We start from the raw sequence: 140092 nt of genomic DNA, 5'->3' as shown, positions 1-140092 counted from the left end.
CTCCTCAAGGTGTTGGCGGCGCGGCCGAAGATGGCGACAGACTGAGGGCAATGGGGCCCGGCGGCGGGCGCGGCGGGGCCCGCGAGCTGGCGCAGCCGACGGGCAAGCGGAAAGCCGAGTGAGCGGGACCGGGGCATGCCCCCGAGAGGCGGGCGGCGAACCGGGGCCGGGGCGGGGAGCAGGGCCGAGGTAACGCGGCGGCGGCGGCGGTGGCCGGCGGCCTGTAGGCGGGGGCGCGGGCATGGCGGCGGCGGCGGCGCGGCGCGGCGGGCGCAGGTGACAGCGGCGGCAGCGCGGCGCGTCCCGCCACCGCCGCCGCCGCCGCCGCTCCCCCCCCTCCGCGCCGCCCCCGCAGCATGATCCGCGGCGCCTGGATGTACCCCCGCGGGGGAGCCGCCGGCGGGGCGGTGTGCTGCGCGCCGCGCCGCAGCGACAAGCCGGTAGCCGACCCCGAACGGGCGCAGAAATGGCGCCTCTCGTTGGCCTCGCTCCTCTTCTTCACCGTCCTCCTCTCCGACCATCTGTGGCTCTGCGCCGGGGCCAAGCTGCGGGCGCGGGAGCGGAGCGGAGGAGGTGCCGGGCGGCCGCGGAGCCGCGGGCCGCGGGCCTTGCTGGCGGCCGAGCCGGCGGGCGGTAGCTGCGAGGCCTTGCTCGGTAACCTCAGCCGGGCCCCAGGTCCCACCGGCCCCTGCCCCGCCGCCCGCGGCGACTTGGACTCGGCCTGCGCCCGGCTTCACGCCCTGCAGAGGCCGCGGGGCTCGCTGGCCGGCGCGCCCCTCCGCTCGCCCCCCGCCGCCGCCCCCTTCTTCGCCTCTCCCTCCTCCAAGAGGACTTTCCTGCAGGCTTATTTTAGGAACTTCAACCTCTCCTTTTGTGATACTTACACGATCTGGGACCTGCTGCGGGAAATGGCCGGCCCGGACGGTCTGGACTGCAGCGTGGACAACCTGATGGTGGACTTGATGGTGGCGGCGGCCGGAGCGCTGGGTGGGGAGGCCTGTAGCAGCTGCGTCCAGGCGTACCAGCGGCTGGACCAACACGCTCAGGAAAAATACGAGGAGTTCGACCTCTTGCTGGAGAAGTACTTGCAATCGGAAGAGTACTCGGTCAGATCCTGCCTGACGGACTGCAAGGTAGGACGGGGCGTCGTGGGGTCTCTCCTGGTGCTGCTGGGCAGCCTGGGGTGAGCTGCGTGTTGACCCACAGCCCCACCAAGCCCTGGGCATCTTGGCTTTGGGAGGGCATCGTGACCCTACTGCCCACAGGCTTGCCAAAGGGCTCAGGTTGTCCCTCTGCCCCCCAAGCCCCAGCCTGGCAGTGCTGGTGGGATGGGTTCAGAGCCCCCCGGGGCAGCCAGGACAGGATGCTGAGAACAAGAGGGCAGAGCAGGGCTTGGCCTCGGCACCTGTCCCTTCACACGTATCCACCTGTAGGCAGGCTCCTGACACTCCACTCCCTACCAGCATCACCCCTTTACATATCCACATGCACACCTGTGCACACGCAGGCTGAGCAGGGGCAGGCATGGAGCCCCTCACCACTCCCTCTGGCCTGGTGTGGAGTGGGGGGAGCTGAGCAGGGCTAGGCTGGGCTGCCCAGCCATTATTAAGCTGAGGTGTGTAGAGAAGCAGTGACCTGAGATGAACCACAGTGAGGGAGTCCATTCCCAGTTGTTTTCCAGCTCTTCCATCCATTCTCCCCAGGGAGGTGGTGTAAGGGTGCTGACATGTGCCTCTCCCAGCATCCCTGAGTGTCCCCAGACCTATGGCATGGTCCATGTTCCAAAAGCAAATGGGTTGCCCCTCCCAGCATCAATCAGATTGAGCATCAGCTCATTGCAATCTCCTCTTGAAAACAAGATCCATAGTGGCACCTCCATCCAGAGCTTGGCATGGTTCTGCTGGGAGCTCCTCTGTGTTCTCATGAGCTCCTCCAGCCTCCTCCTGCTCCAAGCTGCCTTTCTTACCTGCACGTGTTCCCTCTGGACATCACCTCTGGGAAGCATAATGGTGTCAATAATTAAGCCTGCCTTTCTCAAAGCCATGTCCTGGGGGAGAGGCAGCTGGGTGTGCTACAGCATTGTCCCCAGAGGGATGGCGGCAGAGCATTCCCCGGTGACAAGACAGGGCTCTCCTGGGAGAGTTTAGAGGGACACTTGGAGCTGTGGAGTTGACCCAGGTGGCTCTCAGTGTGGTGCTTGTCCCCAGGGAAAGGGCAGGAGCAGCAGTGAGGTGCAGCGTTGGGGACAGTGAGGTGGTTGCTGCCCTTCATTGATGGCACAACAGCAAGATTCTGGCTGCTGCTCTCATTTAAGGCTTTTGTAAGAATCTGGTTTGGAAAGGAGCTGGTGGTGATGTGCTGGGTCAGAGCCAGGCCAGGTAATTGCAATCTGCTTGCCCAAATTCCCCCTGCAGTTTCAAAGGTCCATGGTATGCAGCCTGCACCGAGTGCTTTGGTCCTGCTGCTCCACTTCTGCGGTGACAAAAGGGATTCCGCACTGACCAGCACTGTGCTGGTCCTACTCCCATGCTGTCTCCTGTCATCTATACAGACACTTTCTCTTCAGGGTCAGTGTCCATCTTTGCTCTGCTGAGTCCAACCTTCTTGAGCTTGTTGGTGTAGAAACCTTGTGGCAGTAGCAAAGAAAGATAAGGAAATAATCATTACCTTTTGGTCTTGATCAAGGAGATGTTCCTGTGGACTGTAAAGCATCTAGAAGCAGAGATGTGCTTAGGTGAGCCTTCATTAGGTGTCCCTGTCTTACCATCCTTGATGAGAAATAAGGAAATGAGCTTAGGAGAAGCAGAGATGAAGGTAGTGGCAGCAAGGCACAGACCTCCAAGCTCACTCTGTGTCACACTGGCAGCTGCACCCGGAGAGCGTTGGTGAGCGTCAGCTTTGTGGTGTCACCAGGACTGTTTGGGAAGCAACAAGAGGGTGCAAGTGGTGGGGCCAAACTGCAAGCTTGCCTGAGCCCCCCATGAGGTGATTTCCAGAACAGGGGGCCCAAGTCTGCACCCCTCACAGCTCCTGCTTGTTTTGGTCTCTTGTGAAAATCAAGCCCCTGATTCATGGTGCTTCAATACGTATTTAGATGACTTCAGACTTTCACTGATGTGAGTCTCAACCTTGCCCTCTTCTGTGGCTGTTCCCTGTTTGTGAGAGGAGGCTGGAGCCAAACTGCTCCATTGTGGTGGTGCCTGGCAAGTTTTGGCCTGATTTTGAGTGTGCTGGACTTCAGCTCAGGCTCCAGTTACTCCTTGCATGGGGAAAACCTGGCTGGCAGGGGTTTTAAAGCTGCCCAGATTTGTCATTTCTATCCAGATGTGACAGCAGAGAGCTACCACTCGTTGATTGGAGCTGGGTGATCTTTAAGGTTCCTTCCAACCCAAATCATTCTGTGATTTTTATGATATGACAGCAAAATAGGAGAGGAGTGGAGGAAAACACAACAGCTCAGCCACTGTGAGAGGCTCCTGCAAAATCCCTGTAGCAGGACTCTGGTTGCAGAGAGCCTGCAGCTGGGGAAACAGGATTGAAATAATACTTTTGGGGCCAGGGACTGTGCTGACCATGAGAGGTTAGTGCTGAAGGGTCAGTGCTGCTTCCCATCCACATCCTTCCTATTCCATAATAGCAGCTGGAAAAACAAAGCGAGGGAACAAAGCATCTCCAGCTCACCTGCACTCAGCCTCCCTCTGCAGAGCCATAGATTCCCCCTGTAATTCCATCCCCAAGGAGCTGTGCTGCTCCATAAGGAGCACTCACAGAGCTCTTGGGCAGCTGAATCACCTCAGGTAATTTTGGCTCTTTATTGCATCTGCTTTAAAACAACAGCAGTCGGAAAAGCCCCTCTGGAGCAGCCTTTCCTTCAGACAGCAGCAGGTTTGACCATGAATTAAAACCCTGGAAGTGGCTGAGTGTGGTGGGTTGGTTTCAGGAGATACACAAGTCCTGTCATTCCCTGTTAGTAAACCGTTTTGGGGAAGTTGGGATCCTGTGCTAAGTAAGGGAAAGGCAAGTGCTGCTGGAGGGGGTGAGCAGCATCCTGAGTATCCAGACCCTGGATCTCCCTGTGCCCAGAGCTTGCAAGAGTGCTCAGGGAAGGTTGGGCCAAAATCTCTCTAGGGGCTAAAAATGCTGTGAAATGGTAGGGTCTCTGTAACAGCTCACTGCTGAATGCTCTTTTATTTTCTGCTTGGAAGTAATGGGAATAATTCCTGGGCAGATCCCACTTTCTGTGTGCATTGTTGTTATTCCATGCAGCACCATCAGCTTCCAGATCACACTCTGAAAATGTTTTACTTCTTACTCCTACCACTGACACCAAAAATCTCTTTGGCTGAGAGAGTGAAATGTGACAATACGTTTCTTGGGTGTATATTTTGTGTTTTGTATCTGATGGGATGGTGACAGCTGGTCATGAAGGGTGGCTCTCGGAGCCCCTCATGGGCAAGGTCCCCAGCACCGTGCCCACAAGGCAGGGAGAGGATGAAGCAGGCCTGCAGAGTCCATCCATATTCTGAAACACATTTCACTTCTGGCAGTAAAGACCTGATTGTAGGCTGCTGGGGTTGTGGGGCTAGGGTTAGGGTTAGGTTAGGGTTATGTGTGGTGATGTGCATAAAAGAGGAGGAAAATACTTGTGTTATTCTGCCTGTCAGAGAGAAAATTTGTTAAATTAGTCAGAAGCAGCTCCCTGCCACGTCCACCTCCTCTCTTCCTGCGTGGCTTGTCCCCTTTGTCACTGCGAGACACAGTGAGCTTCATGCACTGCTGAGGTGATGCTTTGGTAGCACCCTTCAAACAGGCTTGAGGATGTTGGCTGTGGATGTTGTGGCCAAATGTCCCTTGGGAAACCTGAGGTGGTGGCAGCCCTCTGAGCATGTGAGCCGTCAGGCTTTGCAGGACTTAGTTCAGGGAAAGATCCCCATTTCCCCAGAGTGATGCCCCATGGGATGCCTTTGTTTTTCTTAGCCTTTCTGAAGAGCAAAAAGCAGCTTTGCTCCAGCTCAGGCACCAGCAGGCCAGAGCTTTGCTGCTGTGGAGGCAGAGCTCTCCTAAAAGTGAGTCCTACCGGTGCTAGGGCAAATCAAGATCTATGGGCCCAAGCCTGCTGAATTAAGGACTCATTAGGCTGCAAGAAACAAAGCTGCAGAGAGAGGAGGTCTGACAGCCAGGAGCTGCAGGGCTGGGGCTGGACCAGAGTGCTGGTGGGAAGGGCAGGCTGGACAGGACCTGTAGCATCTCAGCTGATATTAGATTACCAGGGTTTCTCTGCATGCATGGGCCACTAGCTGCTCAATCCCACTGTGCCCCTGGCCAGATCTATTTCTGCACCTCTGGTTTCCCCATTACCTCCCAGTGAGGCTGTCTGGGGGAGCCTGGCAGGGCAGGATTTCACTCCAGAGGTGTTCATGATGGTGTTTCCCTACTGTGGGCGTGTGGGTGACACTGTGAGAGACAGAAGCTGGTTCCTGCTGTGCAGCGGCTGTGGCACTGCACCTGGCACAGCTCTCACTGAGCAGCTGGGGAGCAAATCTGTGGTGCCCAGCTTCAACACCCTCTGAGGGTCCTGTTGTCTTCTTCTTGTTTAGCCAGAAATAGCATCAGCAATCAGAGACTCTGCTGAGCGTCCCTCACTATGGAGCAGATACAGCAAATGCCAGGCATGCTGGGGCTGGGAGCTTTGAGTGAGCCACATCTTGGGGGTTTTCTGGTGCCAGGGACACCTCTTGGGGGAACCAAAGCAGCATTTTACCTTCACAAAAGCAGCTAGAGCCAAGTTCATCTAGGCTGGGCTTATCCAAAATACTGTTCACTCTGGCTCCAAGCCTGGATGGCTCTTTGCACAGAGACCTCCACCCATCAGGAAGGTCCCATGAGACCCACAGCAAAGTGGTTTCACCAAAGTCTTGTGCTTTTTATAATAAAAGATGAAGGCTCCGTTAAGATTACATTAAGAATCCACTGGTGGGTGACTGCAAAGCTGCGCCCGAGGCTTGGTCCCCTCTTGCAGCATTAATGGGGACCAGAAGCAGCAGCACTGTCAGGGGAGAGGCTGCTCCTGAGCAGCTCTCATGTCTGAAGCTTTTCCTCAGGAACAAGCCTGGCCAGTGAGGTGGAGCTTTCCTGGCATTTCATGAGGTGATAAAGAGTTCCAGAGTAAATTCCAGAGCAATTCCAGCGGCTGGGTGCAGTTTGTTGTCTGGCAGCTTTAGCAAGCCCACATGCCCCAGCTTAGCCAAGCATGCAGCTCCCCCTTACACACCAGGGCTGTGTAAGCAAAGGGGATTTGTTTTCAGCCCTGCACCAAGATGTGAGTGAATGGTTTGAAGGATCTGAGCAAGAGGAATGTGCGGGCTCAGGCATGTGGTTGCTGCAGCCACAGCCTCTGGCGTGGCCCCAGTCCTGCGCCTTGTGTCGGCTGCCACCAAGATGCTTGAACAGAGAGATCAGAAAAACAGAAAGACCAAAAACTGAGTTGATGAAGGGAGCTTGCTCTGTCATAAAGGCAGTATCAAGCTGTCAGAAATGCTCCAGTGGTGTCCAGGAAGGAGGATGCGGAGCTGATATGTCCTGTGTGGTGTATCCAGGATATACCTTGGACAATCCAGAGCTTTGCTTGAGGTTGAGGGGTCTTGAGATCACAGAATCACAGAATGTTAGGGGTTGGAAGGGACCTCCAAAGATCATTCAGTCCAACCAACCCCCTGCCATAGCAGGATCACCTAGAGGACACCCAGGTGGGTTTTGAATGTCTCCAGAGAAGGAGACTCCACAACCTCTCTGGGCAGCCTGCTCTGGGTCTCTGTCACCCTCACCGTGAAAAAGTTTCTCCTTATGTCCCCAAGGACCTCCTCTGCTCCAGCTTGCACCCAGTGCCCCTTGTCCTGTCATTGGGCATCCCTGAGCAGAGCCTGGCTCCATCCTCCTGACACTGCCCTGCATATCTTTATCACCATGAACGAGGTCACCCCTCAGGCTCCTCAGCTCCAATCTAAAGAGCCCCAGCTCCCTCAGCCTGTCCTCAGGGGATGTTCCACTGCCTTCAGTGGCTTTGTAGCTCTGTTCTGGACTCTTTCAAGCAGTTCCCTGAGGTCCTTCTTGAACCGGACACAGTATTCCAGCTGTGGCCTCACCACGGCAGAGTAGAGGGGGAGGAGAACCTCTCCCTTGTAATCCACCCCAGGATGCCATTGGCCTTCTTGGCCACACAGGCACAATGCTGGCTCATGGTCATCCCTCTGTCCCCATGACCCCCAGGTCCCTTTCCCTTATGCTGCTCTCCAACAGGTCAGTCCCCAACCTATTGAGTGCACCCTCAGCAGGTTTGCTGATGACACCAAGCTGTGTGGTGCAGCAGACAGGCTGGAGGGAAGGGATCCATCCAGAGGGACCTGGACAGGCTGGAGAGCTGGGCACAAGCCAGCCTCATGAGGTTCAACAAGACCAAGTGCAAGGTCCTGCATCTGAGTCGAGGCAAGCCCAAGCACAAATCCAGGCTGGGCAGGGACTGGCTGGAGAGCAGTCCTGAGGAGAGGGACTTGGGGGTGCTGGTGGATGAGAAGCTCAACATGTGCTGTCAATGTGCACTTGCAGCCCAGAAAGCCAACCAGAGCCTGGGCTGCATCAGGAGAAGTGTGGCCAGCAGGTCAAGGGAGGTGATTCTCCCCCTCTGCTCAGCTCTGGTGAGACTCCACCTGGAGTACTGCATCCAGTGCTGGAGCCTCTCTTACAAGAGGGATATGGACATGCTGGAAGGTGTCCAGAGAAGGGCCACAAGGATGAGCAGAGGGCTGGAGCACCTCTCCTATGAGGACAGCCTGAAAGAGTTGGGGCTGTTCAGTCTGGAGAAGAGAAGGCTCTGAGGTGACCTTCTTGTGGCCTTTCAGTATCTGAAGGGGGCTACAAGAAAGCTGGGGAGGGACTTTTTAGACTATCAGGGAGTGATAGGACTAGGGGGAATGGAATAAAGCTGGAAGTGGGGAGATTCAGACTGGACATGAGGAAGAAGTTCTTCCCCATGAGAGTGGTGAGCGCCTGGAATGGGTTGTCCAGGGAGGTGGTTGAGGCCCCATCCCTGGAGGTGTTTCAGGCCAGGCTGGATGAGGCTCTGGCCAGCCTGATCTAGGGTGAGGTGTCCCTGCCCATGGCAGGGGGGTTGGAACTGGATGATCCTTGTGGTCCCTTCCACCCCTGACTGATTCTGTGATTCTATGATTCTATCCTGGTCCATGGGGTCGTTCTTTCCCAGATGGAACATGCCTGGGGGTGTGCAGTGTGCTGGGGCCCAGCCCTATGCATTTGCCTGGGGTGTGAGTAGCAGCCACGAAGTGCTTCCACCCCAGCATGTGGCTGGGCTGTTGGGTGCTGGTGTGAATGGGGGGGAGGCTTCAGCTCCCATTTGAGTGGCTGCCTGCTGGGGGCTGGGGCTTTGTCTGTTTGTCCTCACCCGTCGACACCTGTCAGCCGTGCTGAAGGGGTACAAATAAGTTTGCAAAGGCAGCAAATCCCCATGCAGCAGCAAGCAGGTCAGCACATGGTGCAGGGAAGGGTGCGAGGGAGGGCGAGAGATCTGTCTCCATCAAACTGTCACCGAGCAGCTACAAGTGACGCAGGTGCCAGCGCCTGCTCCTGTGCCCGGGCACTGCCGCCGGTGCCTGCTGCCGCCAGTGCTGGCTGCGGGCGAGTCCCAGCTCCTCCCAGCCTGTGCCTGCCCCTGGGAGCACCACGTGCACAGGGGCTTCACTGGCCAGGTGGGATGAGCTCCTTGGAGAAGCATGCTCAGCTCTGGTGGCAGAGACACGCTGCGATGCTTCAGCAGCTGGTGATGTCTTTTGGAACGTGTCCATTGTGCCAAGGCACTGCTGGGGGCAGCACCCCTGGGATCAGAGAGCTCAGCAGCAACAGTATTGGCAGAATGAGTGACCTGGGGTAATGACACAAGCCCCACTGGGCTGTTCAAGGAGTTACTTCACTCTGTTTGCCACGGCAGAGTCTCAGCCATTGGATCTTATAAAAATAGCTTCTTGAGATGGTACAGCAGAAAAGCAGCTCCAGATGCTGCCTCCAGAGAGGGACCCTGAGTGCAGAACTCCCTGGGTGATTCTATCCTGACAATTTCAGTTCTTTCCCATGATGGTTTGGTGCAACAGTGGTAACAGAGTCTGGAGTCTTCTTGTTCCTTGCTGGGTTCTTTGTCTCCAGGCTAGTAGTTCCTTTTCTTATTTCAAGGACCCAGCTTCAGCTGTTGAATGTGGCTACCTTATTTTTCACATGATGCAGTGGTCTCAAGGCCTCCCTTCATGTAATTATGTCTAAGTTCAGCATAAGATCACTGCTCGTGGCCTGAGGCTTCAGTAAATCCACCACCTCATGCTAAGCAAAGCAAACCAAGTCTCAACTTATCTTAATGTAAAGCCCTTGCCTAATTAGTTCTGATATTCTACAACTATTTTAATCCTCAACATCAGTCCCCTCCTTGCTCTATGCATCCCTTGCCACAGGTTGCCTGGGGCAGCCCAGACTGGGGACATCTTGGGCAGTGATGCTGCTGTCCTGATAGACAAAGGGATCTGCTACTGTCACACCGACTGCCAGTCATGCCATCATCCTGGCACTGCCAGGGCAAAGGTGGCAGCATGCCCCTGATAGCTGGGCACCAAAAGGTGGGAGAGGGTGTGCAGGATGTCTGCCCGAACCCAGGACATCACTGAAGCTGCCTGTGGAAGGACTTCAGGTGGTCCCTATCCAGGAACAGACATCTTTTCTATCAGGCAAGGAAGCAGGGATCACACCCAGCCTGTGGCAGAGACACCATCTCTGAGCTTGGAATTTGTGAGCCCGAGGACCACATGCAGCAGTCCCAGCCCCTCCACACCCCACAGGGCAGCAGGTTCTCGTGGAAACACCCCACAACCCCAGAGCTGGCCCCAGAGCTTCTCCAGAGTTGGAGGCAGCACAGGACATACCTGGCTTCCAGGGGCTATTCCTGCTGTCACCAGGATGCCATTAGGATGCGACTCATGCCTGACTCCTCGCAGAGGAAGCTCGGCTCCGCTGTCATTTGAAGGGCAATGACTCAGGGACAGCAAATCTGTGAATGAGACAAGGAGGCAGCTTGGGTGAGAAGTGGCTGTCTGTCCACACTGCCTGCAGCCCCTGTGCCTGCACCCAGAGCCGGCAGCTGCCTGCCTCCTCCAGTCTGGCCATGCTCGTCTTCCCCAAAAGCTTGGCTGTTGCTTTTGGCTGGTCCCTGGGGCCTCTCTCCTGGTCATGCTCCTGAGGAGCTGGGTGCACAGAGCCAGGAGGGGCTCCCCCAAACTCTGCTGATGTGTCTGATGTGGTCAGAAAGGCAGCAAGAAGGCATCGCCCAGCGTGGGTTTGGCTTTCCAGAGCTCTGCCGGTATGAGCATCCCAGTGCTCCTTGGCCCTGCTGGGGAGGGAAGTGCTGCCTGCCCTGCTCATCCCCTTGGCATGTCATCTGGCATCTTAGCTCTGCTCAGCAGCCTCTGGTGCATGGAGGCAGAGGAGGGGTGGTGAGGGGAGCTGGAGAGAGGGAGGATGAGCTGGCAGCAGTGGCAGGAACAGGGGCTTTGCAGTGAGGACAGCATCAGTGCCTGTGTACCACCCCTCTGAGCCCCGTGCTGCACCGGTCCCCAGCGTTCTTTGCTCCTGGCTATGGAGGGAGAGGAGACAAGCAGAGATGTTCTCAGAAGTTTCTTGGAATTTCCTGAGGTTCACCTTCCCCTCTACATTGTCCTGGTAAGGCCGGCCACATCTGGAGTACTGGGTCCAGTTTGCAGTTTCCCAGTTCAAGACAGACAGGGAACTACTGGAGGCAGTCCAGTGGAAGCTACAAAGGTGCTGAGCAGCCTGAAGCATCTCTGTGAGGAGGAAAGGCTGAGAGCCCTGGGGCTGTTCAGCCTGGAGAAGAAGAGCAGAATGAGAGGGGATCTGATCAATACTGATCAGTAGCTACAGGGCAGGGGGTGCAGAGAATGGGGCCAGACTCTTTCCAGTGGTTTCCAGTGGTAGGACAAGGAGCAGTGGGCACAAATTGGAACCCAAGAGGTTCCATCTGAACATGAGAAGAAAGTTCTCTCCTCTAAGGGTGCTTGGAGCAGGCTGCCCAAAGAGGCTGTGGAGTCTCCTTCTCAGGAGACCTGCCAAACCTGTGTGGACGTTGTGATCCTGGGCAAGCTGCTGTGGGTGGCTCTGCTTTAGCAGGGGGGGTGGACTGGATGATCTCTGGAAGGCCCTTCCAACCCCTACCATGCTGGAATTCTGGGATTATTAGGTTACTCCTGTGAATGCAGGGATGCTAAGTGTGTGGCCTTGAGGCTCTGTGGGTGATGGGTGCACAAGTTAAGTGCAGCAGGCCCTTGCAGCTGCCCAGACAACCCCAACGTTGGTGTGGGAGGCTGAGCACCTCCCTCTGACCCCAAACTGTGCCTTGGAGCCAAGGGTGCTGAGCTGGGCTGCTCCTGTCTGCCTTCCTTTTGCTGCATGAGGGATCTGGAACAGGCCAAATCCTGCTGCTCACCCCTTGGAAAGGTCCATGGGGGTGAATCAGGCTGGGTTCCTTCCACTGTGGGCTGAGCCTTAGACCCCACACCACGTTCACACAAAACAGTGTGCACGATGCACATGAGTGAGGACAAGGGTCTCCTGGCACTGTGTAGGATTGGACCCTTCCATCTTGTGAGGACAGCCCTGATGTGACCTCCTTCTCCCCAAAACAATGCTGCAGGCCAACCACTTCCTCGGGAGGTCGATGCACTTGCTCGGATGGAGAAAATTCTTCTTCCTGGCCCCCACCAGTGGGTGGGTAATGGATGGCTCGTGGCACTGAAGTGTCTGGCCTTTATTTTTTTATATCCCATCTCATGTTCCAGGCTGTTCTCATTATCTGCATAAATGTTTAATCTGCTCCTGGGTCCTGCTCAGCTGCTGGCTGCAGCAGTATCTAATGGGAGCGAATTCCTCAAGCGATGCTAATAGATTGCGGGGACCTGACTTTCCCTTTGTCCCAACTCGTGTTCAGCCTCAGCTTCATAGCTGAAGTCTTTAATTACTTTCTAAGTAATTGGACTGATGGCAGACCAGGCTGCTAACTAACCCACTGGTTACCTGCAGCCTCACTGAGGGGCATGTGTCTTTGCAGAGCTGTGCTGCCTAGTGAGACTATAGCAAAGCCATCTCCGTGCTCATGGTACCACTCCTGTCTGCCTGGCTGAGCCTTCCCACCTTCCAAAGTGATCTAAAACCCCTAAGAGATGCTTTTAGGATGCTAATTAATGGTCCTCTGGATTCCTTCTCCCTGCAGATGGGCTCCCATGGCTCAGCAGGCACCTTTGGGAGAGCAGCACTTGGGATGGGTTGTGTCCTTCGTTTTGTAGCTGAGCTGTTGCTCTCCCAGGATCTTTCTTGCCTTTTTTCTGCACTCACCATCTCTTGGTGTGAGTATTTGGCTCAGCCCCTGGTGAGCTGGTGTTCCTCCCATCTGAACTTGAGGAGAAACTTCTTTCCTGTGAGGCTGCTGGAGCCCTGGAGCAGGCTGCCCAGAGAGGTTGTGGAGTCTCCGTCTCTGGAGAGATTCCAAACCTGCCTGGACATTGTGATCCTGGGCAAGCTGCTGTGGGTGACCCTGCTTTAGCAGGGGAGTTGGACTGGGTGATCTCCAGAGGTCCCTTCCAACCCCCACCATGCTGAGATTCTGGGATTCGTTGGTTACTCCTGCAGCCAGTATCTGTCTCTGGAGCTGCTTGAGCCTCCTGTGGCCTCAGACTGGCTGCTTGGGGGAAGTTTTATTTCTCATCCTTGGCTTGCCATGACACTTGACCAGTCTGTCTGTGGGCAGCTGGAGTCACTCATCCTTTACTACTGGGCTATGAGGTCTTGTTGCTGCCTTGACCCCTCTTAGCACCCCGGGCTCCTGACCCTGCTCTGCTAGGGGCCAGTGCAGAAACATGGCCACAGGCAGGGGATGGGGCTCTGCCTCTCTGCTGCCCACTGTCCTTTCCATGAAAAAAACTGTGGTGTGAGGAGCTTCTCTGGGAGGCCACAGGCTTAGTCTCACTGCAGGGGTGCCCTGCTTGCTCCCCCATCCAGCTGTGAGTTAATCAGGGTGATGACTTTCCCTTCCCTGCTGGGTAATGGATGGGGTGCCAAGGGCTGTGTCCTGGCTGCAGTGCTGCTGAGGGCTGGCTGGTGGCTGAAGCGAGGCTTCCAGCTCCACTGTTCCAGAGGATTCATCCCATTTTGGGACAACCCCCAATTCTAGGCTATTCCTCCTGGGTTTGTTCCAAGCTGACAGTTGCATCTGCTGGGATGAGACTAGGCTTTTCCCTGGCCTAGCATGCAGCAGCCCTTGGCTGCAATGAGCAGATGAGCAAAGACATGTGCTGTAAATGTGGTGCCCATCCCTGATGGCATCCTGGGCTGGGAGCTGGCTGCACTAACTGGTGCCTGGGGCTGCCCAGGGTGCTGAAGGGGTGTGCAATGTTTGCAGAGGCAGGTTGAGGTGCTTCTTCTCCTGTCCTTTGCCCACTCCAGGAGTTCCCAAGGTGTGTGTTGAGTTCCCTGGTACCTGTGTAGTGTGATGGGGTTGTTAGCTGGGTTTGGGTGTCTGAGGTGCTCAAAGGTCAGGCTTTAAAGCTGTTTTCTGCTTGTTTTGAAAGATGAGCACTTAGGGAGTTGTGTTTGTCTCAGATTTGTTTTGAGGGGGATTTGTTTTGGGGGCTTTATTCTTTTTCCTATAAAAGAGGGGGCATTCAGATGGGAAAGGACCTTCAAAGGTCACCTGGTGCAGTCCCCTTGCAGTCAGCAGGGACATCCTCCACTAAATCAGGTTGCTTAGAGCCGTGTCCAACCTGATCTGGAATGTTACCAGGGATGGGGCATCTACCACCTCTCTGGGCAACCTGGGCCAGTGTCTTACCACCCTTAGCATCAAAAATGCCTTCCTCATGTTCAGATAGTCTCTTTTATCCAAAAGCTGGGAATTAAAACTAAAATAATAAAAACAATGATCTTCTTCACAAGGTCCCTAAGGTGGTGTGAATGGAAGCCACTGCATCTGGGTACTTTGGGTGCAGCTTCACCAGTGAGGTCAAGGGGCCTGGGTCTGGTCCTGGGACGTGGGTCTGGTCCCAGGAAGTGGGTCTGGGCTCAGGATGTGAGTCTGGTCCTGAGATGTCCTGGAGAAGAGAAGGCTCCAGGAGACCTAATAGCAGCCTACCAGTACTTAAAGGCTGCAGAGGGACTGTTTGCAAAGGGCTGCAAAGATAGAACAAGAGGCATGGTTTGAAATTAGAGGAGACTTAGACTAGGTGTTAGGAATGAGTTCTGCACCAGGAGGGTGGTGGAACACTGCAACAGCTTGCCCAGGGATGTAGTTGGGGCCCTGTTCCTGGAGATACTCAAGGTCAGGCTCAAGAGGGCTCTGAGCAACCTGCTCTAGTGGAGGATGTCCCTGCTGAGTGCAGGGGGGGTGGACTGGATGTCCCTATGGAGGTGCCTTCCAACCCAGACCATTCTGTGATTCTGTGTGGCTGAGGCCCTAGGGTATGAGTGAGATCCATGGCTGGGAGCCCAGGGGAGGTTCCTCTGCCTCCAATTCACACCACTGCCATTCCCAGCACCCTCAGCCAGTCCCATTCCCATGGAGCACCCATCCCCATACCACACCACTCCCTCCAGCAGGCTCCATGGCAGATGCTGAGTGGCCCTTGCCTCCCTGCTTGTGAAATGGAGGATGTGTGGCTCTGGCTCTGTCATCACCAAGCACCAGACAACTTCATAGTGACAACAATAACTACAACCAATACCAAAAGAGAGCCAACCTCAGGCAGTTGTTGGGCTTTGGGGTTGGGTTGAGGTTCTCCCTCCACTAAACCAGAGCACGTGAAGGTGGCGAGGTGGGGATACCACAGCTCCAGGGCTATCAAAGCTACCCAAAGCCAGCTGTTACAGATGTGATGTTAGAGCAGCAAGGCTAATTTAAAGCACAAAAAGCTGTCTGAAAAGCTCAGCATCATTAACGTCAGGATTGCAGGCGGCAGTAATTGAATCCGACGGTAATTGGACATTGCAGCTTGTGTGTGGTGACTCCTGGCCGGCTGTGCATGTCAGCATTCCCTTAATCCTCTCCTATCCAAAGGGGATTCTTTCTCTTCCCCCCTCCCCCCCACTCTGGCACATCCTGCTTCCCGTGTTGCATCCTGATGTGCCAGAGCTTGGAGAGCTGCCCAAGAGGCTCATTAGCAGGACTCATTTCCCTGTGTCCAAGATTAATGAGGCACAGCCACTCCAGATGCTCATCTCAGGCTGTGATGGAAATGTGAGTCCTAGGAACTGCTCCAGGAGGAAAAGGGACAGCTCTGAGCCCAAGGTGGGTCTGGAAGGGGAGGAAGGATTCATCATCTTGGAAGTGATGGAGATGATCTCTCTGGAAACTGATGGCTGGGTGCACACTGTGTCCCAGTGAGCAAGACGTGGTGAACAGGGTAGTTAGGGAAGGAGGTTGTCTGGCACTGATGAGGTCTGGTCCTCATGGAGGGAGTGGCAAGGAGGCTGCTGGGGCTTTGTGGGGTGACCATGCACCACCTCAGCCTCACACAGCTGTGACCAGGTCCAGCACCCATGGCCTCAGTGGCAGCAAAGAGGAGGAGAGTCATAGAATCATAGAATTGTTTTGGTTAGAAGAGACCTTTAAGATCACTGAGTCCAGCTGTTAACCCTGCACTGCCAGGTCACCACTAAACCATGTCCTTCAGCACCACATCTCCACCTTTTAAACCCCACCAGGGATGGGGACTCCACCATTACCCTGGGCAGCCTGTTCCAGGCCTTGACAACCCTTTTGGGGAAGAAATTGTTCCTCATGCCCAACCTGAACCTTTACTGCTGCATTTTGGGTCCGTTTCCTTTTGTCCTGTGTCATAATCATGACAGCAGAACCCAGCAGCTTCCACCATGAACCCTCAGCCACCAGCTGTGCATTCTCTTGGGTCTCCTTCCAGAGCTGAGCTCAGATTAGTCAGCAGAGCCCAATATTACTCCAATTAAATACAGCCTCGGGCAGCTCTGCCAAGCTATCAGCTCGCACTTGGTTTCTTGAAGCACCCAATTTGCCTGCTCCTGGTGTAACCATTTGTCACTCTTGGTCAGGGGCTCCACTCCCCTCACTGGGAAGATTGGCCAGTGGCACCATGCTGGGGGGTGCTGAGTGCTCTCATGATTAGGGGTCCCCTGGGCTTCCTGCTTAAATGTCCCCCCCATCATTTACACAAGGGGAAATCCCTGCCTTGCTCAGGGTGAGGTTAGCACAGGGCAAGCACCAAGTCTTGCCTTGAAGTTATTTTGAAGTGGGAGATTTCCTCCTTCTTTCTGCCCTCCTTTTCCTCCCCCTTCAGTCTGCACATCACCCTTCCAGAAAAGCAGTTGCTGAGCTCAGGATTCTGCTCCAGCCCCTGCCTATAATTAAGGAGAAAAATCCTGCCGTCAGTAGAACTTCCCTAAGGAAAACTTCCCAAGCATTGATTGCTGCTTTTATGGGAAACCAGCAGCTTGTTGGGTTACTTACAGGTGGTGATCCCAGTGGGCATCCAGACTGCCCTGAACACTGTGTCCTCCTCAAAGGTGTCACATCCCAAGGATACTTGCTCCATCCTTGCCCCAGAATTTAACTGGGGTGGTTCAACAAGCAATGCCAGCATTTGCAAAATACTGACAGTGACCAGATTGGGATTGGGATGGCCAAATTACTTCCAAAAATGCAGTGCAGAAATACTGGGATCAGGGAAGGAGTCTGGAAAAGCTGTTTGATGGGAGATGCTGTCCTGGTGCAGACAGGAGGCAGTGAGAGAAGTGCAGGTAGCAGGAGGAGTGCAGGCAGAGGGAGAAACACAGGGAGCAGGAGAAGTGCAGGCAGAGGGAAAAATGCAGGGAGCAGGAGAAGTGCAGGCATGGGAAAAATGCAGGGAGCAGAAGTTCAAGCAGTAGGAGAAGTGCAGGAAGAAACAGAGAAGTGCAGGGAGCAGAAGTGCAGGCATGGGGAGAAATGCAGGGAGCAGAAGTGCAGGCATGGGGAGAAGTGCAGGGAGCAGAAGTACAGGCATGGGGAGAAGTGCAGGGAGCAGAAGTGCAGGCATGGGGAGAAATGCAGGGAGCAGAAGTGCAGGCATGGGGAGAAGAGAAGTGCAGGGAGCAGAAGTGCAGGCATGGGGAGAAATGCAGGGAGCAGAAGTACAGGCATGGGGAGAAGTGCAGGGAGCAGAAGTGCAGGCATGGGGAGAAGTGCAGGGAGCAGAAGTGCAGGCATGGGGAGAAGTGCAGGGAGCAGAAGTACAGGCATGGGGAGAAGTGCAGGGAGCAGAAGTGCAGGCATGGGGAGAAGTGCAGGGAGCAGAAGTACAGGCATGGGGAGAAGTGCAGGGAGCAGAAGTGCAGGCATGGGGAGAAGTGCAGGGAGCAGAAGTGCAGGCATGGGGAGAAATGCAGGGAGCAGAAGTGCAGGCATGGGGAGAAATGCAGGGAGCAGAAGTGCAGGCATGGGGAGAAGAGAAGTGCAGGGAGCAGAAGTACAGGCATGGGGAGAAGTGCAGGGAGCAGAAGTACAGGCATGGGGAGAAGTGCAGGGAGCAGAAGTGCAGGCATGGGGAGAAATGCAGGGAGCAGAAGTGCAGGCATGGGGAGAAGAGAAGTGCAGGGAGCAGAAGTGCAGGCATGGGGAGAAGAGAAGTGCAGGGAGCAGAAGTACAGGCATGGGGAGAAGAGAAGTGCAGGGAGCAGAAGTGCAGGCATAGGGAGAAGAGAAGTGCAGGGAGCAGAAGTGCAGACATGGGGAGAAGAGAAGTGCAGGGAGCAGAAGTGCAGGCATGGGGAGAAGTGCAGGCAGAGGGAGAAGTGCAGGCAGTGAGGAACTCAGTTTGGCACTGAAGTGCCTGCAGAAAGACCATCCCTGTGTCTGCTGCTCTCAGGTGCTGGGGGGAAGTGTTAGCAGACAGGTAGCTTATTTAGCTGCCTCTTGGAAATCCAATTCATTTTGTTTCTTTTCAGTGTCTTTCATGAGGGGCTTTTGGGGGTACCTGCAGAGTTCAGCTGTCTCCTCACATGTAGATTGGGTGTCTGAATGAAGATGGCTCCTTTCCTAGGCAGCACAGCTCCTTGTGCTTTCTCGGAGTCATCTCGCCAGTCCTCTGAGCTAAAAATGCAGGAAGAGAGCACCGAAAGAGAGCTTTTTTTGGAGCTGAGGTCACTTACGTTTATTTGGCCAGGCTGGAGATCAGCCAAAAAGCAAGAAGAGAATGGGAGAGATGCTGATTCCAACCAAACTGACTTCCTGGAGAAGCGGATGGCAAGCAGTGAGCCTCCCCTGTTGATTTAAGCAAAGAAACATTTTCTTCCTGTCCTAAATTCTCACCAACCTGCAAGACAAAGCAGGTTGTGTGGGGGTAAGCTCAGAGATATTGAAAGCTGGTGGAAAACCAAAGCTGTAAGCATCCCAGGGAGTTTGCCTCTTGCAGATATGTGACAGGAGGATGCAGGTGTCACCCAGAGATCTGCCCTTGTGCCAGCCTGATTCTGGATGAGAACACTGGGTTCAGTTTGGGCCCTGCACTATAAGAAGGATGTTGAGATGCTGGAGCATGTCTGGAGAAGAGAAAGGGAGTTGGTGAAGGGTCTACAGCACAAGCCTGGTGAGAAGTGGCTGAGGGAAACGGGGTTGTTCACCTACAGAAAAGGAGAAAAGGGGAGAGAGACCTTCTGGCTCCCTGCAACTACCTGAGAGGAGGTTGGAGCCAGCTGGGGGTTGGTCTCTTCTCCCAGGTAACGAATGACAGGATGAGAGGAAATGACCTAAGGGGAGGTTTGGGTTGGACATAAGGAACAGTTTCTTCCCGTAAAGGGTTGTCAAGCTCTGAAACAGGCTGCTCAGGCTAGTGGTGGAGTTCCCATCCCTGGAGGGATTAAAAAGCCATGCAGATGTGGTGCTGAGGGACATGGTTTGGTGGTGAGTTGGCAGTTCTGGGTTAGTGGTTGGAGTCAATGATCTGAAAGGTCTCTTCCAATCAAAATGATTCTGTGATTCCACAATTTTCATTGACTTCACAGCAGTGTCAGTGTCTGAGATCCCAACTTGATGCCAAACTTCCCTGATAGGAGTCCCCAGAAACATTTTAGGGGACAAGCATGCAGATCCATGTGGATTCTGTGCAAGCTGTGCTTCCACAGGAGAGTGAGATGAGCCCAGACTCACTCCTTCCAAGTTCTCAGGAGTCTCCTGCACTGGTGGGGCTGGAGTATAGGCTGCTGCAGCCCAGAAGCAGAGCTGGGATGGGGCAAGTCACAGCTATGTGACCCAGCCGGGGAACCCAGTGTGGCATCTCTCCTCGTGGGGCTGCACGTGTCCCCAGGTCGGGGCTGAGCATGCAGCAGGGACCTGGGAAAGCAGCGTGGGGAAGAGTCGGAGATGATTGAAGGGCTGGGAAGGAGCCTTGCAGGAAGTGCTGGAGAGTAAATCAGTCAAGCACAGCTAAGTTATGACTAAACAGGGAGCGTGATACATCTGCAAATATTAGAAGTGTGTAAACAGAGAAGAGGGAGAGGGATGGTTCAGGGAATGATTGAAGGGAATGAACTTTTGGATGGGAAAATGTAGGTCAAGTATGAAGGAAAACTTGTAGGCAGTGAGAGAAGTGCTTTCAGCTCTACCACCACCTCCTCAGGAAACATGAGGAAGTCCCACTGATGGAGATGTTCCTCACTAAGCCAAGTGAGGGCCTGGAAAACAGGCTGAGCAGGAGAGATGGACTCAGTGTGCCCCATGTGCTCCTTTCACCCACACCTGCTCTGGCAGAAGGGAGACCTCTGGGTTGTGTCCTCAGAGTCAGTCCCTTCTCTGGAGCTGTTCCACTTTGTCCAATTCATCTTCAACAGAAGAAGCAGGACCACAGCTGGAAGGTCCTTGCTGACTGCTCTCTGTGTGTCCTGGTCCCTGCTAAACTTCTTGTACTGCAAGTTTCACCAAAACTTAACATACTTCCAGGAAAATTCTGGGTTTCATGATTTGGCATTTTCCAGGAGGGGAAAAAAAATAAAAAAGGAAACTAAAAGAACTTGCAAAGAATTTCCCAAGCAGCTTTAATCCTGAGACACAGCCCTGCTCCAAACAAACGGTGATAAGGATCTATGGAAACATGGGGAAACAAAGAAGGGATTTTTGTTGGTGGTTGTTTGTTTGTTTGTTTTAAAGCCTCCAGAAAATGAAATTTCAGCTGGAAGAAGGAGCACGGGGTTTTCTCCAGGCATGCCAAGGAGGGAAGTTCATTCTCTTTGAATCATGGGGAGTCCTTTCTAGCTGGTTTCAAAGGATGTGGTCATCAGCACGACCTTAACTCCATCACTGGTGCCTAGATAGATTCATAGATGAGCTGGAAGTGCCACAGAGGGTGCAGCTCTTCCCAGCGGGGTCGTGGCTTTCTTGCAGCCCGAGGAATAATTCCTCACCAGGAGAGATGAGACATCTCCCTCCCTTCTCCAGCCAGTGAAGACAAACAATTTCCACCCATGCCTGATGCCTGGAAGATGCAGAGGGATGCGGGAGGGACACTCTTAACCAAAGCCATCTGGGCTGTGCCCAGCTGGCTGCGATGGGCACAAACGCACGCAGGGTGGGAGGGAAGAGTTTTGCTGAGGAAGATCATCTTGGTCAGCTGCAGATGAGAGCCCTGCTCATAAGTGGCTTTGGTGGTGGCCCTGACAGAGTGGGACAAAGGACCAGGCGGGCTGGAGGGATTGTGGCTTCTGCAGCTGCAGGTGAATCCTGGGTCACTTTTCCAGTGGCCTCACCACCCTCATGGATTTGTGGTAGATTTAGTTCATTAGATGAGTTCCACAGTCGCAACTCTTCAGTGGTTTAGTGGAATTAATCAGAGAGTAATGACCTTGATGTTCTGACAGCTGCAAGAGGAGCTCTCCCTTCCCCTGTCACCCCCATGCCTCTGCCATGCTTTGGCATTTGAGGAAGTGACGTGTCACTCTTGGTGGCTTCCCTTAGGCTGTCTACAAGGCTTGGCTGTGCTCCGAGTATTTCAACGTGACCCAACAGCAGTGCCGACACCGGATCCCATGCAAGCAATACTGCCTGGAGGTGCAGACCAGGTGCCCGTTTGTGTTACCAGACAATGATGAGCTGATCTATGGAGGTTTGCCTGGCTTCATCTGTACGGGTAAGGAGGTCTCGGGGAGCAGGGCCAGGCTCCCACATGCCCCAGGGGAACAAGGGGACAGGGTGGCTGCTGGTGAGCGTCGTCGCTTCGCAAGCCATGAGCCAGGTTCTGAAGGCTGGTTAGGGTGGAGAGGGAGGAGGTGCAGTATGGAAACACATAAAGATGGCCTGAGTGCCAAGATGGGGCTGCCTGGGGTGGGTGCAAGTGGTTAATGGAGACCCAGCAACAGCCCAGCAGCAAAGGACAGGAAATGAAAACCCTTCCTCTCGCTGGAAGCTAAAGCATGTCATGGCTGAAGGTGATGGTTTCCACTCCTGTGAGACCTCACTTGGAGTACTGCATCCAGCTCTGGAGCCCCCAACACAGGAAGGACATGGACCTGATGGAGCAGGCTCAGAGGAGGGCCATGAAGATGATTGGACGGCTGGAGCACCTCTGCTCTGGGGACAGGCTGAGAGAGTTGGGGTTGTTCAGCCTGGAGAAGAGAAGACACTGGGACAGCAGCCTTTCAGTGTTTGAAGGGGGCTACAGAAGAACTGGAGAGGGACCTTTTACAAAGGCATGGAGTGACAGGACATTAGGAGGGTGACATTTAGATGAGCCATGATGGTGGTGAGGCACTGGAACAGGTTGCCCAGAGAAGTTGTGGAGGAGTTGTGTTCAAAGACAGGTTGGATGGGGCCTTGGGCAACCTGGTCAAGTAGGAGGTGTCCCTGGCCATGGAACTAGATAATCCTTAAGGTTGCTTCCAACCCAGACCATTCTATGATTAAACAAGGGCTGGGACGTTTAACTGCTGTAAGCAGTGTTTGAGAGGTCCTGAGCGTTCCCCCAGAGCTGCAGGCTCACAGAAACCCAGGGCTTGCTCCAGGGATTTCTGGGTGTGCCAGCTCTCAGGTTCTGCCCATTCTGCTGGCAGGTACCAGGACTCGCTCTGCCCTCTGTTCCTGCTGCCTCCCTCCTCATCCTCTGCTTCCTTCCCACAGGGCTGCTGGAGAACCAGCTGCCAGACGAGGAGGCCAAGTGCTGCGAGGTGCAATGGGACTCCTGTGACCACCCCCCAGACAGCAACGACAACACATCCCCCAAATCCACAGCCTCAGAGTCACTCCATTTCCACCGCCACGACCCCCACCTCCATCACCAGCGGCAGAACCACTACCACCTCTACCACCACCACCACCACCACCAGTACCACCAGCCCCGCTCCCCGTCCTCGCTGCCGGTCTCCGCGGGGTCTCGCCTCGGCGGCAGCAGGATCAGACTCTGCGTGCTGGTCCTGATGCTTCTCCACACCATGGTGTCCTTCTCGAGCGTGCATGGCGGCGGCGGGGGCGGCGGGGCGGCCGGCGGAGGGCTCGGCCTGGAGGCCCTGCCTGCCTTGGAGGAGAGCATGGCGCGGGACGAGTGAGGCTGGGGGGAAAGCCGACCTCCAAGACGAAGGCCAGATCCTTTTCCACGAAGGGGGGCACTTGCTATGCCTCCAATGGGAGGCACGGGAGCGGGGGTGCCGCGCACACACCCCCGCGCGCCCCCCAAGAGCTGCTCGCCGCGGGGCATCCCCGTGATGAAGAGTCTGTAACGCGCACAGGGCTGCGGTGCTGGGCTCCGAGAAGGGTTCGGTCAGCAGCGGCCCGGCCTGCCTGGCCCCGCCGAGGTGCCAGCACCGGAAGGTAGGGCAAGGGGATGGCGGAGGAGGGGGTGGAGGGTGGGGGGGTCCCTTCAGAAGAGGTGTCCCCATGGGACTGCCGCGCGTCTCCTGGCTGCCGCGAGTGCCTTGGGCGCCCGCAGCTCAGCCGCCAGCAACACGCCAAGGGTTTGACAGTCACCTCAGCAACCCCATTCCCCTCCCTCCTTGGTCCCTAAATCCTGAAGGGCTGTTCTGGCCCGTGGCAAAAATCCGCCAACCCAAGGCAGAGCCTTCCTCGTGGGCAGCCTCAGCGTGGCATTCCCCTCGCCGATGGGACCCGGGGGACAGGAGTGGGATGCTGTTACGCTACACTGTGGTACTGCTCGGGGTCCACCTCATTACACCCCCGACCAGCTCCTCCAGCCTCCTCTCTCCTGCTAGTCTGTGCAACGGAGGGAGGAGACGTGGAGCAGGAGGGACATTCCCAGCATTCCCATGTGCCACTTTGCCAAGTGTCCTGATGATTTGGTTTAACCTTTTCTTGCTTTCCTGAATGGAGTGGCTGGTCTCCAAGGGGAGGGGGGGAGATGTGACTCCAGCAGCACCCAGGTCAAGCAAGGGGGTGGGATCATGAGTGGTAACAGTTGGATGCAGGGTGTCTGAAGGCATCTTTCCACTTCCCAGCTACAAATCATTGGCTGGATGGCAGAAGGACTGGGCAAAAGGGCTGGAGAAATCTGGCTTGTAGGGAGAGTCTCCTACAGAAAGGCAATGCACTAAGAAAGCCCAGCTGGGGAACAGGGGTTTTGTGACTGTTTCCTATCTGTGGATGCCCCTGAGGTACCACGGAGTTTCTAGGAGTCCAGTGGGACAGGAGGACTCAGCTGGGCAAGGTGCTGGCTGGTGCAACCTCAGTTGGTTGGGTGTTTTAACCTGAGCTCAACGGTTCAGCCCCAAACAAGACATGAGACACTGCTTTCCTAGGAAACTCCTACATTCTCCACCCACCCACCAGGAACTGTTCCCTGCATGGATACTGTGAGGTGGTGCACAGGGGAGACAGGAAAGTGGATGCTGAACGTGGGCATGGAGGAGGGTGGTGCATTTTAGCCTGAGCCAGCTGCAGAATGTCCTGGTCACAACGTGGGTGTGGACCTGCTTGTTGCCTGCAGAGGATGTGTGATGGTCCCTATACTTCTTGATGGAGAGCCTACAGCAGAGCCCAGGGTGGATCACTGCAGCCCTGTTGGGAGGCAAGGGATGGAACAGGAGGAATATCCTGCTGCATCTCAAACCCATCCCAGAGCCCTGCCTGGGTCCAAGAAGTCCCAGAGTTGAGGAGTGTAAGAGTTTTGTGGTTTCAGGTCTGTTGAGGTGAAGCAAAACTGAGCAGAGCCCATGAGCAAAGCTACTTCCTACCTGGCTGGAAGAAGGAAGTACCAGGCATCTCATGGGGAGGACAGGTTTCCTGATGTTTCCAGCCCATTTCCAGACCAAAGAGGCTCTGAGAAGCAGCTGAATGTTTGCTTTCTGCTTTGACTTGAATCTCAGAGCTTTGGGATGATGTTTACACGTTACCAGTTGCCTGTTACCAAAGCCCTGCAGATACAAAGCCTGTGAACCCACTGTCCTCTGGTGATGGGGTTAGGAGAGGTGGTTGCTCATGGAAGCAACCATGATGTAGTTGCAGATGTCCCTGCTCACTGCAGGGGGGTTGGACTAGATGACCTTTAAAGGTCCCTTCCCACCCAAACCGGTCAGCCAGGGAGCATTTCCCCAGCAGATTGCCTTGCTGCTGCCACCCACAACAGGTCAGATGATTCTCCTTTGACTGTTCCTCACAGCCTCTGTGTGTTTTGGGTCTAGTTTACACCAGCCTGAGAGCTGGGGACGTGCCAATAGGGACCCAGCTCCTCCGTGTGCTCTGCTGCTCAGCAATGAGTCGTGTGGCTGCTTTGATGACTGGCAAAAGCTCTCAGCCAGGCCCAGGGAGGGAGCCCAGCCTTGTGCCTGCCCTGAGACAGCCGGATCCAGCTCGCTCTTAAGGAAATTAGATTGTTCGTGTACTGCCAAGAGTTAAGCTAATTCCAGGCGCCTCTCTTAGAGATAGGCTGCATCCAATCTTGGAGCAGCTCATCTAGAGAGAGAAGAATAGCCCAGTGTGGTGCGTCAGCAAGTGGCCCTGAGTCACTATTCATTGCCTGCTGGTGTGACACTGAGCAGTGCCCGAGCCTGCGTGCTCGCCGGCAGCACGCTGGGACAGGCACCACGTGTGTGAATCCACTGCAGAGAGTGTTCTCGAGGGGCATGTGTCCTCCTGCACACCCTGAGGCTCTCCTGCACCACCAGCAAGCAGAGCCACGGACCAGTGTCACGTCCAGGCTCAGGCAGTTGCTGGTGGCACTGCAAGTGGGAGGCTTTGTGACGGGTGATTAACACAGTGAGGTCAGAGGGCCCAAGTTAGCTTCAGAGACCAGGGAAGGCTCTGGCAGGGTTTAGAAGGAATAACCAGGGAGCTGTGATAAGTGTGAAGGTGAAGACCTTCCATAACAACATTCTGTGCTGGGTTAATAGTTGGACTTGATGATCTCAAATGTCTCTTGCAACCACAATGATCTCATGATGGGCTCATGGGTTTCATCTCAGGGTGCAGGGAGCCCCAGCTGCATATCAGTGAATCAGGAAGTGGAGCCATCTCAAAAACGAGGTCTCAGTGTGATTGCTGAGGAGGTTTAGTTGTGTCTAACAGGGAGCAAGGAGGCTCTTCAGGGCAGTCATGCTGTAGACAGAGGAGATCCTGATGTTTTCCCAGCTGTGGCTTCCCAGGAGGTGTTCACATGTGGGCACCGGGCCAGGAGGGTGCCAGGTCAGCAGGCAGGGACAGAGCTGGGATTTTACCTAGTGTGACTGGAAGGAAAGTGCTGAGTCTTCACAGAGCAGGGCTTTTGGAAGGAGTTCTTTTATTTAGCGAGTCTGGGCTGCTGTCAATAAGCTCTGTGGTTTTAGGGTACCATATGCTGTATTCAACACTTTGCCAATCTCCTTAAATGAATCCAGACCGGGCTGTTCACAGAGCAGGACGGAGCAGCTGGAAGCGGTGCATGTCACAGTCCATCATTATAAGGCTGTTGGATAAAAATCTTCTCTTTGGTCTGACTTTACAACCTTCATAATCCTCCATCCTCACTGGCTTGCTCTTTGCTAGGCAAGAGAAGAGCCCAGAGAGGAAACGTTAACATTGTCTCAGTTAATACCCCTGACGTCGTTTTTATTAAAGCACAAAGTGATGCGCCTGGGATAAGGAGAGGAAGGGTTTCTTTTCCCATGGGATAAGGAGAGGAAGAGTTTTGTTGCCCCTGGGATAAGAAGAGGAAGGGTTTCATTGCCCATGGCATGAGAGAAAGGGTTTCTTTGTCTCTAGGATAAGCAGAGAAAGGGTTTCTTTGCCCCTGGGATAAGGAGTCTTTGCCCCTAGGATAAGGAGAGGAAGAGGTTTTTTGCCTCTGGGATGAGGAAAGGAAGAGTTTCTTTGCCCCAACAGTGCAGGTACACTTCAACCTGAGCCCCTCCCGTGCCCAGCAGACCAGGAGCACTCTGCAGAGCCTGGCACCATGGAAAACACTAGGTTTAAAGGGATTTATCCCATTAGGAATTGAATACCAAGGTGCATTGTCCTTTTCATTTAATGATCATATTTCTCCTCCCTAAAGAAGGTGCCATGTGTTGGTATTAATCTGTTAAAGACAATCTTCCTTTCTGTGGATAAACTCCCTGCTTGGAAGAAAATGCCCACTGGAAAGCAGGGATTCCTCCCTGGGAAGGGCTTTCTCTGCCCTGTGGCAGAGTCTGAGGAGCCAAGGGGTGATGCTGAGTGCTGAGGGGTCTGGACTAGGAGCGGTCAGAGCAGGCAGGGCTGCAGGAGGAAAGGTAGCAGGGTCCTGGCCAACTGGAGCATTAGTGCTGGGTTCTGCACTTTAATGTAACTGCCAGTTGTACAAATTAATTAAAAATAACTGAAGAAAAATCCCCAAGAAAGGCCCTGCTTCCTCTGGTGAAGATTAATCATTAGTTGAGCCTTTTTCTTATGAAAATACAGATCCATGGTAGCCCCAGGCAAAAGATTCCCAGGGAGAGCCCTCACCATTCGTGCTCTGAGTTAGGGAAATCGCTTTGAAAGCATCTGACAACTAAAGCAGAACATGTTGAGTAACTTGGCAACACTCTGAAAACATCTTGAAATGGTTTTCCTTCAACACATTTTGCTTTGCTTCAATAGGAGATGTCAAGGCAGTTCATTCACTGCCACTCAGGACTGCAGGCAATGCTGGGAGACAGCTCTTCTGCCCCTGCTTAGAACAAGAAAATCCCTGATATCTGCAGCTCCCAGGGTAGGATCCTCCTTGGTGACACGATGGAGCTGCCCATTGCCAAGCTCTGTAGGTCCCTGCTGGTTTCCAGCATGAAGCTGGGACTGTTGGAGCTGCCAGTGGGACAAGGACCCCCTGTCCTGTGGGAGGGACACTGCCTTGTGCTCAGCTTTGGGATCAAAGCTCTGCCCTTCCAAAATCACCCCGCAGCTTATGATACATTATAACATGATACCTCACTGCTGCCCTGGAAAGGAATGCCTATGTTCACTGCTAGAGACAAACATGCTTGGATTCTGGGAGAATCCCTGGTAAAATCCACACCATGTGCCAGACAGTTCTGTTTGTAGAGTTTTTTAGCTGCCCCCTGGATAAAAATCTCTCTTAAATTATCCTTCAGATGTTAGGAAGGGCAATGTCTGATGTTTAGGCAGAACATTACTGACGATCTGCTTGAGCCATCCCTGTGTTGTGGCAGAGGGACTCACATTACAAAACCCATGATCACCCCCCAGAAGGAGCCTGTGTGGAGCTTCTGGGTCATGGCAGCTCTGGCAGGGGTTCACAGGTCCAAGTATCATCGAGCTTTATTTCATCAGGGAAGGTTTTTCAGCAGTTCCTTTTGGGTGCTCTTGCTCATTTTGGGGGTTCTTTTGCATCCTGCCCTGTGCATTGTGCAGGGAGGGAGACAGGAAAAGCTCTTCTGCTTGTCCTCTGAGTGCCAGCCCCTCAGTGCTGAAAATCCTGGTGGTTTACATTACCTCTGCATCCCCAGGCTCCATCTCAAACACCAGCACCAACCATGCTCCCCATGGCCAAGTAGAGAAGAGCATCCTCCCAAAATTTGGGTTCCCCAGAACAGGACTCACCCCATCACCCATTGGGGATCTCAGATGTGGCCTTCTGCCTGTGAAGGAGGTGCAGCTGCCTCCTTCATGGATGTAGGGTGGTGGATGCTTGTCCCATAGGGAAGGGAGCATGAGGTATAGGGCAGAGTGGTTTTACCTCCATCCTGGGTCTGCAAAGCTGCATTGAGACCCCGTGGGGAGCATCAGCTGCTCCAGGGCAGGTCTCAATTCAGTTCTGCCCCTTGGGGATGGAAGGAGGAAAGGAAGCACTTTGGCCATGCATGGAGGATCAGTGATTTCAAACAAGGATCACTGGAAAAAATTAGTCCTTTTGAAAGCTGTTGGGGTTTTATCCAGGCTCTCAGGACCAGGGAGGAGCTAGGCTGAGTTGCTGAACACCTCCAACCTCCTGTCCCAGGCTGCAGACCCAGCACTTTTTGTTGGAAACAAGGGCAGGAGTTTCCTGCTGATCCCTTTTCAGCGCAGGAAGTCGACAGCTTCGCCTTGTTGTAAACTGCAAATAATAAAAATTAGCTTTGGCTTATGAAATTTGGGGTTGGTTTTACCATTTTTAAGCCTATTTGGAAGCTGTACGTGCTGGAGTTGCAAAACAAAAAAGACATTTTGAGCCAGACAGGGATTTTTTTTTAAATTTTTTTTTTTTCAGTTTGAAACTTGTCAAAACAAGCCATATTGATAATTATGGCCACTATTTTTTTTTCCCCACATTGAGAAATGGATCAAGCACGGTCCTTCCCCACAAAACCTTTCATTTTCAGAAAAGAAAATGAGAAAGAAAGGAAGAAAGAAATGAAAAAAAAAATGAAAACCCAAACCCCAAGCCTCAAATCGCACTTTTTCTGCTCGCACAGTTGGAACTGGGGGCAGTGGATTGGGAGAGAATAGCAATTTGTAAGGAATTCCACCCAGCTCGACTTAAAATAGCATCCAGCCAATTTCTTGGGGGCTGAAAGCAAGCTGGAGAGCTGCTTTTCCTGCCAGGATGGTTTCAACCAAGGATAACTCACCTTGGGAGCCCCCATGGGCACATTCCCCTTGGGAATTCACTGGGAGGAAGCATCTCTTCTTCTCTAGGAGCTCAGCTGGTGGGTGTCCTTCTAGCCAAGCTTGATTTTCTTCTCCAAACCAAAATGAATCCAGCTTCTGGCCTCTGATACATTCAGAGATCACAGTTAGGAGATGCCTTCAAGACCAGAGGTACCTCCAGATGTTCCTGGGAGTTCAGATGGGGAAGGAATTCAATGTGCTGCTCCAGGAGGGATCTCACAGAGTGAAAAAGGCAAATGCCGTGGTGCAAGGGGAACAGTTTTAAGGGAGATGAGTGAAGAGAGCCCCAAAGAACATGTCCATCCCCTCCTGCCCATCCCCATCCAGAGCACAGGAGATGCTGATGCTGGCAGCTGAGGTCTCTCTGCCCCACGGCTGCCGGTGAGGCTGGGCTGGGGGATCCCGGCACACCAGGGGGCACTGGGGACCTCGGCAGGGACTGGAGCCCCCCTCACTGGGATGGCTTTGCCTCTGTGTGTGTGACCAGGCTGCTTGTGACCGAACCCTTCTCAAGTGCTTGTGAAATGTCGATGGTTACAGAGCTCAGACCTACAGAAAACAAACAAACAAAAAAACCAACAACAAAAAAAAAGGTCCTTTTACAGTCTGTGGTGGCGAGGTGATAACAAACAAAACCATACTGCTGAAGTCAAAATATTCTTTCTAATCCCCCTGCCCGGTTTCTCTTTCTTTCCAGCTTTCTTCCTCTGCCTCCTGGACCCTCCCTCTCTGTTCCCACCCCCCCTTCTGTTTCTCTTTCTCCCCTCTGTCATAAGAAAAGTGACTGTGTCCTCGAGGGGACAGTTTTCTTATGCCATTTTATACACTGTGCTTCATGTTTAGAACTTTTTTGCACTAGTTCCTATTACATTTATTTTCCAAAATGGTTTGACAAAAAAACAGACAAAAAAAAATTAAAAAAACACCCAACGACAAAAAAAAAAAAACAACCACAACCAACCTCCCCCCCCCCCCCATGCTATAATTCAGTTGTATTAAAAATATTATCCTACTACTCTCTGTGTTCAATAGTCTCTGTACCTGTAATGCTTTCAGTTCTGTTGTATTTTGGGGGCAGAGGGTTTGCTCCGCTCCTTGTTTAACCCAGTAAAGAAATAAAATGTTAAGAATTGATGATAATTTTCCTCCTCCCTTTCTCTGCGCTTTCACTGGGGCTGGGGTTGGAGCTGCCAGCCCTGCTGCACCCCTGCACCCTCCTCAGAACCTGCCCTCTGCTGGGCTCCGGTGTGGGTTTGTTGCGGGGTTTTGGGGTTTGTTTTTTTTTTTTTGCTTTTCCCCACTCTGCAAACTCCCAACCTCAGATGGAGGACAGAAGAGGCAGAGCAGAGGGACAATAACCCTGCCTCGCTGCAGCTGATTTCGTAACCTTTCTTTATATTCTTTTGTTTTCTCGCCTTCACATTCCTTGCCATGGGGCTCACCTCAGAACAATAGGGGCAAAGACTGTCACCAAGAGATTCATCAGAGAATAATGACTCAACCAGGGTATCCAAATTTTGCCCAGCTGAAGTCCACACCCAAGATGTAATCTGGAATTAATTCATCTGGACAACAGATCTCGGCATGCGAGGGAGCGAGGACGCCGGGCTCCAAATTGAAGGCTGCCGTGCCAGGCCGCCGAGCGCCGCGGCCTCAGCCGCTCAGGGGACGCTTCCGCCCTCCCTGCCCCGGCCGGCGAACTCTCCCTCTGGACACCGGAGGAGAGGGGGAACGGAGCGAGAGGAGGAGTGGAGTCGGACAGAGGTGGAAAGAAAGGCGTTTCCTACGCCGAAAGGAGTGTGAGGGGCAGGGGTGGGAGGTGTCGGCGCCGCTGCGGAGCCTGGGCGGAGAGCAGGAGGAGGGGTGGGCGCAGGAGGGCAGGGGTAGGTGCAGGAGGGCAGGGATGGGTGCAGGAGGGCAAGGGTAGGTGCAGGAGGGCAAGGGTAGGTGCAGGAGGGCAAGGATGAGGGCAGGAGGACATGGGTGAGGGCCGGAGGGCAGGGGTGGGTGCAGGAGGGCAGGGGTGGGTGCAGGGGTGGGCGCAGGAGGGCAGGGGTGGGTGGGTGTCTGGTGTGGAACTGCTCGAGGGGCTGGGGATAAGGAATTCATAGAATGGCTCAGGGTGGAAGGGACCTGAGAGATCATCTCCTCCAACCTCCCCACCGTGGGCAGGGACACCTCTCAGCTAGACTCAGCTGCTCAAGGACTCATCCAACCTGCCCCTGAATGCCCCCAAGGGGGAGGCATCCACAGCCTCCCAGAGCAGCCTAATTCAGAGTCTCACCACCCTCCTACTTGAAGAACTTCTTCGTAAGCTCCAGTCTAATCCTGCTCTCCCTCAGCCTCAGACATTCCTCCTTGTCCTGTCTCTAGACACCCTGATGAAAAGTCCCTCTGCAGCCTTCCTGGAGGATCCCTTCAGCTATCAGAAGGCAGCTCTGAGGTCCCCCTGGAGTCTTCTCTTCTCCAGACTGAACAACCTCAGCTCCTTCAGCCTTCCCATGCCTAGAAGCGAAGCGATCTTTTCCAGGCCTCTCATGAGGTTCTTGTGCACCTCTGCCCAAACCAATTCAATTTTTAAATAAAAAATAAATTCACCAGAGTCTTGCCTCACCAGCAGCCTGCAGCCCATTTCACACATGGACTCACACATTTCTTCCCTGGCCTGGTTTTCCTGTGCTCAGGGTATCCCTCACTAGGTAGAAGATGGCATCACACCTCCTTTTGTTCATACCACCCCCTGCTTCTCTTATCATAACCCAGAAGCCAGAGGTTTGGGATACTGGAACAGGCAGGTGGGAAGGTCATGGTGCTGCTCCCAGTTTCAGCAACTAGAGCTCAACATTTCAGCCCATCTGCACAGCTCACATCTTTCTAAGTCATCTCCAACCTCTCCCAAGGTGACCAGCAGCAATGACTGTGTGAATTCCCACCACGTTTCTCAGGGCACCTTCCCAGCAGTGGCAGGGAAGGGAGGAGACAGTGTGGATGCCATACAGGAGCATGGCAAATTAAGGACAGTGGGCTCCTTTGTTCTAAAATCCATTGGTCCTGGTTTGTTCCAGCCCATTTTGATTTTCAGAGAGTAACATCTTCTGGTGCCAGCAAGCATAAAAATAAGGCTGGTTTGCAGGCTGGCTTCAAGATGGTTTCCAGGGTGAAACATGAACTTCAATGTAGAATCATGATGGACCACAAACAGGACTAGGGAGGTCTCTTACTATTGGCACAGAGGGGCTCGTGCTTATCCCCACAGACAAACAGAAGAGCACAGACCAGAGATTACCTCCAGAAGAGCTCTCAGGTGTCTCAGGTTAGCACCTATCCTGCTGAAGCCACTTGAATTTGACTCAGCCATGCCCTAGTATCTGCAGACCCCACCACTTGCTTTGAACTTCAATTTCATGATTGGTTCCTCATAGGTGTGGCCTGAACTGCCCCAATTTGAGCAGCTCTGGGCCTCAGCTGAGCTCCAGAAGTGATATATAAGAGTCCTCCAAAGGGGTTGAGCTGTTCCCCAGCCTCAGGACCTAGACAGCACCAGGCTGCCCAGAAAATGTGTTTGGGAGCACTTTTTCCTTTGGGATCTCTCTGGGCAGGTCAGGTCCCAGTGAGCCACATGCCATGGTTCTTTCTATCAACTTCTCTGCTGCAGTGATGAGAAAGCCCCTGGCTGGTGTCTCTGCCATGCTCTGTGCTGGGTAAGTGCTGTCTGTTTGCTATGAAGCCTTTTAAATGATTCTGCTGGTGGAGATTAAAAGGTCAAGTCCCTAGCCTGAGAGAGTACAGCCAAAGATGTAGCCTGGGAGATGTAGCTTGACCTGCTTGGTGAGCCTGTAGGGAATAACACCATGGTGTGGCTCTGCTGGGCTCAGAGTGTGCTGTGTGGGGTGTGCTGCTGTGGCAGGTGGTTTGGGAAGCCCTACAAGATGTGTAGCTGTGTTCTGGGACCCAGGTAGTCCTCTGGTATCCTCCACCCTCTGGCAGTGACTGATGAAGTACCATGTTGTGTGCTTGAGAGGCATTTGTTCTTGGCAGTTCCTTTTGATGTCCCTCAGCCACGCTCCCCAGGACTCTTGTGGTTTAGCAGACCTCAAGCATCTCTCCCTGTAGTCCCTTTCCAGGAAGAGAGGTACCAGGAGCATGCTCTCTCTCTCCTAGCCTCCAGGAAGCATCTAATGGGATGCTTTAAGATTTATGGTGTTGGAGAAGGAGGCAAAGAGACATACAACTGCCCAGGAAGTAGCAGTGTTTCTTCTCAGCTGGTAATGAGCATGGGGCAAGGCACAGGGAGTGTCTCAGTGACCACATGGTGCCCAAACTGATGCAGCAGCTGAAAAATCCACCCAGGAACGTGCCTCTTCCTAGGGGTTTGGAGTTGATGTGAGTTAAGTGGATATAAATTTTCATGCCTATAGGCCTATGGACATCAAAGCTGGAAGGCAGTGTGGAACAAGAAAGAAGTTTTTTCAGCTGTAAATTTGCCTTTTGGGTCCATAAAAGCTGAAATGGGCAGCGTGAAAATATTCCTGCTGGAAAAAGCATGGGAAAGGCTGCAACACAAAGCTCAGCAGACCCACATCCAACCCCAGGCTTGGAAATCCTTTGAGGTGCAGGATGGGCCCATCCAGACTCTGAAATCGTGGGTGGGATCTGGATTTGTGGCATCATCTCTCCTGGATGGGAGCTAGGAGGTCCTGTTCTGCCTGTATTTATAGGGTTTGATGTGTGGCACACGAGGTTCTGAAGCATAAGGGAAAGGGGGCTAGGGGTCCTGGTGGACAGAAGGATGCCCATGAGCCAGAATTGTGCTTGTGTGGCCAAGAAGGCCAATGGCACTCCGGGGTGGATCAGAAGGGGTGTGGTGAGTAGGTTGAGAGAGGTTCTGGTGAGGCCACAGCTGGAATATTGTGTCCAGTTCTGGGCCCCTCAGCTGAAGAAGGACTTCAGGGAACTGCTTGAGAGAGTCTAGCACAGAGCTGCTGAAAGCAGTGGAGCAGAGGAGGTTCCATGGGAACATAAGGAGAAACTTTGTCACTGTGAGGGTGCTGGAGCCCTGGAACAGGCTGCCTAGAGAGGTTGAGGAGTCTCCTTCTCTGGAGACATTTAAACCCCACCTGTGTGCGTTCCTGTGTGATCCTGCTCTGGCAGGGGGGTTGGACTGGAAGACCTCTGGAGGTGCCTTGCATCCCTTAACATTCTGAGATTCTCATGTGCATCTAGAAATTGTGTTAACTGAGTTAATTCTGTGTCTGATCTACTTGGTTGGTGCATACAACTTAACTACACACAGATTATGGACAAGCTGGAGAGGTGGGTCCAAGGTGAACCTCATGAGGTTCAACAAGAGTAAGTGCAGTGTTCTGCACCTGGGCCAGAGCAATCCTCACTATCAATACAGACTAGAGGATGAGGTGATAGAATGCAGCCTTGTGGAATAGGACTTGGGGGTGATGATGGATGAGAAGCTGGACATAAGCAGGCAGTGTTAGCTTGCAGCCCAGCAGGCAAATCACATCCTGGGCTGCATTTAAAGAAGAGTGGCCAGCAGATCCAGAGAGATGATTCCACCACTTTGCTCTGGTAAGACATCACCTGGAATACTGGTCCAGGTCTGGAGCCCTCAGTATAGGAAGGACATAGACCTGGTGGAGCAGGTCCAGAGGAGGGCCACAAAAATGACCAGGGGATTGGAGCACTTCTGCTACGAGGGTAGGCTGAGGGAGCTGGGGGTGTTCAGACTGGAGAACTGGAGGCTCCAGGGAGACCTAATAGCAGCCTTCCAGTACCTGAAGGATGGAGAGAGGTCTGCAGTGATAGGATGAGGGGCAATGACTTCAAACTAGAGAAGAGCAGATTTAGATTGGATGTTAGGAACAAGCTCTTTATTATGAGGGTGGTGGAACACTGAACAGGTTGCCCGGGGAGGTGATTGGGGCCCCATCCATGGAGATATTCAAAGTGAGGTTCAACAGGGCTCTGGGCAGCCTGATCTAGTTGAGGATTCCACTGCTTACTGCAGAGGGGGTTGGACTAGATGACCTTTGGAGGTCCCTTTCAACCCATACTGTTCTATGATTCTATGATTCAGAGCTCCTGGGGCTTCTCCATCTTCCCTGGGCATGGGAGAACTCAGGATTCAGCATAATCAGTTACCTGCTTACAGTGGACCTAAAAATGTACTTGAGGGTCTCCTCTATGCCAACATTTGAACATGGAAGACCAAGAGTGCTGGAGAGTGCCTCTTTTTTACTGCCCCTCCTATTCTTCACTGTAAAAATTGAGTTCCAGGCTCTGGTTTTTACCTACCAGGAAGCTCAAGGGTGTCTTGAGGCATTTCAAAGCCTGGATGTGGTGGATAGAGTCCAAGCAGAGCACCTTGGTGCTGGTAAGGAGTTCTTAGTTTATATTTGATGCAGTCAGGTATTTGTGGTGGGCTTATGGCTTTTTTGTTGTTGTGTGTGACTGGAAAGTTAGCATGATGCCACCTCAGAAAACTGATGAAAACCTTGTAGTTAGGAGCTGAAGAAATTATTAATGATGGTAATTTCCCACATTTTTTTGCCTGGAGGACTCCTTTGTTCTCCTTTTGTCTCAGATGGGTGTTAAGTAAGAGCTCACAATTTATTTTTCGTTAGCAAGCCCCTTTGCCACAGCAGAGCAGGAGTTGCCTGGACAGGCTGTGGGGTTGTGTTAGATGCTAGGAGACAGATGGGTTTTACTGGGTGACCTCTCTCTTCCTTTGCTTATTCTGGTCTCTTTCACCCACTTTGGGTCGTGGCCTCAATGCTGCATGATGGTCTGTCTCATCTGTAAGAGTAATTGTGGGACTTGATGATCTTGGTTCATAAAATCATTTTGATTCTTTGTTTTAGTGCCTGAGGAAGACTGAGGCCATCCTGGTGCCTCTACTCCCCTGAAAGCATCAGTGTCTTCATTAATTCAGCTGTAATTGCATTGAAGTGAAGCCCCTTGATGGGAAAGGGTTGTGAAGGGATATTTTTTTTTTCTGCCTTCACCTGTAGAAGTTTCCTTGCTTGCTTTCGTCTCTCTTCATAGTGTTGCTTATTTCAAGGAAAAGGTCAGGCACAGAAGGTGTTGCTGGTGCCATGAGGGACTTGAATGATCATCCTCTCTTGTCAGCTTGCTCTAAGCCTGGAGTTTGCTCAAAACCCTGTTAATTAAACCACAGCAGGTGAAAATGCAGCTCCCAGCATTCTGGAAAAGATAAAATTAAATTCCAAAGCCTGAGAGTGAAGTGCTGGGTGTGAGACAGCCTCTGCTGTGTTCCTCCAGTCTACGGAAGGGCAGATCCTTAGCTGCTGAGGTGTGGTGGTCAGCAGGAATGTGCAGGTCCCATACTGGGAACTTCCCTTTAAATAGTGGCAGAGACTAGGTGAGGTCAGGCTGGATCTTGTAGGCTGAGGCTGGGAAGGACTGGATGCAATCTTCCTCATGAGCAAATAGGGCTGGAAGGTGGACATGCTTAGTTAGGAGTTATTTCTGGTTCGGTGGTAGTGCCTACAAAGCATTCCACTGGATTGTGTTTATTTTTCAGTCCCTCTCAACCACCTTCCTGGGCCCTGAGAAGGCTTTCCTCAATCATAGATCTTCAGATTAGTGTCTTATTTCTGGCTTCCTCCATGAACATCTCATCCCCGTCATGGAATCAGCTGTACATGGGAAAATTCCTCCTGGTTAGAGCACTCAAAGTGCCTTCAGCTGCTGAGGGTTTGCTGAAGGAGGTTCTAGAGGTGGATTTGGTGTTTAACAGGGCAATACAGACATGTGCCCCCAGGATGCCATGTGTGCCCATCTGGTGTTACCCATCCCTTTGGGCAGCCTTCTCTAAGAAGTGAGCAGGATCTGGCCTTCCTTTGAGGAGCAAGCAAAGATCCATAGACTTGATAAATCCATATGATGTCAAATGACATCAAATTTCCTTGTCCCAATATGGAAGCATCAAGACAAATGTCCTGGACCAAGTGACAGGAGTTGCTTGGTGCACTGCTGCATTAAGGAGTGTTCTGGGTTACCTGTGGCAGGGCACATCATCTCCTTCCCTTCTACCTACCAGGCCTGTTTGTGGGTTTGGTGTGAAATGAGTCCTATGGATATGATAAGTAGAATTACAGCCTCTGTTTCTCTCTCTCAGGCTGCCCAACCACACTTCACATCTGATCTGCCCCTTTCTCCAAGGCTTGCTTGAGCAAGTTCTCACGCTTCTTCCTCAGCTTCTTCCCACTGCTCTCCTCTATCACTCAACCTTCTTATCTCTGACTTGATCTTTGTCCACAACTGGCAGGGTTTCCCCACACTTTCTCCATGCAAGGATCATTCAGCCACTTCTATCCCATGATCTGATCTTTGCTAACTCTGTTAGTACTCTTCACAAAGCTGCTTCCTCCATCACTTGGTGCTAAAGCCCAGGTGAGCACCCAACCTCCCCTAAAGCCACAGGTAAGCCTGCAGCAGCCTGGAGGAAAGCCCAGCCTTCAGAAGACATGCTCATATGCACAAGCTTCTCAACATTTGGCTTTTCTTTTTCCTCTTGGGGAGAAATTTGTTTCTAACACCACTTCAGACTCTTGAAGCCCAGTTGTGAACAAATCAAGCCTTGGTGCAAGACACCAGATGCTGTGGAGACCTGTTCTGGGTGAGCCTATGCTAGAAATTGTCCTTGTGTTCGTTGGGGATGCTGAAGTTAGGAAGTCAAAGAGAACCTCTTTATATAAACTAAGTTTTTTTTCATGAAAGCCTTTCTAATTTGTACCAAAGAGACTCAAGCACCCCCCTGGGACTGGTAAAAATAATAATAGCTTAAGTGGTAGAAGCCTGTGAATTTGAAACAGAAGGTTATGAGATTTAAAGTATTACAGAAATGTCAATGTTCTATATCAATAAATGTAATTTAGATATACAAAGGAGATAGTGAAGGCTTCAACAAAGAACTGTCAAGCCTTGGCCTCTTCAGATCTCCTTGAAATAAAGCAGATGTCTTCATCCAATCGATCCAGAGCAACATCCAAAAGTATGTTATTGTAAATCACAAATTAATGACTCCTTTCAAAATGTTCATGATTTTACTGTTTCAAACTCTTTTTATTATTATTCTGAGGTCCCAGAATCCCAGCACAGTGGGGGCTGGAAGGGACTTCTAGAGATCACCCAGTCCAACCCTCCCTGCTAAAGGAGGGTCACCCACAGCAGCTTGCCCAGGATTGCAAGTCCAGTTGGGTTTGGAATCTCTCCAGGGAAGGAAACTCCACAGCCTCTCTGGGCAGCCTGCTCCAGGGCTCCAGCACCCTCAGGGGAGAAAAGTTTCTCCTTGTGTTCTGATGGAACCTCCTGAGTTCCAGTTTGTGCTCACTGCCCCTTGTCCTGTCACTGGACACCACTGACAAGAGTGTGGCCCCATCCTCTTGCCCCCTAACCTGTAGCTATTGATCAGCATGGATCAGATCCCCTCTGTCTGCTCTTCTCCAGGCTGAACAGCCCCAGGGCTCTCAGCCTTTCCTCCTCACAGAGGTGCTCCAGGCCCCTCAGCATCTTCATAGCCTCTGCTGGACTCTCCAGTAGTTCCCTGTCTCTCCTGAACTGGGAAGCCCAGAACTGAACATCCTAGTCCAGATGGAACCTGTGTGTTGCTATTGGTGGGTTTAGCCTAGAAACCAGCATTCCTCATGGATCTTGTGGAGTCCTGCTTGCCAGAGCTCTAATCACAGCTGTGATGGCAATTGTCACTTGTCAGAGCTGTATCTGCTTGCTGCTTTTGTAATCAGCAACTGAATTTTTGCTGTTCCATGCTGTAACAAATGACTCCTGCCTCTCTGCAAGACCTCTGACCCATGCCCACGTTTTATTAAGCCTTGATCTGACCTGGGGTCCACAGAGGAAATTGCTGGTTTAAGGCTGTGTTTCTGTAGGATATTATGTCTGAGCCCTGTCTTTCTCCTCACCTAAAGCTGCAACTGCTGGGATGCATCCAAGAACAAGCACTTGGGTTTCCCTCCTCCTGGTTACTGTGGTCATGGAATATTAAGTCTTGAGGCTGCAGATTGCTGGAATCCCAGCTCACCTGGAAATTAAGCCCTTTACAGGGTGGTCCTGTAGCTGGATAAGGACCTTGGGAGTGCAGTTTCCAATAGCTACAGAAGTGAACAGAAAAAGACAGATCCATCCACCCTCCTTATGACCACTCCTGCTTTGATAGGAGTTCCTTGGATTTACCTTTTATGAAGCCAGGGCTTCAGTTTTCACCCTGGACTCACCTTACCTTCCTGAGATGCTCAGAAGTTCAAAACTAGGTGGGGAGACTCTGGTTCCTGGCTTGCAGCAGATATTGAGCTCTCCTCCAGTAGGGAAGCATCTTTGCAGGATCAGCTTCGGAGGGTAGGGGGAAACATTTGACCTTCAGAAATGCTGGAGCTGGGGGATGAAGGGGCTTGACCATCTCCCACCCTGCAGCTTTATTTGCTGGGCAGGCAGTAGTCACAGTGGCAGAGTTCCATGAGGTGTGTAAGGCAGCAGATGATTAGAAACCACTCAACAGCCCAATGTCAGCTAAAGAGCTGCTGCAATTGAACCCTGAATTAGCCTTTTTTTTTTTTCCTCACCCACACCAGACAGTGTTTGCAGACAGCATCACTTGGGGCTCCATTTTACACTATTAAACATGGGGGGGAGGGAAGGAAAAACACCTACCAGCAAGCATCCACATATGGATTTTTTTTTTGAGCTATACTAACAATTATTAGCAGGTAATAATAGTAATAATGAAGAGTAGTGTGTGCTGGTGTCCTTTGTACAGAGTGGGGGGAGAGGGGGAAAGTAGCCTCTTGCTGTGCTTTATTTCCGCATGTTCTTCTCCCTCTGCTACTGACTTCTAAGAATTGGCAGCACACTGACATCTCCTCCTGTAGAGACCAGCCTCTGCTTCCCTTTCTGTTTTAAAAGGAAGATGGAGGCCTAATTGCTCAGCCAGCTTTGCCATGTCACTTCATTACAGAGCAGAGAGGGGAGGAGGCTTGGCCAAGGGAGGCTGAGTCGAGCCTAAACACAGCTTCTTCTCAAGTGGGTAACTAGGATGTTGCTCTTGGTTCTGTTGTATGTTTATTTATATGTTATTTGGTGATAATGAGAAACAAATGTTAGGAATCTATTCAGTTCTTAAACTTTTATAGACTTATTGTCTTTATTTTTCAACTGTGCAACCGTCTCTCAGCCTCCCCCTCCCTCCAGACACATGGAAGTGCAGTCGGTGACCAGCGTCAGCTGGGCTCTTACTCATCCTGGCTGAAACAATGATATTCCAAACCATGTTATACAACCTCCCTGGCACCCACTGCCTCATCACCCACGACCCACCGGCTCCCTGCATCCCTGACCAGTCAGCTCCTCTGTTGGAGCAGAGCCAGAGGAGGCCACGACAACGATCCGAGGGCTGGAACCCCTCTGCTGTGAGGACAGGCTGAGAGAGTTTGGGTTGTGCAGCCTGGAGAAGAGAAGGCTCCAGGGAGACCACCTGGTGGCCTTTGCCTACTTAAAGGAGTCAATAAGAAAGATGGGGATGGACTTTTTAACAAGGTCTGTTGTGACAGACAAGGGGTGATGGGTTTTAAAGAGGGAGATTTTGACTAGATAGAATATTTTTACTTTTTTTCTTTAACAAAGGTGGTGAGATGCTGCCCCAGATTGCCCAGAGAAAGAGATAGATGCCTCATGCCTGGAAACATTCCATGAATGTTATCTGGGACTCTGAGCAGCCTGCTCAAGTCAAAGATGTCCCTGCTGGCTGCAGGGGTGTTGAAGAAGATGAGTTTTAAAGGTCCCTCCAATCCTAAACCATTCTAGGAACTACCTTCACTGCAGAGGCAGAGCTCACAGGCAGCAAAAGGACAATCCAAAGTAAAGCAGATTGTGTGAAACATCTCAGCTCTCACTGAGCAGCAACAATGGGAATTGCAGTGGTGTGTGGAGGCTTTATAAACATCAGGAGCCTTGTCCTAAAGGCTCACAGGGATACCTGAGGCCATGCTGCCTGCATGCTGTGACTTCAGGTTTCAGGAGACTTTACTGTTGCTAACATCACTGAGAGATGCTTTCCTGCAATTTAGTGGAGCTTTCCTCAAAGGGAAGTCATGAATTCCAAAGCTTTTAGGTCACAGATGTAAAAACTGACTGTATTGCTGCTGCAAATATTACAGCTGTTGCCAAAACATAAATGGGCTAAAGTCTTTACAACCTCCTCCTGAGAGGTTCCCTGCTCTCTTAAATATGCAGCTGGCACTTAGAGCTGCCCTGTGTTAAGCTGAGAGAGTTTCACCCATGCTAGAAGAAAGGGAGATGTTCTGAACTGACCAGGCTGCTATGGCAGGTCCCCCTCCCACCTTAGGCTAAATCCCTTTTGGATGGAAAGGTTCAGTTCCAATGTGATGCTGGAAAAAAGCAGAGACTTCAGGAATCAAGAGGAAAAAGTCCCCTGGCATTGGAGACGTGGCCTCTATGTGTTCTCCTCCTCCTCTTCAGCCTCTGCCCACCCTCCAGAGGACTCAGAGGGAACAATGCCTTTATTTTTGGAATGTTTCCTTTTTTCCTAGATTTCTTTCCATTGTTCATGGGGGGGGGGGGGAAGGCAGGGGCAGCTGGACCAAATAAAGTTTAGCAGATAGAAAGAGGCAACATTTTTTGGGGGGGATGGACCTCTTCCTTGTGAAAGAAGTAATATTATTTCTTGATTAAGAAGAATTGTTCTTTATTACCCTATTGTGGACCCTGCCTTTGATCAGCTCATCCAGAACATTACGAATCTCTGTCACTTCTGAGAGGCTTTTGTGTCCTCTGGGTCCCCTTGGAGCACTGAAGCTGGGTTACAGAAGATAATTTAAACCTCTGAGGTTCTTCATCCATACTGAAGAATTCTTCATCCTATCCATATAGTGAAGTTTATCAGGCATGGCCTAGTAAAAGGGGAGGAAACTTGAAAAAGGAAGGGCACTGGTTGCACTCAGCAGAGGAAAAGGATAAATGGTTCAGGAAGGAAACATCTGTGGCAGGGGAGAGCTTCTGACCAAAGCCTGAAGCTAGCTGCAATGCTTAGAGCAAGAGAAAATAAAGCAAAATGCTGGAAAACAGTGCAGGGCCTCAGCTTGTAGATTTTGACCAGTGCCCTATGGTTAATGTGTGAGGAGCTCTCTTGGATCTGGGCTGACACCTGATAATTATGTATTACCTATATAATCAGATGGTATTTCTTTTTCAGTGGTGGGATGCTGCATGATGATCTGCCTTAGGAGGCAGGAGGACCTCGAATGGAGGATGTGGCAAACATCCCTAATGAGATCTGAGCAGAGAGGGTGACCTCCCTCTTATGAACACTCAAGAACTGATTCTATACAGCTTGGAGTTAAGATTCTAAAAACATAGAGTAAAAAGTGTGTTTTCAGGGACTTCTGGACTTACCTGACTTCAAAAAGTCATCTTAAAAGTAACACAGATTGCTCTTAAAAAAGGAACTAAGCTATTGCAAGTCTAAGTAGGTCCTTCTGAGTTTGTTTTAAAGCAATTTGGATCTCCACCTTGAAACGCAGTCACAAGCCTGAGCATTCAATCATAAATCATCACAAAATAGTTGGAGGGGTTTGTGCAGAGGCTTCATTTGGGTTTATTTGCATTTTGCTGGGGAGTTGTTAGGGTTGGCAGTAGTTAATGCTTCCAATTTTTTTTTCTCACAAATATTAGGGAAACATTTCTTCCTTAACTGAAAACAGAGACTCTCGTATAATTTCATGAGCACTACACAGAACTTAAAGAAAAAAAACAAAGCCTGCTGTTGCAGAAAAATAAGGCTAGGAAAGACATCCCTGGAGGGCTTTCAAAGCTGTGTAGATGTGGTGCTGAGGGACATGGTTTAGTGGTGACCTGGCAGCGCTGGGTTAAGGATTGGACTTGATCTTAAAGGTCTCTTCCAGCCAAAATGATTCTATGACTACAAAGAGGTCAACTTCCTTCCTAAAATTAGGATGAATGGCACCTGTAGTATTCTTTAGAGTGTGATCTGTGAAATACTGAGCAAAGACGACCTCCACAGATCTCTCCAGGGCTTGGAAGCCTTCCTTATGGAAAGGACAGCCTTGTGCAAAACTCGCCCTGCCCAAGGGATGACAGGACACCAGATCACAGACCCACAGGAGACCACCCAACTCTCCAAGCCCTGCCCTGAGAGCCAGGCAGCAGCAGGTGTCTCCAGGTGGGCTCCCAGGACATGTCCTTAGGCATAACAGGGCTCACAAGAACTTCCTGCAATGCAGGACCAAGAGCCACAGCTGTGATATTCCAGGAAGCTTCACCAGCATCGGTCACCAGAGTCAGGGGATGTGCTGTGTGATGGTCCTTGGTGCAAGTATCTTTGCTAATGATTTGACAGTGATGAGAATGTTCCTTCTCAGTGCTTGCTTCTACAGCACTGATCAGAGAAGCACAGAATGCTTGAGGTTGGAAGGGACCATTAAAGCTCATCTAGTCCATCCTTCCTGCAGTCAGCAGGGACATCTGCAACTAGAGCAGGTTGTTCAGAGCTCCAAACAGCCTTTCATGGAATGCTTCCAGGGATGCACTTCTCTGGGCAACCTCAGACAGTGTCTCACCACACGCAGAGTGAAAAATACCTTCCTTCTATCTAGTCTGAATCTCCCTTTTTTAATATAAACCCATCATCCTTCTCCTCTCACAACAGGCCCTGCTAAAAAGTCTGCCCCCTTCTTTCCTACAGGTCCCTCTGAGTACTGAAAGGCCACAAGAAGCTCTCCTTGGAGCCTTCTCTTCTTTAGGCTGAACAACTCCAACTCTCTCAGCCTGTCCCCTCAGGAGAAGTGCTCCAGCTGTTGGATCATTTTTGTGGCCCTAGTGATCTGCATCGTCAGATGCTCCAAGCCCAGCTGGAAGCGCTCCTCAGCAGTGCCACCTAGCCACTCTGGCCTCAGCTGCTCCTTCTTCCTGCTCTTGTATAGGACCTTTGCACTCCTCTTGTTTCCTTCTTTCCACCTCCCCCCCCCAACCCCCCCCCTTTCAAATCACTTCCTATGTTCTTCGGGCCACCTCTCCAGTTTAAGATAGTTTCTAAGAGTCTTCCCTGGCTCTAAACTGCTTCTAATACCTGAAGGGATCCTTCAGAAAAGCTGGGGAGGGACTTGTCATAGGGCTATCTAACAACAGGGTGGGAGTGAATGGTTTGAAGCTGAGCGAAAAACTGGATCTTAGGAAGAAGTTCTTCACTATAAGGGTGGTGAGACTCTGGCAAAGGCTGCCCAGAATGGCTGTGGATGCCCCCTCCCTGGAGCTGTTTAAGGTCAGATTGGATGAGACCTTGGGCAACCAAGTCTAGTTGAGATGCATGCTTGCCCATGGTGGGGAGGTTGGATCAGATAATCTGTGAGGTCCCTTCCAACCTAAGCCATTCTGTGATTCTAAGATCTCTGAGATCGCTTCCAACATAAGCTATTCTATGATTTAAGGAGCTCAGCCATGGGTTCCTGCCTTCCTCCTGCATCTGCTCTTGCAGCCATTATTCACACCCCCCCTGATGTCTCCATCTGCAGCCCACCTCCCCTTCCCTAGCCTTACCTGTGGCTGCTGTTAGCAGTTGCCTGACTGAAGCCTGGCTGGGTGCTTTCATGTGCAATTCCTCACTGAAACAGTCCCAACCCTTCTGCTCGCTTCCATTTCAGTCATTGGTGTCCCTCCTTGCCGAGAAGAACCACCTGGCTTTCCTCTCCTTGTTTACTGACACCCTCACTGATGTGTCCTTATCTCCCACGCCTCTCTCTGTGTCTGTCTGTCCTGGCACTCCCCCACAGCCTCTCTGCTCCCAGCTCTGTCCTCACGTGCTCAGACTATTGCCTTACACTCAGTAGTAGGGATTGGGCTGATTTATACTTTCTGTGCGTGTTCCTTATTGTGCTGGAGATGACCAAGCTGATCTCATGCTATTCTTTCAATCTCACTTCGGCACAGGGATGGCCTGCAGATGTTTCAAGGAGGAACCAGCTACTCCCTGGATGTCTTCTCCTACTCCTTGTTTACTGAGGGATATAGACCCAAACTTATTTAAGTCTGCTTTCTGGAAGCTCACAGTCTTCCCCCTACAAACCCACACTTCTTCCTCAATAACTTCTGCCAAGGCTACTTTCCACCTTTGATTTGCTTCCAGCAGGCAGAACCAACCTTTGAAAACATGAAGAAGGTGTTGACAGTTGCCCCCAAACATTCCAAAACCTGCTAGACACCCAGGACTGTGTTCACCTTCCAAGCAGTACCTACAGAATTAAGGTCCTCCTGCTGAGCCCTCAGATTTAGGAGAGTCAGCAAGACCAAGAGCTGTGTGCTGCACTTGGGTCACAATAACCCCATGAATGCTCCAGGCTTGGGACAGAGTGGCTAGAGACTGCCTGGTGTGTTGGCTGACAGCTGAGTATGAGCTGGTGTGTGCTCAGGCCAACATTGTCCTGGCTTGTATCAACAATAGTGTGGCCAGCAGGATCAGGGCAGTGACTGCCTCTCTGTACTTGGCACTGGTGAAGTTACACCTTGAATACTGGATTCAGTTTTGGGTCCCTTACTACAAGAAGGACGTTGAGGTCCTGGAGTGGATCCAAAGAAGGATAACAGAACTGGTGAAGGATCTAGAGCAGAATTCCTGTGAGGAATGGCTGAGGGAACTGGTGTTGTGTAGCTTGGGGGAAAGGAGGCTGAGAGGAGACCTTCTTGTTCTCTTTAACTCCCTGAAATGAGTCTGGGGCCAAGTTAGGGTCAGTCTCTTCTGCCAAGGACAAGAGGAAATGGCCTCAAGTTGCACCAGGGAAGATTTAGTTTTAGCATGAGGAACAATTTCTTCCCCCAAAGGGTTGTCAAGGCCTGGAACAGGCTGCAAGTGTCAGCAGTAGTGCAGTAAAAAAAGTGGTAGAGTCCTCATCCTTGGAGGGGTTTCAAAGCTGTGTAGATGTGGTGCTGAGGGACATGGTTTAGTGGTGACCTGGCAGTGTTGGGTTAAGGGTTGGACTCCATGATCTTAAAGGTCTCTTCCAACCAAAACCATTCTGTGATTCTCTTTTCCAGCTGCTCTTGAAAGCCTTCTCTCATGCATAGAATCCTTCCCACCAACAGTGTCCTGGCAGCACCTCACTTTCGGTCCCTGTCTCCCCGGGGTGACCCCACCTCAGGTTCCCGCAGCTCCACGCGGGGCGGGGCTCTGCCCCCTGCTGCCCGCCTCGGGGTGTGGCCATGGCGCTTTGGCCACGCCCATCTTGGCCCCGCCCTGCTTGGAGCCCCGCCCCCTGGCGGGGCGCTGGGGCGGCCCCGGCCGCGCAGCCCCGCGGCGGCTCGGCTCGGCTCGCCCCGGCCGAGCATGGAGCAGTAGCAGCACGGCGCCTCGCCGCTCCGTCCCGCCGGCCATGGGTGCGGAGCGCAGAGCGGAGGCGGCGGCAGCAGCAGCACCCCGCGGTGCTTGTGCCTGCGGCGGCGGCAGCTGGCGGCTCTTCCTCGGTTTCTTCGCGCTGTCGCTGGCGCTGCACGTCCTGACGCTGGGCTGTTACCTGGAGCTGCGCTCCGAACTCCGCCGCGACCGAGGCCCGCAGCCCGCGGCACCCCCGCGGCGGGACGGGACGGCGGCGGCAGCTCCGGGCTCCCCCGTCACCGGCCGCCCGCAGCGGCCCGCCGAGGGCGGGGACCGCCGCCAGCAGGTGGGTCCCGGGCTTGAGAAGTTGGGGGGTCGCTGCCGGGCGGGACCGCACTTGTCACGGAGCCCCATGTCCCTTTCCCCCTTTTCTGCAGTCCCCCGCCTCCATTTTTTCCGACCAACTTCTTGATTACCCCAATTGTGTGTTTATTTAAGAGTAAAAAGAAGGAAAAAGCCCCCGAGCGGCGCTGGCGGAGGTTAAATTTGGAGAGAACTCAGTATTCTTGGCTGGGAAGCGTAAGGGGGAGCCGGTGCTGCGGGGGGCTCCGAGGGCCGTCTGCGCTCCACCTGCTGCCTGTCGTGACAGCCCCGCCATGTCGGCCCCGCTGCCGACAGCCCCGGGGGGCGGTGAGCGCGGTAACGGCGGAAGGAGGCGGCCGTAGCCGGGGGTCTGCTCCCCTGGGAGGGGGGCAGGCTGTAGCCGAGGAGCTCTGCGCAGCTCGGTTCTGAATCCCACCTCGGTGAGTGCTGCAAATCCTCAGCCCTGCATACCCCGCGCTTGTCTCTCCCATCCTGGGGTGCGCTGGATTTTTTATCCCCCCTTTGCTCTGGATTACAGCAGCCTTTTGAGCTGTGTGCCCCCCAGCACCTCCATAGGCTGACCTGTCCAAGACCAGGTTGGTTTTACGCTCCAGTTGTCCTCACTGGTGCGTCTAGCCCCTGGGAGTGATGGTGCCCTGGGGGGGAGGGGGGGGGCTTACTTGTCCCGGGAGCCTCTAGGAGAGCAGGAGCGTTGCTGGGGCCTCCGCTCCCAAACTTAGCTCATTTTTTCCAGGCACGAAACCTCCCTTGCAAGCAGGACAAGCTGAAGGAAGGAGTTTCCTCCCTTCAGAGCCTCATGAGCCGATAGCCCGCTCCCTAAAAGCGCCGGCGGGCAGCTGAGGCTCAAAACCCTGCCCTCGCAGTCCGTGCTTTGCTTGTTATCAATGCACGGACAAAAATAGCTTTGATAAAGCTGCGAGTTTGGAAACTCTCCCTCCTACTTGGCAGCAGGCAGCCGTTCTGCTCGCTGGCCTCGGCTGCTCCCGGGAAAGCCGGGCTCGCCCCTTCCATGGGGTATTTCCAGCTTCCGATGATAAAATCCAAGAAAGCACTGAACGGGAGAGATCCCGGGACGTCCGGTCATCCCTTTTGTTTTGCCCCTCGGTACTTAAGCGGTGTCAACATAGAGCTGGAGCGGCTTGATGCGACAGTGGAATTCTTAGGTTGTCTTGTAATAGCATGCGGCTGAAGTTCCTTTCGTGTTATCGTGCTGGATCTGTTTAGTCTTTAGAGCTCTTCTTTCCAGCGCCTGTATAATGAAATACCAGGGTAAATAGTTGAGGCGTCCATAAATTACGGCGTTAGATAGTTTGTCTCTGGATGTGGACGAAGATCCAAGCGTCGCTTGCTGCAGCTGACATACTCCAGATAAGGTAATGCTAATTACTTCTTTATTTTACATCTGGCCCGTCGGGCATAAGATGAAAAATTCCTTTGGACATATTGAAGCAGTTGGTTGAGAGAAAGTTTCCCTGTGTTATGGGCACGCAAAGCCCTGGGAATTTCACCCCCTCCCCCCACTCCTCTTGCCCTGCAAGCAAGATGCAGCAGCCTTTAGAGTTCTCCTCCTCCAAGCACCTTCTAAGACTAAACTGTGCAAGAGCAGGTTGGTTTCTGCCTCCTGTTTTCCTCACTGGTGTGTGGACCCCCTGGGTGGTTGTAGCCCAGCTGCTGGCACTGAAAATTCTCCCATTTGAAAACCCGTGACAACGTGTGGTTGATATTTGTGGTAATTGCTGCTCCTGCAGTACTGACTTTTCTCCTTGAGTCTGTGCACAGCTATAACCAGCCACCTTCCATGTCCTAGGGTGCTGCAAGTCTATCCCTGCTGTGATTAAAGCAGTGAAATGAGCTGTTTGCAAAAAGCCTTCCTTAAAAAGTTATTAATACTATAAATTTAGGGCCCTGAGGGTGTTCTGAGCAGTTTTCCAGCCCCTAGCAGCCAAGCTGTGATTCTGGTGAACCCGAAGTCTCTCCCATGCACTTGTGTCAGGAGACAGACACTTGCAGAAATTAATAAACAATTACTTGAAAGGATCTGATGGAGAATATCCCTGTCCCAGGGACCTGGGATGCCTTTGGGGGACCCAGCATCCTGATAAACACACTGCCCTGAGCCCTCAAACAGTCATTTTGCTGTGCAAAGTATTTGCAGTAAAGGCTGAGTAACTGCTGCATGTATTGTGATTGTACAAGCTGATTTAAAACAAAAATATTCCACTTCCTGAGCCCTTTTTCTTTAATTTTTTTCCTTTTTTTTTTTTTCTTTTCCTGACCTGAGGCAGGAGAGAAAGGAGCTGGGGGAAGGATGGGGAGCGATGGTCAGCACCGAGAGCTTGGCAAGCAAATCTTGGCTGGCTGCTGGCCAGAAATGACCTCATGACAGGAGTGAGATTTGGCAGCTCGATAACCCCCACTTCCCTATCTCGCAGGGTAGCCGAATGTGTAACTCATTTGGGATACAAGGGCAATTTTTCATGGCAGAGGTTGAGGCATTGTAGTTCACATCTTTGTCCCAGAAGCCGCCGGGTGTTGCATCACCTCCTTGGCTTCCAGATGAAAACTTGGTTTAATGCCACTTTTAATTCATCGACTCTTCCATTGCTGCCCCTTGGAGATGGGATGGTGGATGTGGGGTGGGGTGGCACGTCCACTGGTGTTCTCAGATCCAAATAATCCCTTCAGGTGGCTGTGCTGTGGAACACCAAAGTGGTTCTCTCAATGTGTTCATTAGGGGTTGCTTTGTTAACAGCTGTGCTTGCGGGGAACAGGCAGCAGGGTGCTGTGTGCTGCTCATTAAAATATTTGATCCTGAAACGAGATGGGGTCCAGTTGTCCAAAAATTCATCCCTGTAGTAGCTGAGCCTTGTTTTAGTGCTTCTTCCCTGAGCAAGTCTATGTCATGCTACATTTCTGCCAAAACTTGTTTCTTCATGAGGGCCAGGTGAAGTGTGTTGCCCTCATGAGCATCCCAGGATGGGCTCAGGAACTGCTAATGTCTGCCTCTTGGAGTCCCATCAAGTATCCATCAGATCTGACTTGTCATGGAGGTGCTTGGGGCTGGCCAGGGGTGGCTGCTGCCAAGTCATCTGAAAGAATGTGCTGAGCAGGAGATGAGTTACCAGCATTTACCTTCACCACCTCCAAAGATGGTTGCTTCATCTCTAGTACTCACCTCTTCAGCAAGGGAGGTACCTGCTCCCATCAGCATTCCCAACAACATCATTGCTTTCCTGCTGGTTTTATTGATCCCACCATGTCTCACCCCCAGTAACTCCATTAACTTCTTTTCATTCCCTTTCCTACCTTATCCCTCTATCTCCTGGCACAGCAGCCAAGGTCCTCCTCTTCCAGCAGTCATCAGGCAACTCATGGCCCCGTTAATTCACATCGAGCTCTAAAAGCTCGTTTGATTAGGAAATTACAGGAATAAAGCTTTTGGGGGAAAGTAGCATTTTGCTTATAGTTGAGGGTAAAGGAAGAGAGTGAGAGGGTGCAGCTGAGGCTCCGCATGCTGCTTTTTGTGATGTTTAATAAAAATCATAGAATCCTAGACTGGTTTACATCTCTTCCAACCCCTCTGCCATGGGCAGGGATGCCAAAAATGCACAGCCAGGGGTGTTCCTTCAAAATGGAATAATTTGCTTTATTTGATGAGGATGTAGAAACAATTTAGGTAGTTATTGCTCCTATTATAAGGGAGGTTGTGGATGTCTCCTCCTTGGGAATGTTCACAGCCAGGTTGGGAAAGGCCTTGTGAGCAGCTGAGACTCGTTGAGAGGTGTCCCTGCCCGTGGCAGGGAGGTTGGAGTAGATGATCTCTGAGGTCCCTTCCAACCTAAGCCATTCTGTGGTTTTTGTTAGGATGCTGTGGCAGGGTGATTCTTGGTGCTTTATTTGGGGTAGTTTCACCCAGAGAAGGGTTCTGGCACATTGACCTCTGACTGTTGGTTGCAGAAGACAGATGGACACTCAACCTGTTGTCCACCCTATGCCACTGAAGGATTGTAACTGAAAATAAGGAGCTTTGAGCAAGTATTTTCTGCTGTCCTCAAAAATAATTGTGTGGTGTTTCTCACAATCATGTTGTCATTATTTGAGTAGCTCTACACTGAAATGATGTTTTGAAGGTTAGCCAGAACACTTAGGCAAGATGTAATGGAAAAAAAGAAGAGATTTGGTGCTGTCAGAAGATAGGACTGGACTGGCCAGGCACAGTCATAAGGTATCTGTTGTGTCACTAACATGAATTTAAAATTATTCTGCCCTTTCTTCTCAATTCCTGCTCCAGAGTAAAAAAAACAGCATTGAGGTGAGATTTACACCATGTGCTGTCAGTGGGTCTAAAAGGCTTTAAAGGTGCTGTAGAGACTCTTCCCTCCCTAGGGAGCATCCCTTCAGCCCATCCATGCATGCTTATCCTGGTGCATGATGGAGCAGGGATGAGCTGAAACTTGACAGCACGCTGAAAGCTTTGAGTGTCTTGCTGGAAACACTTCTCCAGTGTTAGCCTCCTCTGAAGACCCCTCTTCAGGACACAAACCTTTCAGTATGTGTTGAGGGCTCATGTTTTGGGGTTTCATGACTTCTGACCTCAGGTGATGGCAGCCCCAGGTGAGCACAGTGGAAGAGAATCATGGAACCACAGCATGGTTTGGGTCAGAAGAGACCTTTAAATGTCATCTAGTCCAACCCTCCTGCAGTGAGCAGGAACATCTTCAACTAGAGCAGGTTGCTCAGAGCCCTGGCCAACCTCACCTGGAATGCTTCCAGGGGTGGAGTATCTACCACCTCTCTAGGCAGCCAGAGTATAGATGGTGTTGGGATGTGCTTTGTGGTGGGGCTTCCCTCCAGTTGCGCTTTTGGTGGTCTTGATTCTAGCTGGAGGAAGCTCTTAGAGAGCAATAAAGGGAGGTAACAGTTGCTATCTGACAAACAACATGTCAGGACTCTGGTGACCTTCATCTACGTTTTAGTGGTGCCCGTCTTCTGATGGAGAGGATCGTTCCTGAGACTGTGTGATGTTTAAGGTCTGTGCTGAGGAGAGAAGGTTGCCTAATAACGACTGGAAAACATTTCTGCTGCTATTCCTATGAGTATTCTGTGCACAGTCTGATAGGGATCCATTAGCTTTTCCTGTGGAAGAAGAAAATGGTGCAGAGCATCACGAGAGTGGCAGGAGAATCACAGTGACTTCATGTGAGCTTTGCCCCAAGGGTTTGAGGTGCATTCTTGTGTAGGTTTATCTCTGGGTGTGTGGAGGAACCATCTCCTTTGGTAGCATGGGGAGTGCCCTGCGGGTGCTCCTGCTTCTGCCTTGGGCACCTTCCTGATCACTTTATGGAGCTCTGTGATGCTGTTTGGGTGTATTTCTCTCCTCCTCCTTACACCAAGCAGGCGAGATGGACACCTTGTTGTCTGCAGTGGGATGTCACTGCACCTGCAAGGGCTGGAGCTCAGCAATTTCCCTTTGGAAGCAGGGAAACTCAGGGAGAAAACTAACTGCAGCTCTGGGATCCCCAAGTGCAAGTCAGCTGCGAGTATGTCTCATGAGGGATGGTTGTGAGGGTAGCAAAGATGTAAAAAAAGAAAGAAAGGAAAAAAGGAACAATCTGAAATCTAAGATAATTAGTTGGGAAATAAGAAATGCTTTGTCTCTAAGCTTGTGAGCACAGCAGGTGTGTTAGCTACCCAGAGACTGTGTGGGCAGTTGGGACAAGCATGGAATTAATTGAGAGAATGGAGAACAGGTTTTATGAGGAGCAGCTGGGGGAACTGGGGTCGTTTAGCCTGGAGAAAAGGAGGCTGAGAGGAGACCACCTGTCTCTCTGCAAGTTCCTAAAAGGAGGTTGGAACCAGGTGGAAGTTGGTCTCTTCTCCCTAGTAACGAAAGACAGGATGAGAGGAAATGGCCTCAAGTTGCACTAGGGGAGGTTTAGGTTGGACATTAGGAGAAACTTCTTCACTGAAAGGGTTCTCAAGTACTGGAATAGGCTCCCCAAGGAGATGGTTGGCTCACTCTTTCTGGAGGTGTTTAAAAGAGGCAGAGATGTGGTGCTGAGGGACGTGGGTTAGCTCCAGAGCTGGTAGAGTTAGAGAATGGTTGGGCTTGATGGTATTGAAGGCCTTTTCCAACCAAAATGCTTCTATGATTCTAATCCAGCAATGCCCAGGATAGGGAGGAGGACAGGCTTCAACAGACTGATATCTTGTTGGAAGCAGAAACCCAGGAATAACATGAGAAGAACTCACCAGGAGGGGGTCAGTGACAGCGTCCTGCCTGTGCTGGGAGGAGCAGGAGCCGAGGGAAGAGCACAGCAGTGTGCACGGAGCACGTGTGATAGAGGATTAAGTGAGTGTCTGAAGGAATGAGCTGAGGACCTGTGCCTTTAGCCCAAGGAGGGTGGGCTGTGGGACAACGTGACCACGGTGCTTCCTTCCTCTCCAGGCACTTCCGAGCTCTGTCCCGTCTTCCCCTTCCGGCGCGGAGCTTGCTGCTAGATTCTCTTTATTTTCTACTCCTTCCATAAACACTGCCGCTTGATGCAAGGACTCAGGGATTTTTTTTTTTTTATCAGCATTTATGGAATTCCTTGATGGAGAAGGTTGTTGTTGTTGCCAAGGCTCCTCATGTAACCAAAGCTGCAGGGTTTTTCTGCTGTTTTCAGAGGAGCTCCCTTGACAAAAGCTCCAAGGACATTCGGTGGCATTCCAGAGTTATCTTTCATTTCACCTCAGAGTACATAGTGCTGTTTCAAACCAATATTTTTCTAACCTTCTAACATTATTTTCCTTACCACATAATACCATAAATCTTCTCTGCTCTTTCCCTACACGTGTAGTATCTTGTAATGCTAATTAAACTGCGTGCTCCCCTAATTTCACTCCCCTACTAATCCAATGTATTTTCCTTGACTGGAAGCCAAACCCTGAGAGCTTCAGAGCACACAGAGCTGCCATTCCCAGCCTCATTATATGTTAATGACTCGATATTTTAATATCTTTCAACACTTTGAAGAGGATGTTATTTCTGGAGGTGTCTGGCTGCCGAAGGTAACTTGTACACGAGAGGCTGAGGGGGTTTGGTTGAGTGTAAATCACTGAGTGAGCTCCGTGTGGGTGAGTTAAGTGGCGAGCATGTCGCTGAGGAGGTGTCATCTGTCAGAGTTCATTGTGCAAAATCAAAGTGAGATTTGGGGCACAATTGAAAAATGCTTAAGTGCCTTTATAGGGCAGGAAAATACAGCTCTTTGCCTCAGCTTTGACACGGGGCAGTCGTGAGAGCCCCTGGTTAGACTCTTGGGACTGCGCTGGTTTTGTCTGCTGCTGGTGCTGATGCCAGTGGGGCCTGAACGCTGCTATAACCAGAATAATTACTCACAGATGGGTGGATATTAAACCAAGCTCTTGCCATAAGCCTGAATAAAATTCTGTTGTAAGTGCAAAGTACTAAATATGCAAGAGTGCATTGATGGGATGCCAGGGCTGTAATGCGTTCCAAATGTCGGTGCCAGCGACCAGGTCCCACTGCAGCTGCACCTCTGCCTTCTCCAGCTGATCTCTGGAGTCTCCGGATCTCAGGGGAGCCTCAAGAATGTCTCTGGAGCAGGAGGAGCAGCCCAGTGACTTGAAATGATCCCTAAACCCACAGGTGATTTCGTGCCATGTGGTGTGCTTCCTGTTTGAGTGTGGGGAGGGGACACACCAGCTGGACCCCTCTTTAATCCTATTCATTCAGAGACCTAAACGGGTGGAGAAAAGTGTGGGATGCCAGCAGCAGGCATCACATTGCGTGGCTTTGCAGCAGTGGGCAGTGTGTGGCACAGGGAGGAACTGGCTTTGCGGCAGTGGGCAGTGTGTGGCACAGGGAGGAACTGGCTTTGCGGCAGTGGGCAGTGTGTGGCACAGGGAGGAACTGGCTTTGCGCAGTGGGCAGTGTGTGGCACAGGGAGGAACTGGCTTTGCGGCAGTGGGCAGTGTGTGGCACAGGGAGGAACTGGCTTTGCGCAGTGGCAGTGTGGCACAGGAGGACTGCTTGCGCAGTGGCAGTGTGGCACAGGGAGGAACTGGCTTTGCAGCAGTGGGCAGTGTGTGGCACAGGGAGGAACTGGCTTTGCGGCAGTGGGCAGTGTGTGGCACAGGGAGGAACTGGCTTTGCGGCAGTGGGCAGTGTGTGGCACAGGGAGGAACTGGCTTTGCGGCAGTGGGCAGTGTGTGGCACAGGGAGGAACTGGCTTTGCGGCAGTGGGCAGTGTGTGGCACAGGGTTTGGCTTTGCAGTAGTGAGCATTGCAGTGCACAGTGTTGGGTTGCAGGGATTTTCAGCAGCATGGCATTGAGTGATTTGCAGCAGTGGGCACCATGGGGCATGGTGCTGTGGTGGATGTCGTGTTAGATGGCATGGCATGGCATGGCTCTGCCAGAGCAGGTGTTGCATGGCATGGGGTGGCATTGCATGGCTTGGGGTGGCATTGCATGGCTTGACCATGGTGGGCATTGCTCAACGTGGTGTTGCAGCAGGTGCTGCCTGGCATCGTGAGGTGCTGTGATGCACAGGGTCATGGTGGCTCTGTGTTGTGTGGCTTTGCAGCAGGACTTTGGCTCTCTGGCTGGATCTGGGTTGGACCATGATTGGGATAAGTGTGGGCCAGCACTGAGCTGCCAGACAGCCACAGAAGTGGTAAGTGTGGGTTTGTGAGATCAGACCTTCCTTGTCCCTGCTGGTTTCATCTCCTTTACAACAGTGTCCCAGTGGCAGCCTCTCGGTGACAAAGCCGAGTTAAATACCCTGTCCCCAGGGCAGTCTCACAGCCCTGTCCCTCCTGTGCTGCCTTTGTCTGGCCTCTTTAATCCCTCTTTGCAATTCTCTTCGCCTCTGTGTTTCAAATCTCACCTCAGGCACATAACAAGGGGAAGGGGGAAGACGGTGAGAGAGTTTAAGCAGCGCTTTAGTCAAATCCACGTCAAAGCATGTAACAGGGCTGGAATTGTAAGTTCTATGTGGGCACAAGAGCTGGGAAGCTGCTGTGTTGTGGGCTTCACCATAACCATGGTGGCTCTGGCTCCATGCTGGGACCAGCACTGATGTTCCTGGTCCTGCTCTGGATATCTTGCAGCTTTTCTGGTTGTCCCATGATGGTTGAGCTGGGTGCTGCTTCTCCTGCACTGTGCTCCCACAATAAACTTTGCCATGCTTCTTAAGCAGCATTCCTGTTGTCTTGCCCCTTGTCTGTTCCTTATTTTTAATGACTTTAATGTTGGCATTCCTTCTCAAAGAGCATTTCCTTCTCCCTCAGCCCTTTGCTGCTTCGCCAGCACCAGCTGGGGGGAGGCAGGAGATGGCCAGGTGCTCCCTCTCTCCTCCAGCATAAGGCTTCCCTTGGCCTTTGGTTTTTCAGTTGTTTCACTTCAACTGATGGAGACAATCTTTTTATCAGGACGTGATCCTGTTGGAGCAGGGCCAGAAGAGGCCACAGAAATGATGAGAGGGCTGGAACCTCTCTGCTGTGAGGCCAGGCTGAGAGAGTTGGGGCTGTTCAGCCTGGAAAAGCAAAGGCTCCAAGAAGACCTTCTTGTAGCCTTTCAATGCTTAAAGTGGCCTGTAAGAAAGCTGGTAACAGACTTTTCAGCAGGGCCTGTTGTGACAGGACAAGAGCTGATAAATTTAAAGCAAAAGAGGGAGGTTTAGACTAGATAGAAAGAAGAAATTTACTGCACTGAGGGTGGTGAGACCCTTGTCTCAGGTTGCCCAGAGAGGTGGTAGATGCCCCATCCCTGGAAACATTCCAGGTCAGATTGGACAGGGCTCTGACCAACCTCTTCTAGTTGAAGATGGACTGCATGACATTTGAGTGCCCGTTCCAACCAGAGCCAGTCTTGGATTCCATGTTCTCCATCTCCATTGCAGTCAGCATTTCTGCACCTGTAGGAGGTTTTTCTCAGAAAGAAAACCCCACTAAGTGCTTTCAACAGGAGAGGAGATGACACCAAAGCTTTGATGGTGGGTGCCTTGCTGGGCAAGAAGGTATTTAGGATGTTTTGGCTACAGATGCTCATCTAACCCCTACTCCTGCTCCCTTCGAGGTAGACCCAGTTAAGAGGGGGCTGCTTAGGGTAGGTAAAATAATGTTGTGTGTCCAGGTACACAGCAAGAAACCATAGATTTAGTGTTCCTTGTCCAGCAGAAAGCAAAAATCTCTTTGGCTTCTTCCTTTCATTTTCCTGTGTGTGGAGCTGCAGCAGCTTTTCCCAGTTTCCAGGGAAGCCTGGGCTGTGGACACACGTGGGGCAGATGCTGATGCTCTGAACAGACGTCGCGTGAGCCTTTCAGGCTTCTCTGCATGCTGGGCTCAGCAAAATTCCTCCAGGAAATAATTTGGGAACAATTATTTCCTTCAACCTGGCAAATAAGTCATCTTGCTGCTGATAACCTTAGCTAGCACTTGGTTTGTGTTTTCCCATGGGATAGGGAAATGGGAAAAATGGTTTAAAGCTGATTGGAACTGGAGCTGTTGCTGACACTGAGGGACATTGACAATTCAGCCTCAAAAATTAGACTTTTATGGTTCTTTGTCACTGTAGCTGCAGAGTGCTGCTGTTTTGCCCAGAGTCATAGAATCACAGAATTGTTTTGGTTGGAGGAGACCTTTCAGATCATCAGCTCCAACCATTAACCCAACACTGCCAGGTCAACACTAAACCATGTCCCTCAGCACCACATCTCCATGGTTTTTAAACCCTGTCAGGGTGGAGACTCCACCACCGCCCTGAGCAGCCTGTTCCAGGGCTTGACAACCCTTTTTGAGGAAGAAATTGTTTCTCATGTCCAACCTAAACCTCCCCTGATGCCATTTCCTTTTGTCCTATAGCTTGTTCCTTGAGAGAAGAGGCTGAACCCCATCTGGTTCCAACCTCCTTTCAGGGCATTGTAGAGTTCTCCCCTCAGCCTCCTTTTTTCCAGACTAACCAACCCCAGTTCCCTCAGCTGCTTCTCACAAGGCTTGTGGGATTTGCTGGACCTGCAGCTGATGAGGTGTATCTAGAGATGAAAACCACACAAAGACCTGGGTGATAACTGCAGCTGTTAATATCTTTATAAGTGAGAATGAGGTAAATTTGTAGGTTGACTGCCTCTGAGTTATGGCTGGACTTGTTGGTGCTTGCTGGATTTGGGGGTTAGCCCTTGCTGGGAAGTCTGCAAGTGTTGCTGAGGGGTCCTGGGGTGAGGGGAAGCCCAGCTTGTGTCTGGAGTGAATTAAAAGAGGTTTTCTGCCTCAGAGTTGGAAAGGAGACTTTTCTGTGTGCTGTGAAATGTGAAGTGTAAAAGTATTGTAATTTTAAAACAATTCATGGATCATCCTTTTAGTGACATCTTTAATGTTGGCTTGGACTCTTCATCTGTCATAGAATGGCTCAGGTTGGAAGGAACCTTAGAAATCATCTGTTCCACCCCCTCCCTGCCATGGGCAGGGACACCTCTCAGCTAGACTCAGCTGCTCAAGGCCTCATCCAACCCAGTCTTGAACACCCCCAGGGAGGAGGAATCCACAACCTCCCTGGGCAGCCTATTCCAGAGTCTCAGCACCCTCATACTGAAGAACCTCTTCCTAAGATCCACTCTAAACCTGCTCAGCTTCAAACCATTCTCCTTTGTCCAGTCTCTAGACACCCTCATGAACAGTGTGCAGTCTTCCTGTAAGGATCCCTTCAGGTATTGGAAAGCAGCTCCAAGGTCCCCCCAGAGCCTTCTTTTCTAGGCTGAACAATCTTGCTGTTGAAAGGAGTTGTTTGGACTCCTTTGGCTGAACTCTCTTCAGTAGTTTCCTGTCTCTCTTCAATTGGGGAACCCAGAACTTGCCCCAGCTGTGCCCTCATTAGGGCAAAGCAGAGGGGTACATCCCTCAATCTGCTGATCACGTTCCTCATAGTGCACCCATGAGTCAAGCTTTCTGAGAGTCAAAAAGCCCAAACTCCAAATCAAGCACCACACAGCTCTAGACTCTGTCCCACACTTCCAACAGCCTGGATTTGCCAAGGAAAGCTGCACTAGATACTGCTGATTGCTGTCAGCTCTCTGCTCCCTAGGCTGCCAGGTGGATATTCTCTTGCTTTTCAGAATAACCTTAGCTGGAAAGAAGCTCTGTGAAGGACCTGGGAATGCTGGTGGACTGAGAATTCCCCAAGAGGCAGTAATGTGTTCTTGTGGCCAAGGAGGGCAATGGTGTCCTGAGATGCATTGAGAGTGTAGTCAGCAGGTTGAAGGAGATTGTCCTCCCCCTCTTCTCTGCCCTAGTGAGGCCACATCTGGAGTGCTGTGTCCAGTTTTGGGCTTCCCAGTTCAAGAGAGACAGGGAACTACTGGAGGTGGTCCAGCGGAGGCTACAAAGGTGCTGAAGGGCCTGGAGCATCTCTCTGAGGAGGAAAAGCTGAGAGACCTGGGACTGTTCAGCATGGAGAAGAGCAGACAGAGTGGGGATCTGCTCAATGCTGATCAATAGCTACAGGACAACGGTCAAAAGGATGTGGCCAGACTCTTGTCAGTGGTGCCCAGTGATTTGACAAGAGATAATGGGCACAAAATGAGAGAGGATGAGGGCGGTTGGGGCAGTTAAACTTGGGGCAGTGAAGCTGGCTTCAAGCTCCTTGTCTGGATCAGGTACTGAAGCAGTTAACTGTTCCTGCTGGTGTACAAGAGCAATGCCAGGTATCTTGCAGGGGGGATCCACATTTGCTCTCTGAAATCTGGCAAACAGCAATCATTTTTCTGTCGTGAGCAGAAATCACACCCCGAGGGGATAGCTGACAGGGAAGGTTCCCCCTGACATGTTTACCCAGGGATTTTGTTATCCTTGAGAGTGCTCTCTCAAAAAGCCCAAACCCCAAGAACAATAGCCACACACAAAAAAAAAAAAAACAAACCCAAAACAAAACCCAAAAACAAAAAACCCCCAACCCCTGCAGGGTTTGTCAGCAGATGCAGTGTCAAGATAACAAATGATTTCTGCTCTTTGTTTGACTACTCGGCATTTAGTGGTTCATTAGAGCGAAGCCAGCTAGAGTTAGATAGTTCATAATACTTTAAAAGCTCTGGAATTGAAAGGTTTGGGGTGATGGTTTTGGGTTGCCCAGGGAGGTGGTTGAGATCCCATCCCTGGGCATATTCAAGGTGAGACTCAGGAGGGCTGTGGGCAACCTGATCTAGTTGAGGATGTCCCTGCAGACTGCAGAGGGGGTTGGACTGGATGACCTTTGGAGGTCCCTTCCAACCCAGACCATTCTATGACTCTGTGTTGCCACCACTGCAGGCAGACACCACCTCAGCACAGAGCACAGCACAGAGCAAGGGCTGAGGTTTCCCATTCCTTACACCTGTAAAGAACTTCAGTCTGTGGGACTGGTAGAGGCAGGAAAAGCAGCAGCTTAGAAACAACTAAGAGTAAACATTGGGTTTGCGCAGTAAAAGTTTGAGGTTGAAGAGGATGGAGGAAGGGATAGAGCTTGTGCAGCAGGATGTATGCTGTGGGTGCTGTAGGGATGGCACCCAGAGAGCCAGCTTCCATAGAATGACAGAATTGTTCAGGTTGGAAGAGGCCTCTAAGATCATCAAGTCCAACTTTAAACCCAGCAGTGCCAGCTCACCACTAGACCATGTCTAGTGTCACTAGACCACAGCTACATGGCTTTTCAATCCCTCCAGGGAAGGGGACTCTGCTACAGGCTTGAGCAGACTGTTGCAGGGCTTGACAAGCCTTTGAGGGAATAAATTGTTCCTAATATCCAATTCTGTCCATCCCAGCTGGATTTCATGACATCGCCTTGCCCTGGAATTGGAATTGGTCTTGAATGCTGCTTGCAGGAGGTGGGCCACCATGCCACATGCTCACCTGCCATCCTGTTTGTCCTGGGACTTCTGCTTGGTTGGAGCATGAAGCCAAACTGTGTTTGTATGAGATAGGGACACTCTGCTCTGAAAAGTCAGTGATTCTTTTAGACAGTGGTAGTGATCATTCTGATCATAGAATCATAGAATGCACTGGGTTGGAAGGGATCTCCAGAGGTCATCTAGTCCAGCCTCCTGCAGTAAGCAGGGACATCCCCAATTAGATCATGTTGCTCAGAGTCCCATTAAGCCTGACCTTGAATGTTGCCAGGGATGGGTCCACCACCTCCCTGGGCAACCTATCCAGGTGTAATACCACCCTCATAGTAAAAAACTTCTTTCTAATGCCCAATCTCAACCTACTCTGCTCTAGTTTAAAGCCATTGCCCCTCATCTTATCACTACAGGCCCTTGTAAACAGTTCCTTTCCAGCTTTCTTGCAGGGCCCCTTCAGGATCTGGAAGGCTGTTATAAGGTCTCCCCAGTGCCTTTTCTTCTCCAGGCTGAACAGTCCCAATTCTCTCAGCCTGTCCTTGTAGGAGAGATGCTAATCATTTTTGTGGCTGTCCTCTGGACCTGCTCCATCAGGTCCATGTCTTTCCTGTGTAGAGCTGGACATGGTACTTCAGGTGAGGTCTCAGCAGAGCAGAGTGGCTAAGACATGCCAGGGAAGGTTGAGCATGGAGCAAAAAGCATGATCCTTGCCTTCAGTATTCATTGGCATGATGCAGGAGGACACTGACACTGGAGTTGGTCCAAAGAGCACCCAGGATGCTCTGTCATCGTTGGCATGCATGATCCCGAGCCATCAGACATTGTGAGCTGGGACTGGGAGGGTCGTTGTGCAAAGGAGGGTGTAAGAAACATGGCCCTGGAGCTGTCATTCCTTGCAGGAAAGCTTTGCAGTGGGGAAGCTTTGGTTTAGTTGGGGTTGCTTACATGCCTGTCTTCTAGCTGCAGGGCAGATGACATTGTCAACATCAAACACTGACAACATGAAATGTGCCTCACATCTGCAGAGCTGAGTTGGAGTTATTGCTTCTCCTCTTCTTCCCTTGGTTTTTCTTTTTGGTCTTGCCCCACAATGGACCTAAATTAAATGTCCCTGCTAGTCAAGAGGTTGGTTGTGAGGGAAAAGCACAGATGAGTTGTGCTTCTGGGAACAGCTTGAAAAAGGGTAAGAGAAGGGGTGGAGTGAGCTGGACAGCCCCATGGTTTGCTTCTTGGGTTCTGCTGTGGGCTCTGGTGTGTGTGTGTCAGGCTGATGGCTGCTTCCAGGCTCACAACACATTGGGGTGGCTTCTTGGGGTTGTTTCCTGGCTTTATGTTGGATTTTTTTTTTTTAGGCCACTACTCTGGGTTTGATTAAATTGGACTTTTGTGGGGAAATTTTATGGTGGTTACCAGAGGTTTAGGGGTCAAAGAGGTTGTCCATGTTGTACGTGATGCCCTGTTGGTCCCATGCAGCAGCTGGTTTTAGGTTGGTTACTGTAGCTGGGCTTGGTGTACTCGTGGCTTTCACACCTTAAGATGAGGGATTTAGGAAGAGCTGCTGTAGGAAGCTGTGTTGATGGAAGTTTACTGAAAGCTAATGAAGATGTGTTTGACACCTTGAGTTGCAGGAAGGATGAACAGGCTTACAGAGTGCTCAGTTTTAACTCTAGATGCAATAAATGGTGCTGCTTATTTCAGACTTCATGAATCACTGGTTGGTTTGAGATGAGCTTGGGCTCTTCAGCTACAGAATATGTCCTCTGTCACGATCTACCAGGGTTGTTGTCCACAAGGAAGAGAGCTGTGTCAAGGGGTCATGTGTTGAAACTAAAAGAGAGGAGGTACAGACTAGACACAGAGAAGACATTTTTTATGCTGAGGGGGGTGAGACACTTGCCCAGGTTGCCCAGACAGGTGTTAGATACCCCATCCCTGGAACCATTCCAGGTCAGGTTGTCAGGGGCTCTGAGCAACCTGCTCTGGTTGCAGATGTCCCTGCTCAGTGCAGGGGGGTTGGACTAGATGACCTTTAAAGGTTCTTTCTAACCCAAACCGTTTTATGACCTCAAATGTTTACAGGGATGAGGCATTTACCATCTCTTTGGGCAACCTGGATCAGGGTCTCATCACCATCAGCATAAAAACCTCTTCTTTTTATCTAGTATAAATTTCCCTCTTTTTGTTTGAAGCCATTGCTCCTTATCCTGTCACAACAGGTCGTGCTCAGGAGTCTGTCCCCAGCTTTCTTACAGGCCCCTTTAAGCACTGAAAAGCCACTATAAGCTCTCCGTGAAGCCTTTTCCAGGTTGAGCAACCTCAACCTCCTCAAGCCTTGCCTACTTCTGTGGGTGCCCTTCTCTCTCGATCAACAGCGTGGTGCTACCTGCTGCTCCTCTGGCCAGCCTGGGTCTGTTCCGCAGCAAGAAATGACTCATTTGTAAGTTTTGGAGCTTTGTCAGATTTGAGAGCTGTTTCTGTCGGGCTGGAGGCAGCAGAGGGTGTTGCAGGCAGCTCTGTAGGTCCTCAGTTCAGTCTGTGGGTGCAGGATGTTGACAGCTCTGCGCAGCACCCGGCGTTGGGGGCTCGTGTCTGGACGGCGCGGGCTGTGTCGTGCTGTGGGTTCCCAACACCAAATGGCTTTCAGGCCTGTAAAGCTGTCACTCAAATCTGTGATGGCTGGGAGGAACAGCTCCTGCTTCAAGGGTTGGAGAGAGGCAAGACAGTGCATGTGCAAATTGTGTGTCTGTGGTAGGACTTCCCTTCTGCTGCTCTTCTTCTGTTCGTTGCTTTCTCCAACACTCTGATGACTTTCAGCTTTTGGTTTGCTTTCAGGCTGCAGACACCCCTCCAGGGATCACAGAGTCACAGAGTGCTTTGGGTTGGAAGGGACCTTTAAAGGCCATCTAGTCCAAATCCCCTGCACTGAGCAGGGACATCTTCAACCAGAGCAGGTTGCTCTGAGCTCTGTTCAACCTGACCTGGAATATTTGCAGCCATGGAGCATCTAGCAACTCTCTGGGCAGCCTGGGCCAGTGTCTTGCTACCCTGAGTGTCAAACCTTTCTTCCTCATATCTAGTCTAAACTTCCCCTTCTTTAGTTTAAAATCCATTTCCACATAAATGAAACAGAAGTCTTTGGCCAGCTCTCGTGCACACCTGTGTGCTCCTATGTTCTGTCAATAAATTGTTGCATTTGAAGGTTACTTCTGAAACATTTGCTGAGAAATTATTTTGGAAAGCTAAAAATCATTCTTCTAGGACTTGGGCTTCTTCTATGGTCATGTATGAAGTAAAGCTATGTGAAAACACACCACTGGGACAGGCTGCCCAGGTTGTGGAGTCTCCTCCTCTGGAGAGATTTGAAACCTACCTAGACATGATCCTGGGCAACCTGCTCTGAGTGACCCTGCTTTAGCAGGGAGGTTGAACTAGGGGACCTCCAGAGGTCCCTTTGACCTCCTGGGTTCCCATTGGTGCCCAATGTCCCCTGTCCTGTTGCTGGGCACCACTGACAAGAGTCTGGCCCCATCCTCTTGTCCTCTGCCCTTTAAGTATTGATCAGCATGGAGAAGATGCCTTCTCTGGCTGTGCAGATCAAACAGCCTCAGGTCTCTTAGACTCTCCTTGTTAGAGATGCTCCAGTCTAGTCAGCATCTTTGTAGCTTCTGCTGGACTCCCTCCAGTAGTTCCTTGTCTCTTTTGAACTGGGGAGCCCAGAACTGGAATTAACACCCGAGATGTGGCCTCAATAGAGCAGAGTAGAGGGAAAGGAGAACCTGCCTTGACCTGCTGGTCACACTCTTTTTAGTGCACCTCAGGAGACCATTTGCCTTCTTGGCCACAAGAGCGTATTTCTGCCTCATAGTGAACTTGTCCACCAGCACTCTCAGGTCCTCCTCCATGGAGCTGTTTATCACCCTGGGGTGTTGGTTTCATGTGAAAGGCTGAATGCATTGGGTTCTCCTGGCATTCCATGCTTCTGTTTTGACCTCTTTCAGAATTAGCAGCTGGAGTGGTTTGAGAACATTAATTATTGTCCTAGTTCTGAGGAGCTGCCGTAACAGGTGATTTCTGGCTGCCAAGGTGGCTGTACATCTGCTGTTACTGACCCATCAAGCTCCTCAGCTGGATGTGCAAGAAAGCTGCTTGTCATCAAGTTAATGAAAATCATATCATCATGGAATGATTTGGCTTGGAAGGGACCTTTAAAGCTCATCTAGTCCAAACCCCCTGCAGAGAGCAGGCACATCTTCAACTAGAGCAGGTTGCTCAGAGCCCCATCCAACCTTGTCTGGAATGCTTCCAGGGACAGGGCATCTACCACTTCCCTAGGCAACCTGGGCCAATGTCTCACCACCCCCAGTATTTCCAGGGATGGGGCCACAGAACCGAGATTCCCTTTCAAGTTTCGTGGTCCAAGTGCTGCACATTGGAACAAAAAGGGGAGGGAAGCTTTTGACATCCATCACCTCCAGACCAGAAGGATCTCTTGCATGCTGTTGTCTTTCCCAGGAGTGTCTGACACACGGTGGTGTGATTGAAAACTCCTGGGCTCCGACAAATGTGTGTAGGATTATTGAAAATAGACATTTTTTTTAAAATAGATCTATTTGTAACTGGTGGCTGAGGTTAGCTGAGGTGATAGCGGAAGATGCTGGGAATGATGCAGCAAGCCCTGCATGCTGCTGAGGTAGGGCTTCCAGTAGGAGAATGCCCTCTGAAGAGCGTGCCTGTGCCCGCAGCCATTAAGCTTCATCATCTTGCTGTCTGTATCGACTTAGGCCTGAAAGCTTGCAGTAATTTGGAGCAGCATTTGAATTGTGAGTGGTAGTGCTGATGCTGAGCTTGTCTTTTAATGCTGAGCTGAGAGTCTTTGAGGTTTGGATGAAAAAAAACTTCAAGGAAACCACAAAAAAGACGTTGGGAGCATAACTGAGCAGGTGGAACAAATTTGTTAAAGCTGTTATTGGGCAAACAGCAACTTGCTTTTAAGAAATAAATCAATCTGCAGCTCAAGAGTTTCATAATGAGGAGTGGGATAGGAAGGTCTAAAAATACCCACAAATGAGAAGCTAAGGCTCAGGAGGAACGGATCCAAACGAGAATAGAATATTACCCATTGTGGTGACAATAAGGATTTTAAAGTTCATTGAGCTCCTTGCTGCGATGCAGATGGGACTTGGGGAGCCACAGCATATTTCCCTTGGCTAAGTCCAGTTGTGTGTGTGTGTTTTTTTTTTTTTAATTATTTTTTTAATTTGCATAATAACTTATTAAATGTATTGCCAGTAGCTGGAGGAGCCCCCGGTCAGGATTGGGAAACCACGATGAGTTCATCCTCCTCTGCCTGGTGGGACAATGTGCTTGGTGGAGAATTGGGAGGGAGGCGTCTCTAGCAACTAATGCAAGTGATTATGTGCTTGAAGTGGCAGGAAAAAAGTAGCTTTAACCCCTGCTTTGGGGTGGAGATGACCTTTCTGTATCTTGGCTCTTCTCCCCAAGGGCCCTTTCAAGGGTCTTTGTCCTTCAGATGCCTTTGTCCCCTGTCCCCCAGCATGTGGCATCAGCTGCAGAAGCTTCTTTTAATTCAGGAAAGGAGTTTATCCTGGTGGGAAATGTCTGTAGGCACCTGGGCTGTCAGGAGATAGACCTCACCACTGTGGTCCCTGTTCTGCTGCTCTTCTTCATTTCCCCTTTGAGCAGCAGAGCCAACTCTGCTTCCATTTTTCTTGGAAAGCTGTTCCATAGCCTCATGCCTCTCAGCAGGATCTTCCTAGCATTAGTCCAGAGTTTTCCATGCTTAGCTGAGCCCGAGAGCAATGTCACACCCAACTTGGCGTGTCTTGGACCTTGCCATCAGCTTTCCTCTTATCTCTCTTGGCACTTTGCTGGTTGCTGAGGGCTTCTCTGCACAGAGGGTTTCTGGCCAACGCCGTGTCAGAGTAGCTGCTGTGGAATAACTGAATCCACATGGACAGCTGCTGCTCAGAGGGGAGTAGGTAACTGCAGCCATAAAGCTTTTGGGAGCACGGGGCAGCTGGTGCATGGCAGCCACCCTGTTCTGCAGCTTTCCTTATGACACTTAACAAGAGAAAAAATCCCCCAAATTCTGGTTAATGGAGAGAATCAAGGAGTTGTGGAGTTATAAATGAGCTGGGCTGTTTTTCGTAGAGTCAGAGAATTGTTTAGGTTGGAAGAGAACTTTAAGATCAAGTCCAACAGTTAACCCAGTGCTGCCAGGGCATCTCTAAAGCATGTCCCTCAGCACCACATCTGCATGGCTTTGAAACCCCTCCAGGGTTGGGGACTCCACCGTGGCCCTGGGTATTGCAGTGCACTGGAGCAGCAAAGATTGCTCAGGGATGGAGACCCTTGCACATAACCATGAGCTGATGACATTGAGTGTGTGCTGGCATGGTTTTTACACCATGGCTTCTTGGTCTGGGATTGGAGAAGGTTTAGCTGAAACTAGTTGTGGTATGACCAGAGAAGGTGGCAGTGGTAGCTGGATAGCAAATGCCACTATCATAGAGTCACAGAATGGTGGCGTTTGGAAGGGACCTCTGGAGATCATCTAGGTCAACCCCATTGCTAAAGCATCTTCTGCAGCAGCTTGGGATGCCCTGGGGGTGCTGGAACACGGGGCCTTTGCTGCACCTTTGAATCAGGTAACCCAGAGGGGTGGTAAATGTCCCATCCCTGGAAACATTCCAGGTAAGGTTAGACAGGGCTCTGAGCAACCTGATGTAGTTGAAGATGTCCCTGCTTACTGCAGGGGAGTTGGACCAGATGACCTTTAAAGGTCCCTTCCAACTCAAACCATTCCATAAACCGGCCAGGGCTGCCGTTGTGCTCTGCCGTTGGAGCCAAGGGCTGTCGCCGAGCCTGGGAGCGCAGGGGATGCTTTTGCATGGCTGGGATTCCCTGATGGCATTGCAACACGGCTTTCTGCCCCAAACCTCATGGCAAACTGAAAGGATTTCTTTTCTTCACTGGCTGTGCTTTGGAAAGCCAACTCGTCACCGTCATCAAGCCGGTTATTAATGTGCTGGGCTCTGGAAGGATCCGCGGTGTTTGGGAGCTCCTCCCGATGCTTTAATGAAGAGCTGGGGCTCTGCTTTCGGGGCTCGTGGAGCAATTGTGCTGACTCCTCCTGATGCTGCTGGAAGCCTTGCTCGCCTTCTGGCCCCGTGGTTTGCCAGCTAGCTCTTTTATGTGATGCTGGGACCATGAGGGATCATCTTTGCTCCAGCCACGAGGAGCTGCACAATGGCAATGGAGTGAGCCCGAGGCAGGGGAGGACCCTGATGGCCGGGAGCCACCACGGGCTTAGAGCCACGAGGCAGAGAGCTGGCACCCGTGGGTGCTGCTTGGAGTTCTGGAGGCTCTTAGGAGGAACCAGGGAGTCTCTCCAGTCATGCTGTTGGTGATTTTTTTTTTTTCTTTTGAAGGCCAAGGGTTTTCATGGAGGCTTTGTGTTGCTGCTTTGAAGCTGGGGTCTGAAAGTGTTGTAATGAGGTTTTATTATGTACTCTGGCCAGGCCTTGTTATTTTGTGTGTGGATTTATTGTATAATGAATTGGAGTGATTTTGAAATGCTTTGTGCAACCCTTTTTATTTTTTTTTTCTTCCCCCCCTCTTTTTTTTTTTTTTTTTTTTTTTTTTTTTTTTTTTTTTTTTTTTTTTTTTTTGGACAGGGACATTGTATTTTTGTTGATGGGATGTGTGAGTTTTTTGTGAAACTTTATTTAGCTTTTAGCAAGAATAATCTTTATTCAACAAATAGCCCAAATAAATCTTTAATTGAACAAATATGTGCCAACTTTCAAACACAGTAACAAACAATGACATGAAACAAGGAAGCTTTGGAACAATATACAACTTTAAACATAGGATTAAGAAAAGAAAAAAAAAAAAGAAAACAAAAAAAAGGCAAAATACAACCAAACCAACCCAAAACCCCTAACAAAGCAGAATTTGGGCTCTAGGATTAAACAAAAAATAAAATAAACCCCCCAAACCCCTAACAAAGCAGAATTTGGGCTCTCTCACAGCACAGAGAGGTGGAACCTGCCAAGTTTGAGGAAGCAGAGGAAGAAGCTGGGTGCCCTTTGGCTTCCTGGGGGTGCCTGTTTGGGTTTGGGGGAGCAGTGGATGACATCCCCTCCCTCTCCCCCAAAACAGAGCCAGGCGGGGTTCAGAGGAGCCAGCAGTGTCAGCTCACGCCGCGCTGCAGGACGTGACTGGGCTGCGGGAGTGCGGGTAGCTGAGGGGCGATGTGGAAACCACCACGGCCTCCAGCAGAGCCGCCTGGCTCCGGGGCCGCGCCAGGAAGCGCTTGGTGTACGTCCCTGGGCTGTCTCAGCCGCCCTCCCCGGCCGCCCCCCGTGCTCCCCAGCTCCTCACGGGGGCATCTCCAGCACGCTTGGCATCTCCACTGAGCAACAAGGGGCGAGGGATGCCTCGTGGCGGTTCGCATCTTCCAGCCTGGTGTGGACTTTCCAGTATGTGAAGGGAGCCTGCGGGAAAGCTGGGGAGGGACTTTTTAGGGTGTCAGGGAGTGGTAGGACTCCACTGGAGTGCTGTGCTCAGTTCTGGAGCCCCTGTCGCAGGAAAGATCTGGAGGTGCTGGAAGGTGTCCAGAGAAGGACCATGAGGATGGGCAGAGGGCTGGAGCTGCTCTGCTATGAGGACAGGCTGAGAGAGTTGGGGTTGTGCAGTCTGGAGAGGAGAAGGCTCCCAGGAGACCTTATTGTGGCCTTCCAGTATCTGAAGGGGACCTACAAGAAAGCTGGGGAGGGACGTTTTAGGGTGTCAGGGAGTGACAGGACTGGGGGGAATGGATCCAAGCTAGAGGAGGGGAGACTTAGATTAGATGTCAGGAAGAAGTTCCTCACCATGAGGATGGTGAGACACTGGAACAGGTTGCCCAAAGAAATGGTGGAAGCCTCATCCCTGGAAGTTTTTAAGGCCAGGCTGGATGTGGCTCTGGGCAACCTGATCTAGTGTGAGGTGTCCCTGCTCATGGCAGGGGGGTTGGAACTGGATGATCCTTGGGGTCCCTTCCAACCCTGACGATGCTGTGATTCTATTTTGGGGCTCTCTGCAGGCAGTTGAGTGTCTTTGGTCTCTGTGATGCTGCACCTTGTGTTCACAGGGCTTGTGGTAGCTGCAGATTTGTGCAGGTCAGTGCTCAACCTGGGACGTGATGTTCACATCCACCTACTCATCAAGCTCAACTTTTGCCACCTGTACTACCATTAAAGTTCATCTTTTACTCCTATCCAAGCTCTGGGAAGGGCCAAGGCAGCAGGACATTTGCCATGCCCAGGCTTGATGACTGCTGCAGCCTGGTCTGGAAATGGAACTTTTCATCTTCACTGCTGCTCGAGCAGTGAGAACCTTTCCCAGGACACCCTGTGCAGTCCTGAGGTGGTTCCATTGTGAATGCTGAAATGGGCAGCATTGTGTGCATGTGCCATGTACCTTGCTCAGCACAGGAGGGACATGGACCTGTTGGAGTGGGGCCAGAGGACGTTGTTTACACTGAGCATGGTGAAACACTGTCCCAGGTCGCCCAGAGGGGTGGTAGATGCCTCATCCCTGGAACCAAGCTGTGTGGGGCTCTGAGCAAGCTGATCAAGTTGCAGGTGTCCTTGCTCTCTGCTCAGAGCTAGGAGCTTGGACTAGATGAGCTTTGAAGGTCTCTTCCCACCCAAACCATTCCTTGGTTCTTCTTTCCTGTGCTGTGGTACAAGGTACAGTGCTCAAGTGGCTGTGGTCCTCCCTTCTGCCTGTCTCAATGTGTCTCTGCTGCTGAGAATTCCATTCCTTGTCTGTTTCCATCCATCTCTGAAGCTACCATGACCTGAGTTTTGGGGCCATTCACTCTTTTGTAGGTAAAAAGACAACTGGGTGTTGAAACACAGGCAGCCAGTGGAACACTGCCATCAGGATCCCCTTTCTGCCCTGGCAGTGGTGGGGTCATCCTGCTCCTTGGGGCAGGTTTCTGAGAGCTCTGCTGAGCTCTGCAGCCTCAGACCTGTCACCTGCAAAGCCTAGGGCTTTCACAGGTCTCCTAGCCCTGCTTCATCCAGTAGTGATGACTGAGGAAGAGCTGCAAGCTCTCTGTGCCTCTCAACTCCCAGGTGCCAAAATCCAAGCCTGCATGTAATGGTGGCACTGCCAGAGCTGGGCTTGCACAGCAGCTGCATAGAAGTTGGTACCACCTTGGCTGCTGTGCTCTAGTGTCCACCATGCAAGGGCTTTGAATGAGTGTAGGAAGCCAACGTTGTTCATGATACCTAGAAAGAGGCAACCATGTGGTGTTTTCTGTGCTGTTTTCTAGGGTTTTATGAAGCTTCAGCTCTGCTGAAGTTTACTCCTCTGTGAAATCTCCTTTTATTTGTTTAAATATCTTTATCAGGAGTAAATATTTACAGCTGATTCTGAATTTCCCAGAGTTTTGCATCAACTCTGCAGTAAGAGAAGGCAGCATTAAATTTCTCATCTGTAAAACACAGACTGGTTTGCAAAAAAAACCCTTCTTGTGCAACCTGCTCAGTGCTTTTATTCATTTTTTTTTATCTTTAGGGCTGCCTCAGCATTTGTTTCACTTCACTTTTGTCCTGAGAGAAGGACAGAGTTGCCTTGCTAGTTATTTCTATCTTAATCTGACTCCCCTGGATTTCCTTCCTTGTTCCAACACCTTCACTGGGTTATGCTTTTCTCTTTACCAGCCAGTAATTATCCTGAAGTATGGAAGGAGGTTTTTAATGAGGATGCTTACTGTGACCTCTACAATCACAGAATCCCAGCATCATGGAGATTGCTTTCCAGGAGATGGAAGGGACATCTGGAGGTCATCTAGTTCAGCCTTCCTGCTAAAGCAGGGTTACCCACAGCAGTTTGCTCAGAAGGGCAAACCAGGTGGGTTTGGAATCTCTCCAGAGGAGACTCCACAACCTCTGTGGGCAACCTCATCCAGACTCCAGAAATCCTCACAAGAATTTTCCTTTCATGTTCACATGGAATCTGCTGGCTTGCAGTTTGTGCCTGTTGGCCCTTGTGCTGTTGCTGGAAACCACTGAAAAGAGTCTGGCCCCATGCTCTTGTCCCCACCCTTTAAATATTGATCATTATTGATCAGGTCCCCTGTCATGATGCTCATCTCCAGGCTAAACAGCCCCAGGGCTCTCAGCCTTTCCTCCTCACAGAGATGCTCCAGGCCCCTCAGCATCTTCATAGCTTCCACTGGACTCTCTCTAGTAGTTCCCTGTCTCTTTTGAACTGGAGACCCCTGCAGTGGACCTGGTACTCCAGATGTGGCCTCACTAGAACGGGGTAGAGAGGGAGGAGAACTTCCCTCGACCTACTGGCCACACTCTTCTTAATCCACCCCAGGACACCATTGGCCTTCTTGGCTACAAGAACACATTGCTGGTTCGTGGTGAACTTGCCCACCAGCATTCCCAGGTCCTTCCCTGCAGAGCTGTTTTCCAGCAGTTCAAGCTCTCACCTGTACTGTTGCAGGAGGTTATTCCTCCTCAGGTGCAGGACCCTACACTTGCACCTGTTGAGGTTCCTCTTGGCCCAACTCTGCAGGCTGTCCAGGTCTCATTGGCTGGCAGCACAGCCTGATGGTGTCAGCCGCTGCTCCCCATTCTGTATCATCAAACTGGCTGAGGGTCCACTCTGTCCCTTCATCCAGGTCATTGCTGAAGATGTCGAACAAAGCTGGATCCAGTTCTGACCCCTGGGGAACACCACAAGCTACAAGCCACCAATTAGACTGCAGTACTGATGCTCTGAAGACACTCAGATGCTCTCTACAGCTGCTGCTTTCCCTGGGGTTTGTCGGATTCCTGTGTTGAAGACAAAGTAACTTGGCTCTTAATGGCAAGGGGAGGCCAAAGTTTGCTTTTAAAGTGGTTTCCCTACACTTTCTAGCCTCAGAAATATCAGGACTATGAAGGCTGATAGAGTTTCTTGCCACGTTCTGTCTGGTGCAGCAAATCCATGGTGTGGGGAGGAGCATTTCCAGCCTGTTGTTGGCCTTTTCAGGCCCTAGAAATTCTCACAAAAGCACTTTTCTTCTGATGGTGAGCAATGGAATTGGGTGTTAATGAAAACAAATTAATTCTGAATGGAAAATTCCTCCTCAGCTGTGTTGTGCCATTCTCTTTTTTACAGTGGGAACCTACCAGATCTCTCTCTAGCTGCTGCCCTGCTTCTGCCAGGAGGAATCAATGAGGCTTATGTTTCTACAGCTCAAGCTAGAGGCTTCTTGCCTCTCCACTCACCCTTGGGTTGAACTGACCCAACCTTCTTCAGACCTTATGTTTGACCCTGAAAGGCCACAGTGTTCTGCTGTGCACCTCATTTTTAAATGCTCTGTTTTCAGCCTAGAGAAGAGAAGTCTCCAGGGGGGACCTCAGAGCTGCCTTTCAATACTTGAAGGGATCCTACAGCAAGGCTGCAGAGGGACTTTTCATCAGGGTGTCTAGAGACAGGCCAAGAGGGAATGGTTGGACGCTGAGGGAGGGCAGGGTTAGACTGGAGCTTAGGAAGAAGTTCTTCAGTAGGAGGGTGGTGAGACTCTGGAACAGGCTGCTCAGGGAGGCTGTGGATGCCTCCTCATGGGGGTGTTCAAGGGCAGGTCAGATGAGTCCTTGAGCAGCTGAGTCTAGCTGAGAGGTGTCCCTGCCCATGGAAGCGAGGTTGGAGTAGATGCTCTCTGAGGTCCCTTCCAACCTGAGCCATTCTGTGATTCTTGGGGTTTGGCCTACATTTTTTTCTCTCTCCAAGCCTCAGCTCAATCCTCTTTCTTGCAGGTTGTGATTGTTTTATACATTTGGAGAATCTGGTCAAGCCTCTTCATTTTTAGCTGCAAATGTAGGCTTTGATTTTGGTTTTGCCTCATGTTTGCATGTGGTGGGGGACTTCATCCTTGCAAGAGCTCTGCAGAGCAGGAGGGCATGGTTGGGGACAGCGTCATTCTGGTTCATAAATGACAGAGTGATAGGGGTGTAAGCTAAGGAGGGGGAGGGCCAGAGAATGGCTCTAGTGTCCTGCTGACCAGCAAGGTGCTTCTGTTCATGTTCCTGTCTCACTTCTACCTGTGAGAAGATCTCCCTTTTGCTTGCTGACTGTATCTTCAGTCTCCGTGGCTCAGTGCCAGTGCATAGCTGCAGCAGCACCTGTGCAGGCTGAGGGCTGACATCTGCCTCAAGGGATGTGGTGACCCTAGGTGGAAGGACATTCCATGCATCACTGTGGGGTGTGCAGATGTCTGTGTGTCCTAGCACAGGGCTGCTGAGTGGTGTCCCTTGGATAGAGCAGGATTCCATGCCAGCCTTGGCTGGCAGCAGCTCTGCTGTGTTTTGTATCAGCAAGTCACCTGCTCCTGGTTGGAAGGGGTGAGTCTCTTCTGGCTTTGTGTCAAGAGCAGATCAGGCCTGTAAGCATGTTGGCAGGCAACCTTCGTCTTCCTCTGCCTTTTGGATCACGAGGGGAGGATCAGCCAGATGTCCGCAGCTCCTGTGTAGCCTGTAGCTATCCTTGGAGGCCAGCAAGGAGCACTTTGCTGCTTGGCTCCAGGTCTGCTGAGCCTCTCCTGGCTCTTGTGAAGTCAGAACGGTTTCAGGGCCTCATGGAACACCAAAAAGTGCTGATCAATGTCTATAAATATCTGAGGAGAGTCAAGGTGAAGGTGCCAGGCTCTTTTCAGTGATAGGACAAGGAGCAATGGGTACAAGCTAGCACACAGGAAGTTCCACCTCAACACAAGGAGACATACCTTTACAGTGAGGGTGACAGAGCCCTGGAGCAGGCTGCCCAGAGAGGATGTGGAGTCTTTCTCTAGAGGCTTTCAAAATCTTCCTAGATGTGTTCCTATGCAGCCTCCCCTAGGTGATCCTGCTTTGGCAGGGGGGTTGAACTTGATCTCTGGAGGTCCCTTCCAACCCCTAACATCCTGTGATACTGTGAGCTCATCCTGCAGATGCTGCAAGGAATGGACATACATCATCCTAAGCAAGGCAACGAGGATGGCATGGCTTGGAGGATATCCATTATTTAAACAAAGAAATTACTGATCTGCACCAAGGTCACGGGTAAGAGGAAATAGCAGTAGTGCTTCATGGTACCTGCCTCAAACAGCTTATTTGGAGTCCCAAGTCCAGACATTGAGGTTTCTGGTTTCCATGTCTTTGGTTTGAGACCTCGCTCCAGGATCTTCCTTTGGAAAGAATGCTCCAGTCTGCGTCAGCACTTGAAGCATGCAGTGGCCACAAAGATCCTCATCCTGAGTTTGGGAGAAAGGTTTTGGTGTCAACCTGTGAGGCAGAGCAGGCACTTGAGCAGCATTTTCAGGAGCTGCTGATTCAGAGCTGTTTCTTCTCTGTCCCAGCAGGGCCTTTTATCAGAGGGGCAGGCTGCTTTTTGCCTCACTCGCCGTAACGAGCGCTGCAAAATGATTAAAGCAAAGCACAGATAGAAATTAAATTTGCAGGCATCCACTCCAATAGCATTAAAAAGAAACCTTTGGGTTGTTTTTCCTCCTTTGGCAAGAAAGCCATTTGCTCAAATTGAATTTGTGGAGGGCTCTCAACTGGGAACAAGGGATTTAATGAAAAAAAGGCTTCCCAAACTGCTGCAGAGCAGCCCAGCCTGCACTTGGGAAGGGAAACTTAACCAGGTCGGGTGGGAGAGGTGCATGCCCTGAAAACCTCCATCAGATGCTTCCAGCAGGACACATGTGGGTGGCGTGGTGGCTTGACACTTCTCCATTTTCCAGGCTCTAGCAACTCCTTTGGAGGCAACAGGGGCTTTGTAATCATGGAATGATAGAATGGCTCTGGTTGGAAGGGACCTCAGAGATCATCTACTCCAACTCCCTTGCCAAGGGCAGGGATGCCTCTCAACTAGACTTGGTTGCCCAAGGCATAGAATCATAGAATCAACCAGGTTGGAAGAGACCTCCAAGCTCATCCAGTCCAACCTATCACCAGCCCCATCCAACCAACCAGACCATGGCACTAAGTGCCTCATCCAGGCTTTTCTTGAACATCTCCAGGGATGGTGACTCCACCACCTCCCTGGGCAACACATTCCAATGGCAAATCTCTCTCTCTGTGAAGAACTTCCTCCTGACATCAGCCCAAACCTCCCCTGGCACAACTTGAGACTGTGTCCCTCATTCTGTTGCTGGTTGCCTGGGAGAAGAGACCAACCCCCAGCTGGCTACAACCTCCCTTCAGGTAGTTGTAGGCAGCAATGAGGTCTCTCCTGAGCCTCCTCTTCACCAGGCTCCCTCAGCCTCTCCTCATAGGGCTTCATCCAATCTGGCCTTAAACACCAAGAAACTTCTTTCCTGTTAATATCTGTGTGTGGTGGCAACTGTTTTGTCATGTTTCAGAGCAGCACCTTGCCCAGAATGGTCATGTCTTGCCTTTCCTGTGAGCCTTGGAGTCTTGTGGAGGTGACATCAAGGTGGGCAGACACACAGCTGGCATGGAGCACCATGTCCTGCAGCACTGCTGCTCAGATGGATGTGTGGTTGCAGGGCCTGAGCAGCACCCTGTCTGAGAGCACAACATCATGAGGGGTCTGCTTGCACAGAGAGGTTGTGGATTCTCCTCTGGAGAGATTCCAAACCTACCTGGGCACTGCCATCCTGCTGTGGATGATTTATCAGGGGGGGTTGGACTAGATGTTCTTCAGAGGTCCCTTCCAACCCCCACCATGCTGGCATTCTGTGAAACTAGATTTTCTTGGGCAGGTCAAGCACAAACTAGATGAGTTTTCAGTGATGTATTTTTTGCTGTCCCTCTGCAGCAGGAACTCTCCGTCGTCGGTTTGTTCTCTCTTTGAAAGCCCTTTTATTTTTGGATCAAGCTCATATTGCTCCTCCATTCCGTGGCTGCTCTGTGCAGTTATCTCTGTTATCTCTGTTGAGCTGGGAAGATTGGCAGCTGATAGAGAATCTCTTTCAAACCCTGCCAGAGTATTTGGTAACCTTTCTTCTTCTGTTGTTTGTTGTTTTGGTTTTTGTTTTGTTTGTTTGTTTTTTTTCTTTTAAGACTCTGTGCTTATGCAGGCACTGTGGTAATGTGCTACTCTTTCTCCAGCTTAGGAAGTCTCTTAGGCAACATATGACTCCAAGCTGGCCAAGTGCATCTCAAGCCCGTGTGCATGTTTTTGTTACAACTCTTGGAAGCACTGCTGGAAGTTGCTTCACTTCTCCGTCTGCGCTGAAAAACGAGTGGATTGTTTGAATTTTTCTTTTCATGTCCATGAAAGCATCTCTCTGCCTCTCCATTTTATCTCTGCATGCCCTAGCTGCCCAATACACTGAGGGGGGGAGCATTGTCCTGCCACCAGAAGACAGACAAAGATGACCTCAAGCTATGTAGAGGCTCGTGGTTTGTGTCTTATGTAAGCCCTCTTCTTTTTTTTCTGGTTGATTGGAAGGAGAAAGCCAGAGCTTCAGAGCCTGGGTAAGGAAGCTGCTGAGAATTTGCTCTGCAGAAAATAAGAATTCATTCTGCAAAAGCTGTTTGACTCAGGATGAACTGGGAGGAAGCAGCATCTGAAGGGTCTAGAGCACAAGCCCTTTGAGGAGCAGCTGAGGGAACTGGGGTTGTTTAGCCAGGAGAAAAGGAGGCTGAGGGGAGATCTCATTGCTTTCTACAGCTCCCTGAAAGGAGGTTGGAGCAAGGTGGAGTTCAGTCTCTTCTCTCAAGGAACAAGCAGTAGGACAAGAGGAAATGGCCTCAAGTTGTACCAGGGAAGGTTTAAGTTGGACATGAGGAACAATTTCTTCCCCAGAAGGGTTGTCAAGTCCTGGAACAGGCTGCTCAGGGCAGTGGTGGAGTCCCCATCCCTGAAGGGGTTTCAAAGCCGTGGGTTCTTGCTCTCTTTAACTCCCTTAAAGGAGCCTGGATCCAGGTTGGAGTCAATCTTTCCTGCAAAGGACAAGAGGAAACTGCCTCAAGGTGCACCAGGAAAGGTGGTACAAGGAAAGATTTCTTCCCCAAAAGGGGAACCCTCTCCCTGAAACGGTGAGAAGGTTGTGCCAGGGGAAGTTTAGATTGAACCAGGTGAAGAGATTGCTCAGTTGACAACCCAATAAAGTTGTCAAGCCCTGGAGCAGGCTACCTAATGCAGTGGTGGAGTCCCCATCCCTGGAGGAGTTTATAAGCCATATAGATGTGGTGCTGAGGGAAATGGTTTAGTGGTGCCCTGGCAGTGCTGGGTTAATGGTTGGAGCTGATGATCTGAAAGATCTAATCCAACTTTAACAATTCTCTGATCCCACTGGCTACACCAGAATCTGCCAACAGCATTTCTCAGTTGTGTGAGGGTGGTGAAAAGGGTTGAGTACAGTCAGAGGACTGTGGTGATGACAAGACTTCCAGTACCATATAATTGCATATCTCAAAACCTTCTTGCTAGTTAATAACTGATCTTGAAAGACATTGCCTGACACTGGCATCAGGAAGAGCTGCTGGAACCTTTATGAGGCCTATGCTGAAAGCTGGCTTGGAGATGTTAAACTGGAAGCAAAGTGGAAGAACCTCTTCCACCATTGCCTGTTTGCATGTTCCCTGCCTCTCTTTCCTGCCCTGCTTGCAGAAAGTGGTGAGGATTTGCTTTTTTCACTTGAAGTGAAGCACTTTTGAGAGGGTCTTAATGCAAACCTGCTTGAGTATGGAGCACAAGAGCAGTGCCTGTTTGTTGTGGGGCTCTCAAGCGTTGCTAACCTTTATTGGGTCTGCTGCTTAGTGCATGGCGAATACCCAGTACGAGTCCTGCTCCTGGCTAGGAGGATGAGAGCAGCTAATCCACAGAAACATGCACAGCCCAACCTTTTGTTGCTTTCCACTCTGCATAATTCCCCAGGACAGGATGTGTCAGCACTCTGGTGTCTGACAAAGAGCCACTCAAGGGGTGTGGGCGAGACGATAAGGCAGGAGCGAAGGGGAAGGTGTTGGGACATGCTGCTGGGGATTGTCTGCACAGAAACAGCTGTTCCACAAAGCCCTCCTCTCCTTGGCTAATGGAAAACTGACAGCATCCCAGAAGGAAGCAAGTTCAGGAGGTGCAGGGTGGCTCACACGTTCAGTTGAAGTGGAATTGGCTGCTGAGCAGATTTAGCTGACTTTGGGGGGGTTACATTTTGTGCTTCTGGGGTGCTGGCTGTAGATATTTCATCCCTTTCAGATGGTCTTGCTCCTTTTATTGGGTTGGGGGTTGGTTTTTTGGTTTTTTGACTCTAAAGTTGAAAGTTGAGGTAGTTGAAAAGTTGAAAGAGGCCTTGGGCTTGTCCTCCTTTTGAATGTTGACCTTGCTGCATAAAGCTGTCTGACTTTCTGCTCTCCCTGCCAAGTGATATATGTGAGCATCTGGTAATGAGGAGGGGGCTGATGATTAGTGCTGAACTTCTGTGACTGAATTTCACACCTGTACTTCAGGATCTCTTCCCAGTATTGCTGAATCCAGCCCTGAATCCAGAGCCATGGTGTGTGGGGGCCGTTGGCTGAGCCTCCCCTCTTAGCAAAACAAAGTGATCAGTGTGCCCTTTTGAGAGTCTAGTGTGGAATCATAGAATGGGTTGGGTTGGAAGGGACCTTTAAAGGTCATCTAGTCCAACCCCCCTGCAATGAGCAGGGGCATCTTCAGCCACATCAGAAGCCTGTCCACCTTTCCCAGCCACTTGATGCAGAGAGAACTCCTGCTCTGATGCTTCTCTTCTTGACATTCTTGCATCTCAGCATCTTGCTCTGCTCTTGATGATGGGGCTGCCATGGCTTCTCCATGCCTGGAGACCAGAAATGAGCTCAGCCTGGGTTTGCCATGGTGTGCAGGCAGACTGGGTTTTTATAACCTCCCTTCTCCTTCTCAGATTGCTCCCATGCTGAGTGTCAAGACATATCCCTGTGTGTCAATGCTTCTAGCTTAGCTTCTCTGTGGTTTTGTTTTGTTCATCTATAGGACCCTTGTAAGTTGCTCCTGAGAGGAGGGATTCAAATCAGATGTGGGCTGAGCTGGGCTGTCAGTTGTTGACCTACTGAGTGTCAACTGAGTGCAACCAGCCAAGTTTGTGGTAGGAAGCAGGGCTTAAAACCCTTTCAATCCCAGTCTAGCTACATACTGACCTTGCCTGATGCTGCTTTGGTGTGTTTGAGAGATTTCACAGGTCCTGGGGAGGAAGTTGAGGGTGAGGGACCAGACAGCACTCCAAGCCTCATCAATTTTACAGCAGGTTTAATTTTTTTTCAGCAAAAGAATCCAGCCATGGGGCTGTGGGTGAAGGTGCTGCCAGGAGAGTGACCATGAATCCTGTGGGCTGCTGCTACCAAAATACCATCATCTAAAGCCAAAATAAATTTATAGGGCTGATCTTTTGGTAGTTTCTATTTTTATTGCTTCTTTCTGTTTATGGGGAGGGGTCTTTTTTTGGGTGAAATCAGTGAGCTCTGGCACAAGCAGCTGGTTCCTCGCACAGGCTGTGGTCACTCTGCTTTCCACCCCAACCTTCTTCAGCCTTCTAATGAACCCATAAATTGTTCTCTCAGTGTATGAAAAGCTAAAGTGTATCAGAACTGAGTCTGAATGTGACCCAGGCGGAACATCTCCATCTCCTTTTGGCTGTGGCATGTCAGATCTCTCTGGTAATAAACCCACCAGAAGCATTTCTCACCTTGAGACCTCAAGACTGTGGCATCAGGATTTCCAGCATCCTTCTCTCCACATGGGACCCTCGATCATTTCTTTTTTTCTCCTTGCAATATTACTAATTTCTCCTGTCTTGGGTTTTATTTGTGGACTTTTTCAGTGCAAACAAGTGATGCTTATGAAATGAAATTTGCCTTAGCAACATGGTTTCTGGCTGCAGCAAATTCTTTCCCCACAGGCATGGAGACATAGCTCAAGGGTTATCCTCCAGTGCAAATGGTTGTTTATCTGCTGTTGTGTTTAGTTGCCCTTTGTAGTTCCTGGCAGAATCTTCTCTCCTCTGCCTTTTGTTTATTTAAGGTTATGATAAAATAGGGCTGCGTGGGAGCCTCTCCTGGTTTGGCTGATCCCAGGGGTCGGGAATAAACATCACTGAATTATAGAATTGCTGTGCTTGGAAGAGAATTTTAAGCTGGACAGGCTGGAGAGCTGGGTGGAGGGGGAACCTTGTGAAGTTCAATGAGGATAAGTGTGGGGGAATAACTCCTTGCACCAGTGCAGGTGAGGGGTTGACCTGCTGGAAAGCAGCTCCACAGAGAAGAATATGGGAGTGCTGGTGGACAAGTTCCCCAGAAGCCAGGCAAGTGCCCTGGTAGCCAAGGTCAGTGCCCTCCTGGGATGCATTAAAAAGAGTCCAACCATTAAATCATGGTGATCCTGAAAGCTCTGGTGGGACCCAGGCAGTGCTGGATCCAGCTGGTTGTTGGTGTTCTTGCTCCTCAGGAACAGGATTCCAGTCAGATCCATCCCTTGACCTTAGGCTTTGCAGGTAATGTGAGTGGCCACATCTATGGCTGGTTCTTAGCAGAGTCCATGTGCAATGTGGGGAAAATATAAGCTTTGGTACCCTTAATTTATGCAAAACCTGACCAGTTGAATCAGTTCTGCTTGGATACTGAATCAGTGTCACGTCACTGTTTGTTTGTCCAGGATGATTTAGAAAGTTCCAGCTCTAGGGGAAAAAGAAAAAAAAATACAACCAACCAAACCAAACCCAACTGAAAAATCCAGTGAGGGTACATCTGATACTTTTTCCTGGCATAAGTCAAACAGTTTCCATCCTTCTTCAGTTTCAAGCCTTGAGAAGGGTTGTGGATCCTTCCTTAACACGTGTGACTGCCTGTCCTTGTCCACACTCATGTGCTGGCAGCTCTGTGGGGCTGCTCTGGGCACATGTGGGACTCCTGTGGACATATGTGGGGCTGCAGAAGCTCTGGAGTCTTCACAGCTGGTGTTTTGTTTTTTTTTTTTTTTTTTGGTTTTGTTTTGTCCCCATCAGAAAGCAACGGATGACCTGAGGTGACATTTGGAGAAGTTGCAAAATTCTCTCTGTAAACAGGGTTTATTTATTTATTTATTTATTTATTACACTGAGCCCCAAGCCATGTAGCTGCTCATCTCACCCAGAAAAGCAGGAAGATCTTCCCTGGCTGCAGGATTGGGTTGTTTTCCTAATTTTCTTTCATGTTTCCCAAGAATCATAGAATCATACAATGGCTGGGGTTGGAAGGGACCTCAGAGCTACTGCCATGGCACAAGCAGAATCCATCAGCTTAAAGGATTGGGGCTGTTCACCCTGGAGAAAAGAAGGCTCCAGAGAGACTTTAGAGCTACATTTCAATATCCAAAGGGGACCTACAGGAAGGCTGGGGAGGGACTGCTTAGAAGGGCCTGTGGTGATAGGACAAGGGACAGTGGTTTGGAATTGGAGCAGGGTAGATTCAGGCTGGACATCAGGAGGAAGTTCTGCACAATGAGAGTGGTGAGACACTGGAACAGGACAAGATGACCTTTGAGGGTCACTTCCACCCCGATGCAATCTGTAAACCTGCATAATAGTCATAGAATCATGGAATGGTCTGGGTTGGAAGGGACCCTCTAAAGGTCATCTAGTCCAACCCCTCTGCAGTCAGCAGGGACATCTTCAGCTTCATGGTTAGAGCCAATACTTAAATACGCTGCCTGTCTTGAGAGACAAGCAGGACCATAGCAAAGCATTTTGTTTCTGGTTGGAAAATAGGAACCGGTGTGCACTTGCAACCCAGAGAGCCAAGTGTGGCCAGCAGGTCAAGGGAAGTGATTCTCCCCCTCTATACCACTCTCATGAGACCCCCCCACCTGGAGTACTGTGTCCAGTTCTGGAGCCTCTGTTACATGTCCAGAGAAGGGCTATGAGGCTGATCAGAGAGTTGGAGCTCCTCTGCTGTGAGGACAGGCTGAGAGAGTTGGGATTGTTCAGTCTGGAGAGGAGAAGGCTCTCAGGAGACCTTATTGTGGCCTTCCAGTATCTGGAGGGGACCTGCAGGGAAGCTGGGGAGGGACTTTGTAGGGTGTCAGGGAGTGATAGGAGTGGGGGGAATGGATCCAAGCTAGAGGAGGGGAGACTTAGATTAGACATCAGGAAGAATTTCCTCACCATGAGGATGGTGAGACACTGGCACAGGTTGCCCAGGGAGGTGGTGGAAGCCTCATCCCTGGAGGTGTTTAAGGCCAGGCTGGATGTGGCTCTGAGCAACCTGATCTAGTGTGAGGTGTCCCTGCCCACGGCAGACGGATTGGAACTGGATGATCCTTGGGGTCCCTTCCACCCCTGACAATTCTGTGATTCTGTGAACCCCTAAGCGAGCCGCAAGCAAGCACTTCTCCGGCCCTGCTGTCACACAAGAGCTCAGCGAGCTGGCGGTGAGGCAGCTGTGCAGCAGCTGGGCTGGCACAGGGGCAAGGAACATCTGGCTGGTCCGACGGCGCAGGGAGCCGTGGTGCTGCCTGCTGCTGTGTGCAGCCTCTCGCCGGGGCTACTCCCGCCTGCTTGCAAGACGTGCCCTGCCGCTCCTCACATCAAAGCCTGCAGCAGAAAGCCTTGGCTTGCACACAGCTCACACCTCGCCTTTCTTGTCTGCTGCTGCCGCTGCGGCTCCTGCCCGCAGCTGGGGGTGTGACCGAGGCTGTTCTCTGAAGAGATCAACAGAGAATCGCGGAATGGTCGGGGCTGGAAAAGACCTTTAAGAGTAGCAGGGCCGACCCTCAACCCAGCACTGCCAGGTCACCACTAAGCCATGTCCCTCAGCACCACATTTACACGGCTTTTAAGTCCTTCCAGGGATGAGGACTCCACTGCATCCCTGGGCAGCCTGTTCCAGGGCTTCACAACCCTTTCAGTGCAGAAATCGTTCTTCATGTCCAACCTAAACCTCCTCTGGCACAACTTGAGGCCATTTCCTCTTGTCCTATCACTTGTTCTTTGGGAGAAGAGATTGTCCCACACCTGGACCCAACCTCCTTTTAGGGAACTGCAGAGAGTGAGAAGATCTCTCCCCAGTCTCCTGTTCTCCAGGCTAAACAGCCCCAGTTCCTTTATCAGCTCCTCTCAGGGCTTGTGCTGTAACCCTTCACCAGCTTCATTGCCCTACCTTGGACAAGCTTCCAGCAGCAATTCCTTAGCTAGGTTTCAGAATGCACTTGCTGGTGCCGTGCCACACTTGGTGGATGGCTCCTCAGGCCATGGGGCACCTTGGTGTGTTTTATTCCTTTAGAAGCAGCCCTCCTGCTTCCATGCAGAGAGCAAAAGCAGAATGTTGTTTTGATTATGAGCCTGTCTGGTCCTTGCTGCAGCAAGTGGAGCTGGGTTATTTGGCAGCCCTGAAGCTCAGTCTAGGAGACAGCTGGGGATGTGCACATTGCTGCCTTCAGAACCAACTATGTGAGATAGTGACTTATGGAAAATCAAGATTCCTGAATTCCTCCCAGCTCTTGTTCTCAGATTTCCATTTCTACAGCTCCTTATGATGTGTCTCTTTCAATTCAGCCAGGGACCCTTAGCTCTGTTTTCCACTGCAGGTGAAGTGCTGGGTTCTGAAGCCTCCATGGGTAGAACCAGCCTTTGGAGAGTCATCAGAGCTACTGAAGGGAAGTCACTCTGAATTTTCCTATTGTCCTCTTGCTTCTTGAGCTGCTCCAAGAACACAGGGCAGGGCAAATTCACAGATTCATAGAATGGGACCTTAAAGATCATCTAGTTCAAGCCCCCTGCCATGGGCAGGGATACCTCCTGCTGGCCCAGGTTGCTCAAGGCCTCATCCACCCTGGCCTTAAGCACCTTCCAGGGTGGGGGCATCAACAACCTCCCTGGGCAAGCTGTTCCAGGGTCTGAGGTTGTGAAGGGCAAGGAGATGGCACAGCCAGCTGACGCTGTCAGGCTGCCGTAGGGTTTGCTTCTTGAAGGAGCCATGAGTGGAGTGCTGTGGGTGGGTTTTATATCCTGGTACTGGTGGTTAGGGTGGGTGCTGAGGTTGTGGGAGAATGCTTCTAGTGACTTCACTTCCAGAGGACACAGCTCCTGATGCTGAGCTGACACAGTGGGGGGAAGTCAAGCCAGGAAGGACCCAAACAGCAGCAGCATTTCAGGATTTGGCAAGGGCTGCTTTTAACTGGAGGCAGCCTCTCAGTGATGGAGAAGACTGAGAGGGGATCTGATCAATGCTTACCAATATTTAAAGGGCAGGGGGCAAAAGAATGGGACCAGACTCTTTTCAGTGGTGCCCAGTGACAGGACAAGGGGCAACAGGCACAAACTGGAACCCAGGAGGTTCCATTTGAATAGGAGGAAAAAATTCTTGCTTTTGAGGCTGCTGGAGCAGGCTGCTTAGAGAGGCTGTGGAATCTCCTTCTCTGCAGAGATACTAAACCTGCCTGGACATGATCCTGGACAACCTGCTGTGGGTGACCCTGGACTAGATGATCTCCAGAGGTCCCTTTGACCACCTCCATGCTGGGATTCTGTAACTTGCTTCCCGAGTGCCATGTGCTGAGCAACACCTCAGTGCCTCCTGCTTTCTGGAAGCTTGAGGGGACATTCTCTCTTTTTCCCCTGTTTCCACACTGTGTCTCATGGCTTCCACTAAGTCCCAGTTTGCTCCACTTCCCTTCCTGGGCTCCAGTGTTTGGCAGTTCCTGTGCAGAGGGAGCATTGCTGGCAGTGCTGTGGCACCACGCCTGGCTCTGCCTTGCAGTGACTTGTTTGCATCGCTGTGCCCTGCAAGCAAATGAGCCTTTAAGAGCTCTTAATCCTGTTTGTATGAGGTCATGGTCCCTTTTTGACATTAATTGCAGTGGATCTGGTTAATTAGGCAGCGAAGCATAATTTATTTGAATGGATTAGTTTTTATGGGATTAAACTGGCAGCCACCATCTCCCACCACAATATTGTGTTGGGGTTCAACATGAAAACCTTCACTGTCTACATAGGCAGCTTGATAAAAGCCCTTCAAGTCCAAAGTTGGATTGGAGGTGGTTGGTTGCACTTGATCCTGGTCTGGTGTGCTGGCTCAGAAGATCCCAACATGCTATGGTGCTGGTGTCCAACCCCTGTGATTAGGGTTGTTCCACTTGCATGAAAGGAGAAAGTGGGCAATTAATTAATTAATTTGTGAGTTTCAGGATTTGCCATGAAGGGCTCAAGCATGGAAACAATGACATGCACAGGAAGTGATTTGATGGAGATTGTCTGTGCATTGGTGAATATGGCCATGGTGGTGTTAGGTCAGTGGTTGGGCCAGATGATCTTAGATCATAGAATCCTAGAATCAGTCAGGGTTGGAAGGGACCACAAGGATCATCCAGTTCCAACTCCCCTGCCATGGACAGGGACACCTCACACTACATCAGACTGGCCAGAGCCTTGTCCAACCTGGCCTTAAACACCTCCAGGGATGGAGCCTTAACCACCTCCCTGGACAACCCATTCCAGGCTCTCACCACCCTCATGGGGAAGAACTTCTTCCTCACATCCAGCCTGAATCTCCCCACTTCCAGCTTTATTCCATTCCCCTGAGTCCTATCACTACCTGACACCCTAAAAAGTCCCTCCCCAGCTTTCTTTTCCAACCAGACCAATTCCATGATTCTATGCTGTAGTGGATTTTTTCCTCTTTTTGGCTGTGTTATTTCATGGATTTTACCTTTAGAGTGGTCTTACCTTTGCATTGGCGAAGAAGGCAAATGGTCTCCTGAGGTGCATTAAGAAAACTGGGGCCAGCACATCCAGGAAGGTTCTCCTCCTCCTATACTCTGCCCCAGTGAGGCCACATCTGGAGTATTGAGTCCAGTGCAGGGCTCCCCAGTAGCAGAGACAAGAAACTACTGGAGAGAGTGCAGCAGAAGCTACAAAGATGGTGGTGGAACTGGAATATCTCTATGAAGAGGAAAGGCTGAGAGCCCTGGGGCTGTTTAGCCTGGAGAAGAGCAGCCTGAGAGGGGATCTGATCAATGCTGATCAATAGCTAAAGGGCAGAGGGCAAGAGGATGGGGCCAGACTCTTTTCAGTGGTGCCCAGTGATAGGACAAGGGGCAATGTGCACAAAGTGGAACCCAGGAGGTTCCATCTGAACAGGAGGAAAAGCTTCTTTGCTGTGAGGGTGCTGGATCCCTGAAGCAGGCTGCCCAGAGAGGTTGTGGAGTCTCCTTCTCTAGAGAGATTCTAAACCTGCCTGGACATTGTGGCCCGGGGCAGGCTGCTGTGGGTGACTCTGTTTTATCTGAGGGGGAGTTGAATTAGATCATCTCTAGAGGCTCCTTCCAGCCCCCACCATTCTGTGCTTCTGTGACTTGTTTGTCTTTTCATGGTAATGCTGTTTGATTTGGACTACTTGATTCCCTCCTCCCGTTTCCTTCCCTTCCCTCTTTCTCTATCCAGTAAAATGTCATAAAAATTAATCATAGCTGAAGGCCAATTTTAGCATCCAGCTTTAGAAAAGAGGATTTTCAAGCCCTTGTGCTGAAAGGAAGAACACAGTTTAACTTTGTTTTGTTATGGAGCAAGGAGAACCAGTTGTAAAACTTCTATCTGAATGGTTTAGAGCAAAAAAGATTTCCAAATGATGAAGATTTTTTTCAAGATTTCCAAAGAAAAGGTCTCACAGCAAGGGCAGAGTTAAGTGCTTCAGGTCCAGTGTCTGACAGATGTTCTCCTGTAACCTTCTACCGGAGGAATCATCTCAGTGAGTGGATCCAGGCCTGTTTCTGTGCTCTAACTAAGCTGTGGGTTTGTGTAGCAGTTCAAAAGATAAAAGGACAAATGCCAGAGGACTGAAAAACATCCTAAACTCAGGTACTGCAGCTGTGTTCTCAATGGATAAGCTCCAGAACACCATCTGGTTGTGTTTCTTTTGCTGGTCACTCACTTCTGGCAAGAAGAGGTGGCTTTGCTTCTTTGGTGTGAGGGTGCTGGAGCACTGGACCAGGCTGCCCAGAGAGGTTGTGGAGTCTCCTTCTCTGGAGAGATTCCAAACCTGCCTGAATGCCACCTTGAGCAACCTGCTCTGGGTGCCCCTGCCTTAACAGGGGGCTAGGACTGGATGATCTTCAGAGGTTTCTTCTAATCCCTACCCTGCTATGATTGTGTGATGTATCACCTCGAGTGTGACTTTGCTTTGGAGATAGCCTTCAAAACAGAGATGCCCTTTCAAGAAGCTGTTCTCAGCTCTCTCAGATGCTGGGACTTCAGTGCTCCTGTCTCACAGGAAAGGTCTGAAAGTTGAAGGCATTGGGTGGAAGGCTTGTAGTGATAGGATGAGGGACAATGGCCTCAAACAACAGCAGATTTAGATTGGATGTTAGGAACAAGTTCTGCACCATGAGGGGGGTGGAACACTGCAACAGGTTGCTCATGGGGAGGTAGTTGAGGCCCCATCCCTGGAGATATGCAGGGTGAGGCTCAACAGGGCTGTGGGCAACCTGATCCAGTTGAGGATGCCCTGCTGAGTGCAGAGGGGGTTGGACTAGATGACTTTTGGAGGTCCCTTCCAACCCAGACCATTCTGTGAAGAGAAGCACACTCAGTGGAGAGTGACCCAATGGCATCTTCTGGGAAGGATCTCTTTGTCTCATTGTGGGTCATGTTACATTGGTGGTGGAGGCAGGATGAGGTCAGTTGTTTTGTCACGCAGAACAGAAGATGTCAGGTAGTCTTCAAAACATCTTCAAACACAATGAAAGGAAATTTCCTCCAAAGGAGGAGACCCAAGGGTGGTTGAAGGCAACCTTTTGCAGGCTGGAGAGAACCCAGTTCCTTATCTCCATAGGAGGTGCTCCAAGTGGAGCAGCAGAGCCCTGAAGCTCTTGGCTGAAGCAGTACCTGATTTCAGGAGATTTTTTTTTTTTAAGAAGTATTATTATGCTATTGACTTCATGCTGTCCTGGTGGTACTGGAGAAGATCCAGGTCAGGAGAAAGCACAAGGAAAGGTACAGATGGAAAAAGAGGCAAAAGGAGCCAACATGGCCAACAGTGAGGCCCTTCAGCTTAGAGGGTGTCCCCCTGGAGCAAGCCTGCTTGGTGCTTTTTATCTGTGCACAACTGCTTTGATAATGCTCAATGGAGAGAAGAATTGCTGTTGGTATGCAGGAGAAGAAACCATGACTTCCATATGGAGGGGGACATAGCCCAGCTGGCTGAAAATGGGGCTGCAAAAGGCTATGAAGACTAATTAAAATGTGAAAATCTGAGAATCCATGCTAATAGGCAGCAGATCTCTGTCTGGAGCTGGTTCACAGCTAAACATGATCTCCCCAGGAGACAAAAGGAAGTGATTTAAGTTCCTTACCTTGCCCTGACATTGATACTTTCCAACAGTTTAACTGGTGTGTTCCCAGCAAAATCCTGCAGCTCTGCTCTGCCCCAACTGGGAAGCCTGCAGCAGGAGTCTCTTCCTACCATTAAAAACTTTCCTGCAGGTGTCTTCATAGATGGTGTTCAGCTTGGCTTTGACCTCGTTCTACCTCACATCTGGGTTGTGTTTTTTAGCCTCCTCTTTACAGGTGTAAGGAATGGGAAACCTCAGCCCTTGCTCTGTACTGTGCTCTGTGCATGCACTGCTGAGGTGGTGTCTGCCTGCAGTGGTGGCAACACAGAGTCATAGAATGGTCTGGGTTGGAAGGGACCTCCAAAGGTCATCCAGTCCAACCCCCTCTGCAGTCAGCAGGGGCGTCCTCAACTAGATCAGGCTGCCCAGAGCCCTGTTGAGCCTCACCTTGAATATCTGCAGGGATGGGGGCCCCAGCCACCTCCCTGGGCAACCTGTTGCAGTGTTCCACTACCCTCATGGTAAAGAACTTCTTCCTAACATTCAATTTGTGGATGTGGTGCTGAGGGTCCATGGTTTAGTGGTGGCCTGGCAGTGCTGGGTTAACAGTTGGACTTGATGATCTTAGAGGTCTCTTCCAACCAAGCTGATTCTGTGATTCCCTGCTTAATTCCCTGTGTTCCTCACTGTAGTGAGGCTTGAACTGATAACTGGGTGTCACATTTAATGTTCTGTGCTGAAAACTACAGTGGCTTTCCTGGGTGATGAAGCTAAAATACCAATAAAAGCTTAGGAAAATATGCTCCCTCCTCTTTTATTGTTCTCTAATGGAGTTCTGTTACCACAGTGCCTAGAAGACCCTGGAGGGTGGCTCAGACTGGCCTTCTGAAAATGAGAATTGCGCAGTCCTCTTTGGAAAGGCTTCTCAAGCCAAGGGCAGAAATGTTCAGCAGATCAAAAGTGTCTCAAATCTGCTGCTTTAGAAGCAGTGGTGGCCTGTAAGGGCTGGAGGTTTGCTGAGATGGGCATTTCTCTCCACTGGAAGTAGCTGCTGCAGTGCCACTGGTCCACAGCGTTGCCTGGGCCACCTTCTTTGGATGTTAGGAAGAAGTTCTTTACCATGAGGGTGCTGGAACACTGCAACAGGTTGCCTAGGGAGGTGGTTGGGGCCCATCCCTGCAGATATTCAAGGTGAGGCTCAGCAGGGCTCTGGGTAACCTGATCTAGCTGAGGATGTCCCTGCTGACTGCAGGGGGGGTTGGACTGGATGAACTTTGGAGGTCCCTTCCAACCCAGGCCATTTTGTGATTCTTCCATGAGATCAAGGTCATTTCTGGTTTCTGATGGCCTGATACTTGGTTGTCACTTTTTCTGAAGCTCCTCATGAGCAGCACCTCCTCATCCATGGGATGAAGGTGGCTCTGCTATTGCAGCTTCTGCCTAGAGGCATTGCTCAGTCCCTCCATCAACCCTAACTTCCCACCTGGCTTTGGATAAGCTCCTGGTGTTTTTATTCTCTAGATGATTGGATTGCTTTGTCTCTAGATGATTGGATTGCTTTGTCTCTAGATGATTGAATTGCTTTGCCTCATAGCTTTGGGTGGAAAAAGCTGTTGAAGATCACAGTTGGGTCTAAAAAGCCTCTGTAAGGATCCTGGAGAGCAGATCAGGGTGAGGGGGCTTGTCATGGGTTTGATGTCAACCGAAAGCTGATGGTGGCTGCCTTTGGGACCTTGAGCTTCAGGGTGAACAGCTGGTGAGAGTGAGGACATGGCTAGCATCAGAAAGGAAGGGAGGGTGGCAGGGAGTGATGAGAGAGTTGAAGCAATAGGGATGAGAAGAGTTAAGGCTGTCTTGAAGGAGAGGGAACTTGAGCTTTCTCACAAGATAAAAGCTGGTGGAGGGAGGGGTTTGCAGAGGATGGTGTGTAACCCCCTCCAGGCCCTGGAGTGGGTGCATGCAGCTGAGCTGAAAGCACCAGATTTGAGGGAACAAGATGGGTGACAAGATTTCTAGGACAGAGGAAGTGTCCTCTCTACTCTCTCCCCCACTATCTCTGACCACATTCTGGCTAATGGTAGCAGAGTTTTGCATACAGGACAGTCTTGTGGCTTGGCATCTACAAATCCCCATCATGTTGTGATGGCAATTGTTTACTCTGGGGTTTTTATGAGGAAAAAAGCAATGATGACAAAAGCAAGACCTAAAATGTGTTGAATGAGTTTGTCTTTTTTTTTTTTTTATTATTTCAATAAAGCCAAGCTGCTCCCCAAGCTTCCTTTTAGTCTGCTGAAAATCATCTACTCCTTTTTGGGTTTTTTTTGCACCATGTGTTACCAGAGGCAGATTTCTGATGGAGGACAATGGGGCTGATATTCAAGTAGCTGCTACTCTGAACTGCAACCTCTGAGCACCAGAAAAACAACAGCCCTGCCTGCAAAGAATGTCTCCATGGAGATTAGTCCTGCTCTTGATCTTCAAATGCTCCAAAATTCACAGAACCACAGAATGGCAGGGGTTGGAAGGGACCTCCAGCGATCATCAAGTCCAACCCCCCTGCCAGAGCAGGATTACTTAGGGCAAGTCACACAGGAACACATCCAGGAAGGTTTTGAAAAATCTCCAGACTGCACAACCTCTCTGGGCAGCCTGCTCCAGGGCTCTGTCATTGTTTTGCCATAGAGAAGTGTCTCCTGATGTTGAGGTGGAACCTCCTGTGTTCTAGCCTGTACCAGTTGTTCCTTGTCCTGTCAGTGGGCACCACTGAAAAGAGCCTGGCACCTGATATGGGGAAAAACTTCTTTGCTGTGAGATTGCCAGAGCCCTGATCCAGCCTGCCCAGAGAGGTTGTGGAGTGCCCTCTGGAGAGATGCCAAACCCACGTGGATGTATGATCCTGGGCAGCCTGCTGTGTGTGAGGCTGCTTTAGCAGGGAGGTTGGACTGGATGATCTCCAGAGGTCCTTTCCAACCCTTCTCATGCTGGGTTTCTGTGTTGCATGCACAGCCACATCTCTTTATTCCCACTTCTGCAGTGTGTGGAGGCTCTATCCTTACAGACCAGCTGAGTTTCTGCACCATTGCAGGCTGTGTTGGTTCCCCCTGTGCTCCCTTGACATCCCAGAGCAGTTTTCTCCTGCACTTCCCGGGCGAGTTCTGCATGTGGCTGCAGAGAGGAGCTTTGTGTGCCTGCCTTTGTGTTTTATTTTGCTGAGAGAAAGCAAGGTAGAATGGGTTGGTTCTGGCCAGCCCTGCTGGTGCTATTGTTTCAGGAGTTATTTTCAGCTGTGGCTTCCCCTGGGATTTGTCCTCTGGTGGTGTTTGACCTTTTTGCATCCTAGAGTGATTCTCTCGACGCCGAAAGTCGGGATGGCTTTACGTGGTGTTTCTAAAATTAAGGTGATTTGAAGGCTTTAAGTTGAGGGGAGGAGGGAAGCAGGGCTTGTTCCAAACTTTTCTGTCCCTGTTGCGTACTCCTCAAAGAAAATAGGACTTGTTTTGTGGTGCTTGCTGGGCCTCCTCCAAAATACTTCTGCCTTATGAGTGCAGGGGCTGAGAGAATCCATTCTCCATGATTCGGAGGATGAGGAGTTTCAAACTCTGCACCCAGAGCAGTGATGTATTTTAGATCTCTCTAGAAGGGAGGAGTGCCACAGTCCAAAAGATTCCAGTGTGGTTTGAAAATACTGCAAAGTGGTCAGCTCTGGGAGAATGGCCCCAGTGGATTGACCAAGATCCCTGCCCACCCTCCTCCTGTGCTCCCCCTGTAAGCAGGGAGCCCTCTGAAGCCACCCTTGCTGCTCAGTCTGTTTTTCAGACACATGGAGTGTTACTTCCTGAGAATTTTTTCCCTGTTGAAAAGCTGTGCTAGTGTCCAGCCAGCAGCATTTCACTGAAGGTTATTTCTCCTACATCTGTCTGGGTGTCTGCATCTTATTTGCTAGATGGGTGGCAAACATCTGCTCGATGTACTTTCCCTCCTTGTGACCACAGCCAATAACAGGGAGTAGAGGAGTTTAATTTAAGGCACAGCAACATGGACCCTGTTGTGTCCAGACCAAAAGCTGCAGAGTCCAAGAGCTGCAAGTGAATCTGTTCATCATAGCTCATGGCTTGGTGAACGGAAAAAAGAGTAACTTGCTCTTCTGACCAGCACAGCTGTGCAAGTCCTCAGTCCCCAGACAGACAGCTCAGCTCTTCATGGGCTGACCCTGTGGCCAAGCACCCCCCAAGCCCCCCCACAGCTGTGGCCCCTGGAACAAGGGAGCCCTTGAGTCATCCAAGAGAAATTCAGCCTTCATTGACATGGGAGCCAGCAATGTGCCCTCATGGCAAAGAAGGGTGGTGGTCTCCTGGGGTGCATTCAAAAGTGTGGCCAGCAGGTCAAGGGTGGTTCTCCTACCCCTCTGCTCTGCCCTAGTGAGGGCACCTCTGGTGTTCTGGGTCCAGTTCTGGGCTCCCCAGTTCAAGAAGGATAGGAAACTATTGGACAAAGTCCCACAGAAGCTACAAAGATGCTGAAGGGCCTGAAGCATCTCTGTGATGAGGAAAGGCTGGGAGCCCTGGGGCTGTTTAGCCTGGAGAAGAGCAGCCTGAGAGGAGATCTGCTCAATGCTGATCAATAGCTGAAAGGCAGGGGGCAAGAGGGTGAGGCCAGACTCTTTTCAGTGGTGCCCAGTGACAGGACAAGGGGCAATGTGCACAAAGTGGAACCCAGGAGGTTCCATCTGAACAGGAGGAAAAGCATCTTTGCTGTGAGGGTGCTGGATCCCTGGAGCAGGCTGCCCAGAGAGGTTGTGGAGTCTCCTTCTCTGGAGAGATTCCAAACCCACCTGGAGATTGCAATCCTGGGCAGCCTGCTGGGGGTGACCCTGCTTTAGCAAGGGGGTCAGATTAGATGATCCTCAGAGGTCCTTCTGACCTCACCATGCTAGGATTCTGTAGTTTACTGCTGGCTTGGCTGTACTGCACTACTGGTTGCATTTCATGGTCTTAAAGATCTTTTTGCAACTAAAACAATTCTAAGATTGTGTGCATGGAAGATTCCTGAATTCAGGCAGGAATCAGAGGGATGCAGCCCCTGCACCCCAGCAGGTGGGCAGGGAGGGTGAGAGCCCTGGGGCATGTCAAAGGCAAAAAGAGATCTTTGGTGCTCATCACTTTTGATAGGGACTTTTATGGCCCCTACCTTAAGGAGCCACTCTTTTAACTAGCAATTCACAGCAGTTTATTCTTCTCTGCTATTGCAAAGTTGCTTTTGATGTCACAGGTTTTGTTCTCAGGACAATAACACACTTGATACCTTTCAGTGCTGCTTTTTCAAAGCCTCTTGGGTCTTGTTTTAGGCTGTGTTTGCCTTGTGTGTCTATTTACCACTTAAATAACTGTGGTGGGGTTTCACCAGTAGAAAGAAAACCCCATCCTGGTCAGAGCAGCCCTGGCTGGAGGCTGGTGAACAAGGTGGTTGGCTCCTGGTTAATCTCTTGTGAAACTGCTTGGTCTAGGAGCTTGGAAATAGGTGGGGAAAACACTTCTGGTGCTGAGCTGCCATGTCCTGGGCTAGCTGGGAGGACTGGTGAAGTTTCTAAGCTGAAATTCCTGTTTCAGGGCAGGGAAATTGGTTTAATAACTGTCAAAGAGCTTTTAATGCAGCAACAATTTTGTCATGAACAAGAGGTCGCTACATAAAATTTTTTGCCTCTTGGCAAGAGTCATGTTCTAAAGATGTGCTTGCTCTAGGTTTAAAGTGTTAATTTCTGTGGTGTACTGAATGGGATTTAAAGGTCCCTGAAGACCTTTGAATCTCAGTAGCTAATGAAGCTTGCAGGAGGGAGCTTGAGAGAGGAAGAACTTACTGGCAGTGAGTAATGGTGGTGAAAGAGCTCCGGGATTGAGCAAGTCTTGTAGAGAATTAGAAATGATCGCTTTGGTGTTCAGGGCTTTTCTTTCCAGCCATAGCTGTCCCCTGATACCTTCTGCATCCCTGTCCCTGCAGCCTTCCATGTCCCAGCAGATGCTGTGCCCTGACCAAACCCTCCAGGTTGAGTTTTCCAACGTCCTAGACTGCTTCCAAGGGGACCAGCTCCTCGAGGTTCCCCTTGGGATGACCTGCACATCTCACATCTCTCTGGGCTCTCCTCCTTGGCTCAGCAGAGTTATCCCTGATGGAGAGGATTTGGTGTTCAGGCTAAGCCACCCTTGCCAAAAATACTTAACCTTGTCCTCCTTCTTCCAGCTGGCCTTGCTGAACTTCTTCCACCCTGAGGATAAGCTGCACATTGGAGAAGAAGGCCGAAGGGTCCGTCGCAATAAGAGGAGTAAAGGCAGCGAAGGACCAGAGGGTGAGTCCTGTGTTGTCCCTCGCTGCCATGCCTCGAGCAGGAAGCTGAGTTTAGGCTCAGGAATTTTATTTCCAGTGCTGTCTTTCCATGATTGTCCAGCTACACTGGGACTTGAGAACTGCCTCCTTGTCGTCAAGCTCCTCAAAGAACTGCCCTGCTTTTCTACTGCAGAAGAGCACAGCTCCGTTTTATATGGAGAGGAGAATGATCAGGGGGTTGCACCACAGGCTGAGGGAGCTGGGGATGTTCAGCCTGGAGGAGAGGAGGCTCCAGGGAGACCTAGGAGCAGCCTGCCAGTACCTGAAGGGGGCTACAAGAAGGATGGAGAGAGACTGTTTGCAAAGGCCTGCAGGGACAGGACAAGGGGCAATGGCTTCAAACTAGAGCAGAGCAGATGTTGGATGTTAGGAACAAGTTCTGCACCATGATGGGGGTGGAACACTGGAACAGGTTGCTCAGGGTGGTGGTTTGGGCCCCATCTCTGGAGCTGTTCAAGGTGAGGCTCAACAGGGCTCTGGGCAGCCTGATCTAGTTGAGGATGCTCCTGCTGAGTGCAGAGGGGATTGGACTGGATGACCTTTGGAGATCCCTTCCAACTCGGACCGTTCTGTGATTTTATGACTGGATGCCAGAGAAAGTAGGGAAAGAAACAGTGGGGCAGTGGTCTGTGCAGGGCTTGATGCCTGCTAAGCCCAGGCTGTTACTCAGGCTATCGTTCATTTTCCTCTCCAGCTCTGTGAGTTCCCTATCTTCCCTGAAGCCTTTGCAGTTTCACAGTGGAAAAACGTTTCCCTGTGGCTCTGCTCCAAGAAAGAGCTTCATGAAGCTCCCCAGATTCCTCCTCCCCGAAATGCTGACAAGTATGATGCATTTGGTACAGACTGCCTGAGTGATTCCAGCTCAATGTGGTCCATCATCTTCAGAGCCAGTGCCGCTCTGAAGCTCAGATGGCTCAGGCAGGATCTAAGTCCTTTTGCACTGACTCCTGGCAATGTGTTCCAGTGCCTCCACAAGGCACTTGTGTAAGTAGCAAGTTTCCACTGTGTGTGCCATGTAAGCAGAGTGCTGCAGGCAGATGTTGGAGGAATTAGCCTGGGCTGTTGGGCTGCTAAGAGCTGCCTTTCCACTGCCAGATGTGCAGAGAATAGCTGCATGGGGAGACCTTATTGTGGCCTGCCAGTACTTAAAGGGGCCTAGAAAAAAGAGGGGGACGGACTTTTTAGCAGGGCCTGATGTGACAGGACAAGGGGTGATGGGTTTGAGGAGATACAGAGTACATAGGAGGAAGAAAATTTTGATACTTGAGAGTGGTGAGACACTGTCCCAGGTTAGCCAGAGAGGTGGTAGGTGCCTCATCCTTGAAAACATTCCAGGTCAGGTTGGACAGAGCTCTGAGCAACCTGATCTAGTTGATGATGTCCATGCTAGATGTAGGGGAGTTGGAAGAGTTGGCCTTTAAAGATCCCTTCCACCTCAAACCATTCTGTGATTCTCTGAGAAATGGATGCTGAAGGTTGATGAACTAACAAGGGCTTTTTCCTCAGCCTTGTGAAAAACATGTTGTGCTTTGCAACTTTTCCTTATTTCCAAGACTTCCTTCATGTTCCTGGAATGCATCAGAGTTGAGTTCCTCCAGAAACACAGCACACATCCCCTGGTTATTTGTCCTTTTGTAAATGAGGGGATTTGACCCCATGGGGTGATGGCATGAGGTCAGCAGGTCATGTTCCTGGTGATATTAACAGGGCAGGTTGTGTTGGCCAGCAGTTACTTAGTGCTTGGCCATCTCCACTTTATTGGGCAGAGCAGCATTTAACCAGAGTAAACTGTCAGGGCAGGGCCTGACCTTGTAACAACCCTAAAAACGCCATAAATAAACAAAGCAGCTTTCTGGTGTAACTTTGTGCTGTTTGGTTTAGAGCTACATGAAGGAATCTCACTTTTTAGAGAGGGACAATGAATGATGGGGGGGGGGGGGGGGGGGCGAAAGAAGAAGAAGAAAGGAAAACCCAACAAATAAAATCCTGATTCAGATAAAACCGTGGTACTGGTAACACCGTTTTCTTCATCAGCTTTGCAAAATGGAGAGCTGATCAAATCTTTGATCTCCAAAGTGCCTCCCAGAAGATAAAAGTGGATGGACCATAAATTCCCAGAAGGAAGAAGATGTGCTTTCCACTTGAGGCCTCACTAATATTTGTCTGGAATTAATTTGATGAACTTTCAAGTCCTTTCGCACATGCAGCGAAAGACCAAAGCGATCCGAGTGTGGAAGCCCTGGTCCCTTTCCACGGAGTCCTGCTTGTTTGGGTACCCACAACAGCCTGGCTTTGATGATTTATGTAGCAGAGAGAACACAGTTCCCTTCCTAGAAGGGTTTTCTTAGAAGAAAATTCACTTTCAGGTCCTCTGCCAAAAAAAGGTGGATGTGAGACAGGTCAGAATTGGTCCTGTGGAATTAGGAGATGGTGATGGCCATGGCTGTGGCCAGAGCTCTGGGCAACCTGATCTAGCTGAGGATGCCTCTGCTTACTGCAGAGGGGGTTGGACTAGATGACCTTTGGAGGTCACTTCCAAGCCAGACCATTCTGTGAGTTTGGGAGGTCATGAGCAGGGAAGCTGCTTTGTTGCCTCTTTGTTGCCTCTCTGTTGCTTGCTGAGAAAGCCCCAGCAAAATCATGTGTGCTAGCACAGAGCTGCTGCTTGGATCCTGCCCCTTCCGACCATGGCTCCAGTGTTGCAATGGCTCTTCCTTTGAGGATTCCAGCTTCCTCCTTCCCCTAGCCATGTTTTATGGTTGTGTTTGCTTAATGTTTGCTTGTGCCCTTCCATGCAGAGTGCCCTGGACCCAATTAAACAAGGTGAGGTCATGTCCCAGGATGAGGTGCTTGCCCAGCTCCGTGCTCCGCTCGCTGGCTCTCCTGCCTCGCTCTGGCATGGTCACCCTGCCCTGAGCAGATGGCTTTAATGGGCAGCTGAAGTCTCAGTCCTGAGGAGCACAGATCATCTTTCAAGGCAACTTCCTGCCCATGCCACCAAACCCAACATTTACACAGCTTTAAAAATCAGAGTTATTCCCTTTACAGCCCCATTTACAACGTGCTTTCCACTCTGCCTTCCCGACTCCACCTGCCACGGAATTTGCTTTTAGTTCACCAAAATTTGACCCTCTCTCCAATATCTTTTATTTGTCTTTCCCCCCTCACCCCCACCCTTTTCCTCTTTGTCCTGGTATATTTATGCTGCTGTGGAACCTTTCTTGCTCCCAGATTAACAAATCATTCTGGAGCTGGTAATTAGCAACAGTTGTGCTAAAAGGAACCATCCCCAATGTTAAATTAGTCCACTTTTAAATAAACTGTGTACAAAATGTTAGATCTCTATTCCCAGAGCCCCAGTAAAAAAAAAAAGGCTGCTGGCTCTTTGCTAACAAAGCCAAAAGATGGGAGTAGCATGGTTGTAAGTACAGAGACAATTCTGTGGGCTTGAGTTTATAACTGGTGATGGAGCATTCACCCAGCAGATGTCAATAGGAGTCGTTAAAAAACATTGTTTGGGGGGGGGGGGGAACCCAACCCACCCCATTCTTTTTCTCCTACTTTCATCTCTGTTCTCAGTTAGATCCCTGCTGGGCTGCTTTCCTGGTTTCTTTGGGTTTTTTGCTTTTTGGTTTGGGGTTGGTTTCGGAGTTTTTTATTATTTTTTTTTCTTTTCTCCTTTCCAAGAGTTTTTTCATCCTGAGCTTGGTGAGAAACACAAGCAATTGTTACCCATTCTTTGACTGGAAGCAGGGGAGCTGGAAGAGGCTGAGCAGATGGCTGGCCTTAAGCTGACAACAATTTGGTTCCTACTATTTTGGCAGTCCTCACTGCCAAGGAAAGTCCTTGAGGAGAAGGTACAAGCTTGAGTGCTGCAAAGGGCTTTTGTTGAAATGAAACTCAGGGAGAGCAGAAGCTTGTCTTGATCCCCCCCACTTCTACCTAGAGCTTTGGAAGTGATGTGCCAGCTGGGTGGATCCAGTGTTTCTCCCTGTTGGTTGTATTCCTTCGTGGGTTTAGGATGGGTTTAGGGTGATTTTAGAGTCACAGGGTCACTGTATGGGTTGAGCTGGAAGGAGCATTTAAAGGCTGTCAGTCCAACCCTCCCTACAGTCAGCAGGGGCATCTTCAGCTAGATCAAGCTGCTCAAAGCCCAATCCAACCTGATGTGGAATGTTTCCAGCGATGGAGTATCTACTACTTCTGGGCAACCTGGGACAGTCTCTCACAGCCTGCACTCTAATAAATTTCTTCCTCACATCCAGTCTAAATCTCCCTCTTTTAGTGCAAACCCATCACTCCTTGTTCTGTCACAATAGGCCCTGCTAAAAGTCTGTCCCCAGCTCTCTTCTAGGCTTCTTCAAATACCGAAAGGCCACCACAAGGTCTCCCTGGAGCCTTCTCTTCTGCAGGCTGAACAACCCCAACTTTCTCATCTGTCCTCACAGCAGAGGGGTTCCAGCCCTCACATCATTTCTGTGGTCTCCTCTGGCCCTGCTCCAACAGCTCCACATCTGTGCTGTGCTGAGGAGCTGGACCCAGCACTGCAGGTGGGGTCTCAGCAGAGAGAGGCAGAATCCCCTCCCTTGACCTGCTGCCCATGCTGCTGCAGATGCAGCCCAGGGGAGAGGGTTGGCTTCTGGGCTGGGAGTGCACGTTGCCAGCTCATGTCCAGCTTTTTTACTCACCACCATCCCCAAGTCCTTCTCCACAGGGCAGCTCTCAGTAACAGTGCTAAGGTGGTTTTCAGATGGTTTAGCAGGTAGCAGATGCCAGAGCCCAGCCAGGGGTTCCTTGCTCCCCCTCTGCCCCCAGGGCAGCCCTTGGTCCCACAGGTGCTGCCTTGGCCATTCCCTCACCCTCCTGCTGCTGATGCAATGTGGCCTTTTTTTTTTTTTTAATTATTATTATTATTATATCCAGATTACAATAGCAACTTTTCCTGCCTGCTTCCTCCCCTTTGGAAAGGGCAGGTTCATCCCTCTGCCTCCAGAACAATGGGTGCCTTTGTGTCAGCCCTGCAGAATTCCCCAAAGGCCAGACATTCCCAGAAACACAGATGGATGCAGGGCGATAGAGCCTTATTGTGCTCCGCAACCATGGTGATGAGCACTTGGTAAATACAGAACATTTCCTGGAGTCTGCAGCACGGGAGACAGGCCCACCAGAAAGTCTCACCACAAACTGCTTCCACTTACTGATTTCCTCCAGAATTTCACTGTGGTTTCCCTCGAAATGGGAGAAAGAGGGAATTAGGATCGGGGGAATTAAGTTCGGAGGAGGTTTAGGCTGGACATGAGGAAAAATATCTTACCTGAAGGCATTGTCAAGCCCAGGAGCAGGCTGCCCAGGGAAGTGATGGAGTCGCCAATCCCTGGAGGGCTTTAAAAGCCATGGAGATGTGGAGCTGAGGGACATGGTGACCTGACAGTGCTGTTTAATGGTTGGGCTCGATGGTCTTCTGTGATTCTTGGTCTGGGTGTAACTTTTCAGGCAGTACATTTTTAGACACCTGACACATTTTCATCATATCTTTGGTTCAAACTACTCTGAATTAATTTTGTAGTACTGAACTCACTTTGAATTCACATTCTCTGCAGTATCCATTAATCAGCTTTGCTGATGCCTCTCTTGGGAAGCCATAGACAATCATTTGTCATCTGTGATGTGGCAGATACCCAAGCAAGATATCATTTGAGAGAAGCTCCACGTACCTCAGGTGTGATGGAAAAGCAGAGCTGTGAACATCTAGGACTGAGCCAACGTGCTGGTTAAAGATTTTGAGGTTATTTTGTGTGTCTACTTAGCATGGGAAGCTGAAAGCCAGAGTGGTGAGGTTCATCCCTGCAGCCTGTGTTGAGGGTGGTATTTTCATGTGACTGCAGCAGCCAGCAAGAGGGAACCAGAGTTTGAAAGCTCCTGGGAGTCCAGAATTCTTCATGGACCTCTGATATGAGCTGTGCCAGCTGGATGTAAAATATTGAAAGGAATTAACTGGCTGGGAGAGGCACAAGCCTGACTGTGTGGTGGCCATGATGAGGAATTGTTCCAGGTCACAGCATAAGGTTTGATGTGTCCTGATCCATACACAACCTCTGTTTGCCTCCTCTCTTCTTCACCAGCCCTTCCAGTTGTGATCTGAATTCCCACAACCTCCGCATGGTGGGGGTTGGAAGGGACCCCTAGGGATCATCTAGTCTAACACCCCTGCTGAAGCAGGGTCACACACAGCAGATTGCCCAGCATGGCATCCAAGCAGGTCTGGAATCTCTCCAGAGAAGGAGACTCCACAGCCTCTCTGGGCAGCCTCTTCCAGTGTTTCATTGCCCTCAAAGTGACCATGCTTTGTTATTCTTAATGTTTATAAAGCCATGATGAGGTGCTGCTGATTCCTTCCATTCGTAGAGCTGCTTTGGGGTTGGTTTGTCCTTCCCTGGTACCTCCTGTCTGGCTCACATAATGTAGTGGGATGACCACTGGGAGACTTTTGAGGATATTCGGAAGTCTTGAGGAGAAATTACCTGCTCAGAACCCCACCTCAGTTGCATTTTCAGGTATTTGTGCTGCTTCCATTGTTGGATGGACTTGAGATTGTCCTGATGGGATCCTCAGTGCTTAGGCTGCGGTGTGTGCTTCAGCAGCCTTCTCTGGAACTTGAACTGAACTTGGAGGCTTGGTTTTCTTGTTGTGTTTTTTTTTTTCTTTTTTTCCCTTTACAGCTGCATGTTAAGGAGGCAGCAGTTATTAGAAGTGACTGGTGATTCTGTATGAATTCCACTTCTGAAAGCTGGGGCTTTTCAGAACGCCTCGGGTCAAATATTGAAGCTGAGGAATCTCAGATAGTTTCTTCTGTTACAAAACAGGGCCAGGGCTAATGAGAGGAGAACAGATGTTCCAGCCAGGCAGGAATGCAATTGCATCTGAACTCTGTGTGCATCTCAACTGTGGATGCCATGTAAATGCTGAACTCAACTAGTAGCTGGTGATTCCCACAGCATGAGAGGCTTCATTGTCTGTCTTGCTTGGAGTACTTGCAGCTGAGTTTTGATTCTTGCAGCTCCTCTGGCCATGGCCACAGAGTGTTCTGTGGGCAGACAGAAGTGTGCTTAGCACCTACTCTGAGCCCATCTGGCCACAGATCTACTCTAGCACAAAAGCTGGCACTGTGAGGGTGGCAGAGCTCTGGAGCAGGCTGCCCAGAGAGGTTGTGGAATCTCCTTCTCTGGAGACTTTCAAAATCTGCCAGGACGTGTTCCTGTGTGACCTGCTGTAGGTGATCCTGCCCTGGCTAGGGGAGTTGGACTAGATGAGGCTCCCTTCCAACCCCTAACGTTCTGTGATTCTGCAAAAAGCTGAGGAACTGGTGCTGAGGACATAGACCTTCCTGAATGGCCAGGTGTGGCAGGCCAGGCATGGAGTCCTGCTGCAGGCTGTCTGCCTTCTGCACATCTTGGGTTGAAGAAGGGTGGGACTGAACAGCCAAACCTAGAGCTGCCATGCTGATGGTTGGAAGTGTGGAGTTGTCTTCAGCTGTGGCCTCATTATGAACCTGCTGGGTTAGAATAGTTCAGATTCAGTAAGCATAAAGAAAGATATAAAGAACTGCTGCCCAGAGCTGGAGACCACCACCACTGGGAAAGTCTTTGAGGAAAAACCTGTGAATGAGGCAGGGCAGTCACTTGTTTTCATTTGGGCTTTCTTGGCTGTGACATCAGGTGCATTAAGAAGAATGTGGCCAGCAAGTCAAGGGAGATTCTCCTTTACTCTTCCTTAGTGAGGCCATATCCGAGTACTGTTCTGAGCTCCCTGCTTCAAGAGAGATAAGGAACTACTGGAGATAGTCCAGGGGAGGCTACAAAGCTGCTGAGGGGCCTGGAGCATCTCTGTGAGAAGGAAAGGCTGAGAGCCCTGGGGCTGTTTAGCCTGGAGAAGAAGAGCAGAATGAGAGGGGATCTGATCAATGCTGATCAATATCTAAAGAGTGGTGGGCAAGATGATGGATCCAGGCACTTTGCAGTGGTGCCCAGTGACAGAACAAGGGCAAAGGGAATAAACCACAACCCAAGAGGTCCATCTGGACAGGAAGAAAAACTTCTTTGCTGTGAGGGTGCCAGAGCACTGGTCCAGGCTGCCCAGAGAGGTTGTGGAGTCTCCTTCTCTGGAGAGATTCCAAACTCACCTGGACACAATCCTGGGCCACCTGCTGTGGGAAAACCTGCTTTAGCAGGTTGGCTGGGCTAAGTGATGTGCAGAAGTTCCTTCCAAGCCCAACCATGCTGGGTTCTGGGGTTGTTTGGCTGGTCACTGCTGCGGTTAATGCGAGGCGGATTTGGTGCGGTCCGTTAATGTGTTTGAAACGCTGTGAACAGATAAACTCCAGGGCTGGCTGAGCCAGGCAACACTTCCCTGCATCCTGACTGCTGCAGGGGCTTGATAAGTTGGCTTCTCAAAGAGGGCTGAGGTCTCTCTTGGGTTTCCTTCAGCCCTCTGTGGAGATTCACAGGGCCATCAGTACCTGTGTGTGCACAGGGAGTTTTGGATGTGGCTCCTGTGCTCTTCCGTGTGATTAAGCCATGAGCTTACAGGCAGCTGCTCCACGCTGCAGAGGCTTTCCAGCCAATTAGGCAGAATTACGCAGGGGAGGAAGAAGAACAAGCAAAGCTCTGCAGGGATGAGCTAGGCAAGGAGATTGCCTCCCACCTGCCTTCCGTTCCTGATGGATAGCGGTGGTGGGAAGGGCGCAGTCGAAGCCTCCAGCGAACGGTTGGAGGGAGCCATTTTTCCTAGGCTCAGGCAAAACCTTCCTGCAGCACCACTTGGGAATCGTTTTCTGCTGGAATTCATGACATATGTTAGTTGTTTATCTTAGTGGGATGTGACTTAAAATGTCAGAATGGTTTGTGTTAAGCAACAACCGAATAAAACAAACAAAATAAAAACACAGCTGTAATACTGCGCTTTAAAAACTGTTGGATTTGAATACGTGGGGTTGATAAAAGTCAGCAATAGGGTGCAGTGGGCTGTAGAAAAGAAGGGGATTTTTTTTTTGAGTCCAACCACCAAGCCAAAGAGGGGAAAAAAGGAAAACAAAAAAAAGCCTGGAGATACCCAAATTAGAAAGAGGAACATTGTTTGTCAGCTCTGCTGTCAAGATCCAGCGTTTGGAATCCAACCTAAATGCCTCAAGGAAGACAAAAGGCACATCACATTCTTCTTCCCTAGCCAGTGAGAGTGTGGAGAACAAAATGTGATGGCCGCAGGTTCTGGTGTGAACCCCAGGAGCTTGGCTGGAACTGATGATGTGAGCTTGGGGGGGGTGGAGATTTATGTCTGATTGGGTTTTTGAGTTTCTGAGAAGACAGCACAATATTATTTTGCCAGCAACAGTGGCTCTGCAGTTAATTGAGAGCGGGATTTGCCTTTGTTCATGAACACATTTGCGCTGTGGTGTGCTTGCACCTACTCAGTGGAGACTGGATTTGTTTTTCTAAGAGCCTTCATGGTATCAGTAGGCTGTCCTGGTAAATTGCCACCAATCCCAAAGTGGATCTGGATGAGATTGAGGAGATAAATCAGTTTGGTTGCTCTTTGTGTGCATAAAGTGATGGAAATTCCTGGTGCAGTGAGTGAGGGTCCCTCTGCCTTACTCAAACAAGCAGGGAACTGAGAGGTCATGGAGTAATGGAGTCATCCCAGGAGGTGACTGGATCCACCTCTGTCCCCCAAGGCAGGACCAACGCCATGACAAAGGTGATGACAGCAGAGGTGACAGGCTTGTGTTCAGGATGGCTGATGCTTTGGCTTAGTGCTTCTACAACCCTATGCCCATGCTGCTCCTCATGCCAAAAAGCCTCTAGGAGATGTGCAGGGCTGGTGGATCTCTGTGTACTCCAACAGCAGCTGATGACCTACAGGTCTCACTATCCTTTTAAAGGTAGAAAAAACATGAGAGCAGTTAGATTCATCCTACTCCTTCCCCCTCTCCTGCTGGGGCAGAAGGTGAGTGCTCAGCAAGACATCTTTACCTGGACTAATGACACAGATTGTTGGCTGATGGTCTCTTAGGTCTGTCTCTTTCAGTCACTCTCCAGTTCTGATCATCTTGAACTGTCTTGAGACACTGGAAAAGGTAACACAGGAAGGTGGTGGATGCTCCCTCCTTGGAGGTGTTCAAGACCAGGTTGGATGAAGCCTTGAGCAACCTGGGCTGGTGGAAGGTGTCTCCATGGCAGGGGGTTGGAACTGGATGATCTTTCAGATCTCCTTCAACCCAAACCATTCTATGAGTCGATGAACTGAAGACTTTTTTCCCTTTAATGTGATTAAAGATGAGTATAAAGAACATCCCAACCTACTGTCAGTGGTGGCCAGTGTCTCTTTATATTTGCATTTAACTGTCCTCCCATTCCTTTTGAGGCTGACCAAGTTATTCCCTGATGTGATGAGTCCTGGTTTTCAATTGTCAAACTAAGCAAAAATATCATTGAGTATTGCCAGGAGGAAAAAAACTTTGGCAACAGCAGAGAAAAAAAACCTGTTGCTTGATGAGATCTTGCATTGTCTGAAGCTGTCTGAGGAAGAGAGATTGTGGCTCTTTGTGGAATCCACTGTCACTCCAGGGACTTGAGAGATGGGGCAGGGTTGAGCTGTGACTTTTCTCCATTTGTTTTCAGAGCAATAAGCTTGAACTGGGGTCTGGTGTTAAGAGGATCAGAGGAATAGAAAGGGAGCAGGCTACTGATCCATGGAGCTCCTGGAGCAGCATCTGATCATCTGGATGACACATGGGTGTAGGCTTGTCCTTTGACAGATTGCTCAGAGGAGTAAAGCAGTGAGGCAGCAGAAGGCCACTCTCATACCTAACTCACCACAAGACAAATGTCTATCAGGCTTTGGTGCTGAGGCACAGACTCTTCTCAGCCCCACTGGCCAAGCAGTATGGTGTTCCAGAAGTGTCAGAGGAGACCTCAGTGTGTGATACTTCCCCTGGAGGCATAGGGAGACATGGGTGAAGCCTGTAAGAGAGATGAAGAATAGCCTCAAAAAGTTGATGTAGCCAAGGGAGTGGCTGCCAAGATGAGCTGCAAAGTCTTCTTGATCTTTCAGGCTGGAGGAGACTGGCTTTGAGCATGAGGCAGCTTCACTCAGCACAGGGGTGGGGGAATCAGAAGTGGCAGCTGTAAATTGGCTCTGAGCCAGCCTTGGGCACTCAGCAGCTTATAACTCCAGAACATGACAGGGTTACCACTAAACAAAGCCTCCTGAAATGCAGGGCTTGTGTTTCTGCTGTACACAGAGGTTAGGTGCAGTGATGTCGAGCAGCGTGCTGGGCTGGCCTCCAGGAGAGGATCTTGGTATCGCTGTCAAGTGAAGGACAAGGAGGAAACATAAGGGGATGCCATCATGTAGCACATGTAACCAGAAAAAAAGATGACTGTGTTCACACATGAATTTTTAAGAGCTTCAAACAAATGGAAACAAAAGAAGAGAGAGAAACAACAGTGGTGAGTGAGGAGAAACGGAATGGCCTTGGGCTCGCTCTGCTTTACAGATTCACAGAACCATGGAATGGTTTGGGTTGGAAGGGACCTTTAAAGGCCATCTAGTCCAACCTCCCTGCAGTGAGCAGGGACATCTTCAACTATAGATGATCCTAGTGTCTCAAGCAGCACTGTTTTGTCCTTGTCCCCCTTGGTACAGTCAGCTCCCCCTCCTGTTACAAAACAGATTCGCTGTGTTCTGATCTACTGAAATCAGCACCAGCCTTGTAGCAAGGACATCACATCTCTGCCTTGGCTTCAGCCATACTGCCTGTAATTGCAGGCAGCATCTTTCTTCCACATTTAGCAGAAGACCTCCCCCTTTCTCATCCCACACCCCAAAACAAGTTCTTCACCATAGAATCATTGGAAGAGACCTCCAAGATCATCCAACCTATCACCAGCCCCATCCAACCAACCAGACCATGGCACTAAGTGCCTCATCCAGGCTTCTCTTGAACATCTCCAGGGATAGTGACTCCACCACCTCCCTGGGCAGCACATCCCCATGGCAAATCTCTCTCTCTGTGAAGAACTTCCTCCTAACATCCAGCCCAAACCTCCCCTGGCACAACTGGAGACTGTGTCCCCTCGTTCTATTGCTGGTTGCCTGGGAGAAGAGACCAACCCCCAGCTGGCTACAACCTCCCTTCAGGTAGTTGTAGACAGCAATGAGGTCTCCCCTGAGCCTCCTCTTCTCCAGGCTAAACAACCCCAGCTCCCTCAGCCTCACCTCATAGGGCTGTGTTCCAGGGCCCTCACCACCCATGAGGGTAGTGGAACACTGCAGCAGGTTACCCAGGGAGGTGTTTGAGGCCCCATCCCTGGAGATATTCAAGGTCAGGCTCAGCAGGGCTCTGGGCAACTTGATCTCGTTGAGGATGTCCCTGCTGACTGCACAGGGGGTTGGGCTGGATGACCTTTGGAGGTCCCTTCCCACCCAGAGCATTCTGTGTGATACTGAGTGTGTAAAACCCTGCTCTGGCAAGGCATGTGAGAAGTTTTGAGTAGTGCACAATGGGTTTTACCTCCTAGATAATTATCCAGATCTATCATGTTTTCTTAAATATTCTGGAGGAGTAATAGCAGAGCTGCTCTCCAAGAGCTGTTGCCTTCTTCTCTGGACCTGTTGAAGAAGCACTTTCTTTTTCAGGAAAAGGGGGGAGGGAAAAAAATCATCTTGTTTGAGGATTTGTTTCACTGACTGATATCTTAGTAAGGTCCAAGAAGCTTTCATCTGGATAGACCAAATTTCCTGAAGATGTTGAAAACATATTGGTTCCAAACCTCCCCCAAACCCACATGTTCTAGATTAAGCATGTGTTTGGGAGCTAACATCCTTCTTTCCCCAGCTCCACCAGGGTCTGGCATTAATAACACTGAGTTTAAAACTATTTGAAGAGCCTTAAGTATCTCAGAGCCATGTAAATGTCATTACACCAGTTCTGTACAAGGAGCAACTGAGTTTTGGGGGGTTGACCAAAGTGGAGGGGGTTGATCTTATTTATTGGGACAATTTACATCAAAGAAAGTTGTAGATTCTTCAGAGCTTGAAATCTCAAGTAGCACTTGAGCTTTTCTTCCTACACCTTCCACCATTAATATTGGTGGCACTGATAGGAGGCATTGATGGGAGGCTTAATGAGGAGGACTTTAATACTTAACCAGCATAATGGTTCCTTCTGGACTGGATTCATTAATTCCTAGAATTCATAGATTCATGGAATGGTTTGGATTAGAAAGGAACCTTGAACACCATCTAGTTCCAACTCCCTGCCATGGGCAGGGACACCTCCTACTAGCCCAGGTTGCTCAAGACCTCATCCAATGTGGCCTTGAAAACCTCCAGAGAGGAGGCATCCACAACCTCCCTTGGCAACCTGTTCCAGTGTCTCACCACCCTCACCTAATCTCTGGTCTAAATGTGCCCTCCTCAAGCTTGAATCCATTCCCTCTTATCCTATCACTACAAGCCCTTGAAAAAAGTCCCTTCCCAACTTTCTTGTAGGCCCCCTCCAGGTACTAGAAGGCTGCTTGAAGGTCTCCCTGGAGCCTTCTCCAGGCTGAACAACCCCAACTCTCTCAGCCTGGCCCCACAGCAGAGGGGCTTCAGCCCTGAGAGCATTTTTGTGGCCTCCTCTGGCCCTACTCCGGCAGGTCGATCTCTCTCCTGTGCTGAGGACTCCAGAGCTGGTGCCAGCACTGCAGGTGGGGTCTCAGCAGAGCACAGCAGAATCCCCTCCCTGTCCTGCTGCCCACACTGCTGGGGATGCAGGCCAGGAGATGGTTGGCTTCTGGGCTGTGAGTGCACGTTGCTGGGGAATGTCCAGCTTGTCATTCACCATCACTGCCCAGCCCTTCTCCTCAGGGCTGCTCCTCTCAGTGGATGTCTTTGTTCTGAACTGAGTGTAGACACTGCTAGGATGTGGTAATGGAAGTCGTTGACTTTGCTCTCTGCTCTTGGCAGCTGAGCTTTTGAGCAGGTTCAGCAGCCTTCCTAGGTGCTCATCCTCTGATCCCTGTAGTGGTCACCCTTTTATAGGCTTTGTATAAAAATCAGTGTAATTACAAAGCTCTGTTCCCATCAATAAACCCAGTTTGAACTGTTTGGCAGGAATTTAAACTATTCCTTGTTAATCCCCACACAGGACTTAAGAAGTGAACTCAGGGTTTTTCATATCCTATTTATATCAGCAGATGTCCTGGAGAAGTTTTTGATATAGATATATATATATATTTTTTTTTTTGGTATTTATAGTAAATCACAGCAGTGTGTAGCGTGCAGAAAGACAAATCAAGGAGGGGGGAGAAAGTAAACTCTATCAATCTTTATAAGAGAAAACATGTCATATGTAATAGCCTTGAGTTGCATCACCATCTGGTTTGCTTAGTTTTACTTCTTTCTTTTTTTTTTCTGAAGCCCTTGGAAGTGATCCAGCAGATGTTGGGACTGCAAGGAGCTGGGGGCTAGAACCTGCTCCCTGAAGCATGGTTAGATGTCTTCTGCTGCTTGCTGGGCCACAGCTGCACTTTTTTACACCACAAGAGCTCCTCTAGTGCAAATCTTTTCTTCAGCTTCAGTGAGAAACTCCCATCCCAACTGGCTCCTTGCTGAAAGCCACAGCCGCAGAGCTTTCTGCTAGAAGTGGCTTGGCACTACTTGGAGTCTTCCCCTTACTGATGCCCAGCTGGATGGCTCTGCAGGCAGAAGGCTTCCAGCATAGCTCTTTTCTTTTGGTTGGATTTTTTGTTGTTGTTGTGGTTGCTGTCTTCTAGTCCTTGTACTTTTCCCTCACAGCTTACTACTCTTTCTGGTATTGCCTGCCATCCTGGCCTGTATCAGGAATGGTGTGACCAGCAGGACCAGGGAAGTGGTTGTCTCCCTTGTGCTCAGCACTGCTGAGGCCACACCTTGAGTGCTGTGTCCAGTTTTGGGGCCCTCCTGGGTCTCAGTGACTGACCATGCTTCTTTTGATGCAGCCCAGGATGCAATTTCCCTTCTGGGCTGCAAGTGCCCATTGCCAGCTCCTGGCCAGCTTTTTGTCAACCACTGCCCCCAAGTCCTTTTCCACATCATCTCCCAGCCTGTACTGATAATATGGATTGTCCCAACCCAGGTGCAGGACCTTGCACTTGGCCTTATTGAATGTCATGAGATTCACCTGGGCCCACCTCTCCAGCTCATCCAGGTCTCTCTGGATGACATCCCATCCCTCTGGCTTATCAACTGCACCACTTAACTTGGTGTCATCTGCAAACTTGCTGAGGGTGCACTTGCTCCCACTGTCTGTATCACTGATGAAGGTACTAAACAGCAGGAGATGCAGGAGAGGACTATGAAAGACTTCCACTTGCCTAATGAAGGCATTTAACCTGCTCCATCAGCTAGCAGTCAAGCAGTGGGTCATAGGTGGTCAACCACTGCAGCATTATTGAGCTGTATTGCTTAAATATTGGTGTGTGGCTCCAAAGAGCATGGTGGAAAGAATTCTTTGTCTGCTCTGCATGTCAATGTTGGGACAATGATAGCAAGTGAAGTTTTCAAGTCTTGTGCCTTTCATACCAAGGGATGCCCACAGATTGCATCAGGTTGAAAGTGACCCTCAAAGGTCATCTTGTGCAACCCCCCCCCCTGCAGGCAGCAGGGACATCTCCAACCAGAGCAGGCTGCCCAGGGACACATCCACTCTGATCTTGAATGTCTCCAGGGATGGGGCCTCAACCACATTTTTGGGCAGCCTTTTCCAGTGTCTCACCACTCTCATGGTGCAGAACTTCCTCTTGATGTCCAACCTAAACCTCCTCTGCTCCAGTTCCAAACCATCACCCCTCAGCCTATCACTACAAGTCCTTCTAGGGCAGTGATCATGCTCCTGTTCTCAGCACTGCTGAGGCCACACTTTGAGTCCTGGGTTCAGTTTTGGGCCCCTCACTCCAATAAGGACAGTGTGATGCTAGAGCTTGTCCAGAGAGGAGCAACAAAGCTGCTGAAGGGTCTAGAGCACGAGTCTTGTGAGGAGCAGCTGAGAGAGCTGGAGGTGTTTAGTGTGGAGGACGCTAAGGAGAGACCTCATTGCTCTCTACAGCTACCTGAAAGGAGGTTGGAGTGAGGTGGAGATTGGTCTCTTCTCCCTAGTATCAGGTGGCACAATAGGTTCCTGATGGGAGGAACCTGTACAGGGTGCCTCTTTCAGGCCAACAGAGAGATCTTTTCTGTCTCAGCCTTTGGTAAGGCATCCAACAGATGGATCTGAAAGAGTCAGTGGGCATATTAAATTGTTTGGTTATAAAAAGACAGGTAGCAAAAAAAGTTCTTTAATTGGCTTTGTTATGCCCTCCAGAAATTCTCTCTGGTGCTTCTTCCTCACTCTCCGGTCAGAGGTTCCATCTGAACAGGAGAAACAAGAGAAAATGGCCTGAAGTTGTGCCAGGGGAAGTTTAGATTGGATATTAGGAAAAAAAAAATTATGGAAAGAGTGGTCAGGCATTGGAATAGGTTACACAGGGAGGTGGTGGAGTCACCATCCCTGGAGATGTTGAAGAAAGGTGTGGCCATGGCACTTGGGGACATGGTTTGATGGTCATGGTGGTGTTGGGTCGATGGCTGGACTGGCTGATCTGGGAGGTCTTTTCCAACCAAAACAATTCTATGATTCTAAGCAGTCCCTCCCCAGCCTTCCTGGGGAACTTGGGTTTGATATCCATACGGGCTCGATACGTCGGTGGCACTCTCCTCAAGCTCTCAAGATCTTTGATCCCACTTCTGCCTTCAGAAAGAGCCTGATGAGGTTTTGAGCAAAAACGAGGAAAAATCCCTCTTGCTGGATAGGACAAACCTTTACAATTAAATCCTACAATTCAATTATCTCCCCCCCTCCAAGTGAGAGCTGAGCAGATGCAAAGCCCAGAGCCTCAGAAGCTCCCAGGGCTAGCTGAGGCTGGCTTTGGTGGTGGAGGGGGGCAGGGGGGTTGGGATTTTTTTTTTCCATGTCAGAAGTATTTCTGTGTTTGTCGAAAGATTCACTTGCAGAGCCTTAACATCTCTCTCTGCCGTGCCTGGAACAGATGGGTGTGTTGTAATATGGACTGTGAACATTGCCATTGCATGTGGTTCTCATTCCTCCCATTCATCTTTGAAGCTAATTGGTTCCATCCAGTTCCAATGTGTTTGGCTGGCCGCAGCTATTTGTACTTTCACTCTGGTTATAGGGCTGGTGGTGTGAGATATAGAACATGAAATAAACCCTCGTGACTCTCAGCTCTGAAGAGACACAGCCACAGCATTTTGCTGCCTTTTTAATTATTATTATTATTATTACTATTGCTATTATTATTGTCACTATTATTATTGTTGCTATTATTGTTATTATTATTATTAATATTATTATTATCTAGTGTGAGGTGTCCCTGCCCATGGCAGGGGGCTTGGAACTAGATGATCCTTGTGGTCCCTTCCAACCCTGACTGATTCTATGATTATTGCTATTATTGTTATTATTATTGCTATTATTATTACTACTACTATTACTATTATTGTTGTTGTTGTTGTTATTATTATTACTATTATTATTGTCTGGTGTGAGGTGTCCCTGCCCATAGCAGGGGGGTTGGAACTAGATGATCCTTGTGGTCCCTTCCAACCCTGACTGATTCTATGATTATTGTTATTATTATTATTACTACTATTACTATTATTATTGCTGTTATTGTTATTATTGCTATTATTATTGTTGCTATTATTGTTGTTGTTGTTATTATTATTACTATCATTATTCTCTAGTGTGAGGTGTCCCTGCCCATAGCAGGGGGGTTGGAACTAGATGATCCTTGTGGTCCCTTCCAACCCTGACTGATTCTATGATTATTGCTGTTATTATTATTATTATTATTATTATCAAAATTATGGCCCTCAAACAATTTTTGTGGGGGTTTTGGTGTGTTTTTTTTTTTTTTGTTTTGTTTTGTTCTCTTTTGTTTTGTTTTTCCCTCCACTGGAATTGTTCTTCATTGTTCTGGTGCTGGTTGGAGATCAGCTCTCGTTCAGAAACGTTCGGGTTGCAACAGACCCTCAGGATCACCAAGTCCAACTGATAACTCTACAAGGGTCACCCCTAAACCATAGCCCCAAGCACCACATCCAAACCACCTTTAAGCACATCCAGGGTTGGTGACTCCACCACCTCCCTGGGCAGCACATTCCAATGCCTGACCACTCTGAGAAAAATTTTTTCCTGCTGTCCAGTCTAAACCTTCCCAGTCCTAGCTTGAGGCCATTCCTTCTTGTTCTATCACTAATTACCTGGGAGAAGAGACCAGCACCAACCTCTCCACAACGTCCTTTCAGGTAGTTGTAGTTGTTTTGCATTGCAGGAGCTCTGAAAATGCACAAAGAGGAGCCTGAGCTTGACAAATGTGAAAGGGTTTGGAATCGTAGAGTCATAGAATGGCTTAGGTTGGAAGGGACCTTAGAGGTCATCTACTCCTTAGAGATCATCTGCTCCTAAGAGATTGCCTACTCCAGCCTCCCCACCATGGTCAGGGATGCCTCTCAACTAGACTCAGCTGCTGGAGGCCTCATCCAGCCCCCAGGAAGGAGGAAAATCATAGAGTGATTTGGGTTGAAAGGGACCTTCAAGATCATTTAAATCCAACCCTTCTGAAAGCTGAGCCTTCTCTGCTGAGGGAAGCACCAGGCATCATGGTGGGTGTAGAACCAAAGGCTCTCATCTACAGGGAGTCTTTCTATATGTGGAGAGAACAAGGGGCACAGTGCCCCTCCACCCACAAAGCCATGGAGTGGTTTGGGTTGGAAGGGACCTGTAAAGGTTATCTAGTCCAAGCTGCCTGCAGGCAGCAGGGACATCTTCAACTAGAGGAGGTGGCTCAGAGCCCTGAACAACCTGCCCTAGAATCTTGCCATGGATAGGGCACCTACCAGCTCTCTGGGCAACCTGGGACAGTGTCCCATCATCCTCACAGTGAAGAACTTCTTCTTTACTTCTCATCTAAATCTCTTCTCTTTCAATTTGAAACTGTTAGCCCTTGTCCTGTCACTGCAATCCCTGATGAAGAGTCCCTCCCTATCTTCCCTGCAGACCCCTTTAAGTACTGAAAGGCCACAAGAAGATCTCCCTAGAGCCTTCCCTTCTCCAAGCTGGACAACCCCAGCTCTGTCATCTGTCCTCACAGCAGAGGGGTTCCAGCCCTCACTTCATTTCTGTGGTCTCCTCTGGCCCTGCTCCAACAGGTCCCTATCTGTGCTGGACCCAGCACTGCAGGTGGGGTCTCTGCAGAGTGGAGCAGAGAGGAGAGGATCTGGTGAGTGGCTTTGGTGTTGCTCTGTAGTGAGATAGTGAGACTGGCATTGGTACCAACCTACATCCTGTGCTATCTGCATGCTTTAATAGTGTGAATATATGGATTGGTGCAAAAAGAGTGAATTAGCAGAAATAATAAATGAGGCAACAACATCATTTTCCCATGGCCCAACAGCATGATGGAGCCAAATTAATATTGCTGTTGAAAAGGCTCCTGTGAGGTTGCTGAGGATTTCTGTGGTCCTTCTCTCATCTTTCCTCTCATTAGCCATGGGAACATGGCACCGCTGTCCTAATTGGTCATTTGTCTTTCTCTACCACTGCAGACTCAAAGCAGCCTCATTACCTTCTGCTCATTACAAGAGTGTCTCACTTTAAAGGTGATTTTAGTCTCTGATATGTGTTTAAACCCAGGTTTTAGAGGGATCTCACTGATGAAGAGCAAAGGACTGTTTGGGGATTTTTGCAGCTTGTTCCCATCCGTGATTAATCTCTGAGGAAGCAGTGGAAAGTGTTTGACACTTCAGCTTCTGCTCAGGAGGTCATGCAGTTTCTCAGCTTTGCTGTAAATATTTCCATTTCTTGCTGGGGAGGCTCCCAGCCCCATTGTTTAAATAAATCAGTTCAGGCTCAGCCTTTGCTTTTGTTTTGGTTTAGTGTTTTGTTATTATTTTCAACCAACTTGGCTTATAAACAGAATCACAGAATGGTCTGGGTTGAAAGGACCTCTGAAGCTCATCCAGTCCAGCCCCCCTGCACTCAGCAGGGACATCCTTCACTAGAGCAGGATGCTCAGAGCCTTCTCAAGCCTCACCTTGAATAGCTCCAGAGATGGGGCCTCAACTACCTCCCTGAGCACCCTGTTCCACCACCCTCCTGGTGCAGAACTTGTTCCTGACATCCAATCTAAATCTCCTCTCCTCTAATTTCAAACCATTTTCCCTCATCCTATCCCTGCAAGGCCTTTGCAAACAGTCTCTCTGCAGTCCCTTCTTGTAGCCCCTTCAGGTACTGGCAGGCTGCTGTTAGGTCTCCCTGGAGCCTTCTCTTCTCTAGGCTGAACAACCCCAGCTCCCTCAGGCTGAGGTCACTGCTCTCAGCTCCGAGCAGAGTCACTCTAACTTCTAACCTGTTCTCCCCAGTGTAAAGCTTGGCAATGTGAAGCTGCGGGAGAAAATCCATGTGTGGCTGGGCAGAACACAGAGGCCTCCATCTGTCCACTGGAAAACCAATCTGCCCTGTCAGGATTGTGTTTTGAAGTGGTTGCACTGAATCTCAGGCTGGCTCCTGGCTGAAGGTCTGATGGGGACATGGGTTAATGGTTGTTTAGGCAAAGCTCTGGGCAGTGTTCAGCAGAGCTCAGCTAAGCTGATGCCTGAGAGTAAAGCTGGGCTCAGGGTTGAAGAGTATGTCTGAGGTGAGCTTTACTGCTGGCCACAAGCCAGGTCTAACTCATCTTTGCAATAAGGAGAGATGCCCTCCTGGAGAGCCCACCAAGACTGACTCACTCACGTTGCACCAGCTATGGGTTGCTTGTTTGAGAGAGGGGAAAGCAGGGCTGGGTCCTTGTGAAGTCTTTTACATCTTCACAGTAGCTGTTTGTGTGGAACAGAAGACTCCACAGCTTTGATTTATCAATTTTGTTGCCAGTTTTGTTCCAGCTCTGGAGTGGTACCCTCTGGGTCAGTGGCTGTTGGGGGCAGTGAGGACTTTCTAAGGTGACCACCACATTTCACTGCTTTTCTGTCTTTTCTTTACAGGTCCAAGCTCAGTGAAAAACAAGAAGAAGGGTAAGTCTGACTTTTAAGGTAGCTTTCTGTGCCTGTGGTGCCTGGCTCTGAGTTCTCTTTAGCCAGCAGGAAGGAGAAACCAATGGCAGGTTTCCTCTCCTGGAAGAGCAGGGACTGATGTGGTGCCTGGTCCCACAACAAGGACCATGAACTGCCACATTGCCATGGCAGGGGGCTTGGAACTAGATGATCCTTGAGGTCCCTTCCAACCCTAACAATTCTGTGATTCGATGACCCATGGGCACTCCTTAAAGCCTTCCTGAAAAGCTAAAGGAAGTGAATTACCTTCTCTAGAAGTACTTCTGAAGGTGCTCCATAGGAAATGCCTGAGTGGAGCTGTGTCATGTAGCAGCTCTCAGGAGGTTCTTGCTGCTTGTCAGGTCCTTCAGGCTCACCAAAAGCAACGCAGATACTGCTCTGCGTCTCACTTCTGCTATGTGTTAAGCTCAGAAGTGTGACTTTGTGTGGCCAGTCTGAGTGCTGGGCAGCCCACAGGGATTTGGGCTGACTTGCTGATGTTCCTCAAGCTACTTGCCAAAGGCTAATTGGTTGGTTGGGTTTTTCTTAATCAGTGAGTTAGAGATGGGCTGCTGTGACTTGAGCTGTTCAGCAGGCAGCCCTAGGCTTCCGTGGGGTGTCTGAGGTGTGTTTAGGACTCCTGGAGATCACTTACAGTGAGACACTTCGTTGCTAGCTGGAACTTGAGCAAGTCAAAGGGTCATACCACCCTGTCACAGCCCAAAAGCCAACCATCTCCTGGGCTGATCCCCAGCAGTGTGGGCATCAGGTCGAGGGGGGGATTCTGCCCATCTGCTCCACTCTGCTGAGACCTCATGTGCTGTGCTGGGTCCAGCTCAGGGGTCCTCAGCACAGGAGAGGTCCAGAGTGGGGCCAGAGGAGGCCACAGAAATGATCCAAGGGCTGGAAGCCCTCTGCTATGAGGCCAGGCTGAGAGAGTTGGGGTTGTTCATCCTGGAGAAGAGGCTTCAGGGAGACCTTCTGGTGGCCTTTCCATACTTACAGGAGCTGATAAGGAAGCTGGGGACAGACTTTTTAGCAGGGCCTATTGTGACAGGACAAGGGGTGATGGTTCCACACTAAAACCACCCAACCCATTTCATAATTCTATACTTTTTCTACCTGTAACCATCAAAACCTTTCTGTGCAGGCTTTCAAAGCTGCAGTGCAGGCTCCCAGAGGGTTGTAGGTCATGGGAGGTGCAGAAGCTGTGGTCAGCTCAGGGTGATGCTGCCTCTGAAGCCTGAGGAGCTCAACATACTGACGTGCTTGAGGCATCAACATGCAGCTGGTGGCCAGGCCAGTGCAGCAAAGCACTGACTGGTGCAGTGTCAGCTCTCTGCTTACTACCTGTGGCACCTAATGTGTAGCAAGCAAAAATAATCAGCTGTGCAGCACTTTGCTGTGTCCCTTGAGACCTGGTGGGCTCCAGCCCACCATTCACAACCTGCAGCAGGCAGAGCAGCCAAGCCCTTTGCTACTTTCCTGGCACATCAAATTGCTCTGAATCCTCCTTTAGTTTATGTTTGCCCTTAGAAGCAGCATACAATTTTCTGTGGGAGCAGCTTGTCCCAGCAAAGCTCTGGAACCCTAACCCCCATGTTAAATCAGCCCAACTAATACCAAATGAGGGCTGTGGTGGTGGCAGCAGTTGTGCAGTAGCAGGGGGACCTCACAGAGCTGTATTACATACAGCTGTATAAAATAGGTTAATTTTATGGTAGTGTCACATTGAATTTTTCTGGTTTTTTAGAGCTTATTGTCTGGTGAATGATGATTGAGGGAGACTGGAGCATCTCTCTAATGAAAAAAGGCTGAGAGCTCTGGGGCTGTTTAGCCTGGAGGAGAGCAGCCTGAGAGGGGATCTGATCAATAGCTAAAAGGTTGGGGGGCAAGAGGATGGGGCCAGACTCTTGTCAGTGGTGCCCAGCAACAGGGCAAAGGGAGTGGGCACAAAATGGAACACAGGAAGGTCTATCTGGACATGAGGAAAAAAAAGTCTTTCCTGTGAGGGTGCCAGAACCCTGAAGCAGGCTGCCCAGAAAGGTTGTGGAGTCTCCTTCTCTGGAGATTTGAAACCTGCCTGGACATTGTGATCCTGGGCAAGCTGCTGTGGGTGACCCTGCTTTAGCAGGATGATCTCCAGATGTCCCTTCCAACCCCCACCTGTCTGTGAGGAGTTGCTGGTTCTATCTGCTTTGAGCTCTGGAGCCTGCCTGGTGTGTGTGGATGCAGCTGGAGATGTGGCACAGTGAGACGTGGGTGCTGGAGACCCTCCCTGTGCAGCTGCTTGTGCTGCAGTCCCCTTGGTTAGAAGGTGAATCAAGATGTTCATGCTCACTGAACATCTGGGGGTTGCCTTGTGCCTTTATTAAAGGAGGTCCCATCCATGCAGAGACATAGCTGCAACTACTTGAAGGAATAAGGCAGAGGAAAGAAGTGTCCCTGTGTGGCTCTGGAATTCTGTGCAGCAGTTTCCCTGCTGAAGCAGCAGCAGCAGCAGCAGCAGCAGCAGCAGCAGCAGCTCATTTGGTAGCAGACAGATTTCTGGGGCAGATGAGTTAAACCAGCTGGAGTGGGTGTCCCTCTTGGGAAGGAGAGCAGGGAGTGACAGCAGCCAGATTCCTGACGTGCTGCGTGTGATCCTTCCGTGGGTCGGGACGGGTGGGAATGAGAGGAATTCAGTCAGTGTGCTGTAGGGGAAATAGGTGAGGGGCTTGGTGCAAGGTGATAGCTTCCAAAGCATCTCCCTATCCTGAGGAGGAGAACTGCGGGATTAGAGGCAGGCTGGCTTGCTGCCAGCTCTGAAGGCTTAGCTGCTCATCTGGGCAGAAATGCTGCTGCTGTGAATTATTCCTCCCCTTGAGCTGTGTCCTGCTTTTGTGGCATCCCTGTATTACTTTAATCACCCATCCCTGCTTTAACTTTGTTCTCTGCATATGGAGACTAAAGGACACTATTGTCCTGCGCTGGTTTCCACATGCCAGGGGCCAAGTGGAGATTTCCACTTCTGTGCTAACTGAAATGAATGGATTTTTTTTGTTTGTTTGTTTCTCTTGTAGTTTTGTTCCATGACCGAGATGGATATTTAGCAGAGAAACAAGTATATAAATACCCTCATAAACCATCCCAGTGCCCATTATTTCACATCCTAACTGCTGCTGTCATCTAGGAAAGCATTTAATTCTGTCCTACAGAGGGTGTTGCTTCAGCAATTGAAGCAATTTGGTTGTGTCAATAGAGCCCTTTGGCATAAAAGTGGTTCCAAAGCTGCATTTTCAAAACTCCCTCCAAAGAACTCGATTTCTGTCAGGGGTCTGGAAAATCAGGAGAGCACAGGTCAGGCTTGCCCTGCAGATCTGGCTTCAGTCTGCTGTGTGGGTGCCTGGTATGGGTTTCCTCACCTGGTTGTGCTGTTCCTCACGCTGTGGGGAAGTGTGTTTGAGGATGGTGGCAGTTCTTCAGTGCCTTCATCCTCCTGGTTGGCTTAGTCCTTACCTTGCCCCTCCATCCAAATCCCCACATGCACACTGAGGTCTTGTGAGGTGCTGTACTGTTTCTTTGTGCATGTGAAGTGCATCCTTATCTCACCACAGAGCTATAGATGCCTCCTGTGTGGCCCTGGGCGCTCAGGAGCTGGTGGGAAGGAGCTGAAGTTCAGCTCTGAACTGCCCTCTGGAGGCACCTCAGTCCTTCAGCCAGGAGATGCAGCCTTGGGGACTGTATGCAGCAGGTAGAAAGGGCTCTGCCTGTTCGCCACTCAAACCCCAATCAAACAGCAAATGGGGCAGCTGCAGAGTGAGGCACCTGGACTTGTAATGCTTCAGGTCAGTGGAAGCATTCTAACATTGCCATGAGGTGCTACCAGCTCTCAGGCATTCTGCCTTTGAGGGTTGCAGGAGCTCCCAGCCCTGTGCCAAGAGCAGAGGTGCCAGGCCAGAGCTCTGAGGCAGAGACCATCTGAGCCTCCCTGCCTTAGGAGGCCTGGCAGAGTGCATGTGCCCCATTGAAATGTATTTACTTAAGGCTGGAAGGAGCCTGCACGGTGGTGATCTGCTTCTGCCCTGCTGGCAGCACTGTCCTCATGATGCAGAGCTGGGAGACCCTCACCTCATTTGGGTGCTGCTCCTTGTTCCTGCCCTCCAGCCTGCGCTGAACTGTCCCAACTCTTCTGCTTCCCTTGTTCCTAGAGCTTTCCTGTAGGTAAAAATCCATCTCATAGCCACAGAGCGTGGAGAAGCTAACCTTTGACCTTCTGTTTTGCAGGGAAGAAGGCTGGTCCTCCAGGGCCCAATGGTCCCCAAGGGCCACCAGGTCCTCCTGGGCCCCAGGGTCCCCCTGGCATTCCTGGCATCCCGGGGATTCCTGGCACAACTGTCATGGGGCCACCCGGCCCCCCTGGCCCACCGGGCCCTCAGGGACCACCTGGGCTGCAGGGCCCCTCAGGTAACTGATTTGTTCCTTTCTCTACTGAGAACCTTTGCACATCATAAGGATGCAGGAGATGCCACAGAGTCACAAATCAAGAAATAAGCTCCAGGTTTTTTCCATCTGAGGGCAAGGAAGGGTCCAAATGTGATGGTGCAGCATCCTTGCAGAGGGCTTGGGTGCTCCTGGGCTCATCCTGGCACCCTTGGTGGAGAAGAGAGGAGCAGCAGAATCTCTGCAGCCCTTTGGGAGCCCAGCAGCTGTGGCTTGGGAGTGATCTGGGGAAGAGGATGCAGAGAAGGAGCAGGCAAGACCTGCAGAGCCTCAGTTGCTTTTAGCCATCCCACTGAAGTCAGCCAGTGACTGATGGCTGTGGGTGCAAACTGGGTGCAAGATGTTTCTTCCCACTGGTGACTTGGTCTTTGTGTCAGTTCCTTTTAAGCTGATGCAAAGCCTGGCATCAGCACAGGGAAAGCTTGTGCCTGGCACAGCCCCTGAGTGTGCCCAGGAGCCACATGAACCCAGGCATCTCCCCTCCAGTACCAACCAGTTGGACCTAGGAGTTTCTCCTGCAGTTCTTGGTTTCATTTTCCCTCGTTTCTGCACTGTCTTGCTTCTCCATGTGCCAATTATTTTGTTAAAGTCTCTGAATTTAACAACTCTTTCACAGGCAGAGCAGTGAAAGTTCACATTAATATTGTTTTTTTATGTATATATGGAGTATTGGCTCCAGACCTGGGCTCCCCAGTCCAAGAGAGACAGGGAACTACTGGAGAGAGTCCAACAGAGGCTACAGAGATGCTGAGGGGCCTGGAGCATCTCTGTGAGGAGGAAAGGCTGAGAGCCCTGGGGCTGTTTAGCCTGCAGATGAGCAGCCTGAGAAGGGGATCTGATCAATGCTGATCAATAGCTGAAGGGTGGGGGGCAAGAGGATGGAGCCAGACTCTTTTCAGTGGTGCCCAGCAACAGAAAAAGGGGCAACAGGCACAAACTGGGAGCAGTTTGTTCTGAACATGAGGAAAAAACTTCTTTCCTGTGAGGGTGCTGGAGCAGGCTGGAAGGAGAAGGAGGAGATATGCTTGGGCATGATCTGGGCAAGCTGCTGTGGGGGGTTGTGCTTTAGCAGGGGGGTTGGACTAGGTGATCTCCAGAAGTCCCTTCCAAACCCCACACCATGCTGGGCTTCTGTGAGAAAATGATGTTTATTTAATCTGAGAGCCCAACTGTAGAGTTACCTGATTTTGCTTTCTTTAAAGGAAAGCAATATTTGAAATGCTTTAAAGTAGTCTTGACAATGAGTAAATCTAGTATCAAAAGATGTATCTGCAGAGAAATCAGGGCTCTCACCCTACAGCTCAGAAGAAAACGTGGTTGACTTCCTCAGTTTCTCAAAAAATTGCCAAAGCAGAGGCCAGGAGCAGCACGAGGTCCTTAGCACTCCCAAGTGCTGCCCACAAGCATCTCCTCTCTAACAATTTAATTTGGCTCTCAGAGCAAAGAGATTTCAGCAGGTAGCTCAAGAGTTACTGTGCAGTGAAACTTGTCCTCTTGGCAGCCAAGAGGCTTTTTTTTTTTTTTTTTGCTTGTTTTTTTGCCCCCACTGCTCAGGGATGTTGTGCAATTTGTCCTTCTCGTGGAACACGGTTGACTAAGATTGGGGAATGTCGATGGTGTTAGACAGAAAAAGAGGAAGAAACTGGGAAAAATTAGGGATGATTCTTTTTTCTTGTTGACTCTGTAACATGAAGCTGCACTCGTACCACTGGCACTGTTCTCCTCCTTAAAAATATGTGAGTTTATTGATTATTTGGGGGGGGGGGGGGAGGTGAAAGAAGTTTAATTTAGAGTTTACTGCAGCTCTTTCAAGCTGCTGCTTCAACGATGTGAAATTGCATTTTGCAGGTGCCACAGACAAGGCTGGCTCCAGAGACATCCAGGTTGGTTGATCTTCTTTCAAGGTGATCTTCTTTCCAAGGGGAAAACCCCAATTTGGGTTGGATTTTGGCAATCATGAGCAGCTCTCTTAGCTCACCTTGTGCTCCATGGTGCAGCTCTGCAAAACCCTTGTGTTAAATCAGAGCTAGGAGGGGTGACAGCCTGAGCTCACCCTTTGTGTTGCTCTAAGGAAGGCCTTGTTAATCCATCTTGGGCTCCTCACCTCTTCTCCAGTACTTAAACACTCTGTTGGCAGCTGCTCTGATCCTCTTGTTTCCTTTATGAAAAGCATGAATGATCTCAGGGCCCTCTCCTGCTCCTCTGCTGGTCACCAGTGCCGTGGAGGTGTGTTGAGTGGCTGCAGAGTGCCACAGAGTCTCTCATTAACTTTAAATCCCTGTGATCTCATTTGCAGCCAGCTGTGGTCCACCTCCAAGGCCAAGGCTCAGCAATCCAAGTCAAGAATGGTAAGGATCTCATTATGTTGGCAGTTTTGGAAAGGGCTCATTCTGCACTCTTGGGCTCAGAGCTGAGTCCAAGTTCATCCTGTTAGGGTCCAAGATCCCTGATTGTCCCTGCTCTTAGTCTCCCCATCAGACACAATCACAGAATGGTTTGGGTTGGAAGGGACCTCCAAATCTCATCTAGTCTAACTCTTCTGCAGTCAGCAGGGACATCTTCAACTAGATCAGGTTGCTCAGAGCCCTGTCCAACCTGATCTTGAATAGTTCCTGAGATGGGGCATCTGCCACCTCTCTGAGTAACCTGGGCCAGTGTCTCACCACCCACAGCACCAAAACTTACTTAGTCAAATTCCCCTGCCTAAACCCTTCTGCTGAGTCTCCATCCCTGTTTCCCCCACTCTTCTCTTTATCTCCCAGCTGTTCTCTGTCCTCTAACTCCCAGTAACTGCCCCACTGAATCTCCCCTCTCCTTGGCCTCCAGATTGATGTTGTACCTCCTCCACCCTGCTCTTGTAGCATCAGTTTTCCCCAGCCCCTCAATGTTCAGCCTTCTTTCTCACTCTCTTGTATTTTAAGCCCTCTGTGTATCCTTTTCCTGTATCAGCCCCATTACCCTTTGTTTTTCCTCAGTTTTCCCAGTAATTTATGGCAGGGGAAGGCACAGCTGTAGTGTGAGGACACAGAGGTGCAAAGCCACCAGGTCCTCCTGTGTTACGCTGTAGCCACACACACCTGCAGCCTCTGGGATCCTTTGTGCATCTCATCCCCCCCCAACAGCTCAAGAGAGACAGAGAACTACTGGAGAGAGTCCAGAGGAGGCTACAGAGATGCTGAGGGGTCTGGAGCATCTCTGTGATGAGGAAAGGCTGAGAGCCCTGGGGCTGTTTAGCCTGGAGAAGAGCAGACTGAGAGGGGATCTGCTCAATGCTGATCAATAGCCAAAGGTCAGGGGGCAAGAGGAAGGGGTCAGACTCTTTCCAGTGGTGTCCAGTGACAGGACAAGGGGCAACAGGCACAAACTGGAAGCCAGGAGGTTCCATCTGAACATGAGGAAGTGTTACTTTCCTGTGAGGGTGTCCTGAAGCAGGCTGCCCAGAGAGGTTGTGGAGTCTCCTTCTCTAGAGAGATTCCAAACCTGCCTGGACATTGTGATCCTGGGCAGGCTGCTGTGGGCTGGACGATGTCCAGAGGCCCCTTCCAATCCCCACCACGCTGGTATTCTATTACAGCCTTTAAGCCTTGAAGCTCAAGTCCTGCTGAGATGTTTCACATCCACAGGCAGCTCTTTGCTCTCCTCCTTCCTCCCTGGATCCCAATCCAATTTCTGCTCAAGTTCTCATCTTGCCAGCAGCTGGGGCTCATTCATTATCTGCTGCCTGCCTGCTCCTGGTGTCTGGCAGTGCTGGAGAAGAGCTGGCTGGCTTCTCCCCTGCCTAAGTCCCCACATGCAGCTCCTGGGGGAGAGCAGTGCAGGTGCCTTCAACTCAGACCTGGAGGGTTGCAGCTTCCACTGATTGGTGCAGGAGGGACAGGGCTAAGGAGTAATTATCTCTTCATTAACAGGAGGCCCTGATGTTCGTAGTGTGCAGGCTGCTCTCCCAGAGTGGGAGCTGCCCTGAGTGCCCTTCCCTACTGCTGAGGAACAAGCCAGCCTCATGAGCCATTAATGCTGTCCAGATGACAGCCAGCAGAACACAGCCTGGGCCAGTCTGCAGCTGGGGCAGGGAGCTGCAGAGTACATGGAGGCCAGGAGGAAAAGAACCACAGAATCATTTTGGTTGGAAAAGACCTTTAAGATCACCAACTGCTTGCCCAGCACTGCCAGGTCACCACTAAGCCATGTCCCTCAGCACCACATCTACACAGCTTTGAAACCTCTGCAGGGATGGGGACTCCACCACTGCCCTGGGCAGCCTGGGCCAGGCCTTGACAACACCTGGGGGCAAAATTGTTCCTTATCTTCAACCTCAGCCTCCTCTGGCACAACTTGAGGACACTTTATCTTGTCCTGTCACTTGTTACTTGGTAGACAAGGCAAACCCTCAGCCTCCTTTCAGGGAGTTGTAGGGAGTGAGAAGGTCTCCTCTCAGCCTCCTTTTCTCCAGGCTAAACATCCCCAGTTTCCTCAGCCACTCCTCACAAGACTTGTGCTCTAGACCCTTCACCAGCTTTGTTGCCCTTCTTTTGGCATCCTCCAGCCCCTCAGTGTCCTTGTAGTGAGGTGCCCAAAACAAGACACCTGCAGAGAGTGGCTCTGCTCTGGGCTCACAGTGCTGTGTGTCCTTTGCTCATTGACCCATCCAGAGAACAGAGGTCTCCTCGTGTTGTCAGTTATCCCCTTGGCTCCAACACCAAAGGGCTGGGTGGTGGATCTATGAAGTCCCTAATGATGTTGAGGACCCTGATGAAGGCTTTAACGTGGTGGGATGAGATGCAATTTCTTACTTTGTTTTTGTTTTGGGGTTTAAAAACCTAGGAAATGTCATGAACAAGGGTTGGGTTTTTTTGTTAAAATAATGCTGATTACAAAGTCAAGAATGATGAAGTCAAGGAATCCCAGAATTAAAATCAATTGTGTAACCCTAAGCTGGCCTCCATGCACAGAGGTGTCCCAAGAGAGGGGTGGTCCTGTAGCTGCACAGGAGTTTCTCCATGATACTGGTGCCTCCCTTGCTGCAAGGATTGGTTTTCTTCTAGGGATGATCCCAAGACTTAAAGTGAGGGTGAAGGTTCTGCAAGGACATTCTGCTGAGAACACAGAACCACAGAATTGTTTTGGTTGGAAGAGACTTTTTCAAATCCTCAAGTCCAATCATGAACTCATTAACCATTAACTAAACCATGACCCTCAGCACCACATCTTCCAGCCCAGCAGCTCTGGGTTGGGGGCAGGCAGTTTGGCCACTTGTAGTCCCATTCCCATGAGGACAGGAGTCATTGCTGTCACCTAGCCTTGCTGTTGTCCTCAAGAACATATCTGATGGTGTGGTCTTCAGCACACAGTCTGCTGAAGCTCCCCTTGTGTTTAGTGTGGAAACTGGGCAGAGAAATATTGGGAGGGGAATAAATGAGATGGAAAGTAAAGAAGAGATTTTATGATCTCAAGGCTGGATGATGTCAGCTGAGTATCTTTGCTGGAGACTTGGATCCTGATCCTACCTATGCTGTAGAGTTTCTTCCAGGATGCCAGGGAAGTCACCAGTGACAAAGCTTTTACAAGGGCCATGAACAGCTGCTCTTCAGGAGGTGCCTGAAGAACTGCTGTTGGAATTACAGCCGTGATGTCATTTGGGATCTGTGGCTGAACATAGGGAAATAGTGGGAAAAAGGACACACAGCAAATACCTTCCAGTGCTGGCACTGATTGTCTTTGCTCTGGAGTGGGGATGATACTAGGAATGTGTTTTCAGGCCTGTAAAACAGTCAGACATGATAACAAACTCAGTTTGGTGTCAGGAGGAGGCATCCAGCCTGTATGCAGTGCTGGGGATGAGCGCAGCGTAGCTGATCCTGAAGGACGAGGAGAAAAGCTCTCCCTGAGGACCAACAGGGATGAAAATCAGTCGTGCTGTGCACTGAATGGAATGGCTGCCCACCAGAGGCAGAGCTCTGGACAGGAGCCCAAATCAACTCAGCAGAGTCTTTAATTCTGGGGGTTTGTTGCCAAGTTCCTTGACTTCTGAGCTTGGCTGGGAGGGCAGCCGAGCGCCTTGTGGTGTCTGTGTGTGTGTGTGCTCCTGCGCTCTCATCCTGACAGGTACTGAGTGACTGCCGTTCTCTCATACTGAGATCTTTCAGGTGGAGTCCTCAATGACTGGTCTCGCATCACTATGAACCCCAAGGTGTTTAAGCTGCATGCCCGCAGTGGGGAGCTGGAGGTACTGGTGGACGGCACATACTTCATCTATAGTCAGGTAGAAGTGAGTACGGTCCTAGGCCTAACTCTTATTCTTGTGTTCCAATGGAAGCCTTGCATGAACCACGAGAGGGCTCCAGACAACTGCCAAATGCCAAGAACCTGTCCGTGCTTTTCACTGCTTCCTGCTCTAGGAGATGTGTGTAGGAGGAAGACTTTAGGGTTTCCAAGGGCAAGGTCACACCTTCCTCGCTGCCAGAGCTTAGTTACTCAAACCAGATCCCACACACCACCAACCACCTTTAGTTAATCCTCCATGGTGCCTCTGCAGCCATCACCAGCCCACCTAAACCTCCTTGCAGGACCAGGGTCCCAGCAGGATATTAAGCTCTGTGCTTTAACAGAGATGTAAGACCAAAACCTTGACAGCCTATGATGGTTGTGAAGCCACATCGCTCTTTGTAAGCAGAAGTGTCTTGGCCTGTGTGGCTTGGACAGACTCCAACCCAGGTAACTCCCTTTTGCCTCCACCTGCTTTGTGTAGCTCCAGAGCTACACATTGTGGAGTGGGGTTGGTTCAGCAGCTGCTTTAGCTGGCAGTGATGATGGCTGTATGGACAAAACAGAGTAATTGGTTATTGTAGAGTGGTTAGTAATCAGGTAATCAAAACATCATTTCCTGTCCCCAGTCAAATGATGTGCAAGAGATGGACCCTCACTTAATGCACCACTCCCAAGTGTCTTGGAATTCTTGTGCAGAGTTTCAGAGCTGTGAGGAGTGGGAGCTACAAAGCTCTCCCAGCCCTTCTAGAGCTGCAGGGTGTCCATCCACCCATGGACTGAAAACTTGTCCTGGTTCTGGGACAGATTACAGCAAGACAAGTGTGTGATAACCACAACCAAGCAACTTCCACCTTGCTTCAGGTTAGCATAGATCATAGAAGGTTTTGGGTTGGAAGTGACCTTTAAAGCTCACCCAGTCCAAGCCCAGGGAAATGTTCAACTAGAGCAGGTTGCTCTGAGCCCCAAACAACCTGACCTGGAAAGCTGGACCTGTTCAGTTGGCAGCCCTCCTGGGACTGTACCAAGTCAGATAAAATGGGTCATGGATGTCATGTTAGGTGCTTTTCCATGCAGCTGGTTACTGTTTGGTTTGGATGGGGACAGGAAAAATAACTCTACATGGGCCACAGTAGGTTTGGTTCCCAAGTGCTTAACGCTCATTGCTAGCCACCTCGTTGTGCCCTTGAAGCCTTTGTTGTTTGTAGTCCATCAAGGTACAAAGGGGACTCAGGCTCCTGTGGCTTCTGTGGATAGGGTGTAGAGTCAGGAGAATTAGCAGATGCAACCAGAATGGCTGGTCTTCCTCTAGCAGGAAGAAGCAGCTCTGTGGGACTGACCTCACTCTGAGCAGGTCTTCCTCATGCACCCTTGAAGTTCTTCAGAAGCAGTGTGTAGGAGAAGGTTAAGTAGCAAGTGGTGGAGTCACAGGGGCTCTGATGCTAGATCTACAAGTTAAATCAGTGCATACACCACGAGGCCATTTGCTTCCTGGCCTTGGAGGCTGGGAGAGTGTCTTCCCTGCCATGCCTTTGGAAGCACCTCAAGTCCCATTGCAAAGGTGACAACTCCCAGTACACCTTAGGGCGTTTTTGATGTCAGCACTAAAGGAGGCTCATGGGACCCATAAAGCAGGACTGGCCAGGTAAGTGACAGAGGACTTCAGCTGAAATGTTTCTGTCTGTTTGTTGGATGAGAAGCTCTTAGTAGCAGTAGGGTTGTCTGAGGCCTGTGCAGGTCTAGTTTCTCCTGTGAAAAGCCAGGTCTGAATGAGGATCCATAGCTCAGCCTCAGACAGGTGGATTTGTGGCTGCTTGTGCTGCTGTGAGGTGGAATACAGAGCTTCCTCCTGTGTGTGGTTGGCTTGGGGCTCCTTCTGCCTCTAGCAAGCCAACCTCCACTGAGTCTAGGTGTCCTAGAAGGGATCATTAGCAGAGGGAACCTTTACCTACTTGCTGAAAGGAACGCGGACTTGTCCCGCACGCCCAAACCCAGCCCCTAACCCCTTTCTTTTCGCTGCTTCACATCAGGTATACTACATCAACTTCACAGATTTTGCCAGCTACGAGGTGGTGGTGGACGAAAAGCCCTTTCTGCAATGCACTCGAAGTATTGAGACCGGCAAGACCAACTTCAACACCTGCTACACGGCCGGGGTGTGCCTGCTGAAAGCCAGGCAGAAGATCGCTGTGAAGATGGTCCACGCTGACATCTCCATCAACATGAGCAAGCACACCACGTTCTTCGGGGCCATACGCCTAGGGGAGGCACCAGCATCCTAGATGGACGAACTCGGCGTGCCCGAGGAGAGGTGGAACTGCACGAGAGCTGCTGTGCATAGCCTATCAGTATTTCAGGGGGTTCTGTAATCCGGCCATCAAGAGAAAAACTGATCCAGAAGCTATTTATTCCTAGATGTGAAGGCAGGAAGCACAAGTTTGTCTTCTGTGACTTGCATGGAGACTTGGCTAGCTGGAGCAGTGCTGTGAAGAGGGCAGGCTGGCGGTGTCTGCCCTGTCTCAGTATTTCAAGTATTACTGCACTGATGCTCTGCTCTGTGATCTTCACATGAGGCTTGTGGAGAGCGGTGTGGGTCTCTGCTTTTATGTTGCACTAGCAAGAGCAGCCCAGGCGGCAGCAGGAGAAGACAAGACTGCTGTGTCCAAGTTGTCCTGTTCTGCACACTGACGAATGCAAGGAAGGGAGGTTCTGGTTTTCTGCCTTGCCAGTTGGAAGTGGGAGGGCCGCAGAGTGCGAAGGGAGGTTGGGTGAAGACAGAGTCGGTGGTGTTTACATTCATCCTCAGGAGTGCGAGCCAGGAGGGCAGAGTGCCTCTACCTAGAGCTTGGAAGCAGGCTGCAAGAGAGGAGGAGTCCTTGGTAGAGCAGGCTTAGTGGCTAGGAAGCTGCCTCCACATTGCAGAAGTCACCCCAGTCCCCACGAAAAGGCTGACCACCAGTTCCAGCGCCTCTGCTCCTTTCAGCTCCTGCCATTACCCCAGAGGTAGACCTTGCCCTCACCGGGGCTGCCTTAACGTACTGCTGCTGTTACAGCGACCTGTGTTTTGTCAGGGGTTTTGTCTGGGGTTGGGGTTTTGGTTTGGGTTGGGTTTTTTTGTTTGTTTGTTTGTTTGTTTGGGGGTTTTTTGTTTTGGTTTGTTTGTTTGTTTGTTTGGGGTTTTTTGGGGGGTCTGTTGAATTAATATTTTGCAAACCAGAACACATTTCTGCAGGCTGCACCGAGAGCCGCCTGGAGCAGACACTTGTGGAAACACTCTGAAGAACTTTGTCATGTTTAAGAATAAAATATTCAAACAGGAATTATTATATTATTTTTTTTTCCTGTTTCAGTAGCAACTGTCCTGCTTTTAGATGTGGTTTTCATCCTCCCTCTCCCCCCCTCCCCCCTTTACTTTTGGCACTTTGGTACTTTCTACCTAAAATTCTGTAGTAAGTGGTGATGGAGTCTCTAGCCAAAAAAAAAAGAAAGAAAGAAAAAAGAAATACTCCAAATTGTATTTAAAGAGTCTGGTCCAGCATGAAGTCACCACTTTTCTTTTCTCTGAGCCCTGCTGAGTCTAGTCCCAGCTCGATTTCTGGTGACTAATACAAGAGCTGGGACACTATTGTTTCTTTTGACTTCTTGAGCAACTCTCTCCCATTACCTCCCCTCAGCTGGGGAGACCTAAAGCTATAAGATGTGCTCAAGCTGAGGAAGAGGCTGAAGCGCTAATTGCTCTTTTGTGTCCTGCCTTGGCTTGTGCTGGGTTGTGTTGGGTTGGTTTTCAACTGGATTTCTTTTGCAGAAAAAAAGAAAAAAAAAAAACAAACCCAAAGAGGGTGGCGAAGTTTAAGGCTCTGTAGCAAGTGGGACCAACCCCAAACCAAGGCCTTGGTGATGGCCTCTATCTCCAAACAGAGGTGGCTCCCACCTGCAGGGACGTGGGACGGGACGTGTCTGAGCCTGACTGATGTGACCACAGAAGGGTCCACCCTGGCTGCAGCGTTCTTGGCTCTGCCACTCTTTCCCCTCCCTTTCAGCAGCGAGTGATCTCACTTGCCAAGTGTTGCAGTTCCTGGGAGATGAATGTTTCTTGGGGGCACCCAGCCTTGGCTGCAGCCTAGCTATTCACAGGAGGCGTGCAGTTTGTAGAACAACTGCATGACAAACGGCCTGCTCTTTTCTTTTTCAATATGTTCTCCTCCTTTCTAGCCTTAACGTCTCGGGCTAACGAGAGCCTTAGGGGCACTCAGCTTGTCTGTTGTGGTTGATTTCCTTTACAACAGGATTAAGGAGGACGTGTCCCTCTGACAAGAATGAATCGGGACAACTGTGTGTAGTGAGAACATTAAGCAAACCATTAACAGGGTGGCTCTAGAATGCAGCCTGAGCAGCAGGACTCAGGGGCAAACATAAATAATGCAGTGGCTTGGGAGGGCACTGTGGATGGAGTGTGTGTTCCTTGTCCTTTGCATTCCTTGTCCCCCGCCAGCAGGCTCTGGGATTTGCTCCTGACTCTGGATGCGGGCAGGAGGAGGCAAAAGGAGGATCTCTGCTGAGTTCCCTCTCTGGTGTGTGCCCAGGATGTGGGAGGAGAGCAGGAGGGAGCAGGTTCTGCTGTGGAAGGTGTTAATGGGCTTTTTATGATGCTTGTGTTCCACCGAAGCAGGAGTCTTGGTGTAACTCAGTTGGAGACACGGAGTTGGAGAGCAGAGGATACCTTGGTACCCAGGAGTGTGTCCATGCCTGGGGTGAGCAGGCAGCTCACCAGTCCTGTAGCAGCCATGGGGAGTCTTCGTAGCTGAAAGCCTTTGGCTCTATTATCAACAAGTTCCATTAGTGAAGTATCATGGTGCAGGTTGTCTAGGCTGTGGTATAGCTTCTCCTGTGTGATGCTTCCCTGGATGGTGTCCCACCATCTTTGGTGCCTCTTCCCCTAAACTGGAGCTGAAAAGGCCTGGAAGTAGCTCAGAGAAGCATGAGGAGGATGCCTGTGGGTAGTTTTAACAAACTCCAGCAGGATCAGGGCTGTGCTTCAGTCTTGCCCTTCTGGTATCTTTGAGTTTTGTTGTATCTCAGTTCCTAGTCTGGTTGAGAAGTGCCTCATTTATAGACAAACACCTTTGTACCTGAGATGGTGGACACAAAACCAGGCACCACTGGCTTCCCATGTGCCAGCCTTCCTCACCAGTGGTGCTTGCTGGTTCCCTTCTTACCAAGGTGCCCAGCTGGGCTCCAGCTGCACAGATGGCAGAGAGCAGCTAATGAGTCTTTAATGCATTGCCTGAGACCATTGTCCCTCCCAAGGTCCTCTCTAGGGAAGTCAGTTCAGTTGTGCTCAGGACCCTTTTGAGGGCAGGGTACCCTTCAGTAAAGGCTTTATGTCATGGCCTCTCACCCTAAACAGCCTGGCCCTGGCTTCCTTCCAGCACCTTTCTTACCCAGCTAAGCAGCTGTGGTGTCTCTGCCACCTGCTGTCCCCATCACCCTTCCACTGAACAAACAGCATCAGGTACTTAAGAAAGGACACCTGAGCTGCGCTGGGAGGGTAATGAGCAAAGTGAATTGGGTCATCCATGTTTCTTCCCCATAAAAGGTGGAGTACAGGAAGCCTTCCCACTTGCTGTGAGGTGGTGGCACCTGCCCTGGTTCCTGTTCTGCCACCTGGCTGCCCTGGCACAGGCTTTGAGGGGAAAGGGAAGGGACAACAGCTGTACTTCATGGCTGCATCCAAATAAGCCTGCCCCTACCTACCCCATGTTCCTCATGCCCAAGCTGGGAGGAAAGCTTGGAGAGGAGTTGTAGGAAGAGAGCCCTGACCCTCCCCATGAGCTGCTGGAGCTGCACACAGCGATGGACTGGTGGTGTTCTGTGCTTCGACCTCGTCACTGCAGGTCGCTGGCTGTACAGAGAATATCCATACTGCCTAGAAATCAGGGTGGAAGTTTATGTAAATGGGCAAGGTTTTCCTTGCAAATAAAGCTTGTTCCTGAGCTCCATGTCCTGGCTAGGACTTCCTTCCCCAGCCAAACCAGGAGTTCCTGTGGAATGTATTTTGACTGCGCTCGTGCGATGGGACCTGGCTGAAAGGTGAAGCTGGATGGAGGCATCCTTCAGGGAGAGTTTGATATGCAGCTGCTGCAAGAGGCACCAAGTCCCCTTGCTGGGCTCAGCTCTGCTCAGCATTTGTCTTCTGAGTCCCTGCTGCTCTCTGCAGTCAGAGGAATGAGCAGGAAACAGCATTTGTTGGGAAAGAAGTGTAGATTTGATGATTAGCTCACCAGATGGCCTTCTGCCTCCTTAAAGGCCAGGCTAGGAGCAAGCATCTCTCACCCCTGTGATGTTGGTTAAGTGATTTTATCCCATTTTCTCTCAAGCCTCTCTTCTGATGCTCATTTCTCCCATTCTTTGGAGGCCTCTCATGTGAACACCTCAGGGTATCTTGCTTTCGCAGACTACTCCAGAAAGCTGGGAGCCAGCCTGGAGACCAGGAATAGCAAGAAGCATGGGTTGCCCTGTCCTTTGCAGGAGCAAATCTGCTCCTGTTGGTGCTGTGTGGTTCAGTCCCCTTCAGCATGGTCCACAAAAAGCCTCTTGGTATTTCCAGGGTGCTTTGGTCAGCTCTTGGTCCATATTCAGCTCACTGCCCTCAAAGGGAGTTCACAGCCCTGGGGTGCAAATGCCTAGGGGCTCTCCACAGAAGTCCCTGATCCCACTCAGGGACTTTTCAGCTGATTCCATCAGCTGTGCCTGCTACTCAGAGCCCTGTCCAGCAATGCAGGCCGCAGGGAGGAGAGGGTTGGGGTTCCCCAAGAGAGGTGGCACCGGGGCTGTGCCAGGGGCTGGAGCACTCGTCTGGCTGCAGCTCCTCCCCTGCTTTCAGCTGCTCTGCTTTCAGGGCTCTGCTTTCAGCTGCTGATGGCAGATGAGGGATGCTGGAGGCGAAGGTTCATCCAGAGGTCAGTGTTTCCCTGGCTGGAGCTTGCAGGCTGTCACATCTGCACAGATGTGCTCCCCTCATCACGCCTCCAAAACCAGCTCTCCACTCACCACCAGCCCTGGCTGCTGCTGGAGCATCAGCCCAAAACACCTTGGCCTTGGGGATGAGCCCAGCTGGCTGTCACCACCCTAGCTGGCTGGTGGCATTGGTCTAGCTCAAGGCTGAGCCACATGCAGGAGGTGAAAAAAGCTCAGCATGCTGGCTGGCAGGAGGGCAAGGGGCACCAGCAGTAGGTGTGTGTGTATGTGTGTGTATGACCTGTGCAGTAGTATCTTGTTTGGGTTTTTTCCTGCCAGACAAATCTAAGAGCACTGCAACAGTTCTGCAGACAAATCCTTGGGCAGCCATGCAGGAGCCTGGAGTTACTCCTTTAGATGGAAAGTGCCTACAGTGAGCCAAAAAAGACCCAAAGCCTGTGTTTTGCAGCATGTCCCATGATGTGGGGAGCATGTCCCCACGGAGTGCCAGCTCTAGGTGGCACAGGGACATGGAGAAATGCCTGTGGGCACCCTGATACCACCTGGAGCTGCTGCAAGGAAAGTCCCTGTCTGCTTCCTGCCCTGGGTAAGGAGGTGACACAGCAGTTGTCCTCCATGCCTGGCAGGAGCACAAGAGGTGGCAGTGAGGAGCAGCACAGCCTCCTGAGGAGCAAGAAGAGGAGGAGGGGAAGGGGGATGCCAGCTCTGCACATCCCTCTGGAACGGGTGGTGAACACTGGGCAGCCGTTAGTTCCCCAAAAGGGGCAAGTGCCACGGGAGAGTCCCCTCGGCTGGGCTGCGGTGGTGTGGGGAGGGAAATTTGCTCTTCCTTCATGCGGGGAGCTCACCGCGGCCCCAGGGCTGCTGCGAGTCCCGGCTTAGCCCCGACAGCTGCAGCCAGGAGCTCAGTCCCTGGCTCGGGATAGCCAGGGAGCCCTCACTGGCTGTGCTTGGTATCCTCAGCACCAGCTGCCCAGGGGGAGCTGGCACAGAGCAGAGGAAGCTGGAGAAAGAGCAGGTCCACGCAGGGAAACCCCCCAAAATCCCTCCGGCTTCTCAGGCAGCACCTCTGCATTCCGTGTTGGCGGCGGATGCCGTCCGGCGCCGAGTCCCTTTCGGCGCAGGGTCCGGCCGGGCACCTGCCTCCTCCCATCCTGCCCTTTCTCTTTCCCTTCCTTCTGGCTTTCTGCACTGTTTTTTCCCTTTTGCAGTCTTAGGCCCTTTCTTTTCCCACTTCCGTAGCCACCAACACCCACATGGGTTATCTCCTTCCCCCATCCCATCCTGGAACCTATTTATACCGAGCCCGGCTCCTGCCCAGCTTGCCAGAGAGAGCTGGAGGAGGAGGACGGGGCTGGCACAGAACCCGCAGCCCAACATGCTCTTGTTTGAACACGGGCTGGCTGAAAGAGGGTGTTTGCTGCTCTGGCTGCTCCCACTCATCCTCAAAGCCCAGTCTAGTGAGGAGCTGAGGCCCAGGTCCATGCCATGCCAGCAGGTAAGACTGCTTTCTGTGGAGCCCCTGGGCTGGGCTGGCCCCAGCAGCATCACTGGGTCCCAGTGGGGCTGAGAGCATCCCACTGTGAAGCACAGGGTCTGTCTTCTCCCTACACCTCTCACCACCCTCCACCCTCCATCTTTTTAACCTTCCCAGCTTTGAGCTCTGCTCTCCTGTCTCCAGGATGGTCTCCTGCAAATTGGTTCCTGGCACCCAGCTGCTCCCATGTCAGAGCCATGCTGGTGGCACCTTCCAGAAGTCCCTGACATGGGAGTGTCAGCTTGAGATGCTTGCTAAGAAGGAGGATGGAGTGCAGAGTCTCTTGGGGGTTCAGCCAGTGGTTGTGAATGTTAGGAAGGCAGCTGGGAGCCTGGGTGGGAAGCAGCTGGCCCCCTGCCACAAACATGGGCAGGGCAGTAGAAACGAAGTGCTCCACATCCAGGCTCCCAATTGCAAACTGGTGGTGGCAACCAGTTTGAAGGAAAAGGGAAGGTGAACCCACCAGGATGGTGCCTGTCCTCTGCCCACCCAGGACAGGCATGCTCTGGACCAGTCCCTGGGCTGTCCCAGTACCCTCAGAGGCTGGGTTTGCCGCACCAGCCTGATGCATCTTCAGTGCTTGCAGTGCTTCTTTCACCCACCTTGCTTATTGGCACATGTGGGAGGACAGCCTGTGGGGCCAGAGGCTGAACCTTCTCCTTGCACCATCAGGAACAGCTCAGCAGTATCTTGGAAAGCCCTCCTTAACCCTGGGGACGTGCTGCTTGTCTCCGAGCAGTGCCTTTGTCTGTCTCCTTGCCACACCAGGCTCGGGAGGGAGAAACAGTGCTCATTTCCATGTTGCTGGGACACAAGGGCTCCACCTGGCTCTGCTGGAGCTGTGGTTTGTAGCCTGCCTCATGCTGCTGGCATCTTCTGTCTCTCTGCAGAGCCCCACAAAGCTGTCATGCAAAGGCGCTGGCCTGCGCGCGTTCCCGAAGGAGCTGGGCCAAGGAGTGAAACACCTTGAGCTCTCCCACAATTTCATCCAAAACCTGTCAGGCAGCTCCGTGCCAGGGCTGGGGCAGCTTGAGCACCTGGACATGTGCTTCAACCAGCTGGAAGCTGTGTCAGCCACCACCCTGGCCCAGCTGCCCCAGCTGCGCCGGCTCCTGGTGGGACGGAACCGCCTGGACCACAATTACGTCACGAACGGACGAGCCCTTCACCTGCTCAGGAACATAGAGGTGCTGGACCTGTCTGTGAACAACCTGGAGAGCCACATGGCAGGCTGGTACATCAGCAACCTCACCAGGCTGAGGGTGCTGGATCTCTCCGGGAACAAGGTGACCAAACTGCCAGCAGGGATCTTCCGGAGCACCCCACGGCTGCGTGAGCTCGACCTCAGCAACAACTACATCATGGAAATTGAGGAGGGAGCTTTTGAGGCTCTGGAAGAGCTGGAGGTGGTGAACTTGGCTTTGAATTCCCTCCACTGTGTCTCTAGCTTCAGCCTCACACAGCTGCGAGTCTTAAATCTCAGCCACAACGCTCTGGAGCTCTTCGTCTTGGAGGAGGGAGCGGAGTCCTACCTGCTTCGAGTGCTTGACTTGAGCCATAACAGACTCCTGTCCTTTCCAGCACTTCCCAAAGCCCATCAGCTCACACACCTAAACCTCTCCAATAACCTTATTGCCTCCCTACTGCCAGGCTCAAGCCATCCAGGGGAGTTTGCCCTGCTCTACGAGGAGATGGCAAGGTTCAACAGCAGCTGGCACACCGTGGCCGGGCTGATGCAGGTAGCTGACTTGGATCTCAGCAACAACCGGCTGGAGCTGTTCCCATTTTCCTTCTTCCACAGCCTGGGCTCTCTACACAGCCTCCACCTGGCTATGAACTGTCTCCAGGACGTAGCCAGGGAGTCACTGACCAATGGCACGGAGCCCCAGGACCACTTGCCCACCCTCTCTGTGCACTGGCTGGACCTCCATGACAATGCCCTCCGTGTGCTGCCACGCTGGTTTTTCCACTCTCTGCCTCAGCTGGAAACAATTGATCTCAGCTCCAACAGCCTCCAACCTTGTGAGAGCTTGGGGAGGGACCAGGGAGAGATTTCAGGAGGGAGCTCTCAGGTGCCAGGCACTTGTACCCCCTTCTACAATGTGCCTCGCTTGAAGCATCTGAGCCTTTGCAGGAACAACATCAGCAGGCTGCAGCCCTATGCCTTCAACCAGACCTTCCTGCTCTCCTTGGACCTGTCCGAGAACAAGGACCTGTTTGTGCCTAAGGAAGCCCTGAGGGGCTTGGAGTTCTCCCTGCAGAGACTTTCTCTGAGGGGTAACCAGATGGATGACAGCAAGGCAGAGCTGCCTTGCCTGGAGATGCTCAAAGTCTTGGACCTCTCAGGCAATAATTTGAGCCTTTTGCCCGGAGGTCTTCTCTGCTCCCCTCTGGAGAGCCTGGACATTCACCATAACAACCTGCTGAGGCTGGAGAAGCCAGCACTGCTGAGCTGGTCCCAGAGCCTGAAGACCATGTCCCTTGCTGGAAACCCCTTCAGCTGCTGCTCACTGGCCTGGCTGGACGTGCTGCAGGAGAGCAGCGTGGCCGTGCGGGACCTGGACGAAGCCCTCTGCACCTACCAGGACAAGAGCAGCAACTTCTCAGCCAAGCTAACCAGCAGCCCTCGGTGGCTTTGCCCAAGTGCCAGGAGCACCAGCCCTCTGTCCCTGCTCGTGGTCCTGATCAGCCTTTTGCTTCTCAGCACCGGGGCTTGCTGGCTCCTGAAGAAAGGGCAGAAGTCCCCAGAGTGTGCAGGACTCCAGAGCAACAAGGTCTTCCCTCACCAGCCCAAAAGAGAGGAGCCAGCAGAGGGGAAGCCAGCAGACAGCATCACCAAGGTGTAAGCAGGACCTGCAGCAAACAGTCAGAACTCTTAATTCATGTTACCCATATTTATCATTTTTAATGTGTTTCAGACCCCCACTCCAGGACCCTGCGTGCTTTGCAAACCACATAAAGGGAGCGTGCTGGGTGCTGAGCTCTTGGCTGGGCACTGGTGGACCTCGGGCCACCTGTCCTTCTCAAGATGGAAGGTTCCCCCATCTGCTCTGCCCCTGCAAGAAATTAAACACTCTGAAAGGCATTCTGTGTGGGTTTTCTGCCCTGCCTTCCTATCTTCTCACCACCCAGGACAAGAAACCCAGGTTGGGCTGTTTAAATTGATTGATCTGATTGATTGATTGATTGATTTGACCTCATTGTGGCTTTCCAGTATCTGAAGGGGGCCTACAAGAAAGCTGGGGAGGGACTTTTTAGGCTATCAGGTAGTGATAGGACTAGGGGGAATGGAATAAAGCTGGAAGTGGGGAGATTCAGACTGGACATGAGGAAGAAGTTCTTCCCCATGAGAGTGGTGAGAGCCTGGAATGGGTTGTCCAGGGAGGTGGTTGAGGCCCCATCCCTGGAGGTGTTTGCAGCCAGGCTGGATGAGGCTCTGGCCAGCCTGCTGTAGTGTGAGGTGTCCCTGCCCATGGCAGGGGGGTTGGAACTGGATGATCCTTGTGGTCCCTTCCAACCCTGACTGATTCTATGATCTTTCCCCCCCTGAACCCATCATGTGCTACCTGTGGAAGGAGAATTGTCTCCATCGGTGCCACCTGAGTGTTTCACAGCTTCCCAGCAGTCAGTTCCTGCATTTTAAGTGGGTTTGATAAGCTAAATACTTGCTCCTGCTCCCAGAATTATTCCCCAGCCCTGCAAGGAGAGGGAAGGGTACCTGGTGGGGGCAGCTCTGGCTGTGGTGCATCGCAGTGCTGAGGTGGGGAGGATGGTTTTGGAGAATCCTTGGCCTCTCTTCTGCCTTTTCCTGCCAAGCTGTCATCTGAAGGATGCTGTGGAGCTGGCAGGGCTCAAAATAACCCCAGGCACTGCTGTGGATGCAGGAAATCTGCCCTGTCCTCACCCACTGAGATAGTGAGAATGAGAGAAAACCAGTCCCCTGCTGTGTGTGGCTGATGCTGGGCCAGGGGCTCTTGGAGGGGGGTGCAGAACATTCCCACCCTCCGTGCCTGGACTCCTGAGTCAGCAGTGGCAGCTTGATCTCCACCACAGGGGTAAGTGCTGGCAGAGCTGTGCTCCTCAGTGCATCTGACACCCTCTGAACATCTGGCCCACACACAGCCAGTGTTTGATCTGGGGGGGACTGGGTCCCCAGCTAGGGAGAAGGTGCTGAGTG

At 50.8% G+C, this 140092-nt stretch overlaps 3 protein-coding genes across 3 annotated transcripts; all 3 read left to right on the top strand.

Annotated features, from left to right (window-relative positions):
• Positions 1-356: 356 nt before the first annotated feature.
• On the top strand, positions 357-22650 carry NALF2 (NALCN channel auxiliary factor 2). The gene is made up of 3 exons (XM_054388786.1): positions 357-1133; positions 21068-21239; positions 22226-22650. Exons 1-3 carry the CDS (start codon positions 357-359, stop codon positions 22648-22650), a joined length of 1374 nt encoding a protein of 457 aa, XP_054244761.1.
• Positions 22651-46596: 23946 nt separating this feature from the next.
• Positions 46597-129892, top strand: EDA (ectodysplasin A). Its single transcript, XM_054388719.1, has 8 exons — positions 46597-46887; positions 95349-95454; positions 116610-116639; positions 120924-121103; positions 122988-123022; positions 123436-123487; positions 127274-127404; positions 129431-129892. The coding sequence occupies exons 1-8, from the start codon at positions 46600-46602 to the stop codon at positions 129680-129682; spliced, it is 1074 nt and encodes a 357-aa protein (XP_054244694.1). The 5' UTR covers positions 46597-46599; the 3' UTR covers positions 129683-129892.
• Positions 129893-135469: 5577 nt separating this feature from the next.
• LOC128972728 (transforming growth factor beta activator LRRC32-like) lies at positions 135470-138761 on the top strand. The gene is given in 3 exon segments (XM_054388835.1): positions 135470-135571; positions 135574-135876; positions 136806-138761. Coding segments are annotated over 3 exon segments (2361 nt in total).
• The last annotated feature ends 1331 nt before the right edge of the window (positions 138762-140092 follow it).

Source organism: Indicator indicator, chromosome 17 (assembly GCF_027791375.1).
Source record: "Indicator indicator isolate 239-I01 chromosome 17, UM_Iind_1.1, whole genome shotgun sequence".
NCBI classification, from domain to species: Eukaryota; Metazoa; Chordata; class Aves; order Piciformes; family Indicatoridae; genus Indicator; species Indicator indicator.
The sequence above is the reverse complement of the archived record's forward strand: the minus strand, read 5'-3'. Positions and strand labels throughout refer to the sequence as shown.

Coding starts and splice junctions, on each gene's coding strand:
- EDA (XM_054388719.1), top strand. CDS start 46,600: ATGGGTGCGGAGCGCAGAGCGGAGGCGGCGGCAGCAGCAGCACCCCGC. Junction 116,640..120,923: donor AGTGAAAAACAAGAAGAAGG/GTAAGTCTGACT, acceptor TCTGTTTTGCAG/GGAAGAAGGCTGGTCCTCCA. Junction 123,488..127,273: donor AGCAATCCAAGTCAAGAATG/GTAAGGATCTCA, acceptor TCTCATACTGAG/ATCTTTCAGGTGGAGTCCTC.
- NALF2 (XM_054388786.1), top strand. CDS start 357: ATGATCCGCGGCGCCTGGATGTACCCCCGCGGGGGAGCCGCCGGCGGG. Junction 1,134..21,067: donor CCTGCCTGACGGACTGCAAG/GTAGGACGGGGC, acceptor GGCTTCCCTTAG/GCTGTCTACAAGGCTTGGCT. Junction 21,240..22,225: donor GCCTGGCTTCATCTGTACGG/GTAAGGAGGTCT, acceptor TCCTTCCCACAG/GGCTGCTGGAGAACCAGCTG.